General features: G+C 35.3%; 2 protein-coding genes across 2 annotated transcripts; both read left to right on the top strand.

Annotated features, from left to right (window-relative positions):
• Nucleotides 1-23524: 23524 nt before the first annotated feature.
• LOC148950401 (uncharacterized) lies at nucleotides 23525-76391 on the top strand. Its single transcript, XM_089091587.1, has 3 exons — nucleotides 23525-23651; nucleotides 58331-58463; nucleotides 75907-76391. The coding sequence occupies exons 1-3, from the start codon at nucleotides 23634-23636 to the stop codon at nucleotides 76308-76310; spliced, it is 555 nt and encodes a 184-aa protein (XP_088947713.1). The 5' UTR covers nucleotides 23525-23633; the 3' UTR covers nucleotides 76311-76391.
• Nucleotides 76392-92455: 16064 nt separating this feature from the next.
• LOC148950400 (tRNA (adenine(37)-N6)-methyltransferase) lies at nucleotides 92456-115240 on the top strand. The gene is made up of 4 exons (XM_089091586.1): nucleotides 92456-92589; nucleotides 99244-99394; nucleotides 106137-106294; nucleotides 113175-115240. Exons 1-4 carry the CDS (start codon nucleotides 92562-92564, stop codon nucleotides 114008-114010), a joined length of 1173 nt encoding a protein of 390 aa, XP_088947712.1. The 5' UTR covers nucleotides 92456-92561; the 3' UTR covers nucleotides 114011-115240.
• Nucleotides 115241-121463: the final 6223 nt, after the last annotated feature.

Here is a 121463-nt window from a genome sequence, read left to right as displayed (position 1 = left end):
CTGATTGTACACACACACACACACACACACACATGTAATATATATATATATATATATATATATATATATATATATATATATATATATATATATATATATATATATATATATATATATATATATATATATATATATATATATATATATATATATATGTCTATATATACTATATATTATATGTATTCAGAGCAAGGAATTACTCAGGTCTTGATCGAGAAAAATATTAGCGAACAAAGATTAAAAAGAATAATAAAAGAATGAAATACAGCACACATTTCTCAGCCCTCCCCCCCAAAAAACACACTGCAAGCGATAAGGAAACACATATTGGTTTGTTGTTGCTGTGAAATTTTCTAAAAAGATGAGAAGGGAAAACACCTCTAATTTTATTTAGTTGAAATCAAAGAATTTTTTAATCAGTACAACATTTAACAAAATGCATCTTAGTAGTAAATATGCAATTATAATTTGACAAAGTAGGGCATACTATGGAGCCGTAAAGAAAGTTGCCGAGGTGTTTATTGTGACCTGAAATCATTTCATTTCTTAGGCTAAGCGTAGATCTATTCTCCGTGCAGGGGGAGGGGGAGGGTCTCAGCCCTTGTTCCAACAAAGGACTGTTTTTCTTTGCTTTTTTCAAAGGACTTCAAAGGACTGTTTGTGATGTTTTACCTTCTGTCAAACAGGCCAAATCGTTTTGGGGTTTAATTCTATATTTTTTGCTCTAAAACCAGTCGGCCTTGACTCTTAACTCACAACAGCTTCAGTACAGCTTCACATGCCCCTCCTCCACTCAATCTATTTCAAATTTTACTCTTTTCCCTCTACCACGAAGTTCCTAATTCCTTTACATCCTTCCTTATAACTTCTTTCAGCCACATTCAGGACAACCTTTCGTTTGGCCCCTTGTGGTTGAATAAAATTCAAAATATTTCGCTATATGTCATGTTTCATCCGTAGAACGTGGAATGGCCATATTAACCTTTCTATCATTATACCACTAGAACGTGGGACTAAACCAAATTTTTAGTATAGCTTATTGCTTAACATAGGGTCAGTTAAACGAGCATCTAAGACTATCCCTTAGACAATTCCGAGGGAAAATACTTAACAAATTTTCCTCAGCCTTTCGAAGTGCCCACGCTTCAATGTTACACACTTGACCGCTGTCATTACTTGGCCTTTCACTATTCTAATCTTAGTTTGGATACTTATCTTCCAATTCCTTCAGGGTTTTTCAACAAAAAAAAAAAAAAAAAAAAAAAAAAAAAAAAAAAAAAAAAAAACTGCGCCCAGGCAATTAACCTTTTTACATCTTTACCCTATCCTCCATCAGAGGCGAAGGATAAACCTTAGCCCAATTTATTAGCAGATCAGTACGGTAAGATCATATGTGTTTTGAAAGAAAACGATTCTAGCGAAAATCTGAGGACTCTGATCCTGTTTCTTAGACCCTTTTTTTTTTTTTTTTTTTTTTTAAATATCTTTCTTAATTATACTCTGATCAGTGGTCTAAATAATTTGATGAGATTTTAATCAAATATCTCTGTTCAAAGCAGAAATATTTGATTTATGTTAGGATCAGTGAGCTGTACGACCTTAGCACGTTGATGAACAAAATAGCTATAATCTGAGCAGAAAGAAGTAAGATCTTAGACGCATGATGAAGTTTGATGACTTTGATGTTTGAAGCATGATGACTTTGATAAAGTAAAAAACGGGGCTATTTCGCTATTACGGGGCTCCTTGAGTTTAAAATTGTTAATTGACAATTTAGTCTCGCCTCTAATTTATACAATATCCATTATGGATTACGCACTGATTTGCTTCGTATATACCAGAAACATGACTCGAGAGGGAAGTACAATGACAGTATTGAGAGTTTGGGTGTGAAACCGGGGCGGGCTCGAGGGTAACTGGAGGCTGGAGAATTGGCATTTTGATTGAGGGAAAGGAAACCAAGATCTTCATATGATTCGAAAGTTATCAGAAAAACTTGGCAAAATAGAAAAGTATCCCAAAATTTGGTTGATTGTAGGATTTTTGTTAAGTTTTCTCCGCTCCCAGCCAGGCTAAATTATTAGCTCTATCTCATTCAATAGCACAGAAATGGCATCTCTAGGTAATAGGAACGAACTTATGCACGGTAGTGACAGATGGTGTGCAACCCCTCAACTACGTTATGTTGGGTATTGAAAATCATAAAGGGACATGACCTATACAACCTTACGTCATTCCTTGAAGGCTACGTCGTTTTATGATGCATTAGGCTTTCATTTTACATTACTACAGGTCTTGTAAACAAATAGTTCGCAGCAAAATGTAAGTAATTGACTCGTGCAAATGAAACTTAAAAAAAGGGTTTTGACAACGATTTATACATCAAATGAACTGAATTCTTATGGTGGATCGAAATATATAACATTTATGAAGTTTAAAGTTACTTATCAACAGTTACGAGCCTGAGAAGATTTGCATGATTTACAAAAAAGAGAGGGGACAACCCGAAAAAGGTGATTGATTAAGATGAAAATTACACCATCTTATTCAGACAATCAGAAAACCCAGTTGTAGAGGTTTCAAGCTCCTTGAAGGGGCTGAAATTTTGCACATCTTCCGGGGAGGATGATCACAGATCATCCTTCCCGGTTTGTTCGTTTTTTTTTCAGGGCAATCGTATTGGACCAGTGGTCGTAGAATTAAGGAAGAAGGATCATTAGAAAGGAATCTAAACATTTTTATGTCTTTTTTAAATTTCAAAAAGAAAAATTGTGGCACAGTAAAGTGATGTTTTCTGCCGTTTTGTGGCACGAAACGACAATTTTGGCCCAAAGAGCGATAAAACATGAATATTGCAAGAGATTTCACATAACGACCTCTTGTTTCCCATAGGCGTTGTCCCCCTGGTACCCTTAATGGCGTCCATGGGGTGTATCCGTATGAAAAGATTTTTTCGAAGAACTAGTCTTGAAAACCCTGGATATGATTACCTTGTAATTTATTATTGAGATTTCAGACCCCTCCTCCTAATAAATATTTGTAGGGGTGTATTTTCTGGGGGATGATTGTCATTCTCGAAGCATTGTTATACAAATATCAAACTTAAATTTAAAACAGAAGTAGAAGTAGGAAGTACACACGTGCTTTACATTTAAGAAATGTTTTTACCTGCCGCTCGTAGTAATAAACTGTAAGTAAAGAGCGCCCTTGTCAATATAAACTGGAACTCAAAGAAACGAGGTTTTTATTACAATATGTGCAGCATTAGAATTTATTATTCCTGCCGATTCTAATTGTGCAAAATGCATTCATTTAAAAATTTGATCGTAAATGCTATTAGCACGTGCAAAATTTGTACAATTTTAAAAACAGGAATTAAACTCACCAAAAAAGAGGCCTGATCTTCTTGTTAAGTATGCAACGAAGTTCAACATTTATGAGAGCCTTGAAGCAACTATTTACAAAATCTGGAATTTTTCATTTTTTGGATGAATTGAGTGAATATTGGGATTGTTACAGATTTAACCTATGATCCCCCTTCGTTAGGAAAAGGGGGTCCTCTTTTATTGCGGAGACGATAGTTTGTTTTGAATAATTCTACTTTACTTTGGAAAGCAACCATACTAAATGAGCTGTTTTTTTTTAACATTGCTTTGCATAATTAAATTATAACTTTTAAGTTTAACTAATTAAGAGTTAAATTAACGTTAAATTAACGTTCAGTTAAAATTTATTAAATTAACGGTTTTGTGCTAACATTAAATTAACGCTAGCAACTATTACAAAATCTGGAATCTTTCATTCTTCGGATGAATTGAATGAATATTCTGCTATCAAAAACAAACAGTTTTGCTGTAAAAAAAACATGCAGAAATAAAATAAAGAAATACGTTTTATCAAGTTAAAGTAAAGAGTTATATTGAAACTTAAAAAGAACTGATGTCGTCCCATATATGAGGTGGGCTGCCTCCTCCTCAACTCCCTGCTCTGTATGCTACAGCTCGACTTGTTGTCTTCAATTCTTAAGAACGACTTTTCAAATACAAGGAGTAGAATAGGTCTTTTGAATTTGCGCAGGCCCCCGTACAAACAGGTTTTTCTAGTAGTTACAGGTCAACACACTCTTTGCCAGGGGAATGACGCGATTTCAAAGTTCACTGCCTTTTTGGTGATAAACCCAAAAAACCAGCACGTCTTGTTTCATAGTTATGCAATTATTTTTGTATATAATCAGGTTCCATATTTGATTCTCCATCAGTTTCGAATCGTTTATACTCGAGATAGCATTTTTTGTAATTAAATAGAAAAATGGATAATTCTATGCAGTTTTTGGTGAGTAAAAAATATTCTCATTATTAAAAAGAAATTGTCATTAAGTTAATGAAGAAATTCTTTCCTTACACTAGAACTAAGGGATACTTATACACTTAGAAGACTGTTGTTTTTAGGAGGTGAAAAAAACCCTCTAATTCTCTTATAGGTTGAAATTTACGGTGTGATTTTTTTATCGGGATCAATGGGTCTTTTAGATGTTTTTTTTGAAAAAATTTACTAGATTGTCGATAATTAATTTTGTATTATAATAAAAATTTTATTTTTTAATGTATTATTTTTTAAAAAATTTTAATATTTTATAAATATAATTGGTTTTTTTTTTTTATAGGAATTTTTTTTAAAAAAATTACAGGCCATTCTTGTATTAAGGGTTTATTTTTTTTTATAGTGATAAACTGGTCTTTTTTTTGTTTTTTGAAAAAATTTATTAGCTTTTAGATTGGTAATTTGGGAATTTTAATAAAATTTTGTTTTTTTTATGTTTTTTTTGTTACAAAAGCTTAATTTTTTTACACGTTAATTGGTTTTTTTTCTTTTTTTTTGAAACATAACAGTGTTTTTTTTTTAGGGAGTATTATTAAAAAAATTAAAGGCCATGCTGACATTTCTTGTGTATTTTTTATCATTATAATCTCACTTTTTAAGTATTTTTTTGAAAAAAAAAGTGATTTTCTTTAGTTCGGTAAATTTAGGTTAGAATAAAATGTTGATTCTTTTAATGTATTAATTGTTACAAAATCTTACTTTTTTATTACAGTGCGATTTTTTTTTTATCAAGATCAGTGGTTTTTTAGGGATGTTTTTTGAAAATATTTCCTGGCCAGTCTGCGTTGAAGAATCTCTTCCTGAAATTTAATGCATTCAAAACCCTCACCCCCCATTTCCTCAAAAATTAAATTTGTTACCTTATAAACCTATTTAATAAATAACATTGTTAGCTATCCTTTTTATTTAACGGACCTAATTATCTCATAAGAGGGATTGACTGAGCCATGCTAATGAACTTTTACACTTATTAAATTTCTATTTATGTCTACATTTGATTGAAATCTGATAGTTTTACTTGACTGTCATATGCAATTCTTCTCCATATTGTTTAATAAGGAACGAAAATACTGCTTTTTAAGTTTGATTTTACAAATACAGCCACGGAAGCATGGACATAGGAGGGGGGAGGGTGGAGGGGGGGGAGGAGCAGATTATAAAAGGTCCTCCATCCCGATATAAAAACCTATGATTTTTAAATAAAGATGTCTAACATAAACTAAATTAATTTCAAAAAACCCAAAAATGAATTTTTGCTACATGATAAATTTTTTTTTTTTTTTTTTAAGGAATAAGTTACTTGCAATAATCAACCTACTGGGAAAAAAGCAAAATATGACTAACCGTCATTAAGACAGACTAAAAGAGCATCTGTTATCAAATTCGCTAGAAAAGTTACACGTGATTTGGACCATGCATCGAGCACTCAACTTATAGCGACAGAACCCTCTGACCCCCGCGTTGGCTCCATGGCAAACCCCCCTCAAGTATTACAAAGGAGTTCAGATATAGAAGTCCACTCTGAATTGGTAAGTATATACATAATTTTTTTTCTATCCCTATTTTCAAAAATAAGACAAAATTTTCTCAGACGCATAGCTTTTTTAAAAACTTAAAATTTGTTTTTAAGCTATTTAATTTTCTTTCATTAACCGAATTAGCGATATATAAAGGAGTGCTTATCATGCATTTCTATAACAAAAAAAACATTACCTCGTAACTTATAACTAAGATGCGTTCTAATGCAATATTCCTTTTAGACAAAAAAACTAACTATACAGTTAACGCGCACTTTTAGACTGATATTTTTGTCCCTAATGCATTTGAATACATCCGCTATACTTATCAGATCTACCACCGCCTTTTAATCTGATTTTGAATTCTAAGTAGGGTCGCATGCAAATTGGTCTTTAAATAGCAAGATGTATATCTTCAATAAGCAATTTACACAGGGAAAAAGGTTTTTTGATAATTTCCAAATATGTCTTCGCAGCAATGTTAAGAAACATTATTTGAATGAAGCTGTTTTTGACCATTTCATTGAAACACTTAGGTGTTTTCAAGAAAAGAATTTGAGACTGTTCTATTTTAAAAGTTTTGTTAAATCTGAACCCCCTCAACCTCGTAAAGGTTTACGTTCCTCCTCGCTCGAAGTAAGCCCCCCGGGTTCCAATGGTTTGTCCGGGGTTGGGTTTTGGGGGGGGGGGCCATCCAACATTTTAATTGTTGATATGGATGGATAAAAAAGTTCTTCTCTCTTACAAGTAATTTATTTAGCCAAGGTCGAAAAAATCCGGTGGTAAAAGACAGAGGAAAATACGGATTATTGAGAAAGTAACAACAACACCACCAAGCTCCGACATATGGAGTTCGTTTCCTTTAACTGAATCCGAGGAGCAACTGCTCGTACAACATACTGCATCAGTCGAACAATGGTCAAATTTCATTAACAGTTAAAATGAAGAGGCTCAAAGAATCGAATTGTAATCATATTTTTCGTTTTTATTTAAAAAAAAAAAAAAATTGGAATAAAACCATTAATTTTTTCTATCATTCTCTTGTTCGAACTTACCTTTCTAAGAATAAGACTACATTTTCCCGACAAAAAAAATATTTTTTTTTTTTAACATGTTCAGTTGACATTATGAAAGACATAAGGCAATGTAACTTTTTTTCTTCTTTTAATTTTTCAGGTGGTGGGACAATGACTATGAGAAATTGACAAAAGTTTATTAACTATAAAAAAATAATGATTATTTTACATAAAAAATAAAAAACTTTTTTTTCTACAGATTAAAAATATAGCACCCCCAACGGCACCACCATTGAGTGATGATGCAACTATATTTATAGAACCAATTCTGTCACCACCAGCAGAGTTCAGGGATGAACCTACACTGGTTCTAGAGCATATGGAGTGGCATGAGGGGTTCCTTAATGATGTTTTTGGGGAAATGGCCAGCCTGGAGGACTTAACTTGTGATATTGACATGGTTGAGGACCCAGAGTGGGCAGATAGTTTCATGCGCGAATATTTAGATGATGATGCTACAAGTAAATCTGAACTGGGTCCTCATAATGAAAATCCATCAGAGGACAATACAGGCTGGCTTGACCAATTGTCCCCAAACACCTTAGAATATGTACTAGGGGACCTCATGTCACAACCCTCCAATGTGACTGAACAAACAGGGACAGGACATCAACACAGTGCTATATCCCTTGCAGATGATGATTTTCATCTGTTAGAGTCTGCTCTAGATCATATGAAAACGGCCAATGTAGATTTTAGAATCTACGAGGAAAACTATGTCAATATTTTAAATGACACCGTTACAACTATGCCTAGCTATATCGACAAAATTCGAGCACTTATTGATATTCAGATCCAGAAAGGGGGGGGTCAGGGGGGAATTAAAGCATCGGTGAACCAAAAATTTTTTTTACAACAGGGGACATCTGGGGACATTTTTTATTTTCATTTTTCGACAGGGACCCAGACTTTTTACCCAGGTCTAAACGAATTTGAAGACAACTTTTTCAACTGGGTCAATAAACTAATTTCAACTTTGGATACATTTAGCGAGAGGGGGAGTGGTTCCACCATTTTATACATTGAACGAATGGATCTGAATCTCAGTAGATTTAAAAAAAACTTTATTTTAAGGGGTGGGAGGGGTAAAGGAATAAAATGCCACCCAGATTTGTTAATTACAGGAGGAGTTCAGGGTTTTAGATTTGACACTGGACTTCAATGCTTCAAATATGCATTTTTAGTAGCAGCCCATAAGACATTATACAGATGAGTCAACAATGAAAAATCTCGACAAACTTGCATGTAACGGTGGAAAAAATTTCCATAAATTATTTTTTTTTTTTTTTTTTTTAAAATATCGTTGTAAAATTAAATAGATAGGATTAGTCGTTACCTAAAAGGAATATCTGAGAGGGGGGTGGGTTGGTCTCCAGTATGACACTGAATTTGTATAGGGGGGGAAAAAAACAAATAGAAAAGGGATTTTGCACTCAGTGAGGACACCGATGGTGGAAAATGTTAGAAATTTTGTATGGGTTATTTACCAGCCTCCCAAAGATGTAAATTCTTATGGTCATTTTTTCCCCGTTACTGCGATAAGTCGACTCCTATGTCAAGGCAGAAAATTTGGAGAACGTTTCTATTGCCCCATGTGCCTTTCCTCATTCAGATCTGAGTGAACTTTCTCAGATCACATGGGACGTTGCAAAATTCACGGAAATCAGAGAATAGAAATGCCGGTAGAAGGCAAAGACACTTTACAATTTAAAAATTTTCAAAAGTCCCTTCTATAATCTGAAAAAATTTTTTTAGTTTGTGAATCAAGACTGTTCGAGTTATCGGACTCATCAATACTAAAGATAGTAAATTACTAAAAGCTTGTTGCATGTTCCTATGCGTCTGCTGGTCGTAATATTGACTCTAACAGGATAATGGAAGAGTTTTTTTTTACTATGGACAAGGAGGGTAGTATGGAAAAGTTATTTGTTTCTTTAATCAAAACGGCAAACAGAGCAATTTCACGATTACGTCATACTACTTATCCGATGACAATGTCGGATAAAGAGCAATTGGCGTTGGAAAGGGAGACAGTTTGCTTGCTTCGTCGGAGTGCACGTATAACAAACAACACGGTGCTGGGCAACGATCACCTTATTGACCCTAATTCTACGTGGAAAAGTACCTGTCTATTGTGGGCTATCTCTTTACGTCCTTTAAAAATTAAACAACAACTTTTTCTAACGGTTTTTATACATCACTATCAATACTTCATGACTGTTGTACTGAACGCATTTGCACATCTTCAAAGAAATGGAACAGTGGATGATGATGATGCATTGGTGATAGACAGCTTTACGTACAAAATCATACCTAAGTCATCGGAAAAGTTGCTTGTTTTGGAATTTATGTGGAAATTTTTTGAAGCCGGTGTTGAGTACACGAATAAAATTCTCTTTTTAGATTCCTACAATTTTTTTCCCAAATCATTGAGTGAATTAATTCAAGTGCAGAAAAACGATGACGGCAGCAATGCTTTCCCCCTTCTCAAGCACCAATTTCAAAATGATTTATATGAGTTGTTAACGGTCAAGGGCATATATCCTTATGACTTTTATTGTTCCATGTCGAGATTCGCCGAGGAGACTCGTCCTTGTATTGAATCGTTTTACGACAGTCTTCACGATCGGAGGTGCACCCCCGAGGACTACAGTTTTGCTAAAAAATTTTGGGCAGCGGGAGGGTGTAAAAATGGATTTGACTACTGCAATCTGTATTTGTCGAGTGACGTGTTAACTTTGTTAGACATTATGTGTAAAAATACTGATAAAATATATGAGGAGTTTAATCTTGATTTGGTGTATTATTTTTCTTCTCCTCATCTAGTGATTGACCTCATCCTGAACATTGGTGGGGAAAAACTTGGGCTGATCACTGACATTGATCAACATCTGTTCATCGAGAGGTAAATGAGGGGGGGTTTTGTTTTTCACGGGGACCGTATCTTGGAAACTGATCCAACGGGGGAGAAGACGGGGACAAAATCGAATGCAGTTTTCCTCGATATGAAGTCTCTCTACCCCTCGGCCATGTCCCATTATGCACTACCTTGCGGCGACTATAAATGGCTCAGTGACCCTCAAGCTCCCCATTTCCCCAACATTGGCGACGACAGTGTTGAGGAGAATGGTACGGTTGGATGGTTTTTTGAAATTGATGGAGAGATACCAGTCGAACTTCACGATTCAGTAAAGGATTTGTTTTCCCATGTATCAATAGACCTGTGACTAAGGACTCTTTGAGTCCTCGCAATAGGCGTCTAGTCGAGGTGGACGGATTGCATTGGGCGCCTTCAAAACAAAAACTTATTGCTGACCTTCTGACGAAAAAAAACATATTTGTACATCAAGTAGCGTTAAAATGGATGTGCAACAATGGTTTCAAGGTCACAAGGGTTTACCGAGCCCTTGAGTTTAGTCAAAAACCTTATTTGAAAAAGTTTGTTGACACTTTTGTCAGCAAACGTTCTGCAGCAAAGACGAAAGCCGAAAAAGAAATTTATAAACTCATTTTAAATTCGGTTTTCGGCAAAATGTGTGAGAGTGTCCGTAATAGGACTCGGTGTGACGGTGTGACATATTCAGAACTCTGGGCTAGATTTAGAGCATATAACACTGATACTTCCGAGCCACTCATTGTCCCGGACCTTGTCTTGGAGTATCTGACAAAAAGACGAATTATCATGACTAAAACAATTTCTGAAGGCATTACTCTCGTAGAGATCTAACAAAAGCACAAGTTGGACTTCTACTACAATGTATCTAGGGTACGGTGGCCGGAAAAGGGGCACGTAGAGGTCTGCTACGGTGACACGGATTCTCTACTGCTCAAAGTAAAAACATCAAATCTAATCGAGGATTTGGCGCAAGGTGAAATTATCAGCTCACGGATGGACTACCCCAATTGGAATGTTGGTCTTTGCCCTGAGCTAGTAAAACGTCAGGCACTCAATTAACTTTTATTTTTAAAATCTGAAACGGGGAGCGACTTGATTTCCCGTGGTCTGTTTGTAGTTCCGAAGGCGTACTTTATACAGACACACGACGAGGATATCAAGACACGTTGCAAAGGAGTACCCACGCGCTATGTGGACAAGACTTTCAATATGGACATTTATAGGAATTGTATTACTGAAAATACAATTCCACGAGCCAAATTGTTGGCAATTCGTTCATTGAAGTACAAGAACTATACTGTAAATGTAGAAAAAATAGCCATGAGTACCATTTCCGACAAGGTATATGTTTTTCAAGATGGTGTGACCACCCTCCCCCTTGGTCACTATTTAACTTCAGACCGGATCGAATGTACTGCTCACCGGGAAAGTCTCGGTTTAAATAAAGTCCTGTAAATAATTTCCTAAAAACCTTTGGGGGGGGGGCCTCGCGGCCCGGGGGGGGGGGGGGGCCTCGCGGCGCGGGGGGGGGGGGCCGGCCGCCGCCCGCGCGGGGGGCGCACCGTCACCAAAGTTATCTTTTTTTTTTGGACTTTGAGCAGATTTTTTCAAGTGTCATCTCTAATTTAATATTTTATTTTCTCTGTAAAAAAAAAAAAATGTTTTTTCTCTCTCTGTACCTCTGTAAATGTTGTTGTTGTATTTTTTTTATTATAAATAAATTAAAAAAAAAAAAATGTATTTTTTTTCAAGTGCTCTCTCTAATTTAATGTTTTTTTTTTATATGTAAAAAAAAAGTGTTTTTTATCTGTTTTTAACTTTGTAAATGTTGTTGTTGTTGTTGTTGTATTTTTTTATTATGAATAAATTTAAAAAAAAAAGTGTATTTTTTCAATGTATTGTTACTTTTTTATCTGCATATAATAAAAGAAAAAAAAATATGATTCTTTGTCTTTTGTCTTTGTCTTCTTCTGGAAGAACAGAGTAGTAGGGAAAAAAAAAATTATTTAGTCATTAGACAATTAGGGTCTACAGTTAGTTTTTCTCCAGGTGAACTGTTGAAAGGAACATATATCAATTTAAAACACCATTCAGATCGTTTCTGTGTGGGCCCTCAATGTCGGGCAAAACAACACTCTTAACTAAAATAATTAAAAATTGTGATAAAATGTTTGCAGAAAAGCCGAAAAAAATCTACTATTGCTATAGTATTTGGCAGGAGTCATACAATAAAATAAAAGCAATTGGTGCCATGGGATCGATGCAGATACAGTTCATACAAGGACTTGATGTTTTTCACATTATTGAACCAAACTCTTGGCTGATCATTGACGATCTGGCTGAATCCATTGAACAATGGTCCCAGCAAATGCTGCAATTGTTCACCGTTCGCTCTCATCATGAACAGATTTCCATCTACTCTGGTTCTACAGAATCTCTTTCATCAGAGCAAATGTATGCGAACACATGCTTTGAACTGTACCTACTATATCATCTACAGAGTTGTTCGTGATTCTAGCTCGCTAATAACCCTCAATAAACAAATCTATCCAGGTGCCCCTAAAGTTCTACTCTCAGCATACAATCAGGCAACTAATAAACCCCCCGGTTATATCCTGCTGGATCTTAATCAAAATACACCCGAGGATCTGCGTGCAGTCACATATATTTTCGACAATGAAATTACAGAATATCTCCCGGTGAACGCTAAAAAGACCTATTAGTCGCTATCATGACACTGAAGAAACTACATGAAAATAGACATTTGTTTTCAGTTCTAAGCACTTCAAAACATCAGCTTAGAAAAGCAATACTCAAACATGGTATTGACAATGATTTCATTAATCTAATATCTGAACTTTGTTTAAATTTGACCGAGGGTAATGTTCAACTGCCAGAAGTAGTTAAGTAACAGGCAAAGCAACATCATTCCAGTGTACGTACATTGGCCTCTAAAAAGAAAGGAAAGAATTTTAAAAGGAAACGACTTCTTCAGGCGGGCGGTTGCTTTTTCACACTTTTACTGCCAATAATTGCAGGACTTGTAAACAGTTTTCTCAAGTGAGAATTGCGAAACCCTATAAATCGACTCCAATAGAACTCGCTCTCTCACCTGCCGAACACTTTGAGGACAATCTGAGTAAATTCCTCGACAATGAAACTATTGATGATGATAAAAATCTGATTTTACTTCAAGATACACTTCTCCGAGTGGACAAACACTATCGATCAAAGCCCACTGCTGTTGCTGCTGATCCCAAAAAAGAATCATCTCCTCAAGAGTCTCCTGCTGCTGCTGATGGAATACAATTAAAGAAGGTGTATTTGGATTAATTTTTATTTAAATTTGGAAATATAATGCCCAAATAATATCTTAAACAAATAACGCGACTCCTAATCTATCTCTTGGAAAGTGATCAAATTCAAGTTGAGAGCAATGGGGAAAGGATTAAAATTCAGGGCAAGAGCTATAATCTACTTGATTTAATGTATGACATGGTTACAAATCTTAAAGGACTATTATCATTTGACACTCGTCTATACAACTTTCTAAATACATTAAACTTCCCCAAAAGTCTTATTGGCAATAGACAAATTCTAAAAAAATTAAATGACAGTGCATCATCATCATCATCAACATTAAAAGATGAACTTGAAGCAGAAGAAGATTTTAAATCAATTTTGGAAAATACTAGCAAACCACTGATAGCTAGACAAAAGCGAAGACGTATCACGTCACCGTCTCCGCCACCAGCAGCAGCGACACCAGCCCGTATACACCAGGGTACCGGACGTCACATATCGTGCTTAAATTCAAAATGGCTAACGTTCTGAAAGATGCTTATGAAAATATTGTCGAGGCGGGGCATTTATATTCCCCCACCCCTCTTTCCAAAGTCACGGGTGTTTGCACTAACAGTGTACGAGACTATCTACAAAATGAACCAAGTTACACTCTGCATAGAAATCATAGACTTCGTGCCAATCAATATCGAAAAACTAAAGCCTTTTACCCATTGCATATAATGCAAGCAGATCTCCTGACTCTAAATGAGCTTCAAAGACGTCACAATACACCGTACAAGTACATTCTACTTGCAATCAGTGTTTTTAGTCGCTATGCATATGCAATTCCATTGCGATCAAAGAGAGGTGTTGAAGTTTCTCATGCTATTTAAAGTTTTCTATAACAGGATTAGTATAAAAAAATTCAAACAAATTATATTAGTTAATGTGTTGATTTTAAAGTTGCAGAGGTAATTGAGGAATAGAAGAAACAGCTACATTGTGGGTATAGAACTAAAAATTCTGTGTTGTCTGAAAAAGTGATAAGAACTTTTTGAATTTTAGTTTCAAGATATTGTACATTGAAAAATACGTCGGCTTTTATTCATGATTTAGATAAAATCATGTTGATTTATAATCAACGACCTCATCGATCATTGTCCAACTAGTCACCAACGGAAGTTCATCATTCTGATCATAACACAATTGACAACTTTTTAAACAATAGTCAAATGAGTCACTGTTCAAGAAGAAGAAGAAGAAAAATATATTCATGGTTGGTGATACTGTTCAAATTAATAGAACAAATAATATTTTTGAAAAGGGGACTTACTTGTGGTCAACTGAACTTTTTAAAGTGGCGAAAATCCTAGACACTAAACCCATAACTTATCGCCTGCCTGATACCAAATATGAATAGATTCTCGGCGGCTTTTATGACTATGAATTGCAAAAAGTTAAAAATGCTAGTGAAATCTATCAAATTGAAAAGATATTAAAGACACGTAGTCGCGGGGGTACGAAACAGTTACTTGTTCGCTGGCTAGGATACAACTCTGAGTTTGATTCTTGGATTGGTGTTGAAGATATTGACAATGCCCAATGATTTCTATGTAACTTTCATGTCCAGCATTTCCGATCCTCTCTACAATGACTTGAATAGGACAAGTGATTTTTGGACAAAAATCTCACCCGCCGTCAAATTTGACGGTGCATATGAAGTGGCTCTTGTCGACTGTATCCTCAAAAATACCTACGACATCCTGAGAAAGGAGCGTGTGTATGATATAAAAGTTATACCATTCGATTGGACTATGAATGGGTTGGGCTATGTCGACTATGAATGGGTTGAAGCACTTAAATCTAGTGACTATCCACATGTCAAATTTAAATATATTGAATATGATAACATGGGGGATTTGTGTCGTACAATCAATGGAAAAATCTCATCTCGTCGGAATGGTACATTCCATTTTAATTATTCATTGGAACATGATAGGATTTACATTAGCTCACCTGTTGAAACTGAAACAATTATTCTCAATGAAAATATGAGAGATGTTCTTTGCTTTAAACAGAATATGATCCATGGGAAAAAATGCTGGCGCTGTTTACGGGATGGATCAAGTTATTTTTGGTGATTATCCACCTGGTTTTGCCTCGGACTCTTGCATATTTCTCTACGCATCCTTTGTGGAAACGTCGAGAGTCGGTAATTCAAATGTACCCCTCCTACGTGTTCTTGAACGAAAAACAACACATGAACTTGTTCATCACTATAAAATCAAGCATCTTCAGTATGTTACTGTAAACACTTAATATTTGGAACTCTGTCAGTTAACACTAAGAAGTGAATTGGGTGATCCTCTAGCAATAACAAAAGGCTTAGCAGTGATTACATGTCATTTTCGACCCATTGTCAACGACGGTACAATCACATAAAAAATGAACAATAGAAGAATTCCATTTGTCTGTCCCGATATCGATTGTTATCTCGGTGCTTTGAGTCCACGTCAAATAGGCAATGGATTGGACTATTACAAGGGGCGTACTACAATGTCTGACTATGGTATTGGTAGCTGGTTTGCTAGGCTATTTCGTTCTGCACTACCCCTTGCCAGAAAATATCTTGTACCTGCTGCATCAAATTTTGCAGCCTCCACACTCCAGGACTGGGGGTCGGGCAAGAATTTCAAGGAGAGTGTTAAAGAAAATATTAGATCTTCAGCAAGAGCCGTTGGCGAGCAATTAAAATCTCGACAAAATGGGGAGGGATTGAAAAGGATGCGTTCTCGTCATTCACTCATTAGTCTCCACACAGTCAGGAAGCAAAGGACATCAACAAGGACTTTGAGAAATAAAACAACAAAAACCAATAATCAGAAGCATAATAAAAAGAAGAAGCAAAAGATTGTAAGATCAAAGAAGGATTTCTTCTCTTAAGATGACATCTCCCTCACAAGAATCACATCCATCAATCACTTCCTCATTGAATTTGTTCGATGCTGAAAATGTTGATTTCAGTGTTAAGTATGGCTACTATGAAAAGTTTCATCCCCAACAGCACCTCTCAGAAAAAATACACTTTCAAATATTTTCCAATGAAGACTATTTCATTGATTTGTCGTCAACATTTATTGATTTAAATGTTGTAGTGAAGAAAAAGCCAGATAATACAACTCCAAATGACGGCGAGGGTCTCTCCTATGAAAACTGTATTCTGCATAACCTATTCAAACAAATTAATGTATTTATTAATGGGACATTGGTGAGCACTAGCAATAATTTATCCAACTATGCAAGCTACATACAATTTATGATGATGACACCGAAGGTGTACAAGGTGATGAGATGAAAATCTTTGGGTTATGAATATCGAACAGGTATTGATACTGACGGTTAGTTGGCTAATGCAGTGACCCAGGAGTATTATCTAGTTGGAAAATTAAATCATGAGATATTCAATATATCCCAATGGCTACCCCCCAATGTCAAGATTGACATAAAGTTGCAGATGGCCCCATCGAATTTCATTTTGAGAAAAACACTTCCTGCAGCACCCGATGCACATGTTATTATCACATCGGCAATTCTCCACGTCCGAAAACAACAAGTTATGAGCTCTGTTGCATTGTCAGTGGAAAAGCTAAGAGCCAATGGTAACAACATTAAACTTCTTGTCCCCCATACAATCACCAATCAACGTCACATTGCCACAGGTTCTCGTAGCTATAGCGATTCATCGTTTATCAATGGAGAAATCCCTTCAAAATTGGCTTTGGCCTTTGTGAAGAGTGGCAGTGCCGTTGGATCCTGGACTGAATCTCCCCATGATTTTAATTTTTTCGGTCTATCTAGTCTTGTGTGCAAAGTGAATGGTATTCCACTGTACACTCTATCATTTGACAAAAAATCCTATAGAACTCTGTACGAGTTGACCATGCAATCCCTAGATCATGACTCTCAACTATTTGAAAATGGAATAACTGAATCAATGTTTTCAAAAAATCATGGGGTTATTGTTTTGGACTTGTCAGGCACACAGGATATGACCATAGTACGAACCGGGACTGTACGTTTAGAGTGTACATTTGTCAATGCTCTGACTGAGAGTATCACGCTAATATCACTGAGTCAATTTGAAACCTATTGGGAAATCACACCCGACGGCAGTGTTCTACTAGACCTTGCACCATGAACACAAATCAAATAATCAATGTATTCAGTATGGATCCATACATGTCCCAGTACAAGTCCTATTGCATACCCTCGGACTTCATTAAAAAAATTCCAAGTGTTAACAATATCCTAATCAGTGTTAATAGCAGTCCATCGACTTTGAAGACCGGCCATTGGCTCTGCGTCTTTCAAACGTCGAAGAATATTGAATTTTTTGATCCTCTTGGCCTATCGTATAAATTATATGTTCCATACATCAGCAAATTTATTGAAAGCAGTGGGAAAACCATTATTCAAAATCAACAAAGATTACAGGATTTAACAACTAAGACATGTGGCTTTCATGCACTACTCTTTTTCATGTTCAGATGTCGTGGCTACACCTACAAGCAGTTTCTCAACATCTACGTTGACTTACCTCGATTTAACGACTTTCTAGTGGAGAAAATACTTACAATTTTATTTAATATTTATTTTAGTGCCCTAAGAATAAAATTTTCTAAATCTGTATGTTAAATTGTTTATTAATAAAAAAAAAAATTATATACATGATAAAACGAATTTTCTACTCTTTAGATTTCATCCACTACTAGGTATTTGTCAACAACAACTAGTGCAGGTAGATTATTTGAATTAACAGTGTAATGATTCTGATGTACTGCAATGTCAGGGTCACATTTTCTACAGTAAAGTGTGACTTCACTCTTGTCATATCTCTTTGTATAGTCAATGATACTATTCACATTCATTCTATAGAATTCACGTGTTTCAATTTTTGTATTGGAAGCAATTTCATAAACAGTGTCCTCAAGTGTCGAATCACAGTCCGTCACAGCCAAATAAAAATCAGTGGGCTTATAATCATAACACCCATTGTCTTCACAACAATTAGGTAGAAACCATGTTATCTCGTTGTTCCAACAGTTGCATCATTGACCGGTTTAATTCTTTCAGAACAATCTAAGAACGTGACTACGCCAACCTCGTAACAATAAACTAAAATCCCGGTTAGGATTCTTTCCAATCATACCGGGATATGTACTCTCCCATTGCTTACATTTTTCATAATGACAATTGGAGCATAGGTGGCCTCTAGGATGAGAGTCACACACCTCTTCAAGACATGAATTACAACCTTTAATTTTTATAGCGGATCATCTGGGCAATTTACACGTAGTGCATAATCTAAACTTTTCATCACAATCATCAATCATCGTACAATTCTCACATGATGACCAGCTACCCAGTGAGTACATACATAGTGGACATGTATGAAACATTTTGTCATGTGTTGACGCTCTCACTGCCACAATGAAACTGAGCTAGCAACATCAAAAAATTGTCTGAGATAGAGAGAGAGAGAGAGAGTAAATCATCCTTGAGCACCATCTTTCTTATGAAAAAAAGTCCTAAATTTCTAAAAACTAATGTTTAAAAGCATATCCACAATATCCTTTTGCTGTGTCGTGATCAATATATCAATAAATTGTGTAAATGCATTTGGACCAAGATGTAGAAGCTTCATACAATAGTCTAATGATGGAGAATCAGTTTTCATTATATCGACAAGCATTCCCCGAGAAAATATCTTCCTTTGAATAGACAACTCTAGAAAATCATCATCTAGAATTAAATGTTTTTCCATAAGAATTAGATTCCTCATGATTCGATCTTTCTCGAATCTATCCATTTTTTAGAGTCCTAACTCTCTCACAACCAACTTCAGACTAATCAGAATCTCTTTTTTGTACTCTAAAAAATATACGCTAGTCTACTTTATAAAAAGAAAAAAATAACATTGATTTAAAAACAGTTTTATTGAACATAATTACAATAATAATATTCACTGATGAATTTTGTTCTCATCAATATTTTTCGATAGAACATCTAATGATGACCGAAGTTTATTTATATGGAGAATATTTACTTTTCCAGCAAAACACAGCTGTTCCTCCTGCTTAAATTTGCTTAATGATATCACGTATCTCGCATACATAATGTCCCATTCAAGACATAGTCTACAACCAGCAGTTATTTCAACAGCCACCTTAGGTACTCGGATATCGTTGCTACTGCTGCTGTCAGTTCCAACATTAATCTCTAATAATGTAAATGCAATACTCATTTTTTTCTCTCCACTAATATCCTTTCCAATAAAAACTATTCTTTTTGAATAAAATTCTCTTACTAATATGAATTGTATAGAAAACTATTACTTTTATTCAAATCCTTATCGCCAATCAAGTTATACTCGTTCATCTTGGCAAAGAGTGTGATGATCTGCAACTACTAGAAAAAACCTGTTTGTACGGGGGCGCACGCAAAGTCAAAAGACCTATTCTACTACAAGGGCCAATGAGTTAGAACAAGAAATATTTCCAAAGCACTATAAAACTTTAGCTTAAAGAACAGGGGTTGAGGAAGAAGCAGGCCCTCTAAAATATGGAATAATTCCTTTCAATTTTTAATGCTGCTCCTTACTTTCATTTGAGAAAACTTTTTTTTTATCTCGTAGAAAAGAAAATACGTAATTGCCCAGCAACATAAATCTTACCCAATTAAATAAAAAAAAAAACAAGTTTTTTTAACTGAAAATAAGGAGCGACATTAAAACCTAAAGCGAAAAAAAAAATTATTCTGTATATGAAAGGGGCTGTTCCCTCCTCAATGCCTCGCTCTTTACGCTAAAGTTTTTTTATTGTTTTAAATAATAGAGTTGTGAGGCAAAATCAAACATTAGCGTAAAGAGCGAGGCGTTGAGGAGGGGACAGTCCTTTTCATATACGGAATAGTTTCTGTTCGTTTTAAGTTTTAATGTTGCTCCTTACTTTCAGTTAAAAAAACTTGTTTTTTTTTAAATTTAATTTCTGAGCGTTTTGAATTAATTCAGTTTTGATTTTGGCTCACCGTACATGAATAGTTGAAACGAAATTTGCATATTAATTTTAAATTTTTTTTTTAAATGGCTTTCTCAAAATTTTGATCTGGCCTAACTTGCGAATTAACTTACGTAACGAACTTCTATATTCACATATTATTATTACGTATATTAGGGGGTTCGTCCCTTAGTCAATACTTCGCTCTTTACACTAAAGTTCAAATTTTGTTCCAATTCTTTTAGAATAATCCCTTTATCACAAAGATCGTTAATTAGAATAAATAGCTCTGATGAAAGTACAAAAAAAAACTTTAGCGTAAAGAGCGAGGTAATGACTAGGGGGCAGACACCATCATATACGCATTAATTTCTGTTCTCTTTAAGTTTTGATGTTGCTCCTTACTTTTAGTTGAAGAAATTGTTTTTTTTTATTTAATTTCAGATTGTTTTTTTTAAATTATGCTGGGAAAATCCGGCATCCCCTTCATAGCAATGTCCCATCCCCAATGAAAACTTTATCCATGGAAAGATCCTCCCACGGAACCCCCGACCCCTCCTCCCCAACTACCAGAAAAAATCGTCCCTGAAAACTTCTGTATAATTCCCTATAACCAACGCTATATGTAACATTGGGCAAAATTCATAACTTGCAGACCTTCCACCAGGGACTGTGGGGGGTTAAGTCATCCTCAAAGACATAACTATTGTATTTTTCGACAATGCTGAACAAAATTGCTATCTCAAAATTTTGATCGAGTGACTTTCGGTAAGAAATGAGCGTGGGAAGGGCCCTAGTTGTCCTTCTTTTTTTTGTCACTTAAAAAGGGCACTAGAACTTTTAATTTCCGTCTGAATGAGCTGAGCCCTCCTGCGATATTCTAGGACCTCTGGATTGATAGGATCACCCTGAAAAAAAAAACAATAAAAAAAACAAATAAACACACATCCGTGTGTTTATAAAAAAAAACAAAAAACAACAATAAAAAAACAAATAAACACACATTCTGGCAAAAAATACAAAGTTCCACATTTTTGCAGATAGGAGCTTGAAACTTCTATAGTAGGGTTCTATGATACGATGAATCTGATGGTGTTATTTTACTTAAAATTCTATGAATTTTACTAATTTTGATGAAACTTATATATTTGAAATCAGTATAACATTCTGATTCTTTTGATGTATCTATTGGTGTAAACATTCCGTGTTTTAGAGTTTCGGTTACTATTGAGCCGGGTCGCTCCTTACTTACAGTTATCACGAACTGTTTGATAAACTTCGCTTGAGCTTGATATTAATTTCAACTACACAAAGAATTCAGGCGAAATTAATACGATAGTTTAAAGTGAAAAAGAATTTTATAGAACCTATAATTTCATATAATTTTTTTAATTCTCCAAAAGATTTTAGAACCTCTCAGATCCTTAAATGATGTTGGCCTCGTGCCCAAATCATTACAAAATAAAGAAGATAAAAATCCATAAATCATTTCTAATTACTTAACCACTAAAATTATAGAAAGAAGCTGACCTAAAACCCCAACCCTGGTTCTGAAATATTCTACTTTTAGTTGAGCAATTTTACTCTATTAGGTTCTGTTTTTCTTTTAAGAATTCAAATCTTTAAAAAAAAAAAACATAGGAAATAGTTTGAAAGTTCTTAACAACGCTTTATTTTATTTCACGTAAATAAACTTCACGTCTATCTTCTATCCCACAGCAATCCCTTATAATCCCAGAGGAATGTATTCAACCGTGATGAATTCTGCGCAAGAGCCTCGTGAGTTGCTTGTACGCTTAAAATTTTTTAATCTGAATAGTAAAAAAAAAAAAAAAAAATGCATTTATTCTCTTATATAATCAAAAGAATTAAAAGTAACCCATGTTGGACATTTGTTATAACGAAACAAGGTCATTCTGTTAATATGATTTTTTTTTTTTTTTTGTCTCAATCCTAACTTGTTCATATTTATAACTTGATTAAAAATGGCAAAGGATTGTCTTAACTGAACGGAAATGCCTTTGATTGTTGTTGTTGGTGTTTTTTTCCCCAGAATTGTCGTATATGAAATTTTTGTGACTTCCCTAGATTCAGTTGGTTTTGATTGGGTTAATTTTTCCTGTATTGTCAATGCTTAAAGAATTATACCAAGCTATATTTTTGAAAACTTTATTCTTGTCTTTTGTTTTAGTATCATAAAAAGCAAAATAATTTTCTGACACAGTAAGACAGGGGAATGGGAGTAGAAATATCACCTTAATATGTGAGCTATGGTGCAATCGAAATGCAATATTTAATTTTACTGCAATAGATAAAGTTTAAAGTTACTGTTTTGGCTGAAATTGAACTTTAAGTTTTTTTTCCAAACCATCGAAAAAATTTTCCACGTTTTTTCAGTTATATTTTTTATTTATTTTAATGCATCAAGTTTCATTTTTCAAAGTCCTAAGATTATAAGTGGAACTACAAAATCTTGGAAAACCTCAGTTAGACAACAATAAAAAGTAAAATCTTACCCACACTACTAGAACTTGCTACGAAAAATATCACTAGGGCGAGAAATATCATCAAAACAATTGAAATGCAAATAAAATAGCATTATATGCAATGTTTGCAATGTTTGAATTCAGTGTTTGCAAACATTGAATTCAATGTTTGCAATGATATATGCAATGTTTGAAAATGCCAAAATTAATTTTCAGAGTTAAATGAATTTTCGAAACAAAATATATGACATAAAAATTTAATTTCATGGAAAATATCGTAAGTTCATTTTTGAAAAATAATATGACGCGTGAACACAATAATGTTTGCTTCAAAACAGCGTCCAAGTTCTAAGTAGAAACATAAAAATGGTCAATATATTGGCCATTATATATGACCAAATGTTGACTGCATACCATCGCTTAAAGTTACAACAAACGTGAGACTAGGCACATAACATGACAGACCTTCAGGCCGACTTTAAGCGTCAAAATTATAACAATTTTCCTCAAATTCAAATTTAGCTTTTCCTTTTTGGGTGGGGGAGAGTTGTGTGAATTTTCAACCACCTTCTGTTTTCAAAACAAATTTTGCACACGTCTGTAAAAAAGGAAAGGTCAGAACATTTTTTCATAAGCATGTCTATTTTTATGGTGGTGGCGCTTATGACGTAGACAGTAGACAAAAAAAAAACTGAAGCAGACAAAACAGAGCCTAAAATCTCCAAACCTGGTTGCTGACCTTTGCAATAAATCAGGTACGAGGTCACCCGAATTTATACCTTTATATCAAAATACCGTTACACACAAGGTTCTTGGCTAAAGGCTGAAATGATGTTTGGGATTGGATAAACTTGTTTCAGAGCAATACTAGCAAGAGGCAAAAGAGGTGGGCTCTTACTTGCGTAAGTGTACAAAGTTCACCATACCTGGTAGCTGAAATGGATCTTAATAAATTCGTAAGTTATTTTTATGGTAATACATATCTAATATATATATATATATATATATATATATATATATATATATATATATATATATATATATATATATATATATATATATATATATATATATATATATATATATATATATATATATATATATATATAAAAAAATATATATATATATATATATATATATATATATATATATATATATATATATATATATATATATATATATATATATATATATATATATATATATATATATATATATATATATATATATATATATATATATATATATATATATATATATATATATATATATATATATATATATATATATATATATATATATATATATATATATATATATATATATATATATATATATATATATATATATATATATATATATATATATATATATATATATATATATATATATATATATATATATATATATATATATATATATATATATATATATATATATAAATAGTTGTTAGGAAAACATCAGTACCAAATTTGTTTTGTTATAATTATAAGCAATGTCTTTTTAAGACATGAAAAAAAAAAAAAATTCAAGTTCAGTTCAGAATCGCTAAAGTTACCATATTATGTAAACTGTAAAAATATTTACGGTGCAATAATTTTAAAGTTTATTCAAGGAATTAAAATTAGTTTTTTTTTTTTTTTAGATAAAATCAACTCGATCCGTCCTTAAGCTTATAGGTTTGAACGCAAACAGTTATATTATGTCGTAGGTAAGGCCCGAAAAACGAAAATTTGCAATTACTACACATGATGATTCTCTATTTTGACAATGGATTACAACAATTCAAAAATCTTAAAAAAGAAAACCAAAAGTTTCTTAAATATATATATATATATATATATATATATATATATATATATATATATATATATATATATATATATATATATATATATATATATATATATATATATATATATATATATATATATATATATATATATATATATATATATATATATATATATATATATATATATATATATATATATATATATATATATATATATATATATATATATATATATATATATATATATATATATATAATATATATATATATATATATATATATATATATATATATATATATATATATATATATATATATATATAAATAGTTGTTAGGAAAACATCAGTACCAAATTTGTTTTGTTATAATTATAAGCAATGTCTTTTTAAGACATGAAAAAAAAAAAAAAAATTCAAGTTCAGTTCAGAATCGCTAAAGTTACCATATTATGTAAACTGTAAAAATATTTACGGTGCAATAATTTTAAAGTTTATTCAAGGAATTAAAATTAGTTTTTTTTTTTTTAGATAAAATCAACTCGATCCGTCCTTAAGCTTATAGGTTTGAACGCAAACAGTTATATTATGTCGTAGGTAAGGCCCGAAAAACGAAAATTTGCAATTACTACACATGATGATTCTCTATTTTGACAATGGATTACAACAATTCAAAAATCTTAAAAAAGAAAACCAAAAGTTTGAAGATTAGTATATACTGTTGTCAAAAATCTGCTAGCTTCAATAATAAAATATCTTTGAAAACACTGCAATATGAAAAGACATCAAATTGCGTAAAGAGCAAAAAACTGGTAATTACAAAAACATTTGTGCATATTTTAACAAGGGATTTGCTTACAACTACAACAATTCAAAAACCTTAAAAAAGAAAACCATTTTGAATGCAACCAGTTATATAATGTCAGTAGGAAGACCCAAAAAACGAAAATTTGCAATTATTACAAATGATGATTCTCTATTTTGACATGGGATTACAACAATTTAAAAACCTTAAAAAACTAAAAGTTTGAAGCTTAGTAGCCTAAATCTCGTCGTTAGAAATCGGACTAGCTTCAATATAAAAAATCTTTGAAAAGACATTAGTATGAAAAGACATCAAATTGCGTAAAGAGCAAAAAAAGCAAACACAAGGGTTTTAAGTTATGCCTTGGGGGCATATAATGTTTTTATAGAAGGCGTTGGCGTAGAAACTTAAAAAAATGCTCATTCGATTGGAAATTCAAAGAGCTAGTGCCCTTATTAATAGTCGAAATTGATTGGAGGGCAACTAGCCCCCCACACCTATCATTTCCCCAAACACATCCAATCAAAATTTTGAGATAGCCATTTTGTTCAGAGTAGTTGATTTCCAGATGGAAAATATGGTTTTGAGGATGACACTCCCCCAAATCCCTCAGGGCAAGGGTTTTAAGTTATTCCCTGGGGGCATATAAGGTTTTTAAAGAAGGTGTTGTCGTAGAAACTTCAGAAAAGCTCATTCGATTGGAAATTCAAAGGGCTAGTACCCTTTTAATAGTTTGAAAGTTATTGGAGGGCAACTAGCCCCCCCTCCACACACCCATTCTTCCCCCAAACACATACAATAAAAATTTTGAGATAGCCATTTTGTTCAGCGTAGTTGATTTCCAGATACAAAATATGTTTTTGAGGGGTACACTTCCCCACAACCCTCAGGGCAAGGATTATAAGTTATGCACTGGGGACATTTAAGGTTTTTATTGAAATCTTTGTCGTAGAAACTTGAAAAAAGGGCTCATTTGATTTGAAATTCAAAGGGCTAGTGCCCTTTTTAATAGTCGAAAGTGATTTGAGGGTAACTAACCCCCCTAACCTAACCTAACCTAATATAAACCAGAGACGACCTACACACAGAGACGATACACACACAGAGACGACAAAAGCATCGAAACTACAACTACACAGAGACGACACACACACACATAGTGAAGTCTAAAGCACACGGCCAACAAAGACCCAGGGGTATCAAGAGAACACACACGTCCAGAAAACAGAGATGAAAGACACATACAGATCCAACATACGAAGACACGACAAACACAAAGAGACAACACACACAGAGACGACACACACAGAGAGACGACACACACACAGACGTCAAACAAACAGAGACAACACACACACAGAGACGACACACACACAGAGACGACACACACACAGAGACGACACACACCCAAAGACGAAACACGCACAGAGACGACACATACACAGAGACGACACACACACAGAGAAGACAAACACACAGAGACGACAAATACACAGAGACGACAAACACACAGAGAAGACACACACAGAGACGACAAACACACAGAGACGACACACACACAGAGACAAAACACACACACAGACGACACACACACAGAGACGTCACACAAACAGAGACGACACACACACACAGACGACAAACACATAGAGACGAAACACACACAAATACAAAACATGCATAGAGACGACAAACATACAGAGACGACACACATAGAGACAACACACATAGAGAGAATACCCAGAGATGCACATATAGATAAGGTTTTTACTGAAATCTTTGTCGTAGAAACTTGAAAAAGCGCCTGTTAGATTTACAATTCAAAGGGTTAATGACATTTTTAATAGTCAAAAGTGACTTGAGGGCAACTAGATCCCCTCTCTCGCCCACCTTTTCCCCAGACACTCCCCCACAACCCTCAGTGCAAGGATTATAAGTTATGCCCTGGGGGCATATAAGGTTCTTATTGAAATCTTTGTCGTAGAAACTTGAAAAAGGGCTCATTCGATTTGAAATTCAAAGGCCTAGTACCCTTTTTAATAGTCGAAAGTGATTTGAGGGCAACTAGCTTCCCTAACCTAACATAAACCAGAGACGACCCACACACCGAGACGTTAAACACATAGAGACGACACACACAGAGAGACGACACACGCAGAGAGACGACACACACACACAGACGTTACACAAACAGAGACGACACACACACAGAGACGATACATACAGAGACGACAAACACACAAAGACGACACACGCACAGAGACGACACATAAACAGAGACGAAACACACACAGAGAAGACAAACACACAGAGACGACAAACACATAGAGACGACACACAGAGAGACGAAAAACACACAGAGACGACAGAGACGACACAGAGACGGGGCATATAAGGTTTTTATTGAAATCTTTGTCCCTTTTTAATAGTCGAAAGTGATTTGAGGGCAACTAACCCCCCTAACCTAACCTAACATAAACCAGAGACAACCCATACACAGAGACGACAAACACATAGAGACGACACACACACAGAGACGACACACACAGAGAGACGACACACACAGAGAGACGACACACACAAACAGACGTCACACAAACAGAGACGACACACACACAGGGACGAATCACACACAGAGACGACAAACACACAAAGACGACACACGCACAAAACGACACATACACAGAGACGACACATACACAGAGAAGACAAACACACAGAGACGACAAAAACACAGAGACGACAAACACACAGAGACGACACACGCAGAGACGACAAACACACAGAGACGACACACACACAGAGACGAAACACACACAGAGACGACACACACACAAAGACGTCACACACACAGAGACTAAACAAACACCAAGACTACAAACACACAAAGACGACACACACACAGAGACGACAAACACTCACAGAGACGACAAACACACAGAGACGACACACACATAGAGACGACACACATAGAGATAATACACATAGATACACATAGAGATAAGGTTTTTACTGAAATCTTTGTCGTAGAAACTTCAAAAAGGGCTTATTCGATTTGAAATTCAAAGGCCTAGTACCCTTTTTAATAGTCGAAATTGATTTGTGGGCAACTAACCCCCCTAACCTAACCTAACATAAACCAGAGACGACCCACACACAGAGACGACAAACACATAGAGACGACACACACAGAGAGACGACACACACAGAGAGACGACACACACCCACAGACGTCACACAAACAGAGACGACACACACACACACAGACGATACACACAGAGACGACAAACGCACAAAGACGACACACGCACAGAGACGACACATAAACAACAAACACGCAGCGACGACAAACACACAGAGACTAAATACAAACAGAGACTAAACACACACACAGACTAAAAACATAAAAAAACGACACACACAGAGAGATAACACACACATAAAGATTTCAAACACACAGAGACTAAACATACACAGAGACGACAAGCACATAGAGAAGACAAACACACTGAGACGAAACACTTAGAGATAATACACATAGATACACATAGAGATAAGGTTTTTACTGAAATCTTTCTCGTAGAAACTTCAAAAAGGGCTTATTCGATTTGAAATTCAAAGGCCTAGTACCCTTTTTAATAGTCGAAAGTGATTTGAGGGCAACTAACCCCCCTAACCTAACCTAACATAAACCAGAGACGACCCACACACAAAGACGACAAACACATAGAGACAACACACACAGAGAGACGACACACACAGAGAGACGACACACACAGAGAGACGACACACACACACAGACGTCACACAAACAGAGACGACACACACACACACAGACGATACACACAGAGACGACAAACACACAAAGACGACACACGCACAGAGACGACACACACAGAGAGAAGACAAACACACAGAGACGAAAAATACACAGAGACGACAAACACACAGGAGACAACACACAGAGAGACGAAAAACACACAGAGACGACAGAGACGACACAGAGACGGGGCATATAAGGTTTTCATTGAAATCTTGGTCGTAGAAAGTTGAAAAAGGGCTCATTTGATTTGAAATTCAAAGGCCTAGTACCCTTTTTAATAGTCGATAGTGATTTGAGGGCAACTAACCCCCCTAACCTAACCTAACATAAACCAGAGACAACACATACACAAAGACGACACACACATAGAGACAACACACACAGAGAGACGACACACACAGAGAGACGACACACACACAGAGACGACACACACAAACAGACGTCACACAAACAGAGACGACACACACACAGGGACGAATCACACACAGAGACGACAAACACACAAAGATGACACACGCACAGAGACGACACATACACAGAGATGACACATACACAGAGAAGACAAACACACAGAGCCTACAAATACACAGAGACGACACACACACAGAGACGACACACACAGAGACGACACACACACAGAGACGACACACACACAGAGACGAAACACACACAGAGACGACACACACACAAAGACGTCACACAAACAGAGACGACACACACACAGAGACTACACACACACAGAGAAGACAAATACACAGAGACAACAAACACACAGAGACGACAAACACACAGAGACGACACACACATAGAGACGAAACACATAGAGATAATACACATAGATAGTAGAAAGGGGGGTAAAGGTCCCACGATAACACCATATATGGGCATAGAGTCCCACGAGAACCACGTGGTTTATGGTTTTCTCACTGAGAATGAAAAAACAGTAATTTTCTCACTTGGAAAAACAGGAATTTTGTCACTTTTATGTTTGTTTTCTTGGACGGTTATGTGTGTTGTTCAATTTATTCGATGTTTTTCACGGATTTCAACATCAAATTATGGATGATTTATGGTTTTTGTCAGTGTGGATTTGAAAAACAGGTACTTTCTCACATTTATGTCTGTTTTTATGGATGGTTATGTGTGTTGGTCAATTTATTTGATGTTTTTATGGTTTTTGTCAGTGAGAATTTGAAAAACAGGAAATTTCTCGCTCCCTTCTTGTTGTTGTTCGAGCCAAATGATATGAGTTTCCGGGGAACACCTGTGCTGTCAGTCATTAATCAAATTGTTTCCAGGGAATGTCTGACAGATGACGTCAAGTTAATTAATGTATTTGGTGCATTCCCAAAGAGAATTGTCTCCGGGACAAAGTGAAAGCACAGGGATGCCAAACAAAAGGAACACGCTGAAATTACGTTTAGGGATTATTTGGGAGAAACCGTTTTAGTCATTTTATGTAATTATTTCGGCTAAACAGTTAGAGACATTTTAAAATATGATTTTTGAAGAGATTTTAGGAGAGAATTTGAGGGTAAAACTTTGTGGTCGTTATAATACACAAGTTCGATTTTAACAGTGTTGTGAGGTCCTCTACCCCAACCCCAAAGGGTTCCAATCCCTCTACCCCAACCCCGAAGGAAGCCACCGGTCCTCAAAGGTCCACTTGGCTTCCAAAAGGGCCCCCCGGCCCTCAAGATTCCCCCATACCCCCCCGGGCCCATAGGGCCCCTCCCCCCTTTGGTCCCCCAAAGGGGCCCCTCTCCCTCCATCTCCTCCCTCCCTCCTCCCATTCCCCTCCCCTTCTCCCCCTCCCCTCCCCTCCCCTCCCCTCCTCCTCCTCCTCCTCCCCCTCCTCCTCCTCCTCCTCCTCCTCCTCCTCCTCCCCTCCTCCCCTCCCCTTCCCCCCCATTTTTTATACTTTTTTTGTGCATTGAGACACAGAACGACCCCCTCCCCCCGGCCCGTCCCCCTCCAAAGGTCTGATTTTTCAAAGTTCATTTTGAATTTCCTTCGTTGAAATGCAAGAGTTGGAATGTTTCAGTAGTGTTTGGTTGTGGTTTACCTTGTCACAATTACATTTTCTTGATTTTTCAAAGTTCATTTTGAATTTCTTTCGTTGAAATGCAAGAATTGGACTATTTCAATAGTGTGTGCTTGTGGTTTACCTTGTCACAGTTACATTTTCTTGATTTTTCAAAGTTCAATTGAATTTCTTTCGTTGAAATGCGAGAGTTTGAATATTTAAGTAGTGTCTGGTTGTGGTTTACCTTGACACACTTAAATTTTCTTGATTTTTCAAAGTTCATTTTGAAATTACTTCGTTGAAATGCAAGAGTTAGAATATGTTAGTAGTGTTTGGTTGTGGTTTAACGTGTCAAAGTTACATTTTCTTGATTTTGCAAAGTTCATTTTGAATTTCGTTCATTGAAATGCAAGTCTTGGAATATTTCACTATTGTTTGGTAGTAGTTTACCGTGTCAGAGTTACATTTTCTTGATTTTTAAAAGTTCTTTTTGAATTTATTTCATTGAAATGCAAGAGATGGAATATTTCAGTAGTGTTTGTTTGTGGTTTACCCTGTCAAAGTTACATTTTCTTTATTTTTTAAAGTTCATTTTGAATATCCTTCGTTGAAATGCAAGAGTTGGAATATTTTAGTAGTGTTAGGTTGTGGTTTACCTAGTCACAGTTGCATTTTCTTGATTTTCAAAAGTTCATTTTGACTTACTTTCGTTGAAATGCAAGAGTTGGAATATTTCAGTAGTGTTTGGTTGTGGTTGACCGTGTCACAATTACATTTTCTTGATTTTTCAAAGTTCATTTCGAAGTTCTTTCGTTGAAATGCAAGAGTCGGAATATTTCAGTAGTGTTTGGTTGTGGTTTACCTTGTCACAGTTACATTTTCTTGATTTTTCAAAGTTCATTTTTAATTTCTTTCATTGAAATACAAGAGTTGGAATATTTCAGTAGTGTTTGGTTGTGGTTTACCTTGTCACAGTTACATTTTCTTGATTTGTCAAAGTTTATTTTGAATTTCTTACATTGAAATGCAAGAGTTGGAATATTTCAGTAGTGTTTGGTTGTGGTTTACCTTGTCACAGTTACATTTTCTTGTTTTTTCAAAGTTCATTTTGAATTTCTTTCATTGAAATGCAAGAGTTGGAATATTTCATTAGTGTGTTGTTGTAGTTTACCTTGTCACAGTTACATTCCCTTAATTTTTCAAAGTTCATTTTGAATTTCTTTCGTTGAAATGCAAGAGTTGGAATATTTCAGTAGTGTTTGGTTGTGGTTTATCTTGTCATAGTTACATTCTCTTAATTTTTCAAAGTTCATTTTGAATTTCTTTCGTTGAAATGCAAGAGTTGGAATATTTCAGTAGTGTTTGGTTGTGGTTTACCTTGTCACAGTTACATTTTCTAGATTTTTCTAAGTTCATTGTGAATTTATTTCATTGAAATGCAAAAGTTGGAATATTTCAGTAGTGTTTGGTTGTGGTTTACCTTATCACAGTTACATTCTCTTGATTTTTTAAAGTTCATTTTGAATTTCTTTCGTTGAAATGCAAGAGTTGGAATATTTCAGTTGGGTTTCGTTGTGGTTTACCTTGTCACAGTTACATTTTCTTGATTTTTCAAAGTTCATTTTGAATTTCTTTCATTGAAAAGCAAGAGTTGGAATATTTCTGTAGTGTCTGGTTGTGTTTTACCTTGTCTCAGTTACATTGTCTTGATTTTTCAAAGTTCATTGAGAATTTATCTCTTTGAAATGCAAGAGTTGTAATATTTAAGTAGTGTTTTGTTGTGGTTTACATTGTCACAGTTACATTCTCTTGATTTTTCAAAGTTAATTTCGAATTTCTTTCGTTGAAATGCAAGAGTTGGAATATTTCAGTAGTGTTTGGTTGTGGTTTACCGTGTCACAGTTACATTTTCATGATTTTTCAAATTTCATTTTGAATTTCTTTCTTAGAAATGCAAGAGTTGGAATATTTCAGTAGTGTTTGGTTGTGGTTTACCTTGTCAGAGTTACATTCTCTTGATTTTTCAAAGTTCATTTTGAATTTCTTTCGTTGAAATGCATGAGTTGAAATATTTCAGTTGTGTTTGGTTGTGGTTCACCTTGTCACAGTTACATTTTCTTGATTTTTCAAAGTTCATTTTGAATTTCTTTCGTTGAAATGCAAGAGTTGGATTATTTCAGTAGTGTTTGGTTGTGGTTCACCTTGTCACAGTTACATTTTCTTGATTTTCCAAAGTTCATTTTGAATTTCTTTCGTTGAAATGCAAGAGTTGGAATATTTCAGTTGTGTTTCGTTGTGGTTTACCTTGTCACAGTTACATTTTCTTGATTTTTCAAAGTTCATTTTGAATTTCTTTCGTTGAAATGCAGGAGTTGGAATATTTCAGTAGTGTTTCGTTGTGGCTTACCTTGTCACAGTTACGTTTTCTCGATTTTTCGAAGTTCATTGTTCATTTTTTCATTGAAATGAAAGAGCTGGAATATATCAGTTTTGTTTTGTTGTTCTGTACCTTGTCAGAGTTACATTTTCTTGATTTTTCAAAGTTAATTTTTGATTTATTTCGTTGAAATGCAATAGTTGGAATATTTCAGTAGTGTTTAGTTGTGGTTTACCATGTCACAGTTACATTTTCTTTCTTTTTCAAAGTTCATTTCGAATTTATTTCGTTGAAATGCAATAGTTGGAATATTTCAGTAGTATTTAGTTGTGGTTTACCGTGTCACAGTTACATTTTCTTAATTTTTCAAAGTTAATTTTGAATTTTTTTTCGTTTAAATGCAAGAGTTGGAATATTTCAGTAGTGTTTTGTAGTGGTTTACCTTGTCATAGTTACATTTTACTGATTTTTCAAAGTTCATTTTTAATTTCTTTCGTTTAAATGCAAGAGTTGAAATATTTCAGTAGTGTTTGGTTGTGTTTTAACTTGTCACAGTTACATTTTCGTGATTTTTAAAAGTTCATTTTAAATTATTTAGTTTAAATGCAAGAGTTGGAATATTTAAGTCGTGTTTGGTTGTGGTTTACCATGTCAGAGTTAAATTCTCTTGATTTTTCAAAGTTCATTTTGAATTTCTTTCGTTGAAATGCAAGAGTTGGAATATTTCAGTTGTGTTTGGTTGGGGTTTACCCTGTCACAGTTACATTTTCCTGATTTTTCAAAGTTCATTTTGAATTTCCTTCGTTGAAATGCAAGAGTTGGAATATTTCAGTAGTGTTTGGTTTTGGTTTACCGTGTCACAGTTACATTTTCTTGATTTTTCAAAGTTCATTTCGAATTTATTTCGTTGAAATGCAAGAGTTGGAATATTTCAGTAGTGTTTGGTTGTGGTTTACCTTGTCAAAGTTACATTTTCTTGATTTTTCAAAGTTCATTTTGAATTTCTTTCATTGAAATGCAAGAGTTGGAATATTTCAGTTGTGTTTCGATGTGGTTTACCTTGTCACAGTTACATTTTCCTGATTTTTTAAAGTTTATTTTGAATTTCTTTCATTGAAATGCAAGAGGAGTTGGAATATTTCAGTAGCGTTTTGTTGTGGTTTACCTTGTCATAGCTACATTCTCTTGATTTTTCAAATTTCATTTTGAATTTATTTAGTTGAAATACAAGAGTTGGAATATTTCAGTAGTGTTTGGTTGTGGTTAACCTTGTCAAAGTTACATTTTCTTAATTTTTCAAAGTTCATTTTGAACTTCTTTCGTTGAAATGCAAAAGTTGGAATATTTCAGTAGTGTTTGGTTGTGGTTTACCTTGTCACGGTTACATTTTCTTAATTTTTCAAAGTTCATTTTGAATTTCTCTCGTTGAAATGCAAGAGCTGGAATATTTCAGTAGTGTTTGGTAGTGGTTTACCTTGTCACAGTTACATTTTCTTGATTTTTCAAAGTTCATCTTGAATTTTTTTCTTTTAAATTCAAGAGTTGGAATATTTCAGTAGTGTTTTGACGTTGTTTACATTGTCACATTTACATTTTCTTGATTTATCAAAGTTCATTTTGAATTTCTTTCGTTGAAATACAAGAGTTGGTATATTTCAGTAGTGTTTGGTTGTGGTTTACCTTGTCACAGTTACATTTTCTCGATTTTTCAAAGTTCATTTAGAATTTCTTTCGTTGAAATGCAAGAGTTGGAATATTTCAGTAGTATTTGGTTGTGGTTTACCTTGTCACAGTTACATTTTCTTGATTTTTCAAAGTTCATTTTGAATTTCTTTAATTGAAATGCAAGAGTTGGAATATTTCAATAGTGTTTGGTTGTGGTTTACCTTGTCACAGTTACATTTTATTGATTTTTCAAAGTTAATTTTTAATTTCTTTCATTGAAGTGGAAGAGTTGGAATATTTCAGTAGTGTTTGGTTGTGGTTTACCTTGTCACAGTTACATTTTCTTGATTTTTCAAAGTTCATTTTGAATTTCTTACGTTGAAATGCAAGAGTTGGAATATTTCAGTAGTGTATTGTTGTAGTTTACCTTATCACAGTTACATTAACTTAATTTTTCAAATTTCATTTTGAATTTCTTTCGTTGAAATGAAAGAGTTGGAATATTTCAGTAGTGTTTGGTTGTGGTTTACCTTGTCACAGTTACATTTTCTTGATTTTTCAAAGTTCATTTTGAATTTCTTTCGTTGAAATGCAAGAGTTGGAATATTTCAGTAGTGTGTTGTTGTAGTTTACCTTGTCACAGTTACATTCCCTTAATTTTTCAAACTTCATTATGAATTTCTTTCCTTGAAATGCAATAGTTGGAATATTTCAGTTGTGTTTCGTTGTGGTTTACCTTGTGACAGTTACATTTTCTTTATTTTTCAAAGATTATTTTGAATTTCTCTCGTTGAAATGCAAGAGTTGGAATATTTCAGTAGTGTTTGGTTGTGGTTTACCTTGTCACAGTTACACTTTCTTGATTTTTCAAAGTTCATTTTGAATTTCTTTTGTTGAAATGCAAGAGTTGGAATATTTCAGTAGCGTTTGGTTCTGGTTTACCTTGTCACACTTACTTTTTCTTGATTTTTCAAAGTTCATTTTGAAATTCTTTCGTTGAAATGCAAGAGTTGGAATATTTCAGAAGTGTTTCGTTGTGGTTTACATTGTCACAGTTACATATTATTGATTTTTAAAATATCATTTTGAATTTCTTTAATTGAATTGCAAGAGTTGTAATATTTAATAATTGTTTTGTTGTGGTTTAACTTGTCAAAGTTACAATTTCTTGATTTTTCAAAGATCATTTTGAATTTCTTTCGTTGAAATGCAAGAGTTGGAATATTTCAGTAGTGTTTGGTTGTGTTTTACCTTGTCAGAGTTACATTCCCTTCATTTTTCAAAGTTCATTTTGAATTTCTTTCGTTGAAATGCAAGAGTTGGAATATTTCAGTAGTGTTTGGTTGTGGTTTACCTTGTCACAGTTACATTTTCTAGATATTTAAAACTTCATTTAGAATTTCTTTCTTTGAAATGCAATAGTTTGAATATTTCAGTAGTGTTTGGTTGTGGTTTACCTTGTCACAGTTACATTTTCTTGATTTTTCAAAGTTCATTTTTAATTTCTTTCGTTGAAAAGCAAGAGTTGGAATATTTCAGTAGTGTTTGCTTGTGGTTTACCTTGTCACAGTTGCATTTTCTTGATTTTTCAAAGTTCATCTGAATTTCTTCCTTGAAATGCAAGAGTTGGAATATTTCAGTAGTGTTTGGCTGTGGTTTACCTTGTCACAGTTACATTTTCTTGATTTTTCAAAGTTCATTTTGAATTTCTTTCGTTGAAATGCAAGAGTTGGAATATTTCAGTAGTGTTTCGTTGTACGCGCGCGTACGTAGGCTAACCTAACCTAACCTAACTTAACCTTAATCTAACTTGATCTAGCCTAACCTAACCTAACAAAAATAAGGAAATTTAACTGTGTCAAGGTAAAGCACGACAAAACATATTTCAACTAAAGAAATCCATAATGAACTTTGAAAAATCAAGAGAATGTAACTCTGACAAAGTAAACAACACCGAAACACTACTGAAATATTCCAAATCTTGCATTTCAACGAAAGAAATTCAAAATGAACTTTGAAAAATCAAGAAAATGTAACTGTGACAAGGTAAACCACAGCCAAACACTACTGAAATATTCCAACTCTTGCATTTCAAGGAAAGAAATTCAGATGAACTTTGAAAAATCAAGAAAATGTAACTGGGACAAGGTAAACCACAAGCAAACACTACTGAAATATTCCAACTCTTAGATTTCAACAAAAGAAATTCAAAATGAACTTTGAAAAATCAAGAAAGTGTAACTGTGACAATGTAAACCACAACCAAACACTACTGAAATATTACAACTCTTGCTTTTCAACGAAAGAAATTCAAAATGAACTTTGAAAAATCAAGAAAATGTAACTGTGACAAGGTAAACCACAACCAAACACTACTGAAATATTCCAACTCTTGCATTTCAATGAATGAAACTCAAAATGAACTTTGAAAAATCAAGAAAATGTAACTGTGGCAAGGTAAACCATAACCAAACACTACTGAAATATTCCAACTCTTGCATTTCAACGAAAGAAATTCAAAATGATCCTTAAAAAATCAAGAAAATGTAAGTGTAACAAGGTAAACCACAAACAAACACTTCTGAAATATTCCAACTCTTGCATTTCAATGAAAGAAATTCAAAATGATCTTTGAAAAATCAAGAAAATATAACTGTGACAAGGTAAACCACAACGAAACACTACTGAAATTTTCCAACTCATGCATTTCAACGAAAGAAATTCAAAATTAACTTTGAAAAATCAAGTAAAAGTAACTGTTACACGGTAAACCAAAACCAAACACTACTGAAATATTCCAACCCGTGCATTTCAACGAAAGAAATTCAAAATTAACTTTTAAAAATCAAGAAAATGTAACTGTGAAAAGGTAAACCACAACCAAACACTACTGAAATATTCCAACTCTTGCATTTCAACGAGAGAAATTCAAAATGATCTTTGAAAAATCAAGAAAATGCAAGTGTGACAAGGTAAACCACAACCAAACACTACTGAAATATTCCAACTCTTGCATTTCAACGATAGAAATTCAAAATGAACTTTGAAAAATCAAGATAATGTAACTGTGACAAGGTAAACCATAACAAAACACTACTGAAATATTCCAACTCTTGCATTTCAATGAAAAAAATTCAAAATGAACTTTGAAAAATCATGAAAATGTAACTGTGACAAGGTAAACCACAACCAAACACTACTGAAATATTCCAACCATTGCATTTCAACGAAAGAAATTCAAAATGAACTTTGAAAAATTATGAAAATGTAACTGTGACAAGGTAAACCACAACGAAACACTACTGAAATATTCCAACTATTGCATTGCAACGAAAGAAATTCAAAATGAACTTTGAAAAATTAAGTTAATGTAACTGTGACAAGGTAAATTACAACAACACACTACTGAAATATTCCAACTCTTGCATTTCAACGAAAGAAATTCAAAATGAACTTTGAAAAATCAAGAAAATGTAACTGTGACAAGGTAAACCACAACCAAACACTACTGAAATATTCCAACTCTTGCATTTCAATGAAAGAAATTCAAAATGAACTTTGAAAAATCAAGAAAATGTAACTGTGACAAGGTAAACCACAACCAAACACTATTGAAATATTCCAACTCTTGCATTTCAATGAAAGAAATTCAAAATGAACTTTGAAAAATCAAGAAAATGTAACTGTGACACGGTAAACCACAACCAAACACTACTGAAATATTCCAACTCTTGCATTTCAAAGAAAGAAATTCTAAATGAACTTTGAAAAATCGAGAAAATGTAACTGTGACAAAGTAAACCACAACCAAACACTACTGAAATTTTCCAACTCTTGCATTTCAACGAAAGAAGTTCAAAATGAACTTTGGAAAATCAAGAAAATGTAACTGTGACAAGGTTAACCACAACCAAACCCTACTTATATTTTCAAACACGTGCTTTTAAACGTTACATAATCAAAATTGACTTTTAAATATCAAGTTAATGTACCTGTGACAGTGTAAACCACAACCAAACACTACTGAACTATTCCAACTCCTCTTGCATTTAAACGAAATAAATTCAAATCAACTTTGAAGTATCAGGAAAATGCAACTGTGACACGGTAAACCACATCGAAACACACCTGAAATATTACAACTCTTACATTTCAACTAAAAAAATTCAAGATTAACTTTGCAAAATCAGGAAAATATAACTGTGACACGGTAAACCACAACGAAACACTACTGAAATATTCCAACTCTTGCATTTCAACGAAAGAAATTCAAATGAACTTTGAAAAATTAAGAAAATGTAACTGTGACAAGCTAAACCACAACCAAACACTCCTGAAATATTCCAACTCTTGCATTTCAATGCAACTCTTGCATTTCATTTCAATTAAGGGAATTTAACTGTGATAGGGTAAACTACAACAATACACTACTGAAATATTCCAACTCTTGCATTTCAAAGAAAGAAATTCAAAATGAAATTTGAAAAATCAAGTAAATGTAACTGTGACAAGGTAAACCACAACCAAACACTATTGAAATATTCCAACTCTTGCATTTCAATGAAAGAAATTCAAAATGAACTTTGAAAAATTAAGCGAATGTAACTGTGACAAGGTAAACTACAACAACACACTACTGAAATATTCCAACTCTTGCATTTCAATGAAAGAAATTCAAAATGAAATTTGAAAAATCAAGAAAATGTAACTGTGACAAGGTAAACCACAACCAAACACTACTGAAATATTCCAACTCTTGCATTTCAACGAAAGAAATTCAGAATGAACTTTGAAATATCAAGAAAATGTAACTGTGACAAGGTAAACCAAAACCAAACACTACTGAAATATTCCAACTCTTGCATTTAAACGAAAGAAATTCAAAATGAACTTTGAAAAATTAAGCTAATGTAACTGTGACAGTTTAAACTACAACAACACACTACTGAAATATTCCAACTCTTGCATTTCAACGAAAGAAATTCAAAATGAACTTTTGAAAAATCAAGAAAATGTGACTGTGACAAGGTAAACCACAACCAAAAACTACTGAAATATTCCAACTCTTGCATTTCAATGAAAGAAATTCAAAATGAACTTTGAAAAATCAAGAAAATGTAACTGTGACAAGGTAAAGCACAACCAAACACTTTTGAAATATTCCAACTCTTGCATTTCAATGAAAGAAATTCAAAATGAACTTTGAAAAATCAAGAAAATGTAACTGTGACACGGTAAACCACAGCCAAACACTACTGAAATATTCCAACTCTTGCATTTCAACGAAAGAAATTCGAAATGAACTTTGAAAAACCGAGAAAATGTAACTGTGACACGGTAAACCACAACCAAACACTACTGAAATATTCCAACTCTTGCATTTCAACGAAAGAAATTCAAAATGAACTTTGAAAAATCAAGAAAATGTAACTGTGACAAGGTAAACCACAACCAAACACTACTGAAATATTCCAACTCTTGCATTTCAACGAAAAAAATTCAATATGAACTTTGAAAAATCAAGAAAATGTAACTGTGACAAGGTAAACCACTACCAAACACTACTGAAATATTCCAACTCTTGCATTTCAACGAGAGAAATTCAAAATGAACTTTGAAAAATCAAGAAAATGTAACTGTGACAAGGTAAACCACAACCAAACACTACTGAAATATTCCAACACTTTCAATTCAACGAAAAAAGATCAACAACAACAGAGAAAAATCAAGAAAAGGCAACTGAGAAAAGGTAAACCATAACCAAACACTACTGAAATATTCCAACTCTTGCATTTCAACGAAAGAAATTCAAAATGAACTTTGAAAAATCAAGAGAATGTAACTCTGACAAGGTAAACCACAACCAAACACAACTGAAATATTCCAACTCCTCTTTCATTTAAACGAAATAAATTCAAAATGAACTTTAAAGAAACACGAAAATGCAACTCTGACAAGTTCAACCACAGAGGAACACACCTGAAATAGTACAGCTCGTGCACTTCAGTGAAGAAAGATCAAAATGAAGATATGAAAATTAGGGAACCGTAACTGTGACACGTTCAACAACAACCTAACCCAACTGAAATATTCCAACTCTTGCATTTCAACAAAAGACATTTGAAATGAACTATGAAAAATCAAGAAAATGTAACTGTGACACGGTAAACCACAACCAAACACTACTGAAATATTCCAACTCTTGCATTTCAACGAAAGAAATTAAAAATTAACTTTGAAAAATCATGAAAATGTAACTGTGACAGGGTAAGCCACAACCAAACACAACTGAAATATTTCAACTCTTGCATTTCAACGAAAGAAATTCGAAATGAACTTTGAAAAATCATGAAAATGTAACTGTGACAAGATAAACCACAACCAAACACAACTGAAATATTACAACTCTTTCATTTCAACGTAATAAATACAAAATTAACTTTTAAAAATATAGAGAATGTAACTCTGACAAGGTAAACCACAACAAAACACTACTTAAATATTCAAACTCTTGCATTTCAATGAAAGAAATTCAAAATAAACTTTGAAAAATCAAGAAAATGTAACTGTGACAAGGTAAACTACAACCAAACACTACTGAAATATTCCAACCATTGCATTTCAACGAAAGAAATTCAAAATGAACTTTGAAAAATTATGAAAATGTAACTGTGACAAGTTAAACCACAACGAAACACAACTGGAATATTCCAACTCTTGCATTGCAACGAAAGAAATTCAAAATGAACTTTGAAAAATTAAGTGAATGTAACTGTGACAAGGAAAATTACAACAACACACTACTGAAGCAGTCCAACTCTTTCATTTCAAAGAAAGAAATTCAAAAGGAACTTTGAAAAATCAAGAAAATGTAACTGTGACAAGGTAAACCACAACCAAACACTACTGAAATATTCCAACTCTTGCATTTCAAAGAAAGAAATTCAAAATAAACTTTGAAAAATCAAGAAATGTAACTGTGACAAGGTAAACCACAACCAAACACTATTGAAATATTCCAACTCTTGCATTTCAATGAAAGAAATTCAAAATGAACTTTGAAAAATCAAGAAAATGTAACTGTGACACGGTAAACCACAACCAAACACTACTGAAATATTCCAACTCTTGCATTTCAACGAAAGAAATTCGAAATGAACTTTGAAAAATCAGGAAAATGTAACTGTGACACGGTAAACCACAACCAAACACTACTGAAATATTCCAACTCTTGCATTTCAACGAAAGAAGTTCAAAATGAACTTTGGAAAATCAAGAAAATGTAACTGTGACAAGGTGAACCACAACCAAACACTACTGAAATATTCCAACTCTTGCATTTCAACGAAAGAAATTCAAAATGAACTTTGAAAAATCAAGAGAATGTAACTGTGACAAGGTAAACCACAACCAAACACTACTGAAATATTCCAACTCTTGCATTTCAATGAAAGAAATTCAAAATAAACATAGAAAAATCAGGAAAATGTAACTGTGACAAGTTAAACCACAACGAAACACTACTGAAATATTCCAACTCTTGCATTTCAACGAAAGAAATTCAAAATGAACTTTGAAAAATTGAGAAAATGTAACTTTGACAAGGTAAACCACAACCAAACACTACTGAAATATTCCAACTCTTGCATTTCAATGAAAAAAATTCAAAATGAACTTTGAAAAATTAAGAAAATGTAACTGTGACAAGGTAAACCACTACCAAACACTACTGAAATATTCCAACTCTTGCATTTCAATGCAACTCTTGCATTTCATTTCAATTAAGGGAATGTAACTGTGACAAGGTAAACTACAACAACACACTACTGAAATATTCCAACTCTTGCATTTCAACGAAAGAAATTCAAAATGAACTTTGAAAAATCAAGAAAATGTAACTGTGACAAGGTAAACCACAACCAAACACTACTGAAATATTCCAACTCTTGCATTTCAATGAAAGAAATTAAAGATGAACTTTTAAAAATTAAGCGAATGTAACTGTGACACGGTAAACTACAACAACACACTACCGAAATATTCCAACTCTTGCATTTCAACGAAAGAAATTCAAAATGAACTTTGAAAAATCAAGAAAATGAAACTGTGACAAGGTAAACCAAAACCAAACACTACTGAAATATTCCAACTCTTGCATTTCAATGAAAGACATTCAAATTGAAATTTGAAAAATCAAGACCAAGTAAATGTGACAAGGTAAACCACAACCAAACACTACTGAAATCTTCCAAATCTTGCATTTCAATGAAAGAAATTCAAAATGAACTTTGAAAAATCAAGTGAATGTAACTGTGACAAGGTAAACAACAACAAAACACTACTGAAATATTCCAACTCTTGCATTTCAACGAAAGAAATTCAAAATGAACTTTGAAAAATCAAGAAAATGTAACTGTGACAAGGTAAACCACAGCCAACCACTACTGAAATATTCCAACTCTTGCATTTCAATGAAAAAAATTCAAAATGAACTTTGAAAAATCAAGAAAATGTAACTGTGACAAGGTAAACCACAACCAAACACTATTGAAATATTCCAACTCTTGCATTTCAATGAAAGAAATTCAAAATGAACTTTGAAAAATCAAGAAAATGTAACTGTGACACGGTAAACCACAACCAAACACTACTGAAATATTCCAACTCTTGCATTTCAACGAAAGAAATTCGAAATGAACTTTGAAAAACCTAGAAAATGTAACTGTGACACGGTAAACCACAACCAAACACTACTGAAATATTCCAACTCTTGCATTTCAACGAAAGAAATTCAAAATGAACTTTGAAAAATCAAGAAAATGTAACTGTGACAAGGTAAACCACAACCAAACACTACTGAAATATTCCAACTCTTGCATTTCAACGAAAAAAATTCAAGATGAACTTTGAAAAATCAAGAAAATGTAACTGTGACAAGGTAAACCACTACCAAACACTACTGAAATATTCCAACTCTTGCATTTCAACGAGAGAAATTCAAAATGAACTTTGAAAAATCAAGAAAATGTAAACGTGACAAGGTAAACCACAACCAAACAATACTGAAATATTCCAACTCTTGCATTTCAACGAAATAAGTTCAAAATGAACATTGAAAAATCAAGAAAATGTAACTGTGACAAGGTAAACCACAACCAAACACTACTGAAATATTCCAACTCTTTCATTTCAACGAAAGAAATTCAAAATGAACTTTGAAAAATCCAGAGAATGTAACTGTGACAAGGTAAACCACAACCAAACACTACTGAAATATTCCAACTCCTCTTGCATTTCAATGAAAGAAATTCAAAATAAACTTTAAAAAATCAGGAAAATGTAACTGTGACAAGGTAAACCACATCAAAACACAACTGAAATATTCCAACTCTTGCATTTCAATGAAAGAAATTCAAAATGAACTTTGAAAAATCCGGAAAATTTAACTGGGACACGGTAAACCACAACGACCAACTATTTAAATATTCCAACTCTTGAATTTCAACTAAAGAAATTCGAAATGAACTTTGAAAAATCAAGAAAATGTAACTGTGACACGATAAACCACAACCAAACACTACTGAAATATTCCAACTCTTGCATTTCAACGAAAGAAATTCAAAATTAACTTTTAAAAATCAAGAAAGTGTAACCGTGACATTGTAAACCACACCCGAACACAACTGATATATCCCAACTATTGCTTTTCAACGAAAGAAATTCAAAATGAACTTTGAAAATCAAGAAATTGAAACTTTGACAAGGGAAAAAACAAAGAAACATAACTGACATATTCCAACTCTTGCATTTAAACGAAATAAATTCAAAATGAACTTTTAAAAATCAAGATAATTTAAAACTGACATGTTAAACCACAACCAAACACTTCTGAAATATTACAACTTGCATTTCAACGAAAGAAATTCAAATGAACTTTGAAAAATCAAGAAAATGTAACTATGACAAGGTAAACCACTACCAAACACTACTGAAATATTTCAACTCTTGCATTTCAACGAAAGAAATTCGAAATGAACTTTGAAAAATCAAGAAAATGTAACTGTGACAAGGTAAACCACGACAAAACACTACTGAAATATTCCAAATCTTGCATTTCAACGAAAAAAAATTCAAAATGAACTTTGAAAAATTAAGAAAATGTAACTGTGACACGGTAAACCACAACTAAACACTACCGAAATATTCCAACTATTGCATTTCAACGAAAGAAATTCGAAATGAAGTTTGAAAAATTAAGAAAATGTAACTGTGATAAGGTAAACCACAACTAAACACTACTAAAATATTCCAACTATTGCATTTTAACGAAAGAAATTCAAATTGAACTTTGAAAAATCAAGAAAATGTAACTGTGACAAGGTAAACCACAACCAAACAATACTGAAATATTCCAACTCTTGCATTTCAATGAAAAAAATTCAAAATGAACTTTGAAAAATCAAGAAAATGTAACTGTGACAAGGTAAACCACATCAAAACACAACTGAAATATTACAACTCTTTAATTTCAACGAAAGAAATTCAAAATTAAATTTTAAAAAAAAGGAAAATGTAAATTTTAAAATGTAAACAACAACGAAACACAACTGAAATATTCCAACTCTTGCATTTCAACGAGATAAATTCAAAATGAACTTTGAAAAATCAAGAAAATGTAACTGTGACAAGGTGAACCACAACCAAACACTACTGAAATATTCCAACCCTTGCATTTCAACGAAAGAAATTCAAAATGAACTTTGAAAAATCAAGAGAATGTAACTCTGACAAGGTAAACCACAACCAAACACTACTGAAATATTCCAACTCTTTAATTTCAATGAAATAAATTCTAAATGAACATTGAAAAATCATGAAAATGTAACTGTGACACGGTAAACCACAACCAAACACAACTGAAATATTCCAACTCTTGCATTTCAACGAAAGAAATTCGAAATGAACTTTGAAAAATCAATAGAATGTAACTTTGTCTCTGTAAACCACAAAAAAACAATAGTTATATCGTACAACTATGTCATTTCAACGAAAGAAATTCAAAATGAACTTTTAAAAATCAAGAGATAGTAACTGTGACAAGGCAAAGCACGTTCAACCACAAGTGAAATATTCCAAAACCTGCATTTCAACGAAATAAATTCAAAATGAGCTTTGAAAAATCAAGAGAATGTAACTGTGATAAGGTAAACCACAACCAAACACTACTGAAATATTCCAACTCTTGCATTTCAAAGAACTAAATTCAAAATGAACTTTGAAAAATCTAGAAAATGTAACTGTGACAAGGTAAACCACAACCAAACACTACTGAAATATTCCAACTCTTTCATTTCAACGAAATAAATTCAAAATGAACTTTGAAAAATTAAGTGAATATGACTATGACAAGGTAAACCACAACCAAACACTACTGAAATATTCCAACTCTTGCATTTCAACGAATGAAATTCAAAATGAACTTTGAAAAATTAAGGGAATGTAACTGTGACAGGGTAAACTACAACATCACACTAGTGACATCTTCCAACTCTTGCATTTCAATGAATAAAATTCAAAATGAACTTTGAAGAATCAAGAAAATGTAACTGTGACAAGGTAAACCACAACCGAACACTACTGAAATATTCCAACTCTTGCATTTCAACGAAAGAAATTCGAAATGAACTTTGAAAAATCAAGAAAATGTAACTGTGACAAGGTAAACAACAACCAAACACTCCTGAAATATTCCAACTCTTTAATTTAAAATAACTAAATTATAAATTACCTTTGAAAAATAAAGAAAATGTAACTGTGAAAAGGTAAACCACAACCAAATACTACTGAAATATTCCAACTCTTGCATTACAACGAAGTAAATTCAAAATAAACTTTGAAAAATAAAGAAAATGTAACTCTGAAAATGTAAATCAACACCAAACACTACTGAAATATTCCAACTCTTACATTTCAATGAAAAAAATTCAAAATGAACTTTGAAAAATCAAGAAAATTTAATTGTGACAAGGTAAACCACAACGAAACACTACTGAAATATTCCAACTCTTGCATTTCAACGAAAGAAAATTCACAATGAACTTTGAAAAATCAAGAAAATGTAACTGTGACAAGGTAAACCACAACGAAACACAACTGAAATATTCCAACTCTTGCATTTCAACGAAAGAAATTCAAAATGAACTTTGAAAAATCAAGAAAATGTAACTGTGACAAGGTAAACCACAACCAAACACTACTGAAATATTCCAACTCTTGTATTTCAACGAAAGAAATTCAAAATGAACTTTGAAAAATCAAGAGAATGTAACTCTGACAAGGTAAACCACAACCAAACACTACTGAAATATTCAAACTCTTTTATGTCAATGAAATAAATCCAAAATGAACTTTGAAAAATCATGAGAATGTAACTGTGACACGGTAAACCACAACCAAACACTACTTAAATATTCCAACTCTTGCATTTCAACGAAAGAAATTCGAAATTAACTTTGAAAAATCAAGAGAATGTAACTGTGACACTGTAAACCACAAACAAAAAATTCTTAAATAATCAATCTCTTGAATTACATAGAAAGAAATTCAATTTTATCTTTGAAAAATCAAGAATTTGTAAATTTGAAAAGGTAAACAATAACCAAACCCCTATAAAATATTCCATCTCTTGCATTTCAACGAATGAAAATCAAAATGAAATTTGAAAAATAAATAAATTGAAAATGTGAAAAGGTAGAAAACCACCATAAAATACAGAAATATTCCAACTCTTGCATTTCAACGAAAAAAATTCAAAATGAACTTTGAAAAATCAAGAGAATGTAACTGTGATAAGGTAAACCACAACCAAACACTACTGAAATATTCCAACTCTTGCATTTCAATTAAAGAAATTCAATATGAACATTTAAAAATATAGAAAATGTAACTGTGACACGGTAAACCACAACCAAACACTACTGAAATATTCCAACTCTTGCATTTCAACGAAAGAAATTCAAAATGAACTTTGAAAAATTAAGGGAATGTAACTATGACAAGGTAAACCACAACCAAACACTACTGAAATATTCCAACTCTTGCATTTCAATGAAAGAAATTCAAAATGAACTTTGAAAAATTAAGGGAATGTAACTTTGACAAGGTAAACTACAACAACACACTACTGAAATATTCCAACTCTTGCATTTCAACGAAAGAAATTCAAAATGAACTTTGAAAAATCAAGAGAATGTAACTGTGACAATTTAAACCATTAACAAACACTAATGAAATATTCCAAATCTTTAATTTAAACGAAGGAAATTCGAAATGAACTTTTAAAAATCAAGAAAATGTAACTGTGACTAGGTAAACCACAACCAAACACTACTGAAATATTCCAACTCTTGCATTTCAACGAAAGAAATTCGAAATGAACTTTGAAAAATCAAGGAAATGTAACTGTGACAGGGTAAACCACAACCAAACACTACTGAAATATTCCAACTCTTGCATTTCAACGAAAGAAATTCAAAATCAACTTTGAAAAATGAAGAAAATGTAACTGTGACAAGGTAAACCACAACCAAACACTACTGAAATAGTCCAACTCTTGCATTTCAACGAAGGAAATTCTAAATGAACCTTGAAAAATCAAGAAAATGTAACACTGACAAGGTAAACCACAACCAAACACTACTGAAATATTCCAACTCTTGCATTTCAACGAAAGAAATTCAAAATGAACTTTGAAAAATCAATAAAATGGATCGGTGACACGGTAAACCACTACCAAACACTAGTGAAATATTCCAACTCTTGCATTTCAACGAAAGAAATTCAAAATGAACTTTGAAAAATCAAGAAAATGTAACTTTGACAAGGTAAACCACAACCAAACACTACTAAAATATTCCAACTCTTGCATTTCAACGAAAGAAATTCAAAATGAACTTTGAAAAATCAAGAAAATGTAAGTGTGTCAAGGTAAACCACAACCAAACTCTACTGAAATATTCCAACTCTTGCATTTCAACGAAAGAAATTCAAATAAACTTTAAAAATCAAGAAAATGTAACTGTGACAAGGGAAACCACAACCAAACACAGGTGAAATATTCCAACTCTTGCATTTCAACGAAAGAAATTAAAAGTGAACTTTGAAAAATCAAGAGACTGTAACTGTGACAAGGTAACCCACAACCAACCACTACTTAAATATTCCAACTCTTGCATTTCAACGAAGTAAATTCAAAATGAACTTTGAAAAATCAGACCTTGGGCGGGGGGAGGGGCCGGGAGGAGGGGGTCGTTCTGTGTCTCAATGCACAAAAAAAGTATAAAAAATGGGGGAGGGAAGGGGAGGGGAGGAGGGGAGGGGGAGGAGGAGGGGGAGGAGGAGGGGGGAGGGGAGGGGAGGGGAAGGAGGGGAGGGGAGGGGGAGGAGGGGAAGGGGAAGGGGAGGAGGAGGGAGGAGATGGAGGGAGAGGGGCCCCTTTGGGGGGCCAAAGGGGGGATGGGTCCTTTGGTCCCCGGGGGGGGGGGGTCTGGGGGAACCTTGAGGGCCGGGGGCCCTTTTGGGAGCCCAGTGGACCTTTGAGGACCGGTGGCTTCCTTCGGGGTTGGGGTAGAGGGATTGGAATCCCTTTGGGGTTGGGGTAGAGGACCTCACAACACTGTTAAAATCGAACTTGTGTATTATAATGACCACAAAGTTTTACCCTCAAATTCTCTCCTAAAATCTCTTCAAAAATCATATTTTAAAATGTCTCTAACTGTTTCGCCGAAATAATTCCATAAAATGACTAAAACGGTTTCGCCCAAATAATCCCTAAACGTAATTTCAGCGTGTTCCTTTTGTTTGGCATCCCTGTGCTTTCACTTTGTCCCGGAGACTATTCTCTTTGGGAATGCACCAAATACATTAATTAACTTGACGTCATCTGTCAGACATTCCCTGGAAACAATTTGATTAATGACTGACAGCACAGGTGTTCCCCGGAAACTCATATCATTTGGCTCGAACAGCAACAAGAAGGGAGTGACAAAGTTCCTGTTTTTCCATTCTCACTGACAAAATCCATGAAAAACATCAAATAAATCGACCAACACACATAACCATCCATGAAAACAGACATAAATGTGACAAAATTCCTGTTTTTTCAAGTGAGAAAATTCCTGTTTTTTCATTCTCAGTGAGAAAACCATAAACCACGTGGTTCTCGTGGGACTCTATGCCCATATATGGTGTTATCGTGGGACCTTTACCCCCCCCCCCCTTCTACTATAGATACACATAGAGATAAGGTTTTTACTGAAATCTTTGTCGTAGAAACTTGATAAAGGGCTCATTCGATTTGAAATTCAAAGGACTAGTACCCTCTTTAATAATCAAAAGTGATTTGAGGGCAACTAACCCCGCTCTCACGCCCACATTTTCCCCAGACACTCCCCCACAACCCTTAGTGCAAGGATTATAAGTTATGCCCTGGGGGCATATTAGGTTTTTATTGAAATCTTTGTCGTAGAAACTTGAAAAAGGGCTCATTCGATTTAAAATTCAAAGGGCTAATACCCTTTTTAATAGTCGAAAGTTATTTGAGGGCAACTACCCCCCCCCCCTCTCACGCCCACCTTTTCCCCAAACACATCCAATCAAAATTTTTAGATAACCATTTTATTCAACGTAGTTGAAAGTTTTGGAAATTAGGTCTTTAAGGACGACAACCCCTCCCCACAGCCCTCAAGGCAAGGGTCGTAAGTTATGCCCTGGGGCATATAAATTTTTATTGAAAGCTTTGTCGTAGAAACTTCAAAATGGCTCATTCAATTGGAAATTGAAAGGGCTAGTGCATTTTTTAATAGTTGAAAGTTATTGGATAGCGACTAACGCCCCTCTCACGCCCAGCATTTACTCAAACACATCCAGTCAAAATTTTGAGATATCCATGTTGTTCAACGTAGTTGAACGTTCTGGAAATTAGGTCTTTCAGGATGATAATCCCCTCATAGTCCTCAGTGCAAGGGTTGTAAGTTATGACCAGGGGGCATTAAAGTTTATATCGAAAGTTGTTATAGAAATTTCAAAAAGGGTTCATTTAATTGGAAGTTGAAATTGCCCTTTTTAAATGTCGAAAGTGAGTGGAGAGTAATTAAAGCCCCGCTTACGCCCACCATTTCCCCAAAAACATTCAATCAAAGTCTAGAGATAGCCATTTTGTTCAACATAGTTCAAAGTTCTGGAAATTATGTATTTAAGGATGACAAACCCCCGAGAGCCCCAAGGGCAAAAATTGTAGTTTATGCCCTGCGGGCATATAAGATTTTATAGATAGAGTTGTCGTAAAAGTTCAAAAGGGGCTCATTCAATTCGAAATTCAGAGGGCTAGTGCCATTTGTAATAGTCGACAGGGATTGGAGCGTAACTAACCTCCCTCTCACGCCCACCATTCCTCCAAACACATCCAATTAAAATTTTCAGATGGTCATTTTGTTCAACTTAGAAGAAAGTTCTGGAAATTAAGTCTTTGATAATGACCTTAGGTTAAGGGTTGTAGTTTATGCCCTGGGGGCATATAAGGTGTTTAGAGAAAGCGTTGTCGTTTCCAGAAGTGCTCATTTGATTGTAAATCAAAAGGCCTAGTGCCCTTTTAATAGTCGAAAGTGATTGGAAGGCTTGACATTTTTATAGTAAAGAACGATGTGGGTATAATGTATTATTTGTTGTTGTTGTTGTTGTTGTTTAGACCAGGGCAATTCGTATCGAAGGGGTTGTCGTGGGAACTTCGAAAAGGGCTCAATCAATTGAAAATAGAAAGGGTTGATGTCCTTTTTAATAGTCGGAAGTGATTGGAGGGCAACTAATCCCCCTTCCACTCCCACCTTCCCAATTGCCCATTTGGTTTAAAAAATAAATTTTGCCTTAAGATTAAATAAAAATGCACAGTGATAATGCTAATTCCCAATAAGGCATCTCAGCAGTATCCCAAGAACGACAGAGGGAATTATGTTCAAACTTTTGGGGCTATTTCTGCTCTTAAAATTTAATCAAATCAAAATAGCATAAGTTTATCCAAGCTATTAAAGAAAGTAAACAGATTTTTTTGCGAGTGGTATCAAGTTTTCCATTTCAGGTCTTCTAGAGGAGGTATGAAACTAAATTAAACAGTACTATTTGTGTCCAGATTTTTAAAAGGGTGTATGTTGTTAAAAATTGCTGAAAATGTTTCTCCAGCATACAAATAGCAGACCAAACTATAAAGTCTTCAAAAAACAAAAAGATTTAAAGTATTATTTTCTTTTTCCCTGAAAAGACTATGCCAATAAAAAACGAAAAGAAATTAATTAAAAGAACTTTTTCTACAAAATAAGTTTTTCAAAGAAAAGTAAAGAACTCCGTTAAACAAAAAAAGAGCAAAAATAAAATCAAATAATCTACCAAGCGTGAAACTACCACAAATCAGCATCGATAAATAAATAAAACCCAAAACGACTAGAAATTACAATAAATAACCGAGTCAAACTCAAAACGAGCAGAAATACACTTACGTTATTTTGATTTGGCTAAATTTTAAGAGCAAAAATGGGAGGCTTGGCTTGGGAGGGTGGGCATGGGAGGGTGGGAGTAGAAGGGGGATTATTTTCCCTCAAATCACTTTCGACTATTAAAAAGGGCATCATCCCTTTCTATTTTCAATCGAATGAGCCGTTTTCGAAGTTCCCACGACAACTCCTTCGATTCGATACGAAGTGGTCTAAACAACAACAACAACGAAAAATGATACATTATACCCACTTCGATCTTTACTATAAAAATGTCAAGCCTTCCAATCACTTTCGACTATTAAAAAGGGCACTAGGCCTTTCAATTTCCAATCGAATGAGCCCTTTTGGAAACGACAACACTTTCTATAAACACCTTATATGCCCCCAGGGCATAAATTACAACCCTTACCCTAAAGTCTGTTAGGGTGGTTGTCATCCTCTAAGACCGAATTTCCAGAACTTTCAACTACGTTAAACAAAATGGCTATTTCAAAATTTTAATTGGATGTGTTTGGGGAAATGGTGGGTGTGAGAGGGATGATAGTCACCTTCCAATCACTTTTGACTATTAAAAAGGGTAGAAGCCACTCCAATTTCCAATTGAATAAGCGCTTTTCGAAGTTTCTTCGACAACTCCTTTGATACGAAGTGCCCTGGTCTAAAGGAAAAAATAAATAATTAATATACTGTGCCAACATCGTTCTTAAATGCCTCCGGTGTATAACTTAAAACCCTTGCACCGAGTGTTTTGGGGGAGTGTCCTCCTCTTTACTTATTCCCCGTTTCTTGTCTTATTCTTCTATGTCCCCGTTCTTTACTTAGACGGCGCAACCGCACTGCCTACGATATATGCAATAAACTTCTATAAAGACCTTATAAGCCCCCAGGGCAATACTTAAAAATCTCGTAGCAACAGCCCTAAGGGGGTTATCATCCTAAAATACCTAATTTCCGGAACGCTAAACTTCGTTGAAAAAAATTGATATCTCAACATTTGGATTGGATGTCATTTGGAAAATGGTGGGCGTGAGAGCGGCGTTAGTCGCTATCCAATCACTTTCAACTATTAAAAAAAGCAACTAGCCCTTTCAATTTCCAATTGAATGAGCTGTTTTGAAGTTTCTACCACATCGCTTTCAATGAAAACTTTATATGCCCCGGGGTATAACTTACAACCCTTGCCCTGAGGGTTGTGGGGGGAGGGGTTGTCATCCTTAAAGACTTAATTTCCAAAACTTTTAACTACGTTAATAAAATGGCTATTTAAAAATTTTGATTGGATGTGTTTGGGGAAAAGGTGGGCGTGAGAGGAGGGTTAGTTGCCCTCAAATCACTTTCGACTATTGAAAAGGGTACTATCCCTTTGAATTTCAAATCGAATAATCCCTTTGTCGAGTTTCTACGACAAATATTTCAATAAAACCCTTATATGCCCCCAGGGAATAACTTAAAACCCTTGCCCCGAGGGTTGTGGGGGAGTGTCCACCTCAAAAACATATTTTCTATCTGGAAATCAACTACGCTGAACAAAATGACGATCTAAAAATTTTGATTGGATGTGTTTGGGGGAATGATGGGTGGGGGGGGGGAAATTGCCCTCCAATCACTTTCGATTATTAAAAAGGGCACTAGAACTCTCAATTTCCAATCGAATGAGGCCCTTTTGGAGTTTCTACGACGACCCCTTCCATATGAAGTGCCCAGCTCTAAAGGAAAAAAATAATAAATAGTACATTGTGCCAACATCGTTCTTATATGCCCTCAGGGCATAACTTAAAACCCTTGCCCCGAGGGTTGGGGGGGGGGGGGAGTATCCTCCTCAAAAACATATTTTCTCTGTGGAAAACAACTACGCTGAACAAAATGGCTATCTCAAAATTTCGATTGGATTTGTTTGGGGAAATGATGGAAGTGGGGGAGGCTAGTTGCCTTCCAATCACTGTTGACTATTAAAAAGGGCACTAGCCATTTGAATGTCCAATTAAATGAGCCTTTTCTGAAGTTTCTATGACTATGCCTTCTATAAGAATCATATATGCCCTCAGACCATGAGATAAAACCATTGCCTGAAGGTTGTGTGGGTGTTACCTTCTCAAAAATATATTTTCCATCTGGAAATTAACTGGGCCGAACAAAATGGCTATCTCAAAATTTTGATTGGATGTGTTTTCGGGAATGATCGGCGTGTGGGGGGGGGGGGGTGGGGTGCTAGCTGCCCTCCAATCATTTTCGACTATTAAAAAGGGTACTAGCCCTTCGAATTTCCAATTGAATGAGCCTTTTTTGAAGTTTCTATGACAACGCCTTCTACAGAAACCTTATATGGCCCCAGGGCACAACTTAAAACCCTTGCCCTGATGGTCGTGGGAAAATGTTCTCCTCAAAACCATATTTTCTATCTTGAAGTCAACTACGCTGAACAAGATGGCTATCTCAAAATTTTGATTCGATGTGTTTGGGGGAATGCGGGGCGTGGGGGGACTAGTTGCCCTCCAATCACTTTCGACTATTAAAAAAGGCACTAGCCCTTTGAATTTCCAATAGAATCAGCCTTTTTCGAAGTTTCTATGACAACACCTTCTATAAAAACCTTATATGCCCCCAGGGCATAACTTAAAACCCTTGCCTTGAGGGTTGTGGGGGAGCGTCCTCCTCAAAAACATATTTTCTATCTGGAAATCATCTATGCTGAACAAAATGCCTATCTCAAAATTTTGATTGGATGTGTTTGGGGGAAAGATGGGCGTGGGGGGCTAGTTGCCCTCCAATCACATTTGACTATTAAAAGGGGCACTAGCCACTCCAATTTCCAATCGAATGAGCCCTTTTCGAAGTTTCTACGACAACTCCTTCGATACGAGGTGCCCGGATGAAAAAAAAACACATTGTACCCACATCGTTCTTTACTTAGGCAGCGCTAGCGCGCTGCCTATGATAATCAAACCATTCAATGTAATGAACGGTAGGTAAGGAGTACAATGGTAATGCTATTGTTTTTACTTTATAGGTATTTTATTAAAAAAAAAAAAAAAAACTGCGTGTGATTTGTTTTGTGATTTTTGCTTTATTAGAAAATTTGTGTTGTTATGTATATATATATATATATATATATATATATATATATATATATATATATATATATATATATATATATATATATATATATATATATATATATATATATATATATGGAAAGGTGTATTATTGTTCATATGGATTGAAATTCTGCGTCACTTTTGATCTTCTACGCTGTAAAAGCCATCACAATTTCTACAATAGGGGGCTCTGATGTTTCAATACAGTGCATTCAATACATCTGTTTAAATACGTTGAAACATTGTACATAGGTAGGAAAGGGAATTATTAGCATTTAAAATTGCAGAAAACCACAAACCGCTTGCCACCACCACCCACCTCCCCCCCCACTCCCCAACAAATTTCCTGGCGAAACTAAGGATGCCTCGCTTCACCTTTTCCACCACTGCCCAGGTTAGCTTGTTCATCTTTTATTTTAGTATACAAAGAACAAAATTATCACAGTAGGAGGGGCACTATTATCCTGTTATCCCATCCCCTAAAACCTATAATAAAGACAGACAAAAACATTACCGGGAGTCAAGAGAGATTAGAAATAAATTTTTATCACCCCCCCCCCTTTCCCAAAAATTCATTCTATACTTATCTGAAAGTTCAATGAGAATTTGGATATTTAGCCATTAAAATTTTAATTTTGAGGCATCAGCCCCTCCCTTCCCAAAAAAGAAACCACCACCCAGGGCCGTATCCAGGATTTTTGTTCAGGGGGGGTTTTACTAGTTTTTGACTTTTTTGGGGGGGTTTTACTAATTTTTGACTCAGTTTTCGACTAATTTTACTGATTTTTACCTAGGTTTTACTAATTTTCGACTTATTTTCGAGTCGGTAAAAAATTTGGGGGGGGGGGGGGGTTCAAACCGGGTACCCCCCCCCCCCCCCCCCTGGATACGGCCTTGCCACCACCCCTTATTCATAATATTTGATACACTTACACATCACTGCGTACAATTTTATAAAATGTGGAGCAAACCAAACCAGTTAAATGAAGCTTTAAAATAAGTGTCATAGACTTTTTTCTGCTATGAAAAGGGAGGTATTACCCCGCAGCACCCTTATTCAGGATTAGTGTGAATGAAGGAAAATAAGAGAATAACTCCTACCCTCTTCCCTATGCCTCTTTCTATATTTATCTTAAGGATTATAGAAAGTCAGACAATTTGGGCATTGAAATGCGGTTTTTAGGCATCACCCCGCCCACACAATGATTCACCGACCATTCTTCATAACAACTAATACGCAATTCCATATCACTAAAAATAATCTCATAAGAATCGAGTGAATCAACTTAGTTAAACTGGGAGCCAGCGTTTACCCTCCCCCCCCCCGGAAATTCCCCCCACGGAAAATCCTCCTGGCGAATTCCCTCCTCGGAAAAGTCCTCCCTGCCCCCCCCCCCGTGGAAAATTCCCACCGGATAATTAATCCCCACGGAAAATTCCCCCACGCGCAAAATTGAGCAGCCAAAGAGAAAGTACAAAAATAGGTACCTCAAAATGTCGATCAGAATGATGTCCTAATGGGAAACAAAAGGACAAGATATAAAAAATAGTTTTAGGAAAGAGGCTGGTTGGTCTCCAATCACTTTCAACTTATTAAAAAGGACTAGAACTCTCAATTTCTGATTGAATGAGTATCTTTCGAAATTTCTACAAACATGAGGTGGAGGTGGGGATAAGGAAGGGACGGTCTCTCTCCTATACGGAATAAATTCAGCTCATTTCGGGGTTTAATGTTACGCTTTACTTTCATAATTATAGCATAGACCGGAAATATTTATAGAAATCAAGAGGGATTTCTATCTCCAAGCCCCCCGCCCTTCTTAGAACTAATTCTGTATTTTACCTCCAGGCTCATTGAAGGGTGGAAATGTTTGTCCAACTTGTAAGAACGTAATAAAAATGCATAAAACCAAATTCTTCAAGTGTTTTTCGAAGTTTCTTGTAACTCTCCCCCCCACCCTAAAAAATAACGCCCCAAACAAGTCCTGGATATGGCCCTAGAGGTTATATATCAATTCCTGCCTACAGCCTCTCCTCGTCTCTCCCATATAACTAAAAAATTCTTCGGCGCTAGACCTTTTAATTTCCAATTGAATGAATCCCCTCCGAAGCATGATTAAACTGCTGGCGTGAAACTGAAAATTGTTATAGCCCAGTTGAAAAGTGGTTGTGATGAAAAGCAGACGTAGACTATTCCGATAAATCTAAACTGCGCTAGTTTTAAGTGAAAGAGAAAAGAGAAATATAAATTGTTTTTCTTCTTCAGTTTTGAACCTTATTACATTATGTAGTAAGAATTTTTGAAATTAAAGTTATTTGTCTATGTCAGGGAAATAATGCCTTAAAATTGTTGTTGCTGTTGGGGAATGGGGCAATACCAAAGGCGGCTAAATTCCAAACCACACATTCCGCACATGTGGTTTTCTTGAATCAGGTAAATATTTTTGGTATTTTAACTTGTAACTCATCGGTTACTATAGAACTTGCTTATCATCTTAACCCTGTACTTCCAGCTTTTTGTGATACTTGGAATAGCAATCTATCAGTGTGCTACAGCCTCTCCTCTATCTTTCCTTCAGCTGGTAAAGGCTCACCTCCATAAGAAGAAAGGATTAGCAGGTCTTGCCGGACTTGCAGGACTCGCAGGTATTACAATCTCTTACGCCATTAGGGCTGAAATTTTGATTCGTACTTGCAAGCAGGGTAGCATAGTGACGTATAATTCTCCCTGAGATTTTTTGGAAGAGCTCCGTTAAAATTGAGAAGTAACGGGTTAAAATGTCACCTTTTTCCTCTTTAATTAATAAACCTCACTCACAGAGAAAACATCCTTTGGCCCTCTCCTCCACCTGAAGGGCCAAAAATGCAAATAACTGTTTGGGTCAGTTTCCAATTTTAGTCCATGTCCATATCAAACACGGAGTAGAGAAAAAGTTCCTTAGAAGCCTATGAAGTTTCAAAGAAATCTATGAATTGAGTAATTTTTCTACATTTTATGTATAATCTTGATGATATTCACATTACTAAACCATCATTAGTTCCAACTACCATAACTCGACCACCAAACAACTCAACAACCCTCAACTCCAACCACCATGACTCGACAACCTACTCAACCCCCTCAGCTCAACTACCGCTTAACTCAACTACCTTAAATTCAACCACCAAACAGCTCACCCACCGTCTGCTTGACCACCAAACAACTCAAATACCCTGAAACCAACTACCACTTAACTCAACTACCTTAAATTCAATTACCAAATAGCCTAACCACCATAAACCCAATCATTGCATATTTTAACCACCACATAAGTCAACCACAACATAGCTCAGATCTGCTTCAATTTTTGGTCTGGTGCAGGATTTTTTATATATTGTTTTAAAAAAGAAGCAGAAAACGAACAATTGCAATTGGTGCCATTTTTTAAGAAGAGCAAAACGCGATTCAAAAACAGAAAAACTCGACTTCAGCGAGCAAAATACGATTGAGCAATTCGTATTTGTTTTTCTGCTACTTTTTTTTTTTAAGTCCTTTTTTTTTAACAACTATAAATATTTCTATCTTCTAAATTTATTTAAGCTTCAATCTGACCACAGTGAAGATGTTAAAAGTAGAATAGCCAAGGCTCAGGGTGTTTTTTCACAGTATAGGAAAGTTTGTAAAAATAGGAAGATATGTCTGCAAACCAAGATTAGAGTATTGGAAGCTACAGTGATGACAGTGGTCAAATATAGCTCTGAAGCATGGGCGCTCCGAAAAGTGGATGAAGATTTGCTAGATGTTTTCCAGAGAAATCGCCTACGGATCGTTATGGGTACCCGGCTGACTGACCCTATTTCAAACAATAGGCTATACGAAAAATGTGGTTCAATCGCTTTTATTGATGATGTTTTACCTGGAAAGCGTTTAGCTTTTAAAAATGCTCTGTATAAATTAAAAAATTGAATTCCCATTCAGTACTGTATTTTTTCATTCAGTTACCCTTTCACCGTTACATGGAGAGGGTCTTCAAATTTTAGTTGCGCTTCGTTTCAAGGTTTGAAAATTTTTTTATAGTATCCATGGAGTTTTATTAGTAATTTTTGATTTTATTATACTGCACTGAGGACGGTCAAGCGGAGGTCTTGACCGAAATATTTGCATTTTAGTTCATATGTTTCACTGGCTTGTATAATCCTCGTTTTTCTCTTCTTTTTTTTTTACTATTGTTTCGTTTTATGATGATGTTTTACCTGGAAAGCGTTTAGCTTTTAAAAATGCTCTGTATAAATTAAAAAATTGAATTCCCATTCAGTAATGTATTTTTTCATTCACTTACCCTTTCACCGTTACATGGAGAGGGTCTTCAAATTTTAGTTGCGCTTCGTTTCAAGGTTTGAAATTTTTTTTATAGCATCCATGGAGTTTTATTAGTAATTTTTGATGTTATTATCCTGCACTGAGGACGGTCAAGCGGAGGTCTTGACCGAAATATTTGCATTTTAGTCCATATGTTTCACTGGCTTTTATAATCCTCGTTTTTCTCTTCTTTTTTTTTTTTTACTATTGTTTCGTTTTATCATGATTAGCAAGTGTGGTCTCAGAAATTATTTATTAAAGTTATAAAAACAAAACATTTGTATTTTTTTCAGTAAAGTGCAAATTATGTTCTGGCCTTGGGAAGGCATGCTGTCTTGCTGACTAGGCAAATAATCTACCTAGTTCCACGCTTGGTAGATTATTTTATTTTATTTTTGCTCATTTTTGGTTTAACGGAGTTCTTTACTTTTCTTTGAAAAACTTATTTTTTCGAAAAAGTTTTTTTAATTAATAGAAACAAATAATATGCTTAATCATTCGAACTGATGTACTTGGTATACTTTGGTAATGTGCAACCTTTAGGTCACACCCATGCAATATTGACGTAATCAAACAGTTCGTGGGAACGAACTGCAAGTAAAGAGCGACGTAGCTCAATAGTAGATAAAACGGCACTGGTTAAGAAAGCGGTAAATACGCGATAAGTGAAGTTTTGTTAATGCTAATGAGATAAAACAAAATAGAATGGAAATATAACAGTTTAGAAACAAGTTTCGGCTATATATTTGCACATTAGGGGGCTGGGGGTAAAGCATAGCATTACGTAACCTAACCTAACCTAGGTACCTTTTCCTCCCTAAACCACAAAAAAAAAGTTTAAATATTGTGAACGCAGTGACAAACCATGGTTTGCAATCAAATTTTCTGTTGAAAAACAACCGTTTGACTAGTTTCTTAAGCATCTTCCCTATATAATATATCGCGTGTTCACCGCTTTGTTAACCAGTAACAACGAAACTCCAAAAACGGAATTTTGATATCAATAGATATACCCAAAGAATTTGCTTCTTATGCTGGTTCCAAATATATAAGAATCATCAGTTTAGTGTTACCCATTAAATGCTACGTGCCTTAGAAAATTTTACTGATTTTCGAAAAAGGGGAAAACACCCCCTAAAATTCAATAGTCTTAATGAAAATCACACCATCGGACTCAGTGTATCCGAGAACTCCATTGTAGAAGTTTCAAGCTCCCATCTGCAAAAATATGGATTTTTTTTTTTTGCCAGAAGAAATATCACAGATGTGTTTATTGGTTCGTTTTGTTTTCTTCCCCAGAGGTGATCACATTAAACCAGTAGCCCTAAAATATTGTGAAAGGGCTCATTCGAACAGAAATTCGAAATTCTAGCACTCTTTTTAAGTGACCAAAAAGATTGGAGGGCCACTAGCTCCCCTCCCACTCTCTTTTTTCAGTAAAGTAGTCCAATCAAATTTGGAGACGGCCGTTTTGTTCAGCACAGTTGAAAAGACCAGTAACTATGACTTTGGGGATAACTTAACGCCCCAAAGCCCCAGGAGAAAGGTCCGTGAGTCATGAAATTTGCCTATTGTTTACGTATAGTGTTCGATATTGGGAAATATACACAGACACTTTTCGGAGGGGGGGGGGAGGGGGTGAATTTTTTGCTGGGGGATTTTCGACCGAAAATATTTACGTGGGGAGAGAAGTTTTTGGGCTTAACCTTTCCAGGGGAAATTTTACACTGAAGGAATTTGTCAGAATTCCTATATGAAATTCTGTTTATATGCCTTACTTTCTCTTTACCGACACAATTTTACATTTGGAAATGTTAAGGGGAATTGTCCGGAAGAAATTTTTAACGGCTTAGAACTGTCTAGAGTATCTTTCCGTAGGGGGGGGGGGATTTTACCCTGGAGATATTCTGCAAGGGGGTGTTTTCCACGGGATAATTCTCTAGAGAGAATTTTCTGCGAGAGCAGCTTTTTAGTAGGGGGTAGGGGGGTATTTCTGGGAAAACTTTTCCACGGAGGAGGGGATTTCCGGTACGATTTCAAAAACAATCAGAAATTAGTCTTTTTCAAATAAAAGTGCGATAAGAAAAATTTTTCACCCGGAATCGTCCGCAAAAAAAGAATTTGGGCGTAATTTTCAACTAGAATGGAATTCTCTGGGGGGATTTTCCTGGAAGGAAGGGGGCATTTTAAAAGGGGAAAACTTTCCATGGAGGTATTTTCCGTGAGAGGAAGGAATTTTCCACGGTGGGGGAACAGGATTTCCCGGCATTATTTAAAGAGAATCAGAAATTGAATTGAAAAAAACAAGTTTTTTTTCAACTGAAAGTAAGGAGTAACATCAAAATTCAAAATGAACAGAAATTATTAAGTATATAAGGAGGTTGTCCCTTCCTCAATACCTTGCTCTTTACGCTAAAGTTTGGCTTTTTATCCAAATTCTTCAAGAGCGAACTGAAACACAAGGGCCGTTTAATTAGAATAATAGGCTTTTTTATAAGTTCCAAAAAGAACGTTAGCGTAAAGAGCAAAGTATTGAGGGGGGCAGCCCCCAACAGATACGTGATAATTTCTCTCCGTTTTAAGTTTTGATGTTTTCTCCTTACATTCAGTTGAAAACTTGTCTTTTTAAAGTAAATTTTCAGATAAGTCGAAAAAATCTTGACTTTTAACCTGAGTAAATAAGCTGAGTTTTTACCTTGGATGTTTCTTTCAGAGGCAATGCTGTATCGTTGCCTATAATAAAGGCCATACGGCTCCAATGTTTATTATTATTTATTTTTATTTCCAGAGGCACTTCATATGGAAGGGGTCGTCGTAGAAACTTCAAAGGGGGCTCATTTGATTGGAAATCGAGAGTTCTAGTGCCCTTTTTAATAGTCGAAAATGATTGGAGGGCAACTAGCCCCCATCCCCACGGCCATCATTCCTCCAAACACATCCAATCAAAATTTTGAGATAGCCATTTTGTTCAGCGTAGTTAATTTCCAGATAGAAAATATATTTTTGAGGAGGACACTCCCCCGCAACCCCCTGGGCAAAGGTTTTAAGTTACGCCCTGGGGCACATAAGGTTTGTATAGAAGGTGTTGTCGTAGAAACTTCAAAACAGGCTGAATCGATTGGAAATTAAAGGGCTAGTGCCCTTTTTAATAGTCGAAAGTGATTGGAGTGTAACTAGCCCCCCCCCCCTCATGCCCATCATTTCCCCAAACACATCCAATAAAAATTTTGAGATAGGCATTTTGTTCAGCGTAGTTGATTTCCAGATAGAAATTATGTTTTTGAGGAGGAAACTCCCCAACAACCCTCAGGGCAAGGGTTGTAAGTTATACCCTGGGGGCATATAAGGTTTTTTATAGAAGGTGTTGTCCTAGAAATTTCAAAAAAGGCTTATTTGATTGGAAATTCAAAGAGCTAGTGCCCTTTTTAATAGTCGAAAGTGATTGAAGGGGAACTAGCCCCCCCCCCCCCCCACGCCCATTATTCCCCCAAACACATCCAATCAAAATTTTGAGATAGCCATTTTGTTCAGAGTAGTTGATTTCCACATAGAAAATATATTTTTGAGGAGGAAACTCCCCCACAACCCTCAGGGCAAGGGTTTTAAGTTATTCCATGGGGTCATATAAGGTTTTTATAGAAGGCGTTGTCGTAGAAACTTCAAAACAGGCTCATTCGATTGGAAATTAAAGAGCCCCCTTTTTAATAGTCGAAAGTGATTGGAGTGCAACTAGCCCCCCCCCACGCCCCTTATTTCCCCAAACACATCCAATTAAAATTTTGAGATAACCATTTTGTTCAGCTTAGTTGATTTCCAGATAGAAAATATATTTTTGAGGAGGACCCTCCCCCACAACCCTCAGGGCAAGGGTTTTAAGTTATACCCTGGTGGCATATAAGGTTTTTATAGAAGAAGTTGTTGTAGAAACTTAAAAAAGGCTCATTCAATTGGAAATTCAAAAAGCTAGTGCCCTTTTTATTAGTCGAAAGTGATTGGAGGGCAACTAGCCCCCCCCCCCTCCACACCCATTATCCCCCCAAACACATCCAATCAAAATTTTGAGATAACCATTTTGTTCAGCGTAGTTGATTTCCAGATAGAAAATATATTTTTGTGGAGGACACTCCCCCACAACCCTCAGGGAAAGGGTTTTAAGTTATGCCCTGGGGGCATATAAGGTTTTTATAGAAGGCGTTGTCGTAGAAACTTCAAAACAGACTCATTCAATTGGAAATTAAAGGGCTATTGCACTTTTTAATAGTCGAAAGTGATTGGAGGGCAACTTGCCCCCCCCCCCACCCCCATCAATAATCAAAACACATCCAATAAAAATTTTAAGAAAGCCATTTTGTTCAGCGTAGTTGATTTCCAGAGAGAAAATACGTTTTTGAGGAGGACACTCCCCCACAACCCTCAGAGCAAGGATTTTAAGTTATGCCCTGGGGGCATGTACGGTTTTTATAGAAGGCCTTGTCGTAGAAACTTCAAAAAGGCTCATTTGATGTGAAACTCAAAGGGATAGTGCCCTTTTTAATAGTCGAAAGTGATTGGAGGGGAACTAGCCCCTCCCCCCACGCCCATCATTCCCCCAAACACATCCAATCAAAATTTTGAGATAGCAATTTTGTTCAGCGTAGTTGATTTACAGATAGAAAATATGTTTTTGAGGAGGACAATCCCCCACAACCCTCAGGGCAAGGGTTTTAAGTTATGCCCTGGGGGTATATAAGGTTATTATAGAAGGCTTTGTCATAGAAACTTCAAAAAAGGCTCATTCGATTGGAAATTCATAGGGATAGTGCCCTTTTTAATAGTCGAAAGTGATTGGAGGGCAACTAGCCCCCCCCACGCCCATCATTCCCGCATACACATCAGATCAAAATTTTGAGATAGCCATTTTGTTCAGCGTGGTTGATTTTCAGGTAGAAAATATGTTTTTGAGGAAGACATTTCCCCACAACCCTCACGGCAAGGGGTTTAAGTTACGCCCTGGGGGCATATAAGGTTTTTATAGAAGGCGTTGTCGTAGAAACTTCAAAAAAGGCTCATTCGATTGGAAATTTAAAGGAATAGTGCCCTTTATAATAGTCGAAAGTGATTGGAGGGCAACTAGCCCCCCCCCCCGCGAATCATTCCCCCACGCCCCTCCAATCAAAATTTTGAGCTCGCCCTGTCGTTCCGCATAGTTGATTTTCCGATTGAAAATATATTTTTGTGGAGGACAATCCCCCACAACCCTCAGGGCAAGGGTTTTAAGTAAAGCCCTGGGGGCATATAAGGTTTTTATAGAAGGCGTTGTCGTAGAAACTTCAAAAAGGCTCATTCGATTAGAAATTCAAAGGGATAGTCCCCTTTTTAATAGTCGAAAGTGATGTTATTTGGACCATTTTGTTCAGCGTAGTTGATTTTCAGATAGAAAATATATGATAGATTTATATATTAATAGATAGGTTTCCATGTTTTATTATTTTTTTTTAGTGGTGAAATAATATCAGTGAAAACAGGACCACTAGCTAGAAGGCTTTGTACTTCCAGCCCCGACTACCCACCCTTTTGGACTAAACCCCACCCGCTGCTCCCAAATGTTGCACAACTGGGAGGATAGCTCTATATACTGCTTATTAATGGGTACCTCTTTTATAAAGCTATTTTAGACTTATTTTTTTTTATTAATGTTTTCTGTTACTAAGTCTTTGACAATAGAAAACCAAAGGTCATAAAGACCATAAGACTTTAATGTTTTATTGGGCCCTTTTGTAAAAACTCCTCATTTTGTTGTGCACAGCCAGCCCCACCTGTCCACCCCTTAGCATTAAACCTGACCCCCTAATATCCTCCCATTTGCAGCGCAAATTGGGTGCACAAAAAATCCGAAAAATGGTCTAATCAAAACGATGCTATTCTTTCTGCATCAACAAATGGAATAACCTAGCAAGATCCATTCATTGTTGCGTGAAAAAATAAGGTTTTATTTTTCAGAGGCATGTAAATTAAGCTGTCTATAGCAAAGGCCATAAGGCTTCAATGTTTTATTATTATTAATTTAAAAAAAAACCTTACATTAAAATAAGTTTTTTAAGAAGAGTAAAGAGCCATATTGAACTCAGGACCAGCAGAAATTAATTCCTTTTATAGTTAAAACTCAAAAAGACCAGAAATTACTGTTAAAGAATAAAAAAAGCCCCGAACGAACAGAAATTAAAATTAACTATCTTGCAAGCGTAAAAATAACCGATGCAAACATAAATAAATGAATAAATCTTATATAGCTTCAATATTTTTTATTACTTTCTCCCCAGAGCAGCTTTATCTGCAAGATTAAAAATACCATTTTTTTAAAAACAGTTGAAAGGATAAGTAACAAAACTCTGGCGTCGACAAAACCCCCCAGGGCCCGGGGGCAGGAAGGGATTCTCGTATAAACTTCAGAGAGGGCTCATTTGATTGGAAATTGGAAGTTCTAGTACAGCTCTTAAGAATCAAAATTGATCGAAGGGCAAATAACCCCCCCACACGCTCTTTTCCCCCACCCCTTCCTTTGAACTAATTCTGTTTATACATGAAGGTCAAATGAGAGTTAATTGTTTTGGTATTAACACACACCTATTAGGCATCTGCTCTCCTCCCTAACAAGAAAAGAAACAGAGAGTGTAAGGCAGTGGCGGATCCAGGAAAGAGGACACTCCCCCACAACCCTCAAGGCAAGGGTTTTAAGTTATACCCTGGGGACATATAAGGTTTTTATAGAAGCCATTGTCGTAGAAACTTCAAAAAATACTCATTCGATTGGAAATTCAAAGGGCTAGTGCCCTATTTAATAGTTTAAAGTGACTTGATGGCAACTAACCTCCCTCTGTCGCCCACTTTCTCCCACACACATCCCCTACAAAGTTTAAGACGGCCATTTAATTAAACCTAGTTTTAATTTCTGAAACTTAGGTATTTGAGGATGAGAACTCCTCCAGAACCCTCAGGGCACGAGTTGTAATTTAAGGATCCTCCGAATCCTTCTCACTATTTCTTATGGAAGGGATGCTCGTATAAACTTTAGAGAGGGCTCATTTGACTGAAATTGAAAGTTCTTGTTCACTTTTTAAGAGTCAAAAGAGATTGGAGGGTAACTAGCCCCCCCCCCTCCTCCAAGCCCTAAATGCATCAGATAAAAATGTTGAGATAGACATTTTGTTAAAATTTTTCAAAGTTCTGATAGCAAAAACCTCCGGTTTCGACACAGCCCACCAGTGCCCGGGGGTAGGCGTTTTAAGTTGTGCCCTAGGGAGTAACTTATTAAATGGGATTTATAACTGATGGGAAGGTGTTTTTTATGGGAAGAACGCATAGGAAATCTATTATAATTATCCAATTATAAGGTTAAAATACATACTCTGTGATAAATGCAAAATTGCTTTGGCACACAAAATCCTATTAAGGTCAATTCCAAACAGTCGTGATCCCTTTGTGTCAGCAAGTGAAATGGTCTAAACCCCCTTATTGGAGCTATTTCTTCAATCCATTCATTGTTGTCAATCGCTGTCCACAAGTTATGCAAGCTATCTATTGTTCATATATAAGGTTTTCATCAAAGAGTTAATCGTATAGACTTTGAAAAAAACCTCACTCGATTTAAATTGAAAGTTCTAGATCTGTTTTTTTAAAGTCAAGAATAATCGGACCGTAAATACCCCCCCCCCCCTTGCCATAAAAACTTGAAAAATTTTGCATTCAAAGACGAACAAAAATTAATTAAAAGAAAACTTTCTGAAATATGAGTTTTTCAAAGAAAAGTAAAGACCATTTTTAACTTAAGATCAGGAGATACAAATATCTGTTAAAATGTCAACTCAAAACGACCAGAAATTACTATTAAAGAATAAATGATACCCAAAACGAACAGAAATTAAATAAACAATCATAGCAAAAAACATACAACAAGTAATAATATAAATGAATAAATAGATCTTAAAGCAAATAATGCTTAGACTGAATATGAAAATCAAGCTTATAACGAAAACAATATATTTTGCTATTAAAGTATAAATGAAACTTAAAACGAACAGAAATTAAATAAACAATCAATGCGAACAAACATACAATATATATTAATGTAAATGAATGAATAAATCTTAAAACGAGTGAAACTTAAAAAGAATATGCAAATCAAGTTTGAATCGAATAAAAATAACTACAAACAAGAGGTTGGGTATCGCCTCACTGCAGAAGCCTAAAACCTACTGCGTCATGGCGCTTTACTGAAAACGAATTATATTACAAATGTTTTTTTTTTGTACTTAATATTGAAAATAAATATTAAAATTACAGTAAAATTTTGAACTGATGAGCTTTTAGCAATTAATATCATCATGCATCAAATATTCAATTTAATTTATTAGTTCTTTTCTAGATTGGTCAAGACAAATATAGTTTCACTACAAACAAAATTTGGATACTGCCCCCTTCTTTAACTGTAAAAACCTAAAGCCTTCTGCGTCATTGGTGCTTCACTGAAAACGAATTACTCGTATATTACAAATTTATTATTTTCCAGTTCTTACAGCATTGAAAATGAAAATAAAAATTACAGTGAAAAAAAATCTTGAACTGATGGGTCTGTCAACAATTAATATCATTATATATCTAATATTCAGTTTGATTTTGTTTATACTTTCCAAGACTGTTCAAGACTCATATAGTTTTGCCATTTTTTTTAAATCTGCCATTTTTTGTAACTAATCGTGTTAGTTTGTTATGAAAATATTCTATGGCTTCTAGGCATTTCTATTTGAGCGGAAAACTGCACCTCAAACTTTGTGGAACATGCATTTTCTTGCATGAAACACCAAAATATAATAAAATGTCAAGTTTCGGAGGGTTCCACCACTCGCAAGCAAGTGCCATTGGTATTTTTGAATCCACGTGGTCAATTTAGGGGGTGGAGGGTAGGCTAATTCTCTTAGCAGCCCCATTCCGTCGTGGTATGATTCACATTTTCAACACCTGGCGTCCGGACTATCATATAATCTACCAAGCATACAATTACCCCAAATCAGTATCAATCAATAAATGAAACCCAAAACGAACAAGAATTAAAATAAATATTAGAGTCAAACTCAAAACGAGCATAAATTAATGTGAGTAGGGTTCAAAACCCCTGTGCTTTCTAAAAGCCAGAATATAATTTGTAATTTTCTGAAAAAAAATTCAAATGAGTTTACTGAAAAAAAATGTGCATTGTCAATTTAATATACATATGCTGATATTTATTCCCTAAAATCTTAATTAATTTTGATTTCTTAAAGTTACAAAAGTGAAAACATTTCAAAGAATTGTTTTCAGTAAAGCGCCAATGACGCAGTAGGTTTTAGGCTTCTGCAGTGAGGCGATACCCAAACTCTTGTTTGTAGTTATTTTTATTCGATTCACACTTGATTTGCATATTCTTTTTAAGTTTCACTCGTTTTAAGATTTATTTATTCATTTACATTAATATATATTGTATGTTTGTTCGCATTGATTGTTTATTTAATTTCTGTTCGTTTTAAGTTTCATTTATACTTTAATAGCAAAATATTTGTTTTCGTTTTAAGCTTGATTTTTATATTCAATCTAAGCATTACTCGCTTTAAGATCTATTTATTCATTGATATTATTACTTGTTGTATAAAGATAATTTCTTAAACCACATTGGCCTGACATCACATAAAGAAAAAATAACGAGCAAAAATGGGTTTTTTTTAGGCCAAATGACGATGCTGAAAAAACAAAGCGAATATTTCGAGAGGACTCTCTTCTTCAGCGCAAAACGAAACGATGTATCAATAAAAGCCAAAAATTAAAAGAATTAAAACCAACTACCTAACAACCATAAAAGCGAGTTATTCGCCAATATCCGAGATTTGCACAAAATCCAAAAAAACATGAACGGCCATCGACGTATACTAGCGAGAAACTGAAAAATGAAAGGAAGCAATTAATTCACTCGAAAGAACAAAACGAACCAGCAATTAAATAAGTTGGAAAACTATGTCGTTTGATTTCGGATTTAAATCAAACGACATAGTTTTCCAACTTATTTAATTGCTGGTTCGTTTTGTTTTTTCGAGTGAATGAATTGATTCCTTTCATTTTTCAGTTGCTCGCTAGTATCCGTCGATGGCAGTTCATGTTTTTTTGGATTTTGTGCAAATCTCGGATATTGGCGAATAACTCGCTTTTATGGTTGTTAGGTAGTTGGTTTTAATTCTTTTAATTTTTTGGCTTTTATTGATACATTGTTTCGTTTCGTGCTGAAGAAGAGAGGCGTTTGTCCTCTCGAAATATTCGCTTTGTTTTTTCAGTATCGTCATTTGGCGTACAAAAACCCCACTTTTGCTCGTTATTTTTTCTTTATGTACTTGCTGTACGTTTTTTGCTATGATTGTTTATTTAATTTCTGTTGGTTTTTAATTTCCTTTATCCTTTAATTGTAATTTCTGGTCGTTTTTAGTTAGAATTTTAAAATGTATTTGTATCCCCAGATGTTTAGATTAATATTGTCTCTAAATTTATTATAAGCGATTGATTTTAGGAAAGTTTTTTTTTTAATTTTCATATAAATGTTAACAGACAACTTACTGGTAGCCCATTTTAATTTTCTTATGATGAAAAGTATATTGACAGCTATAAATGCTGATGTCAGTTGGTGGTATGTCTTCGTGCAGTCTTATGCACAAAGAGTAATTCAGCATTAAAATACTTCCTAAAATTGCTCAGTTTTTTTTTGTAAATTGCAAGAAATTGGTTAAATAAACAGAAACTGTTTATTTTTCTATACTTCAATTTATGGTTTTGACACATTAATCTTCGAATAAAAAGCACAAAAAGGGGTCGTGGTTGCAATTGTTGTCAAACTTCTGGTTGCCAATATTTTTTATCAAGGGGAGAAGCAGTCGACCATGTCACGTTTTTCACTTGTATCTGTTTCTAAGGGTAGGAGATTTAAATCCCGCCTCTGTTTTATCTAAAGGGCCTCTCACGTTGACTTTCTGTCTTTTTTCTTACAGCTAAAGCCTGAATATTTTTACATGGTGATGAAATGAATATATAGCTAATCCACAAGCTGACCATCAGATATGCATATTCTACAAGCATAAATGAGCCCAGAGTATATATAAAGCCACAAACAAAGCCCATGACTTTAATTTCTAAATATAAAAGATTACATAAAAACTAAACGCTGACATCTGAGTTAAACTCAAGATTCACTGGTCAGAAGCCAGACCGTCAAACCCTGGACGAACAGACACGCCTGACAATTTTTTCATGTCATTCTTATTTTAAACTGTATCGTTTCATGCGATTCAACTCTCTGTAATCTTTCTTACGATTAAACACAGGATTTTATTTTACAGAAAATAAATATATAAATAATGTACAAATTGGCCACCAGCGCTGCACATTCGGCAAGCATCGCTGAATCAAGAGTGTAGCCTATATAAAGCTACAAATCCCGTGATTTTAATTTACTAAATAAAATAAAATTGCTCGAAAAACTCGCTGCTGGTATGGGAGTTGAACCAAAGATTACCTGATGACTAGCAAGAGCCTTCAACTTTGAACCAACAGACACACTGTGTGATCTTTTCATAGCACTTCTTTTATATTAAGTTTAATATATATGCTTGGCTTAGTTGTGCAAGTTTGCTATGTTCCAGATATCCTAGATTATTTTTTATATTCATTGGCTTGTTTTTGTTCTTGTTGTTTTGTTGTTGTAACTTCCCCTCTTTCAATTATTTCCTTGCCAGGACATATTTCAGTGTGCGCCCTTGAAATGAATGTTTAATAGCCACAGTGTTCATAGAACTTGGTGCACCTAGATGTCGTTACGTTGCAAATTTAGTCCAGGTAAGAAAAAAGCAACTGATTTCAGTAACAAAAATTGTGGAGATTGAACTTCAAATTTGCAATGTAAAAGGTTTTTCAAATAAATATTATCATATTTTTAAGACTTTTCTTGAGTAGCCTATAAATATTTTTACCTGGGAGCGTCTTTTGAATGGATTCAATATATTACTAGATTCAACATGTCTAATAGTATATACATGCTTTTCTTCTTGACAAGAAAACGATAAATTACAGCTTATCATTTCGTGGTCAATGATTTCAGACTAAAATAGGTTCAAATTCTAAAACTGGGCCTCAAAGGCTCTCCTAAATGCGAAGGAGATTTCTACTGCCTCCTTCAACATTCGTTTTTTACGTTCAAGTTGAATATTCGTTTAAGAATGCTTTGAGACTGATAATCATACGTGAAAAAATGCACCCTTTCAAGTATTAACTAAGGAGGGAGACAGAATCAAGGAGAGTTAGGAATTTGAGGCATAAAATGGATTTTTGAGGCTCAAGTACACTCCCATGTCCCTACAAAGACCAATTGAACCCCCTTTATCATGGTTGATGGACAATTATATAGGCTACACCTGTACATAATTTTACTAAGTCTAAAATGAGCTAACTTATTTAAATGATTATGTAAAATAAATGCAAAATTCTGAATTTTTGTAGATAGGTGCAAAAGCTCAGCAATAAGGGTTTCTGATTTGCTGAATTTGACATTGTAGTTTTTGTTACAATCGCTTGCCCTTTTGAGGGTGGTTTGCTCCCTTCTCAGAAATACTCAAAGTTTTTAAGCCTCGTAAATTTAATGGTAACCTCAAACTTAATGATTTTGCATATTCAAAATCACGATAAATGAATCATGAGCTTTCTTGCCGAGACTCAAGTGATGGTACATCTCATGCTTCTCTTTGTATTCAGTATTTAATGATTTTTTGTTTCCCAGGGTATTGTCCATTGCTACTGTCCATGGGATTATCCCTATAAAAGATTTCTTCAAAGAACTCAACCTAAAAATCGTGAAAATGATGACCTTATGACCAATTTTTGATATATCAGCCCTTCTCCCACCCTCTTCTACTTAATATTTGTACGGATACATTTTTAAGGCATGATGATTACTCTCGAGGCATTGTTTAATATATAGTATATATATACATATATATATATATATATATATATATATATATATATATATATATATATATATATATATATATATATATATATATATATATATATATATATATATATATATATATATATATATATATATATATATATATATATATATATATATATATATATATATATATATATATATATATATATATATATATATATATATATATATATACACTATATATCCCATCTTTACTAATAATGCTACCAAGGGAAGTGAAGCTGTCCTCTTAATCGATCTTCATATTACCCAACATCACCTCTTCACTTTCACTTACTCCTAGTGTTAGTGACTTAATCTTCTTCACATTAATTTTAAACCTTTTCTTGAAAACACTGAACTCGTAAAACATCTAAAAATTCATTCATTTTGCTAACATTTTTATCTAGGATGCTTAAGTCATTAGCATAATATAAGTCTAAGGGAGTTTTACTTCCCCAATTGATCCTTTGTTTTCCAATTGCCCTTTTTGTTTTTCTTTAATGGACAAAATCCATCACAATAATCCATATAAATGAGGATAGGATGCAACCCTGCTTAACTCCTGATTGAATACTAAACCAGCTACTAACCTGTTTTCCTATCTTCGCGGCAGCTATGTTCTTCTCGTACATATTACTAATCACTTGAATGTATCTGGAATATCTGGAATATCATACAAAGATAGGACCTTCCCTGAAGCTCTTCTATCAGCTAAATCCATGACCTTGCGGTGGGAATTCCGGGGGGGGGATTCTCCACATTAAAATAAATTTGATTTATCGGCTTAAATCTGATTAATAAATTTGTATATCTTTTTATGACTCTTTGCATCTGTAAGTAAAATAAATTAATTACGTAATTTATTTAAATTTAGGGCAAAGATCAACTTTATCAGCCTGGAATTAACTTTATCAAACAGTTCGTGGTAACGGATTGTAAGTAAGGAGCGATGCGGCTCAACAGGAACTGAAACTCTAAGACATAGAGTCTTGTTAGTAATAGATACATCAAAATAATCAAATTTTGATGCTTATTCAAAATATGTTTAATTCATCAAGTTTTTATGGTACCCATTAAAAGTTACGAGCCTGTGAAAATTTGCCCAATTTTTGAAATAGGGGGGGGGGGGGAAACACCCCCCAAAAAGTCAAGTGATCTTAATGAAAATCACATGGTCAGATTCAGTATACCAGAGAACCCTACTGTAGAGGTTTCAAACTCCTATGTACAAAAATGTGAAATTTTGCATTTTTGGCCAAAAGAAAGATCACGGATGCGTGTTTATTTGCTTTTTTTTTTTTCCCCAAGGGGTGATCGTATCAAACCAGTAATCGTAGACGATCGGGGGAGGGCTCATTTAATCGGAAATCAAAAGTTCTAGTGTCCTTTTTAAGTGACCAAAAATATTGGAGGGCAACTAGCCCCCCTCCCACCCTCATTTTTTCCCTAGAGTCATCCGATCAAAATTTTGAGATAGCCATTTTTTCAGCATAGTCGAAAAATATAGCAACTGTGTGTTTGAGGATGAGTTAACCCCCCCCCCTCCTCCAAGTCCCCAGGGAAGGGCTGCAAGTTAAGAACTTTGCCCATTGTTTATATGTAGTATTGGTTATTAGGAAGTATACAGACGTTTTCAGTGGGGATTTTTCTGGTAAAGGGTGGGGGGTTACGTGGGAGGAAATTTTATCGGGGAAGGCCATTTTTCACGGAGGGAGGCCGGATTTGGGGGAAGCCAGATTTCCCAGCATTATTTAAAAAAACGATCAGAAATTAAATTAAAAAAAAACAAGTTTTTTCGACCAATACCTCACTCTTTACGCCAAGGTTGTTTTTAGTAATTTTAAAAGCGCTTTTAATTCTAATTAAACCGCCTCTGTGATTCAGGTATCACTCTTAAGGAATTGGGACAAAATTTGAGCTTTAGCGTAAAGAGCGAGGTATTGAGGAGGAGAGACTCCCCTCATATACGTAGTAATTTTTGTTCCTTTTAAGTTTTAATGTTGCTCCTTACTTTCAGCTGAAAAAACTTGTTTCTTTTTATTTAACTGTAGAAAGCATGACGTTAAAAAAACGATGTTCGTTTTTATTGATTCAGTGCATCATCGTGTTTTTCGATTTATGATTCGATTCCCCAATGAAGGGGAATTTTCGGGTGGAAATTTTTAATGGGTGGACTTTCCTGCAGGGGAGGGGTCGGAATTTTTAAGGTCAAAATTTTCCACGGGGGGGGGGAATTTTCAGGCAGGATTTAGCCGCGGGGCGAATTTTTCAAATACTATTAAATCTAAAGATACAATCGCTATTAATACGCGGGGGGAATTTTCCTCAGGAAGAATTCCCCGTAGGGAGAATTTTAGCAGTAGGTACAGGTAGCCCCCCCCCTGCATATATACAATGTTGAATGCTCTGTTTGGAAAAGCAAATTATCCCCCCCCCCTGAATATATACAATGTTGAATGCTCTGTTTGGAAAAGCAAATACACCTAATTAGCTCTTCATCTCGAAGCATTACTGTGCAAACTTTGTGTTTTAATTTAAAGAGTTGTGAATAGCTGGGCTAGTAAATACATAACTTTACAAATATAAATGCTTGAACGTTATTTGGAGGAGGGTGGGGTTACCTGCATATGAGCCTATTGGTTTGTCCTTGAATCAAAGAGTCAAATATTTAACACATTCAGAGATATATTATTAATTTATCTTTCTTTTAGGTCTTGCTCCTCTCATGCAGGCAAAGAAAGCTGAAAATAACTCTGTCCAGCATACAAACGAAGTCCCCATGGATTTGTCTGCACAGTACATAAATCTCCCGATTGTTCATCCGCCAGCACCGAACGCTTTACCGTCCATTGGAGTTTACTTGCCAAAAGAAATTCCAATGCCATACCCAGTCAAAACTCGGTCTCAAACATTGCCATTAAGTGCAGTTAACCGGAGTAAATTGATGAAAATCGAGAGTAAAGGAAGAAAAGCACCAAAACCAGTAGATCATGATCCTTATGGTGATTATGGACTTCCACATTATATTACCTATCCTGCAAAATATGAGCCAAACTACATTCCAACTTATGTCCCTTCTGTGCCTGGTGCTTCTGGAACAAAACCAGGCTACTGAGAAGAAACCTGGGATTTTTATTCAAAATTATTCTAAATTTGTTTTCTAAATTATTTTTGATAAAACAATTTTTTAATATTAGCTTTGACTCTGTTCTGGTACTTAAGTCCTTAGTAAATACGTACCATTACTTGATGGTCAAACTACTGTCAAGACAGTTTGGATCAACCAGTGAAAGCACAAGGAAATGCAATTTTGATCGAACCTATTCGTCTTACACTTTTAGTAGTTGTTCTACTTTCTGCTTTGCTAGTCAGGCACAAAATTCAAACAATGTTTTTCTCCTTAGAAAATGGGCTTACATGGATTGCCCATCGCTGTTGTTTCAGGACTGAAATGAACCAAAATGTAATAATAACTGTTGGGTTCCAAATATTTGCGTAAATTGAATGAACCTCCTAAGCCAAAAAACAGTAACACAAGCAGTGCTTGTGTTACTGTCACACACTTTATCATTGAAGTTTGACTTTAACACCCACCACGCTGAAATTGAAATATAATACAGAACTTACTAGGGTTAAAAAGGCTGCCAAATTGTACCTTATTGTTTGTTGCCGTTGAAAAACTACGGGCATTCCAAAGTCTAAAGTTAAATTTCCTGAAATTATTTTTAGGTGCAACAGCTTTAGTTATAAGGGGCAGTAATAACATTTCCTGCATTTTTCTTGCAGTTTCCTGCAATGCAGTATTTTGCATTGTTGATGTGCGCAGGTTAGAGCTTAGTTTGACTGTTCACTCCCACACCTGAAACATTGCAACCATGTCAAGCAATTACAATTGCTCCGATGACTGAAAAAATGTATCTGTAACAGGACGGAAAAAACTCGTCGGTGAACAGATTATTATGCTTTGTAAGATATTGTGCCCTCCCGAAAATTGTCAACCTAATTGCTGCTTTTCTAAGGGATCAGACACAAAATAAAATGATGAAATTGATGATGACTTTTCTTTGCCATTCCTGAAAAAAAACTTTGTTTTTTTCATTAAGAATATCACTTGCAGAAACTTCAAAGACAATTTTAGAATGAGCAAAAATTAATATGAGTATGGCTAATAGCCCCCATGCCTTCTCAAGACCATAACGTAATTTGTGCTTTAAAAAAAAAGAAGTTTAAATGTTTTCACTCTGTTACTTTCATAAAAAAAAATATCAGTATATGTCAATTAAACTGACAATCCGTGTTCATTTGTCTTTTTTTCTTATTTTTCAATAAAACGCAAATTATATTCTGGTCTTGAGAAGGCATGGGGGTCATTAGCCCTATTCATGTTGTTTTTTGCTCGTTTTAATTTTGACTCGGTTATTTATTGTAATTTCTGTTCGTTTTGAGTTTCGTTTATTTATTGATAGTGATTTGTGCTAGTTTTACACTTGGAAGATTATATGACTTTATTCCTGATCATTTTTGGCTTAATAGAGCTCTTTACTTTTCTTTGAAAAACTTGATTTAAAGAAAAAGTTTTTTAAGTAATTTCTATTCGTCTTTTATTGACATAGTCCTTTTCATGAAAAAAAAAAATGTTTTATATCTTTTCAGTTTTTTTTCTGTAAGAAACCATAGTTTGGGTTGGAATTTGTATGTTGGAGAAACTTTTTCAACAATTCTTAATCCTGACACAATTAGTATTTTTTAATTTAACTTTATTCCTCCTGAAGTTGACCTGAAAAATAAAACTTAATAGCATTCCCAAAAGATTCTATCTATGCTCTTCTACAACCTGGATACACTTCCGCTCTTTTTTATTTATATAAATTGTAAGAGAAGAAATAGTAATTTCTTCTAATTCCGAAAGTTTCAAGTAAGTAATTTCCGAAAGTTTCAACTTAATATCCCCAGTCGTTTTCGGTATATTACTGGGGTGTCTTATTGTCAACCATAGAAACAGTGCCTTTTGATTTCGTTTTAAAGCAATATTTTTTTCAAAACATAATTGGTCAATTGCATGAGTGTGGGGGGGAGGAGGGTTAACATGCCCAATATTTCCAAAGACATAGTTGCTGGACCGTTCTACTATGCTGAAAAAAATAGCTGTCTTAAAAGTTTGACTGAACGCGTTTGGAAAATTAATTCGCTTGAGAGATGGGCTGCTTGCCGTCCAATCTCTTTCTACTCTTAAAAAGGGCATTAAAACTTTTAATTTTGAATTAAATTAGCTCCTTTATCATTTTCAAGGATATTTCTAGTTATTATAGAGTGGTGTTGCCTATAATATTACTTATATGCCCTTTTGAAAACCTACGTACATACAGTTATTTTGTCAAATTGAAACTCCTAAGCCTTCCATAATAGTTTCACCTTAATGCTCTTAGCTTCATTAGTTACAGTAACTGTAGGGTTAGTATTAAGAGTATACATGTAGTGCCTTCTGGCTAGTTCAAAATCCCAACAACTTACCTTTAAAGGTTTAGCTTAATAATACAAGTTGTTCTTCAGATATTGCTTTTTCATCTTTTTGAAAGTCCACATGCTCATAGTTTGTTTTGGTTTAGTTCAACATCTGCCTAAATATTCCTTAAAAACTTCTCCTTAATACCCTTAGCGTGCAAAGTAGCAACAGTATGTAGCAGCATTAGTAGCAGCATGCACATAGCACCTTTGGTTTCTTCAGCGTCCCCTTCAACACACGCTCAAACTTTCAGCTTAATATCATCAACCGTCTTGGATCATTTCTGATGCGTCCGCTTGACAACCTGTGTGGGCATAGTGTGTTTTGAATTAGTTCCATGCAGTTTCTGTATATCCCAAATTTTTCACGGTAATATTCTTAGTTTTAATAGAAGCATTATTAGTAGTAGCAGTAGAATTAATAGTAGTAGCCTAAGCCTTAATGGCATTAGCAGTAATAGAAGTAGTAATATTAGTAGCAGTAGTAGTAGTATGAGCAGAAGCAGTAGCATTAGTATGCAAATATTTTCCCTCACAACCCTCACAACAAGCCCTGTTAGTTTCAACTTCACACACCAAACTGTTTATAAGATATTACTGTTACACCCTTTTTGACAACCTACATACAGACGTCGTGTTGTGATTCAGTTCACCTTCCCCCTCAAAATTCCTTGAAATTTTCACCTTTGTACCCTTAGGCATACTTGTAATAGTAGTCACTGTAGTAATATTGATATCATTAGTAATAGTATTGAATAGCAGTAGGACTAATAGCACCAGTAGTTTCAACATATGGCTTTTTGGTCAGTAGAACATCCCTTTCATCAAGTCCTAGAAATTTCAAATTAATACAATTAGCCATTACTATCACATTGCTCATGTGTCCTTTTGATAACCTGAATTTTCATATAGTCCTGTCGCCAGGTGTTGAAAATGTGAGACGTACCACGACGGAATGGGGCAGGTATTAGAATTAGCCTCCCCCCCCCCCATAAATCTACCATGAAGATTCAAAATATCAACGGCACTTAATATCAACGCGAGAAGTGGAACACCCTGAAACTTGACATTCTATTATATTTTGGTGCTTCATGCAAGAAAATGCATCTTCCACAAAGTTTAAGGTGCAGTTTACCGCTTAAATACGAGATGGAAATGCCTAGAGGTCATAGAATGTCTTCGTAACAAACTAACATGATTAGTTATAACGCAGGTAAATGAGGCGATTAAAAGCTCGCAAAACACCCTCACAATATCTTCCTCAAGCTCAACTACTCGATCGATTTGTTCCAAAATCTGTTCAGTAAGAGCAGATATTCGAGGTAACCATGATATAGCTGTTCTAAGGATCGTCTTCTTTCCTTTGGAGAAAATGAAGTTCACAGTCGACAACCGGTGAAACAGTACAAAAACGGAATTGAATTCACTAGAGACGGGGGGAGTTGAAAAAAGTAAACCATTATCCCTCTTTGTTAATAAAATATATAAAAAAGGTAGCCTATCTTGTTTTTCTAGCTCTAGAGTAAATTTTACATTCTTGTCAAGCCTGTTTAAATGGCCAAGAAACAAATTTAAGGAATCCAATTCATGTTCCCAAAAGCATAAAACATCGTCCACGAACCTACCCCAGAAACGAGGAGACAAACGAGAATACTGAATAGCGGACATTTCTATCAAATCCAAAAATAAATTAGTGGGAAATTTTACATCGGTCGAACACACCAGCAAATTGTGGATCGATTTATTGACCACCGGGATTCAATAGAGAATGCTCCAAAATTAACGATACTTCCAGAAAGTTTCACTTCGGCCTTAGCAGAACATATATTTTTTTTTTTATTTGGACCATTTTGTGCAGTTCGAGGAGGCAACAGTCATTCCAATGATGAAGGTTTCACGCAATGGGCTCTTGAAGCATTAGAAATAAAAAAAAAACATGTTTTTTGCTGACTTATCAATTGGCAGGTATACAGTTTTTATATATAGTGATCTTATATACGATACTATTTTAAAAAATGAACCTATATTTAAAAATAAAAATAAAGTATAACAAGAGGCCCCTAGTGCTAGTTCAAATAATAAACCTAAGTGAATTAATTGCCGAACAAAAACAGAAACTTTTTAATTTAGTTAGAGATATTAGTTATCGCAAGAATTTTTTATTCAATAATCTTCCGTCGGAAAATTTCTGGAAAATTAGGGATATCAATTTTGGAGCAGTTTTGAATTTTTATCAATTTTAAGGGAGTTTTTGCCAGTTGAGATTGATTTCTAGGGACTTTAATGAAACACGGATGTAACACCCATTTGTCAACTATATAACATCGATTTTCCTATTCAGCACGATTAATTACATTAGATTCTATTCTCAAAACTTTTCCTGCCTGCTGATCACCCAAGCCCTTAAATAAGAATATGTCTCTCGTTTGGGTCTATGAACGATTTGTATACTTCCACCGATTTACAGATTTTGTATGTCGTATATTTAGTTCCAAGTCAGATGCAGAATCAATAGGGTTGATTAAATCCACAACCTAGCTCAAACCTTTCGGCCCAGAATTTCTGAAATTTTTGCCTTCTAAGCTTGGGCGAAGAATGATTCCACCTTGCTGTTCTAAAATATAAGCTACTTTACCTAAGAATATAAAACAGTCTATGATTGGTCAAATAAAAATGATACACAAATTGGAAACAAGCTTGAATTGAAATGAAGCATGTATATTGCCGTTTAAGAGACCTCTTTACAATGGTAAGCTAAGAAGCTGGCGTAGGGCAACGTATTAAGTTGCTTCCCCTCTAGATTTTGAAAAATCCCTTTTTTGTAAAAACATCGAAAAAATTGGTAATTACTTGGTAATTTTACTGACAAAGGAAAAAAATTGAAAACAACAAAATTGCTCACGTTAGATTTTGAAAAATGCATTTTTCACTTTCCTCCACTTAAATTTTTGTGAATCAGCACCAAATTTTACTTAGTTAATGTAAAATAGCTACTTTCAGAGACTCTTTTTAAATCCTTTTGTTATAATAGCTTATCATAATGGAACGATAATGTGGAACCATCAATAAGTACGGTCTTCAATAGGTGCTCGACGGACAAAATGGCCAAAAATCAGCATATAAATAAACTGTACTCCTAATCTATAATTATAGCCCGTTCAGAAGCATTGGGGATCAAACAACGATCAGTACCTTACAAAAACCAATTGGGCCAATCAATTTTGGGGCTAGGAATTTTTCTAGTTTCCCTATGATACCAATCACTTTTTTGTGTGTTGTCGAGCAAAATTGAGTAGGTATTTTTCAAATTGGAAAGCATATCAGATTTTGGGCGTGCGTGTAACTAGACCACCGTGTAACCGAACCACAAGCAACTGAGCCCCTGTAACTGAACCACCGTTTAACTGAACCACCGTGCAACTGAACCACCGTGCAACTGAACCACCGAGCAACTGAACACTTGTATAACCGAACCCCCTTGCAACTGAACCCCATTTAACTAAACCCTCGTGCAACTAAACCCCCGTGCAACTCAACCCCATTTAACTAAACTCCCGTGTAACTGAAACCCCGTGCAACAACTGAACCACCGTACAACTGATAAACCACGCAACTGAACCACAGTGTAACTGAACGACCGTGCAACTGAACCACCGTGCAACATAACCCTTGTGTAACTGAACCATCGTGCAACTGAACCACTGAACTAAGTTTTTCAGTATTTTAAAAATATTAGGCAATATCATTGGGTAAAACACAAGTTAGAATTTTTACAAGCTCAATCTTGTTGAAATTGTTGGGTTTTTTAAGTCATGATATAAACCACATGTCAAGATCATTCATAAAAAAGCGTTGTTTTATTTTTGCAAAAGAAAAAGAAGATCCGATGTCCCAGACCATTAAAGCTGATTTATTTCCCTTTTTTCATGTGAATCAGACCTTTCTGGACGTTAAGTAATAAACATATGTGTTAAAAATATTTGAACTTTGTGAATCTAGATAACGAATTTTGATCAGATGTCCTCGAGGAGATTGCAGCTAAAAAGAATATGGGAGGGGTACTAGTTGCACTCCTAGCCCTTTTTAACATTCCTTCAACATGCCCTGAAAGTTTAAACTTCATACCTTCAGGTTTATACCCTCAGCTGTTCTCGACACATTGCAGATACAACGTCTTTTAAAATTAGATGTACATCGTACCTCTTGATTTAGTTGAAGATGCTCCTAAATATTTTCCAAACAATGTAACGGCTGATACCATCAGCCATTGTAAATATTGCTGCTATTTCCTTTTCACAAATGCACCAGCAGGAGAGTACCATATATTTAAAATATAAGATTCTTTCCTTCTAAAGATGATTCGGGCGGAAATTAAACGTTCCCTAATTGAGTTCAAATACCACTTCCAAGAGTCTAAATTCATAATCAGCAAAAAGAAAAGTCGCGCTTCTAGCTTCATTCAGACAACGGCGCTAGTCGTTCGAATTTCTACAAGAGAATTTTAGCAAAAAAAAATGCCATGCACAAAAAGTAGAATTACCTTTACATGGCAAAAAAACTGAGTGACCGCCTGAATCATCAGGAAATTATCAAAGAGAGTATTGGAAAAGGTTGCTCTTTCGGGTCACTAGGTTTCATGGCAAGCAGTTCCTACAGCACCGGACGAAAGATCTGCGTTTGGGAGTGTGGTAAATGTGTTTTTTAATTTTAATATGAAGTGAGATTTAAAACGATTAGTACTGCAAATAATTTTGATCACCATTATTGTCAATGAAGTAACCCGTTGCTGTACAACTAAGCATGTAAGTTCAATAAATCTATTGTATCTTTCTATCTTTTTTCTATTATTTTATATGTCTGTATTTAGCCTAGTTTAGTGATAGCTAATTAGTTCGCAAATCTCCAAAGGCACAAACAAATTTTCCATCGCCACAAATGGCGCGTGTCGGAAATTGGAGGAAAACTGTGAACTAATTAGGCTATTAGAACTTTGTAATTTAAATTTAATTATTGGAAAGATACAGACATATAAGAAAAATGATTAGGCCTATAACCGCTAAGCTACGATAGGAAACCCCTTATATCTCATAGGAGATAATAGCCTACCCCAAATTAGGCTAAGTAAAATAATAAATTTATTTTAAGTTGATATATATTTTAGTTGATATATAAATATATATTTTAGTTGAAATATTGTATATTGAAACAGAAATGGCTTTGTCAAAAGAGGAAGGTAAATTGACTTCGCTTTTAGCGGCGCTCGAATTAGCAAAACTTCGAGCAGCTTTGCTTGAACTTTGGTTATTAGAAATAAATTTTTATCCCCTCAAAGAGTTGGGTACAATAGATATGGAGAAAAGGCTCAATGAAGAATTGTAAAATGAAAAAAAAAATAGTATTCAGTTTTTAACAAGTAGAAGCAAGTGTATAATCAGCAGTTTTTTTTAGTGTTAGCAATAAATGCAATGTAGTAGTGTCGTATATTGCTGAATAATAAAGTATTTGTACCGTGAATTGAAAGAATTAAATAAAAGATAATACGTAAAGAAAAACAAAACCTAGCTGGACCGATGAACGTTGATAGAAACAGAAGAATTTTATGCAGAATAGTAGCAAATGGGGTCTGTTATATTCCACCCCCGTGTCTTTTACTTTAAGATAAGTTACCTATTTTTGTTTCTTTAATTAAATTTGTGACCCTTTTTGAAGAATACAAGTAGGGTATTTTATACAAACTGTGTAATATTTTCCGTAACCCAGGTAGGGTAGGAATAGAGCTACAAGGCACTGTCATTATTATATTGACAGGGAGGGTTATTACCTCCAAGCTGAGAGTAGAGATTTTCTAGCCGTAACCCAAGGCGGGTACATTTGGCTTTAAAAAGTGGCCATTTGACCACTCGATCGCGTTACCAGACCCTGGGACAGGGTCTACTGTAAATAGGGTAGTACCAAACCCGATATTTGCAGAACCGTTGGGGTAAGAGCGGGAATCTCACTAACATTAGGGCCGACAAGGGGTTCTCCCATTCGAGTAAGTGGCATAGCAATCTTTTTGCGTCATTCGAGTAAGTGGCATAGCAATCTTTTTGTGTCATTTTTTGCCTTTAAAAGTAGTGACCCCGCACATACACCCTAATAAGAGGTGCCAGCAGTAGCTAGCACTACGAATATTGGTGGCAGCGGCATAAGCACACATGCTAGAAAGCTTAGCAAAAATCACCGAAGGACGCAAAAAAAGGGGGTTGTTACCCAGCTGTGACTGGAACTCTGCATAAGGCGAGAAATTCGGCGAAGGAAACCGTTAATCACAGAAAATTGAGGCATAGGGATATGTCTTAAAAGGGTCTCCTTGACCTACACAGATGACCTTCACGTGAATAATGGTGTTAGGAAAAATTCAAATTCTAAAGTAGCTCCGCAAAATGAGTGAACAAGAAAATTTGAATTTTGAACCATGGCTGCTTTAGAGACATGTAGATGTAAAACAAGCCAGTGTTCATGCTTGTTTACAAAGAATAATTAAAAATACATGAATATATTTTTTTGGGTCGAGTGTCATTTGTATTGCTGGGGTCGACTCCCCTCGCACACGTTAGGTCCCCTAGTGGATAAATATCCGCGTTATTTGTGCTTATTAATTTTATGGGTTATTTGTAATGATGGCAAATATCAGACTTTACTTATTGTTTTTCTTATAAACAGATACCATTCAAGGAAATTAAGAAAGGTCGTCAAAAGTCTGCCCATTGTTCTTAAAAACTATTTATTTGAAAATGTCAATTTTCTTTTTATGTTGTTCTATTTATTTAAGAGCGAGAGAGAATGAGCATATGTAGGTTTTATTTTTGTAGCTAGACATAAGACGTACCTTAGTACTTCAGTTTAATTAAATCTACGTTCAATGTTTTGTTACAACAAGCATCATTGATTTCTATACTTTGCGCACCTTAGACTAAACTAGTCTATGTTACTAAGGATTTGATTAAATTTCAGATGTCTTATTTTTGTTAGTGTTACTTCTATGCCCTTTCAAAGGATAATAGAAAGGTTGGAACAGAAAATAACCAAAGGTAGGAAGCTCGTGGTCTACTGAGTACGACAACTGGTGTTGGACCACGTGTTGTGGGAAGCCTGGGGAGGAACTCAAGGCCCATGATTGTTTTTTGTAATTTTTTTTAAACGATCGTAGGAAGAGATATTTCTCAGTCCTTCAAGTGTAAGTAATTAGTATTTTTATGCCAATCAGGGCCAGTTAAAACAATACTTAAAGGTTTAATATAAATTTCTGAGAGCTAGTTAGGTTTTCGTTTTTTTGATCTGAATAGTTTGAGAGAGAAACAGACAGTTTGCTTTAAGATAGCTCCGAGACGAAAAAAAAAAGAAAAGAGAAAAACGTTTTAATTTCATTATATTATATCTAAGACGTATGCTATCCTAAAGCTAAGTGTTAAACATTACTTTCAAAAAGAAACAGAGGCATTAATGTCTTTAGCTCCTTGGCAAAAAATTTAATTTCATTAGTTTATATCTATGACGTCTACAATAACAAAGAGATCACTGTTCTATAGTTTTGTGACAAAAACGTCCTTTAATTTCATTGATTTATCTATGAAATATATTGTTCTCTATTTTTTGTGAAATATTTTCGCAAGTCAGTCACGTTATAACTTACCTATACTGACTCAGGTCTCCCTCTGATTTTCTATGAAAAATCTACCCATGTCCTAACTAAGATGGATAGTATCCAAAACAAGATATTATCAGTACAGAAGCGTCTAATTATATGAAATATTTCGTCTTAGTGCAGATTATAATTATTTTAGGCCTACACATAACAAATATGATACCAGAGTAATTACGTGCTGCACGCTCGCTTATTCATGTATTTCTTACTCAAGAAATATAATGTTTCTTACTCGAGTAATATATGTACCAATAGCCAACTATTGTTAACTATAACCAAGCAACCTATTGGTACGTTTATATGTAGAATTTCACGGTGGATGTGGAATTATATCTCAATAATAATACGTAAAATTTTAAAACCATTTGATCGGTTAAGATACATAGATTGAAACCCTGTGTATGTCCAATGGTGACTAAGTAAAACCCACAAGGAATTTCCTATTAATGTGAAGATGTTTCTTACTGAACGGATTCTAATAAGACTTCAATATGATATTTATTTATTTAGTGCTGAAGGATTTGCTTAAACAATAGCCTTCTAAAAAGATGTTGATGTCAGTTCTTCATTACGCTTATATTCTTTGTCAAGCATTAACTGGAATCTACGGAGGCAAGCTTGGAAATCCTGCATCTAATGACCTTATTCGAAAAGCAAATATGAGGTACCAATGTTGACTTGAAATTACGGAAAAATCCTGAGACTAAGAACCTCTGCATTTCAGCCGTTAAACCCGGAACCCCATGAGAACGTCTAAGCCAAGAAATAGGGAAGACATCTGAAAACGAGTGGGTAGAGAGGTCTCCACTCGTCCTTGTTATGTCTTGTTCCCCCATTGTAGTATCGTTTGCGTAAAACCGTGTGGTTATGACGCTGCACATGCGTTTCTTATACAGCACGGACGTGCGTGAACAATGCAGGCATGAAAAAATATTGTAAAAAAAGACCTCAAACTTAATAATGTAGGGTAAATTATGTTTATTTAATATCGATATTTCCGTTCTCAAAACAAATTTGAAAACATCTCTATTTTAAATTTTTAGATTTTTGTTGAGAGTACTAATATTAGTGTATTTATGTAATTGTGTCTCATAGCTAAGAAATTATAACCCAATTAATGCGTGAATTATTGTATGTGTATTTACTTCAAAGAGCATTTGATTCTGCCTCGTTGTTTTTATTACAGGAAAGTAAATGGACACTTTGGTAATTGAGTATTACAATAAACTGCCTAGTACAGATACGACCCAATAACATCTATTTTCATCATATCTCAACGAACGAAGAGTACTCACCATGACTCCAGGCAACTTCATCCCAGCTTCGTCTACGAAAACAACAGTTGCCTTCGATCGTCGTTTCTTCGACTATGAACCATATTATGTATCAGGTAACACTATATTTGAACCTCAGTATCAGGTGTTTTAACGAACTATATAATCACATAAATGCTGAGAACTTTATTGATCAGAACAAAATAAACGATATTCAACGATATTTGAAGTTAAAGATACTTAAACACATTTGAAGATATTTTATACCGAAGTTAGAGACGGCTTGAAGTTTAATTCTGAGATACCGATCCATAAGAACAAGATATACGATATTTAACGAGATCTGAATTTGAAAGATACTTAGAGACATCTGAAGATATTTGAAGACGAAATTAAAGACAATTTGAAGTTTAATTCTGAGAACTACGTCGGTCAGCACACGATAAACGATATTTGAAGTTAAATGACACTTAAAGACATTTGAAGATATTTGAACAGAAATTAACAACAATTTGAACTTTAACTCTGAGAACACCATCGAGCAGTACAAGACAAACGATATTTAACGATATTTGAAGTTAAATGATATTTGAAGATATTTGAAGTTGAATTTAAAGACAATATATTAAGAAAATCACTATAGCAGGGCGACAACCCATCTCAAAAGGCACAAATGAACAATTTTACGCAAAAATACATTCTCTATGTGCCTCAAAAATACTAAAAATGATATGCTGAGAAGAAAAACACCAACACCTGTAGTGGGAAGAATCATTCCCCAGTTGACTATTAGAACGATATTTAACGGTCATTTCCCAGTTGACTATTAGGGAAAACTTACCGTGTGAAGACAACTAGACTCGAACTGTTCCATGAGGAAACCATAACGTAAGTGCTTCGAAATTTTTGCCAGGACATAAGTATGTGAAGGACAGTAATTTACAACAGAAGGGTGTAGTACACTAAGGACACGAAAGGTGACGAATAGATGTGAAGCTGTGTGTATTACTTCCTAACAACTTTGACAATGCAAAATTCTCAATAGTGAACGTGTTTGAATGTCATCAGTGAATATAATGAACCAAATATTGTATGTTATAAATCATTCATGCATGTACCACAAGTAGAATTAGATGTAATATTATCATGTTATTCATTTAATGTTGTGTAGATAGTATGTAGTACGTCATATAGACAGCAAAATAAAAAAAAAACTAATGTAAAAGTAGAATAGTCCCAACCTTATTGTAAATTTAAAAGTAATCATTTTTATATATATAAAAAAAATAAAAAATCTTGAGGAGAGAATGTAAACGAGAACCCTACATACTTCGAGGATGGTAGGTGGAATTTAGATTGGGATGTATAAATAAATAAGAAAAATAGTTGAAAAATGTTAAGCACTCCTCATTGACATTCACTAATTACGTGGTTTCCGGATGCAATAGATCGGGTAATGTGCACCAGCATGAGAATACCATATATTTAAAATACAAGATTCTTTCCTTCTAATGATGATTCGGGCAGAAATTAAACGTTCCCTAATTGAGTTCAAATACCGCTTCCAAGAGTCTAAATTCATAATCAGCAAAAAGAGAAATCGCACTTCTAGCTTCAGTCAGACAACGGCACTAGTCGTTGGAATTTCGCTAAGATAATAGTAGCAAAAAAAATGCAATGCACAACATTTCTAAGGAAGTTTAAAAGGCAAATAAACTGTGTGAACATCTGAAAAATCTCAAAGAGATTATTGGACTAAGATTTGCGTCCTTGGGTCACTTGGTCCAATGGCAAGCAGTCCCTACAGCGCAGGACGAAAGAACTGCGTTTGGGAGTGGGGTAAATGTGTTTTTTAATTTTAATATGAAGTGAGACTTAAAACGATTAGTACCGCAAATAATCTCGGTCACCATTATTGTCATTGAAGTGACCCGTTGCTGTACAACTAAGCATGTAAGTTCAATAAATCTATTGCCTTTTCTATCTTTTTTCTATCATTTTATATGTCTGTATTTAGCCTAGCCTAGTGATAGCTAATTAGTTTGCAAATCTCCAAAGGCACATAAAAATTCTTCTATCGCTACACAAACAATAAAGGAAAAATGTTTTTTGATTGTGTTTGGCATTCTTCTTGACATTTCCCTAAGGTTTGACCTTAATGCTCCATGCTTTTTTTATTTATAGGATCAAACATGCCTTCTTTTCTTGATAAAAAACCTTATATTTTAACAATAGGTAACTTGTATAACTTACAGCCCTTGAACCAGAAGCTGAGGGCTGTGAACCCATAGTTATTTAACTATAGCACAGTTATTTAACCTTTGAACTGTTTTAAATAAAATGGCCTTCTCAAAATATATATTGGATGTATTTGGGGAAAAACTAGGGTGAGGTGGATACCCTCCGATCATTTTTAACTCTGAAAAAGTGCACTGGAACTTTTTGTTTCCAATTGAATGAGCCCCCCCCCCTCCAAAAAAAAAAAGTTTATACAAAAATGTTTTCCATAAAAACCTTATGTGTTAGCAATGAGCAACTAGCTTAAATTACAATCCTTACCCCAAGAGCTGCTGGTGGGGTTTATTAACCCCAAAGGCATGGTTATTTGACCTTTAGACTATTTTGAACAAAAAAATTTTTAATTTTGATCGGATGCATTTGGGGGGAAAATATCGGTTAAGAGGGAGAGGCTGATTCTACTCTGATTACCTTTGATTCTTCAAAATTGAGCTTAAAATTACAATTTCCAATCGAGTAAGCCTCCTTCAAAGTTCTTACGACCATCCCTTTTATAAAAACCTTAAATTTTAACAATTGGTAACTTGAAATAACATAAGATTGCTGACACTGGTTTATCAGCAATTTTTTTGGAACGGCTTTACGTATCAAGATGAAACTTCTGGGGCATGTACCTGCTACTACTGCTATTAATACTGATCACTTTGGTTTGGAATTATAACACGAATTTATTTATGCTAGTATTTGGTTTAATATGGCTCTTTACTTTTCTTTGAAATTTTTTTTTTGAAAGGATCTTTTTAATTAATTTAAAGAAAGCGCAACAAAAAGCGACTTTTTTGTTATCTAGATTCTCGAAGTTCCGATATTTTCAACAGAGATTTTTATTATGTAACGTTCAGGAAAGGTCTGATTTATCTAACAAAAAAGATTCAAATTAAAAGTTTCCAAACACAAAGAGAAAATAGCTTTCGTGTCGGCTCCACCAAAGCAGGTAATTAACTTTTTTCAAACTAAACGATAACCAGCTAGAAGCGTAGAAATTTACCACAAAATGAAAACAAAAAAATAAGCAAAGTGGTAAGAAAAACATTACAGTGCGTAGACGATGGGAGCTGGCGCTCACCCCCCCCCCCATGAAAAACATCCCCCGGGGAAATTCCCCCGTGGAAAATCCCCCCGCCCCCAGAAAAATACCAACCCGATGAAAATCCCCCCCCCAAAAAAAATACCCCTTGCGGTTGGTTAGTCTCCAATCACTTTCGGCTTATAAAAAAAGACTAGAAATGCCTGGGGTTATTAAACAAATTCTACCTCCATTCTCCTCTCGTCTCTCCCTTAGAGCTATTTCTGAATTTATCTGAAGGCTCAATGAGAGCTGAGATGTTTTGGCATCAAAATGCACCCTTTGAGGTATCTCCCTCACTCCTTAGCTACAAAACAGTCAGATAACCCTTTGCAGATGTTTCAGTTCCTTTTTAAGTTTTGTAATTTGTCTATTGGTTACAGATAGTATATGTCATTGTGAAAAATATGGACATTTTTTGCGTGGGGGTTTTCTGGAAGATTTCTTATGAGAAGAGAGCTTTAGCATGAAGGGGGGGGGATCAAGACTTACACATAAATTTTTCTTTTCCATAGCACTTCTCAATTAAACTAAAAAATAACACAACTGAAATAAGATTTTCAGATTTTGAAACCGTAATTTTCGCGAGGGGGAACATTTCCCAGGTGAAGGGTTTCTATGGGTGGGTGGGGGGTATTTTCCATGGGCGAGGGGGTAAACGCTTAGTAAAAAGTGACAGGGCGAAGGGAACCCCCATTAACAGACACAAAAAAGGAGAAATAAATCTGGCTTTAAGAGTTTATGACGTCCAATTTTCTTTGTTTTTGTGACAACAAAACAGTTTATTAATCATCTTGACAGTCACTTATGTCAAGGTTTAAAAAAGCAAACAATTCCACCAAGGTTGAACATGTAAATATTCTAACTTGTGTTTTACCCAATGTAAGTACTGTGTTTGAGTTGCATGAGAGTTCAGTTGCACGGTGGTTCAGTTGCATGGTGGTTCAGTTGCAAGGTGGTTCACTTGCACGGGTGTTCAGTTGCCCAGGGGTTTAGTTAAAATGGGGTTCAGTTGCGCGGGGGTTGAGTTGCACGAGGGTTCACTTAAAAGGGGGCTCAGTAGCACGAGGGTTCAATTACACGAGGGTTCAGTTGCACGGGGGTTCAGTTGCACGGTGGTTCAGTTACAGTGGTTCAGTTATACGGTGGTTCAGTTGCAATGGAACCCAGATTTTGAGCTCGCAAAAGTTCGAGGTTTTGGTTCTTATCAACAACCATCAGTTTTTATCAAACACATGATATGCCTTGCATAAAACTAACAGAAAAGAGGAAGGTACTTGGTAAGAATTACATTTGACTTAGAGACTTGGCGTGATCAGGCACATGTAGCCTAATGTGTTTGAAAAAAAGTTGCACCTTTTCACCTACAATGCTTAATATGCACTTACAATGCTTAATATGAAATCATGACTGGAATGAGAAACCAGCGATGAGACAAAGAAAGGTCCCCATGTTAAAGTAGAACCATTAAAATGAGCGTCATCTTTTCCATATTTGCTAGCAGGATATTTAAAAACAAATAGCAGAACAATTTCTAGAATGAGTGATATTAAGTTCCAACCTATTGGTAAGCCAAGACGATTTTTATTTCGCAGGATATTTAATGGTAGTTTCACTGTATTTTGGCAAAATTCTAGATAAGAGGTTTTTGTCTTTCTTTGGTGTATATTTGCACATTAGGGGGGGTGGAGTAAATTTTAAACTTACCTCTCATTTGCATCAGAACTTCTTGTTTACTTTCTGCTGTTACATTTGTACTAAACTTGGAGTAAAGGTAGAAATTTTAAACCTTTCTGCTCTTTTTCCAAATTATACTTTGGCAAGAGTAATTTAATATTAGCATGGTCCATAGGAGTCTGCCTGCACTAATCAAATTGATTCTCCCCTTGGTTGTGTCTGATCTAATATTCAAGCAGGGTAAGATTCTATTTTAGCTACATTTGGCTATCTTGGAAAGGGATTAGATTAGAAAAAGAAACTTTTCAGGGATGAGTTTACAGGCTAAAGTATGGGTAAATATTTACCAATCATATTATTGAGTTACATATAAAGTGAATATACCACTTGATGCCATTTTTTATGCTCTTTATGAATATAATAATATTTTTTGTTGGAAATGAATTTTAGCCCCCATCCATATATATACCAATTCAGGGTAGCCTATATATTTCCACATTAGGGGGTGGGGGAAAGTTTGAACTTACCTCTCATTTACATCAGAAATAAAATTTACCCCCACCCCCCTAATTTGCAATTATATACCCTGAATTGTATAAATAGGGGTGGGGGTTAAATTTATTTCTGTCAAAAATGATTATTATATTTGTAAAAAGCATAAAAAAGGCATCATGTGGTATATTCACTTTATTAATAACTCAATAATATGATTTGGTAAATATTTACCAAAGTATGTCCCAGGAAACCATTCTAAAATACCTACCTCTACTCCCTCTCCCTCTAGAAAGTCCTGAAATTTGCCTACATGACAGGTCTATACCAATTGGAATTTTGACAAAACAACATTTTACCTTAATTTTCAGTTATCAGTTTCTTTTTCTCTGGTTTTAGTTCTGAAAATACAATTCCCGTTAGGCTTGTTTGAGTAGGATTTTAAGCCATATTGATGTTTTTTTTTAATTTAGGAAACATATTTGTATATCTTTTTAGCCCTATGAATTGGGATTGAGCAAAGTTGTGAAGCTGAAAACAATTTTGTTGTACCTCACATAAGCAAAAGATCTATTTTGCAAGGTTTCACTTTTATAACACACAGATTTTTAAAGGTCATCAAAAGTCAGGACCCTCTTGAAGAAGAAGAAGTGGAGGTAGATACTTCAAAATACCTTCCTGGAACATACTTTAGCCTGTAGACCCATTGCTAAAAGTTTCATTTTCCTTACATAACCCCTTTCAAAGATAGCCAAAAGTAGCTAAAGTAGAATTTTACCTCATTATGAAAAATTTGCAAAATGCCAATATAGGCCTAAGCTGCACAACATAACCCAGAAGATTGTTTAAAATTATAAAGGGGGAATTACCCCTGATTCTAAACCAAATCTTAAAAATTTTTGGCAGTATGTGTCTAATGCTGACCCATCCCATTGAGTCCTACCTAACATGAGAAAACTGTCAGTTAGTTCAGTATGTTACTGTATGTTTCAGTTATTATGTTTTCAGATAGTGTTAGTTTTTATAGAATTGTATGTGTTTATTATGTTGTCAGCATTGTCATAGACTCTTTTATAATTGTTTAGTACAACAAGCTTGATAAAGCTTACTATATTTTGGTATTAATAAACAAATAAATAAAAAGCTTGATGGCAGCACTATCTCTGATACAAAGGAGATTGCAAATTGATTGAATGATTGTTACTCTAATGTTACCTGCTGATTCTTCTCTTCTCCACATTACTACTGTCAAAGTAACCTCACAGATGCTGCCTGTTACCTTTACCACTGATGATCAAATAACCCACTCTTTACCAAAAATTTAAGCAAGCAACATACAAGTGGCTATTCATTTAAGCTGTCAAAACATCTGGTTTATATAGGAATTGAGAAAATTTCTTTATCCAAGCATGCTGTCAATCACTAGAATAGTCTTGAAGCTGAAATGGTTATTGCACCCACAGCTGTGTCCTTTATGTACACACTTGACAATAATATAAGTGGAACTGCCCATCCCATTCAATCATGCTGCTTGTGATAACCAATGATCCTGCATACTCTGTCCAAAGTTGCTATTCTGTGGTGGTGTCAGCTTTAAACCACTGAAGAATGGTACCCACTGGCCATATCAACCCTCTGGTCACCATTACTAGGTGGGATTAAATTATTTCTCTCCAGCAGACCTCTCTTACAGCACGTCACTAGGCCCTAACACAGTGAGAAATTTTCATCATCCTCAACACAGTGCACAGCAGATGCAGTGTGGACCTTAATTCTGCTCCAAACTGCAAATTGAGGTAATAATGTTTACAAAAAAAAAAACTAAGAAAAATACATACAAATAAAGCAGTAGGGCCCAATAACCTTCTTCATCCAAGGCTTCTTAAAGAAACTGCTGAATACATATCAAATGCTGTTTCCCCCATCTTTTGTAGGCCTATGTCAAGTAAAAGGAAAAAAACTACCCCAGATTGGAAGTTTGCGCACATCAAACCTATCTTTAAGAAAAGAAACAAGGATTTTACCAAAAATTGCATACCAGTTTGTCTTTCTCAGTGATTTTTAAAATCATGGAAGTTGTTGTTAATGATGGTTAACAGGTTATTTATTTATTGTCAACATGGTTTTGTAAAGGCAGGCCTTTTGAAACTAATCTGATTATCATAGTTTATTTTGAAATTATGATAATTATTACAAAACGTTTGGAAACTGGTAAACCTACAGACATTCTCCTGCTTGATCAGGCAAAAGCATTTGATAAAGTAGAACACTTACCTGGATATGAAATTAACAGCATATCAAGTAGTCAATGATGGTGTTGTATATATTCAAGCTTTTTTTCTGGGAGGTTTCAGAAGAATATGATGTATGAAGATGATGACAGCATTTCCAACTCAACCATGTCTCCTGCCAACAGTGGTGTCCCACAAAGAACCGTTTTTGGACCAACTCTGTCCAGTATGAATGAATGGTTTTTATTGCCCATCATCAAGTAAACAATTACAAAGATGGATACATATATATAATGACTTATATATAAATGACTGCACAAATATATAAATATACTGATAAATGAATGACATAAATGACTGCACAACTAACCTGAAAACCCCACTTACCATATTTGCTGACAATTACAAACTTTTTTGTCACTGTTGAAACTGGAGAGGAAGTATTTCACCTACAACAAGATTTAGATAGTCTGGAGACATGGTCCTTTTCTTGGGCCCTGCAATTCAATACTTCAAAATGCAAAGTTTTGCATTCTGGACATAACAACCCTCATGACACTGATTATATTAAAGGTGAACAATTAGAAGCAACAAGTAAAGAGAAGGGTATAGGAAATTTTTATTGATAATGAATCAAATTTTCATACCCACACATGCACACAAGTTGCTAAAGCTAACAAAACCTTGGGCTTATTAAGTCCATGTTCATTACAAAAAAAAACACGTATAGTAAAGAAACTATATAAAGCCCTTGTCTGCCCTCACCTTGAGTTTGGAATGGTAGTAGCACTCCCACAATACAAATGTGAGATAGGGTCATAGAGAATATACAGAGAAGGGAAGCAAAACTTGTCCCTGTCCTGCATGAATAATGCCTACAAGCTTTGAAGTTCCACATCCTGGCTTATTAACTAAAGAGGGGTGAAGTAATGAAAAACCAGAATCAGCTGAACTCTGGGCTGGGGTAGTACAATAAGTATGTATCCCCTTCCCTGCTGAGTTGCACTAGAGGCTGCAACAAAAATCTCCATCCTCCCCTGTCTCAAAGAGGAGAGCAAGAAAAATTGTGTTAGTTTTAGAACAGTACCACTGTGGAATGTCCTGACAGAAAATACAGTCACTATAGACTCCTTCAAAGCTGCAGTTAGCAAAGATTGGGCCAATGTTGACTGTCTGTTTAGGTTTTAATATGGCTCTTTACTTTTCTTTGAAAACATTCTTTTTATTAAAGTTCTTTTTTTAATTGATGCATGAATTGTTTCAGAAATCCTTTTGGAAAAGGCTACAAGAAGACTAGACAACTTTTAAGGTTGAAGGATAAAGTTAGGAGCAGGTTGCAAAGCCCATGTTAGATGCTCTAAAGGCTCAACTTGAAAAGAACAAAGACTTGAAAGAAGGCATTGGGAAGGTCAAATCAGCTGTTATAAAAAAGCAGGAGTTAAACTCAAATATATTAAAAAAGTTGCCAAATGGAGAATTTTAATATTCAGCTTATTTACTGTGCCTTTTATTGTGACATTTTCTTTTTATGTATATTGTAGTAGTAAGCTAAAATATTGTAGTAAGCTAAGCAGGTGAATAATGTTTAGGCACCCTATAGGGTGTTTTTTTTTTGCAGTGGTTTTGTGTAAATGTAGTAGTATTTCGCTTTATTGAAACTTTTGGTGATTGACTAGCTGTATTGTTCATTTGACAATATCCCTGATGGCCATCAGTATATTGACAAAACAAGAGATGCTGGGCTGCATTCTAGTAGGTGTGAGAGATAGAAATGTTCATTGTTTGAATGATGGACAGTGTTGGGTATCTTTAGCATCCATCACTAGAGTGGAGGTTGTGTTCATTGGTCATTATTTTCAGTTAATTACATTGACCTTACCTGATCTAATCACATTTGTTAATGTCAACACTCTGGTCTGGATAAAAACTAAGCAAAATAGTTTTTGGGTTTTAAAATGACCATTCTAAGCTTGTCAATGGCACTGAATTTACAGCAGAAGAAATTAAAGCAGCAGCACAAAAGCTGAAGAACAACAAAGCGCCAGGAGTATGTGGCCTGACACCAGAACTCCTTAAAATGGCGATCCATCCATGACCCATGGCTACAAGTGCTGTTTAATACTGTGTGGTGCTCTGAAATAATACCATCAGACTGGAAGACTGGCTTACTTTTGCCAGTCTACAAGAGGAAAGGAAGTAAAGCAGAATATTATAATTATTGTGGAATAACTCTGCTCTCAGTACCTTGCAAACTCTTCACCATGCTGCTTCTCAAGCAGGCAACAAAGTACCTCCATCCCCTTCTTCACCACCAGCAAGCTGGATTCATGTCGGGTAGGTCCACTACTGAGCAAATCCATACAATTAGAAAGCTGATAGAGAAAACTCTAGAATATAAAAGGAAAGCATACATTGCCTTCGTTGATTTTCGATCAACTTTTGACACACTTGACAGACAGTTGCTGTGGTTGATCCTTCAATCTGCTGGTGTACCTAAGAAAATTATTAATCTGTTCAAGGAACTATACAATAAGACCGAAAGTGCTGTCATTGTAAATGGCCAGCTCTCATCACATTTTCAAATTAGAAATGGTGTTCGGCAAGGCTGCGCTGCTGCTCCCGAACTCTTCAACTGTGTCATGGACCATGTTCTCGACAAAACACTGCTGGCGCTTCCGTTTGGCATCGATTTTGCTGGAAGAGTGCTGGCACATGTTGACTTCGCTGACGATGTTGCATTGGTATGCGAAAATCTCACTAACATCAAAACTGCCCTGGAAACGCTAGCATCTGTTGCAGGAAAACTTGGTTTAAATGTAAACTGGACCAAGACCAAAATATTACCTGTGGACAAGACACCATGCAGCCCTCTGACACCTATATAAGTATGTGGCCAAGATTGAGAAAGTCAAGCAGTTCACCTACCTTGGTTTAATTGTTTGCTCAAACGGAAATCTAGATGCAGAGATATCAGCAAGGGTGGCAAAGGCGAACGCCGTTTTCGGCCGCTTACTGAGAACAATATTCCACAAACCCCAGATCAGCCGTCTCACGTAAGCTCGTATCTACTCTGCCTTGGTAGCAAATGTCGTGTTGTACTCGTCAGAGACTTGGCCTTCGACGCAGTCGCAGATGATGAGGGTAGATGCTGTCCAGACAAAACACCTCCGCAAAATTGAACACGTTAGGTGACTCGACAGGGTACGGAACATGGATATCCTCCGGTCCTTTAAATTACCATCCGTGTCCGAACAGCTTGAGTCCCGCTCGCTGTGTTGGTACGGTCATTTACTTCGTCTACCAGCTGAAACACCTGCCCGAGATATATTTGACTTCGATCCAACTGCAAATGGCTGGAAACGCCCCAGAGGTAGACCACGTATGAGATAGGTGGATATCATCCGCGATCGATTCACAGTGTGGGGCATTGACCTCAGTGAAGCTCCTACCTTTGCCCAAAACAGGCCACTCTGGAGACGACTAACGGCGCTGACGTCTGGTTCCCTCCACGCTGGCGACGCTGCCGAGCAAGAGCTTTAAGTCAAAGTCAAGTAAGTCAATTCTAAGCCGTCGCTAAGTACGTTTTTAGACCAAATCAGAGCAGAAATGCTGTAAAAAAAAGTATTCAGAACTTGTTTTCTTTGAAACTATTTTTTGTGTCATGGAAAAAAAGCATAAAAGAAAGAAAACCACTGCATTCATGCTGAATAAAGATTTTAATAATTCTTGAAAAATAAAAGTGTATAATATTGCTTGAATCTTTGGCTTGTTTATACAGTATGTTCACTTCAGATTTTTTCTTATCAGTTTATTGTTTTTAGGATATGTCTCCACTTGGTTCAAAGTGAAAAATGGAACACCACGACAGGGAGGTCTTTCTAATCTTACTCGGGGGAGTGTGAAGATTTTGGACACAATATACAACAATCCAGAACATTCTCTTGAAGGTCTATTAGAATACTCCCACGTGTGGTATGAATTGTTTTTGTCATATTTACTGGGCATAGCTGCAGCTTCGCCCTGTATATAAAATTATGAGTTGAACTGTCTGGTTTAGCTGTAAAACCTCTGTTTGGCTTGCTGCGAAGAAAGTACTCTAAGAAATTGGTCTTTGGACTACTCAAAAGAAAAAAAAGTTGCTTGGAAAAGTTAACATTTGCCCTGATACCAAATATGAAAATGGGGAGAATAAAAGGATATTTTCAATCTATTTATATTAGATAGATAGTTTACTTGCAATAAGAAAAATATTCGCTCGATGTTGGGTAATGTAAATTTTTGTGACATAGAAATTAGTTGCCTTTCAAATCTCACCCCAGCAGCATTTTTCTTTTTCTTAAAGTCTTGTTAGTATCGTCAAAAAAAACTTATATTTGGTGGATAAACATCTACTTATAAGTAATAAAAATATTTTTTTGTAAGTTATATTTGGAATCAGTGGTGTCAATTTATGAAAATGTTGGAGTGGATTTTGTTTTACAATATCCAGAGGGGATGGGGATTTTGCTTTAGTTTTACACAAGCTACTAATAAAAATTCAAAAAGGGCATTTTCAATTAAAATACCAAAAAAAGAGGTATTTTTGAAATCTAAAGGGTGGGGTGAAGAAAATCTACGACTGGGTAAATGTCCCATCACCTGGCCCCTCTACATCCTCCTCGAATTAGCACCACTGTTTGGAATGCTGTAAATATTTTCCAAATTTTGCTTATAAAATATACTTTTCTCACCCTTACCAAAGATAGACTTGTATTTCTTGATTCGTTGCAAACACATCATTGGTAGACATCAGGGGTGCAATTTGCTTTGGTACATTTGTCTCAGAAGCTTTTTTTCACAAAAAAGGAGTATAAGATCAAAGGAAAACACTGCTTTTGCTCCTTATTGCTTTTCCCTGAAACAATAGTTATATTTCCTATTTTTGAAATTGCACTAGAAACTAATCGCGTGAACAGTTTTCTTTCTATGATTTGTAGAAGAATAATTGATAAAAATTACAGAGTATTGCCGACAATTTAGCCCTGTTTTAGGTATATATGCCATAAAGTTATGTTAGTCTTTGAGCAAGATATCTAAAAAAGATTCTAGACCAATCCCAATGTGTCTTCACTGTCAGCTATGAAACAAATAATCTAAATTATGTGCGTTTGGTGGGAGTGATGTACCTCCTCTTGAGACCATTCAGAGGAGCCTGATCCCAGAATCGTTGGAGCCCAAACGTGAGCCTTGTTTTTTGGTTTCTTGGAGGGAGAAGCCCTTTGATATTCTTCGTTAAAGTTTGTGGTGCTATCACCCATCTAAATTGCGGTAAAACTGCAGAACAAGAGCTTTTTTCCATTTGGAAGCTGTTGCATAAATAAAATTTTCAAGAATAAATGCACAGGTGTGGTAACCTATATTCCTTCTATGCTCCAGCTTTCTACAAGATTAAGGCAAAGAGCAAAGAATTCTACTCTTCCTTTCACCCTCGAACCGTTTGCCTCAATAATTATTCTATATGTAAATATACGAACAAATGAAGGTTCAAATGGGGATAAATACATTTATTTACACAGTGAAAGTATGTACCAAAGTATAAATATTTCGATAACATATACAGCGATCGTCATCAGTAGAAATAAAGTAGAGTATTTCTACAGATGTCGATCGCTGTATATGTGATCAAAACATACCGTTCACTGTCTAAATAAATGGATTTATCCTCATTTGAACTTTTATCTGTTCGTCATAGAAAGGCAGTGTGGTCTGAGAAAAGGATACCTAATTTAAGGTATTGCGTCGAAAATATGTAAGTACAGTAATAAGTAGATTGAAAAAAAACTAAGCTATTCTTTTCTCTCCACTTCTCCACGCCTGTTGAAAAATGGCATTGTCAGGTTAAACTTCAAAAAGCCTAAATTCGGTGTGCTCTTTAGCTTAAGGAATTAAGCGAAAGGACCTTTATAAAACTGTAATTTTGTGGGTGTTCAATAACTTGCAAAAAGTCTTGAATAGGATGATTGAAGCTTTCACAAATAAATTTATAACCCAAATTAGGGTATGAGAAGGTGTTTTGAAACCCATCTTTCTTTCCTACTTTTAAAGATTATGTGGAAAAGATTGTAGGCCTACACCTTCTTTAACTTTGAAAAAATAGGTTGGGCATAAGAGTATTCATGTCTTGTACTTGAGGAGGGAAGGGGCATGGGTCCTTTTGTTATAGCTATCCCTTCTTTGGTGAGAGGATCGAAAAAAAACAATGTAAAAGCAAGTTTAAACAAAAAAAAAGATGAAAAAATCCAGCTTCTTAACGGGCCAATTGGATCAGTAAGTGAAAGATGTATCATTCAGTTTTGGACATCACAGGAAAAATGTTGTTGTTTTTAATTGTTTCTCGCTTACCCGTCGCGCGTTGCTGCAATCTTAAAACAAAGGGGATCCGAGGAAAATTTTCTCCGGCAAAATTTCTCCGCAAAAAATCTCCCCTGGTAAAAGACTCCCCCTCCCCTCCACCGACGATTCCCCCTCTGCAAGACTTTCCCTGCATGTAAAACAGCGATACTATTTTTAAATTTGAAAAATTTGGTTGAACACCGAATTTACGAAACTATTGAATACAAAATTCACAGAATTTGTTGAAAAACAAAATTTTATAATTTTGGAAGTGTATTGAATGACAGGATTCATAATTAACTAACCCGTTAACTGAATATCCATAAAATGTAAATATTATGACTGAAAGGGACTGTCAATTATTTATGTTGAACGGTCTCTAATTTTTGTCAGCTCGAAAAGCATTAAGAGGATCATTGAGGGGGGGGGGATTTACACCTAAAACCTCGGTAAGGTAAACCAACTTTTTAAATTTCTTGGCCATCAGATGAACAGTATAATAATGCATACAGGGCAAGCAAGACACATACACACGGGAAGATTTATCAGTATACACTCTAGGAATAGAAACCCAGTAAATGGAGTAATTCTTTGTGTCTTCTTATACCATTATTAATTTTGATTACTATCATCATTCTGGTGCCTGGTCCTAAAGATTCTTGAAAAATAATGGTCGAGCTCACTGAGGCGCCATAATAGATACAGACAAAGAATAAAGCCGAAATTTTGCCTTTAAGTCGGAGTTTTTTTTTTTAATCTATCATAATTCTTCCGTATAACTTATAAGCCAGAGCCAGTAGTAGGTTAAAATCTTGAAGTTACGACCGTGATTACAAAATATAAAAAAAAATAACGTGACTCCGGGCTAACGCGAAATCTGACCTTAATATTCTATAGAATCTGGCATCTATTCTTTTTTCCATTTTGTGAACGTATTTTGGAATATATGCCTTTTACATTGGAATTTTCGGCATCTAAATATAATTGGCGACATTGAAGTTGCGGTTTTTTTTAAACTGGACTAAGGGCAGTAGCTGTTGAAAGTACCTCAACACTTTATTCTTGTGCTGGGTTGTCTTCAGCTAATCTTCCAAAGTTTGAAATTGAATTTGGTTGGATGTTTCTGAAAATTTTATTCAAAAAACAAAAACAAAAAAACTATCTTCCAAAAATCACTTACATTGCCTAGCTTTATAATTTAATTTCCGGATACCTACTAATAAAAGTGAAGATTAGAAAAATTTAATCAAGCTTCTGCTTGGTAAGGAAACTGGTTTGAGCTTTTGAGCTAGAAAAAAAAAGTGTTGAAGTTGTTTGGTCTCTAATGGCTCCTAAAGCTACAGTAGTCCCTAAAATAGTCCCTATTTCCTGAAAAATCCAATATCCTTATTTTAACTGTGATTCGTTTATCCTGTTTATTTCTTGCCTGCCTCCCATCTTTTTTCATGTTTGAAGCAATTCGCTTAGGTGGCAGTTTCATTTTACTCGAAAATTAAAATTCAGTCACGTGTATTCTGGTCAGAAAATTTGCTAAGGTGTTATATGCTACCGGGTTTTGATTGATTCTGACGATTTGAAGTTTTTTTTCTTTTTCTGTTCAGCTTTCCTTTGTTGTTTGCATATTTGTATCTCCACATTAATTTATAGGAAAAAGTGCCCGGTAAAATAGGAAACACCTGATAATCGTTTTTAGAGTTGTGCTTTATAGAAAAGAGATTATCTTTCCCCAGCTTCCACGTCATCTTGAGATGGAAGATGGAAATGATTTTCTAGGCCTAGTCCATTAACTTTTATTTCCTGTTTTTTTTTTCTCTGTTCATGTGTTTCACTATAAGAAAACGCATTTTCTTATAGGTATAAAAGTTCTTATTGATGATATTACTGGCCTGTTCATTGGACTGTATCACTTTTTTTCCATGGGTGGCTCTTAAGATTTGAAAGCTTTGAGTCTGTTCCAAAAGTCAGTGCTACAGCACAAGTTCTGGAAACATGTTCCAGATTGAAGGTTGACCCTTCTTGAAGCAGCAAAAGTGTGATTGAACAGTAGAAAACCTTGCAGATCTATTTTCTTGAGTTTGTCTCTAGGAAACAATAATTGTTAACAGACAGCCCTCAATATAAGATATTAGTCTTGGTTAGTCAATTCGGACCTGTTTGGAACCAAACTATACTTTGTCGTCTTTAGCACTATCCCAAATCAGGATTTTTATTTATTTGGAAGGCTGGGCCTCTAGCTCTTACTTTGGCTTTGAAATTGCAAGCAGCTTGTTTACCTGCGTTCCCTCTCCCGTATGGCAAGTGGAACATTTTCAGGTAAGTTTGTGACCCAGTAGTGCTAAATCATCATGTGAAGACGTATTTTTGGCTCTTGAAGAAAGGAACTTGAGTATTTCGCTTATATGTGCCTTTTTTTATTTGCACTTTGTTGGGCAGCAGGACTTCAGGCATGTCCTTTTTGCTTTTTTTTTCCCTAGTCTGGCGATTCCAGCTTGTTGCTAGAACGTGGTAAGGGTCTAACCTCTGCAATTTTTACGGAAAGTGTCGGCCTTAGGTTATATTGATGGATATGGCATTACATTTTTGAAAACAGCGTATAGTTCTTACCCGGGACCAAAGAGGATAGTTTTCACCAGCAATTGAGCCAGAGCCAAAAGAGTGTAAGTTGAAGTGGTGTTTCATAGTCTACGCTGGAGAGGACTCTGAAATTGTGCACCTGAGCTTTTGTTCCATTGAGCCATGTTTTTGTTTTCAACAACTAGAAAGCTCTGTTCTAAGAGGCAAGCAGTCAGGCAGCAATTGCAAGTTGAAGTTGAACTAAATCGGTAAGTGCTTAAAAAGCGTGACAGGTACATGGCCTAATCGCCAAAAATAATTGGAGCTTTCTTTTTGCTCCTTTTAAGTGATGTTAGGAAGTTGGTAGAAAGACAATCTAGTTTTGAACCAAGACAGATTGATTTTTTTTTTTTTCAACGCTGATCAATAGTTATTTATGAGCTGATCAAAGTATACGAAATCTGACACCATTTTGAGGGGTTGATAAATTCAATGTTGTGGTAGGCTACACGTTAGAAAAACATTCTGGTACTAATTTTAAAACAAGGGGGGTGGGATTGTTAGTAACGGTTCATTGTTGTGCCTTGGTAATCTCTTCAAAGGGAGGCTGGTATTTTTTCTGGTCGGTGTACCTATTATTTGCTTCCGATGCATTTAAGGGTACCGCAAAGTTTGATTTCATGTCAGGTACGGAGAGGCAAGTGCAAGCAAGAATAGAGTGTTAGAGGATGGCCATTTGCTTGGTTAAGGGGTCAGAAACCTCAAAAATTCTAACTTGGTTTGGCTTTTATTTGATCAAAATATTTGTGAAAATAGAATTTAAAGACAAGTAAGGAAGCTTTAATTAAGAATCGGTTGTTAGACCAAAATCATCTTCAAAGAGTAGGGGCTACGTATTTCTACTGACTCGTCTATGCTTCTTTTATTTTTGCAACATCTGTCTATAGTAGTATGATTATGAAAAATGACAGTTAGCTTTATAGTAACAACTTCGACAAAATTATGTATACTGCAAGTTTTCACCTTAGATATACCATCTAAAAGATTTTGAAGGGTCAACAACTTCAGTTTTAACGTAACATTGAAAGGAAGAACCCGGATTAAAAGTCTGAAAAAGTTTAAAGACTTGAAAATTCCGTTCGTTTGTTAGACCATGGTCATCTTTTCGATGAGGGGCTCGAAACTTTTCCTAGTTAATATATCTGCTATTAGTTTTTTATATGTATTTTAGGCTGAGACAAATAACTTGTCTGCGTTGTCTTTGTTTCTGGTATATTTAAGGGTAAGGAAATTTGTCTCCATATGATAACGTAGTGATTATGAAGAAAAATACATCATAATAGCGTAGTTTCGTAATTATTGTAGTAAAGAGTCGCTGCAGCAATATATACTTTTTTTCAACTGATGAAAGTATATGAAATCTGTTTTTTCGTATAAAATTCGTTCGTAATATGTACCATTTTAAAAATTTGGAGGGGATTGCAACTTCTGTGATATGGTACACATTAAACGAATAAATAACGCTACTGAAAATATATTTATTTGAAACAACAATGCAAATAAAAAAGAAAAAGTTAGTATGTATCAGTTCTTGTGTCTCAAAATTTTGAGCACTGGAGAAGATTTCTCGATTTGCTCCACACAGAACAACTCTTGGATTAGCTTAAATAATTGATCGCTCTTAATACAGTTCAAAATAATAAGTGCTATGAACCTAACCCTTGCATTTTAAGTGCTCTGCCTTGTTTTTTGAAGGTTCCCCGATTTTAAAGTAATTTTCTTTTTACAGGCTTATATGGGTTTTCCATGAAAACAAAGGAGAATATAAGAAATCGAAAATTGCTCCGCCACGCCTTGGAGGAAAAAGGATTGGTGTTTTCTCAACTCGGACGCCACATCGTATGAATCCAATTGGTCTAACACTGGCCAAGTTAGAACGTGTTGAAGGTATACTGAGACTCACCTCAAAATATTTTGTAATTGTAGTTCAGAGGGCATTATGTGATTTTTTGTATCGAAATGAGATCTACTGCTCATTCCCTTAAAATCTGCACGCTACGTGCAGTATCTCATCCCAGACCAGGATTGCCACTTTTCCTTTTATCTCCTCTTTGTTTCTCTTTTCTTCATCATTTAGGACTAATCACTCTCAGATTAAATATTTCTTTTTTATTTGTAATGATAGAATGTAGGTTAGATGCTTGAAATGAAGACGAATTAAAAGAGCACTTCTAATTTTGCTTATTCTATTATCTGTTTGTCCTGACATTTAATGTAGCCCAATTTTGGATCGCGGGCAAAATCAAACTACAAAATAAACGCTCTCTATATCTGAAAACAGTAGACTAGAGAGTTTCACACAGTTTTTATTTAGTGAAACGACTTTAATTTTCAAGATACAGGTTTGAAACACGGTTTTAGGCAGGTTGTTGAATCAAAAACATAAACAAATGAATAATGCACAGAAATATAGCCTTTAGAATTTCACTTACAGGAACTAATTACGCCTTCATGGAATGAAAATGATAATGAAGCTGTATAAGAATCCCTGACGCACTAGTTTCCAAGAATTTATTTAGTTTTAATTTTTTCATTGAAAGGGAACCTCAAGCTTTTCTCTGGTTGTACTCAGGGACCTAATGTAAGACTTGTCACTGTCAGAAATCCAACTGAATTAGTCAGATCAAGGCTAAAAATGAAAAATTGCCATTATCTGGACCTCATCTTTGTTTCGTGGGCACCAAGAGAGAAAATTTACTCAGACTTTATCTAAAGAATGGATTCTAGTTGACCGTAATGACGTTCATGAGCTCATGAAGTGCTTTGAAAAATAAATATGATTCATTAGAATGAAGCATGTCCATTAATTATCAGAAACTAGATTCATAGCAGTATTACTGCATAATGGTAATGTATTTGTATTCCCGACTATGGGATATTCGTATCCAAATGAATAAAAGTTATGATGATTTACCTGCGATTAATGAAAAAATCAAATATTTAGAACATCAATGGATGGTTTTTAGAGATGTCAAAATACTAACCATGTTGTCAGGTGACCAGGGAAGCTTTACACCTTACTTTCTTTCTCGATGGGACGGTAAAACCAAATATCTGTACTGGACAAAACTGAGATAGTTTAACTCCCAGTTGGAAAAATGTTACCAATACTACCTTGTTTTTGCCAGCAAAAGTGTTATTACCACCTATTCGTGTTAAATCGAGGCTAATAAATAAAATTCGTCAAATACCTGAAAGAGAGAAGGATTGTCTGAGACAACTGTGTTGCAAGCTACCGAAACTTTCTGAAGCCAAGATTGAAAAGGTTGGCCTAAATCTAAAGACTGATCTTTATCAGTCTTTAGATGCATTATTAGCAAAACTGGAAAGGTAAAGGCCAATTGCCTTCTAATTACAAATGATATTTTTTTTTTTAGTTTGGTGCATTGCGGGAAAAAGAAACCGAACACGTGACCTTTTCTGCAATGTTGTGAAAACGGAGCAGTGAAGAATAGCTGGAATCAGTAAACGTACGTTTGCAGTTTTACAGAAAGTGGCAAACGTAAATTGATTTGAACGGATCTTTGCTCTTTAGAATCATTAGGAGACAAAAAAAAAGTGTGGAATTTTTTCACGAATATAGCGCAAAATTTTTCGGGGAATGCTAAGGACTCCAGCTACAAAACCATTGTGCTACTTATACTGGCAGCTTAAAAGTCTCGACGTTGCAAGAGGAACTGAAAAGCTTATAGCATACACCACTCCCGTATTGAGTATCCATTTGAATTCTTAAGAGTCAAAAGACAAGTTTACTTTGAGTGAAAAACAAAGTAAAAGATTTTCCAAGGATGTCCCAGACGTCTCCAAGAAAAATGCAATGATCAATCGAAAATTAAAGAAGGAAATCTGAAACCAGTTTTGCGGAGCATCAAAGACAAATTATTATTATTATTGTTTTATTACCCATTATTAAACATTCAAAATGTTGTAAATGGAGTACAAGAAAAAAAAATAACAACAAAATATCCAAAGAAAACTCATCTACAGAAAACAAGATTAAGAACATTACTGCGACAAAAGAAAAAATTTACAAATTTAAGTTATTGCGACGTATAACGAAGTGGCTTGGTTCAAATGCCTTTGCATATCGAGCACGGTGATTCAGTACAGCTATCAGCGGGTCGGCTATACCATACTTCAGTGATATTTTCGAATTCCTCATCCAAATTGGAAGACGAAGAAGATGCTTGCCATATCTGTAGAAAGTAGACCGAATACTGCGGCGATCAAACAGAGTAAATATTTTCCACAACGGAGATAGGGCTAGCACATGTGGCAAAACAATAGCGTTATGTACCCTTGCGAGTAGAAGACGGTTAAAATGGCATTCTATTGAAACGAGAATTCCATAAGCTCTGCTTGTCTTTACAGCGAACAACGAAACAAGGCAATCGTGAGTTTTTTTTTAAGATCGCTACATATTCGAAGGCCGAGGTGCATAATCTTAGACGAAGACTTAATCGTATAAGTTCCGAAAATAACATCAACTTATCTTTAACGCGGCTATTATATACAAGAACTTCGCTCTTCTGGGGATTGAAAGAAAGACATATGTTACCGTACTCCTTACTCAAAACACGGAAATTCTCTTCGATGCCTACAAGTGTTCTACTCGCGTTCAAAATGTCGTCGGCATAATCGATCAGCGAAACATTGAGACCTCTAAAGATACATTTAGACTGAACCGGTTCTTGCGATGAAATAATACTATTACTGGATAGCGAAAAAGCTTTATGTTTAATAGAAAGGAGAAAGGACTTGTACAAGAATTATCTGAGTGATTGATCATATGAAAATAAAAGGAATTTAAAGAATGTGGAGAAAACATTAAAATATGAATAGAGGAGGTGTGAGGGGGAGGCCATGGATAAAATTGCCGAGGATCTGGAAGATGTAGCTAGACGGCATAGTAGTAAAATATTGTACTGACATGTTAACAAACTGAGAGGGAGTAGTCAATGCAGACTTGGCCCAGTTAAAGATAGGAATGGGGCCGAAATTAGCGATATAGAAAAAACTAAAGAGAGAAGGGCCGAACATTTTGAGAATTTGCTTAACCGAGATAGAATTGCAGGAAAAGATATAGAGGAAAATGAAAAAGTTTGTGATACCTTGGATGTGAAGTAAGATTTTTTTTTTTGTGAGGAGGAATTAGCAGCAGTACTAAAAGGATTAAAAAAGAATAAGGCTCCAGGTGCTGATAGGGTGGTAAATGAGTTTCTTAAATATGGTGGCTCTGAGGTAAGAAATAAGTTACTGAATATTATGAATATTATTTTTGAAAAAGGGGAAGTACCTAATGATTTTAGAAAAACCTTAATTAAGCCACTTTATAAGAAAGGTGATAAAAGTGAGTGTGGTAATTATCGAGGCAATAGTCTGGTTTCTGTAGGTAGTAAATTACTTCGTAACATGATACTTTTTAGACTGAGAGGTGCTGTAGACAAAGTTTTAAGAGAAGAAGAGTGCGGTTTTAAAAAAGGTAGAGGATGTGTCAACCAAATTTTCACTCTTAGGCTAATAATTGAGAAGTGCCTGAGTTGTCAAACCCCTTTGGTCCTCAGTTTTATAGATTATGAGCAAGCGTTCGATTCTGGTGATAGAAGAGCTTTAGTAAAGGTTTTCTCCTTGTATGGTATACCAGACAAATACATTAAAGTGATTAGTGCTATGTACGAGAGTAACACTGCTGCGGTTAAGGTATGAAATGAGGTTAGCAGCTGGTTTTGTATTAAATCAGGAGTTAAGCAGGGTTGTGTTTTACCCCCCTTCATATGGATTATTTTGATAGACTTTGTCTTAAGAAGCACAGGAAAGGCAATGGAAGACCACGGAATCAAATAGGGACGAAAAAGTCTCCTGGACTTAGATTATGCTGATGATTTAAGCATCCTAGATGAAAGTGTGAGCAAAATGAATGAGGTTTTAGAGGTTTCGCGAGTTCAGGGTCCTAGAATAGGTTTGAAAATTAATGTTAAGAAGACTAAGTCACTAAGGCTAGGAATAAGTGAATATGAAAAGGTGACGTTGGGTAATGAAAAGATTGATCAGATGGGCAGCTTCACTTACCTTGGTAGTATTATTAGTAATGATGGTGGGAGCAGTGAAGATGTTAAAAGTAGAATAGCCAAGGCTCAGGGTGTTTGTTCACAGTTAAAAAAAAGTTTGGAAGAATAGGAAGATAAGTCTGCAAACCAAGATTAGAATATTAGAAGCTACTGTGATGACAGCGGTCAAATATGGCCCTGAAGCATGGATGCTCCGAAAAGCGGATGAAGATTTGCTAGATGTTTTCCAGAGAAATTGCTTAAGGATTGTTCTGGGTACCCGGCTGACTGACCGTATGTCAAACAATAGGCTACACGAAAAATGCGGTTCAATACCGCTCTCTAGGGTTATAATGAAAGAAAGGTTGAGGTGGCTAGGGCACGTTGTGCGGATGAAGGATGACAGATTGCCGAAGATTGTTCTCTTCGACCAACCGTCTAGGGCTAAACGGAAAGCAGGTCGCCCTCGTCTGGGGTGGGAGGACGTCATAAGGAAAGATTTAAAAGAAATGGGAACTTCGTGGGTGGGTGTAAAAAGGGAGGTTTTGAATAGATTGGGGTGGAGGAGGAGCGTGTGTAGCTGTGTTGGCCTCAGGTGGCTTGGTGCTGCGATGAGTTGTTAGTAGTAGTAGTAGTAGGTGGCGAAGTAAGTGCCCCTTGGCGTATTCCCATCTCTACAGGTATAAGACTAGAAGATAGGGCTAAAGCATTAACACACGGTACATTTACACGCGCTTTTAATTTACTATACATATTCCTCAGTGCGCGTACAATAGACTTATCCACACTAAGCTTCCGAGCAGACAACAATATCTAAAGGTGCACACCGGGGTCGAACGCGCATTTGACATCGTGACCGGTAAAATACAGTATCTCATTTGAATAATCGGCATCATTCAACAAATTAGCAGTCATATAAGGCGCGTGTTCTCTACTCATGTTCTTTTTTAAACCAAATTGGTTATCCGGCGTGTTACATGTAGCACTAAGCCTATATACAACAAGCAATTCAAATGACTTACAGAGTACAGGCGTGACAGTTATCGGGCGGTAAGAAGAACACTGCCCTCCTTCTTTTCCCTTTTTTAGTACAGGAGACAATGGTGCTCGATAAGGTTCTGACTTAACGCTTGCAGATGCAATCCGCAGACGTTATCCACCCCCCCCCCCCCCCTTGACCACTTCTTCTTCAGTTTTGAGAGTGCCTCACTGACTGACGAATTAGACACAACAAAACCAACTTCCCGTTCACATTCCGCAAGACTCGCATTGAGCTCAATAGAAAATTTATTTTCCAGATCAGCATTAGGCGATGAAAACTCGTGCGTAAAATATTTAACCCAATCACTCTCACTGGGTAGAACATCAACTGATTCTTTACGTTTCTTCTTTCTTAGGAATTTCCACATGCGATTGGGGTCCATGTGATACAGATTTACTATCACATTAGATAATTAGAGCACGATGTGTAGCGAGGGTTTTTAGGAATCTTCTCAAAGTATATGATCGGATGGAGCTCACGATGCCATGCCTTGGTTGGCCGTTATCTATCCACATGCGTAAAATGTATCACAAGAAAAGAACAACATAAAACTGTAAGAGTGTCGGAACTATAAAACTTGTAAAAATATAAATGGTTGAAAAAAAATTGTTTTGAATTTGTTTTCTTAAAAAAACTATGTGTGATAGGGTGTCGTAGAAGCGAGTTTCATTTGAATAGTTTAGCTTGTGGTTGATATTTTCAAATAAACTGATCTTTCGTCTAAGTACTTAAGTGGCCGTGACAAAAATGCATCAGATTGTTAAAATTTTCCTATTTCGTGATTCACTTCATTCCCTAGTGTCCGACTTGGGCTCTCCTACTATCTTGCTCTTAATTCTTAAGTAATTCCCTGTGTTTATACCAAATTACCAAGTTTATCTTAATTCCCTTATTGAGATTTAATCGGGAAATCATTCTTCTTGGGATTTACGAAAACTAAAAAACTGTTTACAGAAAGATAGAGATAACGATTAAATATAATGTATTGCATAAATTATAACAACACAATCAAGTTTTGTAAGGTTGATTCTTTCCTTTTTTTCAAAAGCCCCACATCATAGGCTCTAATCTTTTGAATGTCTTGAGTGGGGTTTACGTAAGAGTTCAAAGCAAGCCACGTGGGCACACATACCCTTTCGTTGAGGGGTTTTGGTGGGAAATCCTGAAGTTGCAAGTAGCATCAATTGTAAGAATTTTACCTAATTGGAAATTTCTCCTTCGATGATTTAAAAGTATTTATGTGTCATAATAAATTGACCTCAGCCTTTGGACGGAAAAGAGAGAGATTCCAATTTTTTTTTTTTTAGGTAAAACTTATTTTTGTTTTTAAGTAAATTTCTCAAATATATATAGTATTTTGTAGGTCTTACAGCTTGGATTTTTGTAGCTATCCTCAATGCCCTTTCGAAGGAGTATATATGCCCCAAACAGGTCATGTCATCTTTTATTTAGGGCCAATTGGCTTTAAAGAATAGCCTTTTATTTGATTTTAATGGTTTTCGAGACGCTGACTAGTAACACTTTAAAGAGTATCTTGTACACTGTAAACTAACGGCTTGAATATAGCATAAGTAATTGTGTTCGATAGGGAATCACAAAGCATGCGTCCCCTTTAACAATTTTGTTGGATTATTCCTTTGTTTAGTGTGTTATTTAAATTTCTACTTGATTATTAAAGGTTCGGTGCTTCATCTCAGTGGTTTGGATCTTCTTGATGGAACCCCGGTCCTAGATATAAAGCCATTTATACCTGAATATGACACTGCAGATGGTTTGAAGAAAAGAAATCTACTTATTGAAAGTGACCTCTTAAATGTCAACTCTGAAGGTTTGGAACCTGTCAATAAGGAAAAAGATTTGAAGGGGGCATGTGAAAAGGTGTCTTTAAATGACGATGTAATGGACTGTCAGAATAGTCTTTTATCTATTTCAAACGATCTGGTAAGCGATCATTTATCAGAGAAGCAAGTGAAAGATAAGGATAGTCAGTATGATTTAAACAGGATTGAGAATATTTTCATCCCTGATCGTGGCTTTGTCTCAAGTTCTAATTGTGTCTTGGAAGATGATAGTCATGTTACAGCCACAAATGAGAATGGTGCAAATGTTCAAACTGACTTGAATAGTGGTAATATCAATAGTTGTGTTGATTTAAATCTTGATTCTGTATCAAATGATAATTCCGACGTTCGGGTTGCAAATTGGCTTAGTAGTAAAAACAAGAAGAGAATTCCGGTTAAGTTCAGTGACAATGCTATGGCCCAGTTGCAACGTTTCTCGAGTGGGTCGGGTTGTTATGTTTTTCGGTATTTGAAAGATATCAATGAAGCTAAAAATGCCATTTCTCATATACTTGGTGAAGACCCGAGATCCATTTACAGGAAAAAAAAGTGCGTAGATAGGTTGTATTTTTTTATGGTTGATAATATGCATATCACGGCTTGGTACGATGACGAGAGTATTGAATTCGAAGTTGTGCGAATAATGCCAAAAATTTTGAGACAAAGGAACTGATACTTGTTAACTTTTTTCCCCTTTTTTTCCATTGCCGCTTCAAATATATCTATTTTCAGTACCTTTATTAATGCGTCTTTAAGTTATGAGTAATAGAGCTAAATATGCATCTCTAAAATTATCCTAGGCTCGAGTGAAGCGAGGGCCATTTGCGAGGGATGAAGGCCAGAGCTGCTTATGATCTCATCCGAGTAAAAAGAATTTGTCTAGTATGTACATATATATGCTAGATAAAGAGCTTACTTCACGGGCTCTTTTTCGAGCAAAAGGCCACTTTGCAGGCTTTTTTATGGGGAATTTTACAGATTTTTCCTTTCTAATCTGTTTACAAAAACACAGATCAGCCCACATTTCTTACAGTTTTAACTACGATATATGTAAGAAAATTCAGAATATTTGATCCACTAGTATAGGAGCGTATGGAATATTCCTCTTCGCACTGAAAAATTAGCCAAACTAAACAAGCTAAAAGCATGAAAATTTATGCTGAATAATTATGGAACCAAGCTAATGTAAATAGACTTTGAAAATCTGAAAATATACACCAAGAAACAATGAAAAAAGCTCACTTATAGTGGCGTGATAACAATTGATTGAGGGCAGAAGAAATTCGCCCTCATTGGCAAGGGCTCAAGGCCCTGAGTGAGTGAATGGAAGCAACAAAAAGACCGGAAAGAAGACTCGATTGTCCTGAAACTCAGTGTCTTCCGGGAAATGTACTTATGTATCCGGTAAGCAACAATTCACCTTTCAACTTGTATACCATATCAAATCTTTTGATAACGTTAACTGTATACAAACCATGAGAGTTGTTGACTGTGATGTCAGTGCAGGCATAAGATAACATGAGAATGATTGAAAAATTCTTGGGTGTCTGCCACATAAAAAGGATATCTGGGTCCATTAATATCAGTGGAGATGTGAGGCAAGGTGGCATTTCGTTACAACGAGCCCTGTCCTTCTCATTGAATGTCCCTTCAATATAGCTCTAGAAAATGGTACACTGGTCCTTCTGAGGACTGCATAAATAGTTACTATGGCTTTTCTTTTATCTCTGTGTTTGCCACCTGTCTATTGAACTTCAATTTGCATGTTGTTCGTTCTCTTTTTTTCATACAGATTAGGTTCGTTATTATTTAAATTCAGATTTAGTGACCCTGTTACAGTAATTGTCTTTCGAAATTTTCTTGCCTCGTTTCGAGACAAAATTGGAAGCAATACACACTTGTGCTGACATTTTATCGCCTTAGTTACTGAACATGATTAATCTTTTTTTTTGTATGAAAAGGATTCGTATCAGTAAATATCAATAAAAACGGAAAAATAGAGGAGCTCAACAAACCACCATAGGCCACTCTCCACCTTCTTTTCTGCTTTAGCCGCTTTGACTATTCCTATAGGAAAATCCCATTTATAAGTTTTCTCAACATTACTGTGCAAGCATTCCTTAACACGCTTAGAGTGTTTGGCTCTTCAAAAGGAAAAGTTCCTGTCAAATCAGTTTCTTGGATTAAAAACCGTCTTGTTCCTCAGCGAACCGTAAATTCTAGCGGGCTTTGAGTCACAATCTCTTGAAAAAAAGTAAAAACAGATTTATGTAATTTTACCTTGGGATGGCTGTTATATTTTAAACTGGAAACAGTTTCCAGTTTAAAACATAACTGCCATCCCAAGGTAAAATTACATAAATCTGTTTTACCATTTAAATGTCAAGACGGGGGTAGGCAGGATCTCTGAGATGGTGTGGGTCTTCTCCGCCATTTGCTCATTTTTCTCACTGGAAGGGAAATGCTATCTTTATAAACTCTTAACGGTGAAAGGGTGAACCTTTCACGAGTTTTCCTAACCAGAAGCTTGAGTTTGAACTACATTGTTGAGTGACCTTGAGGTTGGGCCCTTTGAAAAAAATTTACATTTGGGTGCCGTCAATTGATCAGCGTTTGATTTTTTTGGCTTGTTTTTTAAAACTTTCGAAAACCAAATTTGTATCAGTTCTTTTCGGAATTCCTTCTAAGCAAGAGTTCTTGGGGTCCACAATTCCTTTTCAGCTTTAATACCATGACTGAACTTTGGACAAAATAAGGACGAGACATCAATCTTAACTTCTCCCGGACATTCTTTTATTCCAAATGGTTGACAGTGAGACCTTAAACTGCCTGAAAATTGAATGAATCCGACAAAATAGGTAATTTAAAATTCAATTTAAATTAAACTCTAAAACTTGAATTAAAATGAATTTATTTGCACCATGTCTGGTGCAAGAAACTTCAAGGGGATCTAATATGTATGTCTTGCTCCATGTCTAGATTTCCTTGTCTTAAAACCTACATTTCATTCTTTGACTACCCTATATCTATTTTGCAGTTCTCTGAGGTCTCTCCCCTTCATTAGAATACTCAGAAAAAAACAATGTATATATCCACTTTACCTTTGTTTTTCCTTCAACGGTATCGCAACAAAAACTAAAGGTATAGATAAAGAGTAAGGCTTCCTACTGGTTATGCTGATCTCCGTTTCATGGCCCTTCAGCCAGGAAATGCAATGGAAGGTCAGAGGCCAGTCATCCTTTTCTACTTGATTTTAATTCAAAAATCAACGGGCTTGGTCTCTTGCTCCGACTATCTGTCGTGGCTTTATCTCCAATTACGCATGGCATGATGGTAACTTGATTTTAAATAAAAAATCCCTTCCTGTTTACCATCCCCAGATTTCTCTCTAGATCCCCTAGAGGTGGCTAGGCTCTGGCTAACCATAGAGAATCGCGCCACTGACTCCTGTTCCAAACCAAATAACAAGCGACACCAGGATTTGAACCCCTGTTTTTGCGAGCAAAGGATTTCAAGTCTAGCGTGCTAGCCACTTGGCTAGGATAGCTCAAAACTGTACTAAACCACTGTTTTGTATTTTAGAGCTCTAATTAAAAGAAGTAAGAATTACCAATATCTTTATTCAGGGCGCTCTCCAAAAGATGTTCAAGACAAGTACAATCTATATTTCTTCTAACAACGAAAACTAGCTGCCACATTTTATAGCCAGACCTTATAAAATTTAAAGAGTTCATAAAAATGCTAACTTTTTTAATGAAGCAAATGCAGAAACTCAGGATTAAAACGTAGAGAAATTGCCCAAGGCAAATGGCAGGATGTAATCCCTAAAAAGTTTCTCCCATATTATAACAAATTATGTACTCTACAGAAAATATATAAAATAGGCATTCAGTTCTTCAAGCTTTACAGTTAACAGGAGTACCATATCCACAGTAGCGGTAATAAAAAGTACACCGGTGAAATTAAGAAAAAAAGAAATAACAAAGAAACAAACACCGCTGCCAAGTTCCAAATATAGCACTTTCAACAGAATATAATTACTGAACCAACGTCAGGGCCCGATAGTCCCATTAACTTATCAATCGAAGAATTTGTAAAAATTAAATCAGTCAAGCTATATTTCATTTTTCCAAGTTTTTTTTTACAATAGTAGAGTAAGCTGTCATTTTCTAGAAGAGTCCAGAGCTACTGCTAGTTAATATTGGAACGCTGTGATTGTGTTATTACACTTATGTTTTCACAGTACTAATCAACGTATAATAATTGATTTACACATTTTAAAAGCAATTGACCAGTGATTTAAGGGGCCGGTACCTCAAATTATATGTTGGTTAGGCCTGGGTATGATTTGGAAAACAATCAGAAATTAAATAAAAAAAAAGACCTTTTCAACTGAAATGATTAGAACTTAAATGATCAGTAATTAATCTACCTACATCATAACTTTGACTTACTTGACTTAAAGCTCTTGCTCGGCAGCGTCGCCAGCGTAGAGGGAACCAGTCGTCAGCGCCGTCAGTCTTCTCCAGAGTGGTCGGTTCAGGGCGATGGTTGTCACTTCAGCCGGGTTGATGTTTCTGGAGGCGAGCCGATCACGGATGACGTCCGCCCATCTGGTGCGTGGTCTTCCCCTAGGACGCCTCCAGCCGTTTGCAGCTGGGTCGAAATCGAAGATGAGCCGGGCGGGTGTTTGGGCAGGCAGACGGAGCAGATGACCATACCAACGCAGCGATCGAGACTCAAGCTGCTCGGACAGGGGTGGGAGTTTGAAGGACCTGAGGATTTCTGAATTTCGTACCCTCTCGGGCCATCAGGAGCGTTCGATTTTTCGGAGGTGTTTCGTCTGGATGGCATCTACCTTCAGCGTCTGTGTCTGAGTCAGCGACCAAGTCTCAGCAGAATAGAGCAAAATGCTGGCAACCGAAGCAGAGTATATTCGTGCTTTGGTGAGACGGCTGATCTGGGGTTTATGGAAGACTTTTTTTAGAAGGCGACCGAAGACAGAGTTTGCTTTTGCCGCTCTTGCTGAAATTTCGGCATCTAGGCTTCCGTTTGAGCAGACAATTGAACCAAGGTAGGTAAACTGCTTGACTACCTCTACAGTCTGGCCACAAATTTCCACAGATGACAGGGGGTTGGACGGCGTTTTCTCAACGGGCATTATCTTGGTCTTCGACCAATTTATTTTCAGACCGAATTTCTCAGCGGCAGAGGCCAGTGTTTCCAGTGCAGTTTTGAGGTCACTAATGTTTTCGCATATTAGCGCCACGTCGTCGGCAAAGTCGACGTCTGAAAGAAATCTTCCAGCAAAGCCTATGCCAAACGGCTGCACCTGCTGTGTTTTATTCAGGATGTGGTCTATTACACAGTTGAAGAGCTCAGGTGCAGCGGCACATCGTTGCCGGACACCATTTTTAATTTTGAAATATCCAGAAGGCCGTCCATTTACAATCACCGCACTTTCAGTGTTATTATACAGTTCTTTGAGAAGACGGACGATTTTCGTGGGTACGCCAGCAGACTGGAGGATTAGCCATAGTGACTGCCTATCGACAGTGCCGAAGGCAGATCGAAAATCGACAAAGGCAATGTACGCCTTCCTCTTATATTCAAGAGTTTTCTCTACTAGCTGTCTAATCGTATGGATTTGCGCGGTGGTGGACCTGCCTGGCATGAAGCCAGCTTGCGGGGGGCGACGAAGGGCATGGAGGTATCTTGTTGCCCGTTTGAGAAGCAGCATAGCGAAGAGCTTTCCAGGAACTGAGAGTAAAGTTATGCCACGATAATTGCTACATTCTGCTTTGCTCCCCTTCCTCTTGTAGATTGGTACAAGTAGGCCCTTCTTCCAGTCTGAGGGGATTTTTTCAGAGTGCCACATAAGGTTAAACAGCATTTGAAGCCAGAAGATCATGGCTGGACCCCCATTTTTAAGGAATTCCGATGTTTGGCCACATATTCCTGGCACTTTGTTATTCATTAGCTTGCGGGTGGCAAGCTTTTATCTCCTCAGCTGTAAATTCAGGACCATCAGGAGCAGGTATGGTAGTAGCCGCAGCAGCCGCTATCTCATGGTCCATCTGGTCTGGTGGATCTGAGTTGAGCAGCTTCTCAAAGTGGTCCTCCCACTGGCGGAGGCATTGTGATTGGTCGTAGATATTCTCACCGCTACATCATAAGGGGGTCGATAATTCCCAACATCTCACTTCCTATGCTACAGTGACTATTATTTCGCATTGCTTCACGATTGAATCCTCTCACTTAGGAGTAATATAATACAAGTTTTGAAATAAAATGCATCTTAGCCCGTTAGCTGATGTTAGCTTCAGTATGGGCCGGTGGGTCGAATGCTATTGACCTTAGAAGTTTAGTGAAGAGTTTTACATAAATTTATTCTGCCAAAAGAAGAAAACATTTATAAAGAAGGTATTCGAGGAATATCAGGGCTAGTCGGAATTCGCTTCTGTTAGAAATTATTCTATTATAGTGAAGAGGACAGAAGCAAGTAAAAGATAATCTAAGTCCATAGTAGACGAGTAAATTCAAAATATTCTGAATGGAATACAAAATTTCTGTATGTACTATTTAATAGTGGATTTTCCCTTATATTTTCCTCTCAATAATATCAGAAAATAATTCGGCGCTAGAAATTTTCGGTGTCACGCCACCGCTGATCGTATCGGCGGCGCGCCGAAACTTTTGCGCCGGTGGTTTTCAGCGCGGCTTCGGGGACTACCATCAAGTGACACAACATGTTTTGTATTTTGAACAGTGGACTTTTTTGGGGGCTATTTAAGCTTTTCCTGGATGCATTTTAATATTATGGGCTGCCTCTTTTTTCGTTGCATAATATTTAGGATAGGAAGGCAAGTTTGGGAAGAAGTTTTTGAATGAAAACTAGGATAGTGGAAGACACTGACGGCAATGGCCTAGCATGGGTCTGAAGCGTAGGAGGTTTGAAAGGTTTGGAAGATAAGCTAGATCTTTCAAGAGTAATTGTCTAAGGATAGTTTTAGGTACTTTTTTGAATGACTAAATATAAAACAAACTTCTAAGGTTGACATGAATAGAGGGCTAGAATGAGTATGCCAGATTTCTCGAATGAAGGACGGTAAATTGCCATAAACAAGATCTTTGGCCAAACGAAAAGAAAGATATCCTCATATAGGAAGAAGAAGAGCAATACTTTGAATCGATTTGAGTGAAGGAGGAGTGTGTGTGGCTGTGTTGGGCTCAAATGGTTTTGCGCAGCGACGACTTGTCAGTTCTAGCAGCTGTAGAAAAAAAAGACAGGAAACCGAAAGAAGAGTGCCGAATGAACAGAAATAGGATTTTGCTCTTTTCTTGTTTTAATATTACTCTTAACGTTTCTGAAAACTTTTGTTGTTTGAAAAATGTTTTTAAATTTTACGTGTCGTTATTGACGAATGCTCCACCGTATGACTGTATAGTCTATGAGCCTGGGAGGGATAATAATTAGGTTTTTGATAGTTCAAAACTGATTAGATGTTTCAAAATTTGTATTCGATATAATTTTAGTCTTAATTGGGCCAAATTTGTAGATGGACAAATTGGCAGAAATCTACCCAATTACTGTCGGGTCAACTTCAAATTTATGTTCATATAATGCTGTACGTCTTCCGAAATCCTACGAACCGATCCGATCTCCCATAGTAAAAGAAGAAGACAATAATAATAAAAAAAAAAAATATTGCATCCCTGACCATTCATTTTGGGTTCGTGTTTATTGATATAGAGAGTCCTGAACTTGAAACTTCTGATCATTTTGAAGCCCTAGGACGTTGTGAAATTGATAATGCCCTTTGGAGTAAATACTTGCATCATACATCTATTTTTAGTACTTAATTTTCAATCGAAACAGGATTTTAAAACCTCTTAGTAGACTCCTAAAAATCTTAACAGGGAAACTAAATCTGGTTTTCACCCATTTTTGACCAGAAAAATCGTTTTCGAAATTTTTACAATTATAAAATCTGGGACCCTAGTTCCCCCAGAAGTAGCTTTGGGCCCAGTACCCAAAAACACACTAACAGGTCACTAACTCATGCTACCAAACAATTTTGATTTGAAATAGACAACCTTTTATCCTAGATGAAAGTCATTTAACC

Source organism: Artemia sp. Qi Xiang Cuo, chromosome 7 (assembly GCF_049724085.1).
Source record: "Artemia sp. Qi Xiang Cuo chromosome 7, ASM4972408v1, whole genome shotgun sequence".
NCBI lineage: Eukaryota > Metazoa > Arthropoda > Branchiopoda > Anostraca > Artemiidae > Artemia > Artemia sp. Qi Xiang Cuo.
Note: the sequence above shows the minus strand (reverse complement) of the source record. Positions and strands in the feature narration are given on the sequence as shown.

What these genes read in the sequence shown, in the direction of transcription:
- LOC148950401 (XM_089091587.1), top strand. An exon ending in CGGACTTGCAGGACTCGCAG is followed by an intron (nt 58,464 to 75,906) that starts GTATTACAATCT and finishes TCTTTCTTTTAG; the next exon opens with GTCTTGCTCCTCTCATGCAG.
- LOC148950400 (XM_089091586.1), top strand. Translation starts at nt 92,562, where the DNA reads ATGAGTGATATTAAGTTCCAACCTATTG. An exon ending in TTAGAATACTCCCACGTGTG is followed by an intron (nt 99,395 to 106,136) that starts GTATGAATTGTT and finishes TTCTTTTTACAG; the next exon opens with GCTTATATGGGTTTTCCATG. An exon ending in CAAGTTAGAACGTGTTGAAG is followed by an intron (nt 106,295 to 113,174) that starts GTATACTGAGAC and finishes TGATTATTAAAG; the next exon opens with GTTCGGTGCTTCATCTCAGT.